The sequence below is a fragment of the Pseudophryne corroboree genome, chromosome 3 (genome assembly GCF_028390025.1).
Source record: "Pseudophryne corroboree isolate aPseCor3 chromosome 3, aPseCor3.hap2, whole genome shotgun sequence".
NCBI classification, from domain to species: Eukaryota; Metazoa; Chordata; class Amphibia; order Anura; family Myobatrachidae; genus Pseudophryne; species Pseudophryne corroboree.
The window spans coordinates 90,307,516-90,451,694 of record NC_086446.1 but is presented as its reverse complement, the minus strand read 5'-3'; the positions used below and the strand labels follow the sequence as shown (position 1 = coordinate 90,451,694).

At 48.3% G+C, this 144,179-nt stretch overlaps 3 protein-coding genes across 6 annotated transcripts; 1 reads left to right on the top strand and 2 right to left on the bottom strand.

The window, feature by feature from the left end:
* Nucleotides 1-21,054: 21,054 nt before the first annotated feature.
* On the bottom strand, nucleotides 21,055-24,661 carry LOC135054831 (serine/arginine repetitive matrix protein 1-like). Its single transcript, XM_063958215.1, has 6 exons — nucleotides 24,442-24,661; nucleotides 23,754-24,273; nucleotides 23,173-23,679; nucleotides 22,960-23,085; nucleotides 21,803-22,884; nucleotides 21,055-21,168 (listed from the first exon to the last, which is right to left on the bottom strand). Exons 1-5 carry the CDS (start codon nucleotides 24,640-24,642, stop codon nucleotides 22,199-22,201), a joined length of 2,040 nt encoding a protein of 679 aa, XP_063814285.1. The 5' UTR covers nucleotides 24,643-24,661; the 3' UTR covers nucleotides 21,055-21,168; nucleotides 21,803-22,198.
* Nucleotides 24,662-37,480: 12,819 nt separating this feature from the next.
* LOC135054830 (uncharacterized) lies at nucleotides 37,481-49,131 on the bottom strand. The gene is made up of 4 exons (XM_063958214.1): nucleotides 49,087-49,131; nucleotides 39,086-39,145; nucleotides 38,798-39,010; nucleotides 37,481-38,183 (listed from the first exon to the last, which is right to left on the bottom strand). Exon 4 carries the CDS (start codon nucleotides 38,170-38,172, stop codon nucleotides 37,504-37,506), a length of 669 nt encoding a protein of 222 aa, XP_063814284.1. The 5' UTR covers nucleotides 38,173-38,183; nucleotides 38,798-39,010; nucleotides 39,086-39,145; nucleotides 49,087-49,131; the 3' UTR covers nucleotides 37,481-37,503.
* LOC135054829 (zinc finger protein 260-like) lies at nucleotides 48,682-134,064 on the top strand. 4 transcript variants are annotated; one of them, XM_063958213.1, is made up of 11 exons: nucleotides 48,682-48,719; nucleotides 64,987-65,050; nucleotides 72,165-72,271; nucleotides 72,406-72,472; nucleotides 73,839-73,945; nucleotides 74,075-74,141; nucleotides 91,098-91,204; nucleotides 92,545-92,605; nucleotides 101,912-101,985; nucleotides 113,163-113,283; nucleotides 132,594-134,064. In XM_063958213.1, exons 2-11 carry the CDS (start codon nucleotides 65,020-65,022, stop codon nucleotides 133,385-133,387), a joined length of 1,536 nt encoding a protein of 511 aa, XP_063814283.1. In that variant the 5' UTR covers nucleotides 48,682-48,719; nucleotides 64,987-65,019; the 3' UTR covers nucleotides 133,388-134,064. The 4 variants fall into 4 exon arrangements, with proteins under 4 accessions (XP_063814283.1, XP_063814281.1, XP_063814280.1 ...); XM_063958211.1 differs by lacking the exon at nucleotides 48,682-48,719 and adding an exon at nucleotides 48,771-49,139; XM_063958210.1 differs by lacking the exon at nucleotides 48,682-48,719 and adding an exon at nucleotides 62,612-62,782.
* The last annotated feature ends 10,115 nt before the right edge of the window (nucleotides 134,065-144,179 follow it).

Genomic DNA, 144,179 nt, shown 5'->3' with positions numbered 1-144,179 from the left:
CCTCTGCACCTCCATCTATTAACCAGAATGTCACCAGATATGGAATGGAGACTGATTAGGAGATGGAGAGCAGGACTCTGCTGTGTCCTCTGTCAGCTGCTAGGACTGTTGATAAGATGGGTCCAGTCTCAAACTGCAAATGATCCCAGCAAGGTACAGATGGCCTTCTTCAGGGATAAATTGTATTTCTGATTATACATTATGGGGCAGATTCAGTTCAATGGCAGTTACGGCAAGCAGATTCTGTTCGGGGCTCCATTGACTGCAAGCAGAATCTGCCTTCTATAGTTACCACACAGAAGCCGCAGGGACCAGGGGTGCATTTAGGAGTCAGGCCGCCCCTAGGCACAACATTATCAGTCGCCCCCTATCATGTTACTGCCCCCTTCATGTTGGGACCTCAGGACTGCCAAATCAGCACCAATCTCGCCCCCCTTCCACCACTACAATTTACTGACCATTGCCCCCTCCTCCCTCGCCGGTTACAAAATAAAAACACAACTTTGTAATGACAAAAATAATAAGATTTTAAACCTACCGGTAAATTTTTTTCTCCTAGTCCGTAGAGGATGCTGGGGACTCCGTAAGGACCATGGGGATAGACGGGCTCCGCAGGAGACATGGGCACTTTAAGAAAGTCTTTAGAACTGGGTGTGCACTGGCTCCTCCCTCTATGCCCCTCCTCCAGACCTTAGTTAGAGAAACTGTGCCCAGAGGAGACAGACAGACAGTACGAGGAAAGGATTTTGTTAATCCAAGGGCAAGATTCATACCAGCCACACCAATCACACCGTATAACTTGTGATAACTACCCAGTTAACAGTATGAAAACAACAGATCATCAGTTCAAGACCGATGCAACTATAACATAACCCTTATTGAAGCAATAACTATATACAAGTATTGCAGAAGTAGTCCGCACTTGGGACGGGCGCCCAGCATCCTCTATGGACTAGGAGAAAAAGATTTACCGGTAGGTTTAAAATCTTATTTTCTCTTACGTCCTAGAGGATGCTGGGAACTCCGTAAGGACCATGGGGATTATCCCAAATGGGCGGGAGAGTGCGGATGACTCTGCAGCACCGATTGAGCAAACAGGAGGTCCTCCTCAGCCAGGGTATCAAACTTATAGAACTTTGCAAATGTGTTTGATCCCGACCAAGTAGCAGATCGGCACAGCTGTAGCGCCGAGACCCCTCGGGCAGCCGCCCAAGAAGAACCCACTTTCCTAGTGGAATGGGCCTTGACCGATTTAGGTAACTGCAATCCTGCCGTAGAATGCGCCTGCTGAATCGTGTTACAGATCCAGCAATAGTCTGCTTTGAAGCAGGGCCACCAAGCTTGTTGGCTGCATACAGGACAAACAGTGCTTTCTGTTTTTCTGACTCTAGCCGTTCTGGCTACATAAATTTTCAAAGCCCTGACCACATCAAGGGACTCGGAATCCTCCAAGTCACGTGTAGCCACAGGCACCACAATAGGTTGGTTCATATGAAAAGATGAGACCACCTTTGGCAGGAACTGAGGACAGGTCCGCAATTCCGCTCTATCCATATGGAAAACCAGATAGGGGCTTTTATGTGACAAAGCCGCTAATTCCGACACTCGCCTAGCCGAAGCCAACGCTAATAACATGACCACTTTCCAGGTGAGATATTTCAACTCCACCGTCTTAAGTGGTTTAAACCAGTGTGACTTAAGGAAACTTAACACCACGTTAAGGTCCCAAGGCGCCACCGGAGGTACAAAAGGAGGCTGAATATGCAGTACTCCCTTCACAAACGTTTATACTTCAGGGAGAGAAGCCAATTCTTTTTGAAAGAAAATGGATAGGGCCGAAATTTGGACCTTAATGGAGCCTAATTTTAGGCCCAAATTTACTCCAGTTTGCAGGAAGTGAAGGAAACGGCCCAGATGGAATTCTTCCGTAGGAGCATTCCTGGCCTCACACCAAGAAACATATTTTCGCCATATACGGTGATAATGTTTTGACGTTACGTCCTCCCTAGCCTTTATCAGCGTAGGGATAACCTCAACCGGAATGCTTTTCTCTGCTAGGATCCGGCGTTCAACCGCCATGCCATCAAACGCAGCCGCGGTAAGTCTTGGAACAGACAGGGCCCCTGTTGCAACAGGTCCTGTCTTAGAGGAAGAGGCCACGGATCTTCTGTGAGCATTTCCTGCAGATCTGGATACCAGGTCCGTCGTGGCCAATCTGGAACAATGAGGATTCTTATTCTTATTATCCTCAACACCTTGGGTACGAGAGGAAGAAATACAAAGACTGACTGGAACACCCACGGTGTCACTGGGGCGTCTACAGCTACTGCCTGAGGGTCTCTTGACCTGGCGCAATACCTCTGTAGCTTTTTGTTGAGGCGGGACGCCATCATGTCTACGTGTGGCAGTTCCCACCGACTTGCAAACTGTGCGAAGACTTCCTGATGAAGTCCCCACTCTCCCGGGTGTAGGTCGTGTCTGCTGAGGAAGTCTGCTTCCCAGTTGTCCACTCCCGGAATGAACACTGCTGACAGTGCGCTTACATGATTCTCCGCCCAGCGAAGAATTCTGGTGGCTTCCGCCATCGCCACTCTGCTCCTTGTGCCGCCTGTCTGACTGGATCAGAACCGGTTGGTCACGAAGAAAGGTCTCCGCTTGACGCAGGGCGTTGTATATGGCCCTTAGCTCCAGGATGTTGATGTGAAGACAAGTCTCTTGACTTGACCAAAGACCTTGGAAATTTCTTCCCTGTGTGACCGCTCCCCAATCTCGGAGGCTTGCGTCCGTGGTCACCAGGATCCAGTCCTGAATGCCGAATCTGCGGCCCTCGAGAAGGTGAGCACTCTGCAGCCACCACAGGAGTGACACCCTGGCCCTGGGGGACAGGGTAATCAACCGATGCATCTGTAGATGTGACCCGGACCACTTGTCCAGTAGGTCCCATTGGAAAGTCCTCGCATGGAACCTGCCGAAGGGAATGTCCTCGTATGATGCCACCATCTTTCCCAGGACTCGAGTGCAGTGATGCCCTGACACCTGTTTTGGTTTCAATAGGTTCCTGACAAGAGTCATGAGTTCCTGGGCCTTTTCTATCGGGAGATAAACCCTCTTCTGGTCCGTGTCCAGAATCATGCCCAAGAAAGACAGACGAGTCGTAGGAACTAACTGCGACTTCGGGATATTGAGAATCCAGCCGTGTTGCTGTAACACTTTCAGTGAAAGTGATACGCTGTTCAGCAACTGCTCTCTTGCTCTCTCTTTTATGAGGAGATCGTCCAAGTACGGGATAATTGTGACACCTTGCTTGCGCAGGAGCACCATCATTTCCGCCATTACCTTGGTGAAAATTCTCGGGGCCGTGGAGAGACCAAACGGCAACGTCTGAAATTGGTAATGACAATCCTGTACCGCAAATCTGAGGTACGCCTGATGAGGTGGATAAATGGGGACATGAAGGTATGCATCCTTTATGTCCAGAGACACCATAAAATCCCCCCCCTTCCAGGCTTGCGATGACCGCTCTTAGCGATTCCATCTTTAACTTGAACCTTTTCAAGTATAGGTTCAGGGATTTTAAATTTAAAATGGGTCCAACCGAACCGTTCGGTTTCAGGACTACAACCATGGTCGAGTAATATCCCCTTCCCTGTTGAAGGAGGGGAACCTTGACCACCACCTGTTGAAGATACAATTTTTGTATTGCATTTAACACTATCTCCCTTTCTTGGGGAGAAGCTGGTAGGGCCGATTTGAAAAATCGGCGAGGAGGCACCTCCACGAATTCCAGCTTGTGACCCTGAGAAACAATTTCTATTGCCCAGGGATCCACCTGAGAGTGAACCCAGATGTGGCTGAAAATCCGAAGACGTGCCCCCCCTGGGCCGGACTCCGCCAGTGGAGCCCCAGCGTCATGCAGTGGATTTTGTAGAGGCCGGGGAGGACTTCTGTTCCTGGGAACTAGCTGTGTTGTGCAGCTTCTTTCCTCTGCCCCTACCTCTGGCAAGAAAGGACGCACCTCGCACTTTCTTGTTTCTTTGTGATCGAAAGGACTGCATTTGATAATGCGGCGCTCTCTTAGGCTGTGAGGGAATATAAGGCAGCTGTAGCTGTGGAGACTAGGTCCGAGAGACCTTCCCCAAACAATCTCTCACCCCTGTAGGGTAAAAACTCCATATGCCGTTTTGAGTCGGCATCACCTGTCCATTGCCGTGTCCATAGGACTTTTCTGGCAGAAATCGACATAGCGTTTATTCTAGAACCCAGTAGACTAATGTCTCTTTGAGCATCTCTCATATATAGGACAGCATCTTTTATATGCCCCAGGGTCAATAAAATAGTACCCTTATCTAGGGTAAGTACTTTTACTGCATGCTATCTGCAGGATCCCTGAGGATAGCTGTTAAGTCAGCTCTACCTTTTGGGTAAACGTGTCAATCCACCCTAGGGGAAGATTCCACTCGTATCCTGACCCTAATAGGGAAAGGATACTCCCTGAGAATTCTTTGTGGGAATCTGCAGTTTCTTGTCTGGAGATTCCCGCTCTTTTTCTTCATGAGAGAAGGGAAATTTACCTCCGCTTTCTTCCCCTTAACCATGTGTACCCTCGTGTCCGGGACAGATGAGTCATCAGTGATATGCAAACCATCTTTTATTACAATAATCATATATTGAATACTTTGCTGCCAGTTTTGGCTGTACTTTGCATTATCGTAGTCGACACTGGAGTCAGACTCCGTGTCGATATCAGTGTCTATTATTTTGGATAGTGAGCGTTGTGAGACTCTGAAGGTCTCTGCGACATAGGGACAGACATGGGTAGATTCCCTGTCTGTTCTCTAATCTTTTGTGCAATAAATTTACCTTAGCACTTAATTTCACATATCCATTCAGGTGTCGGCATTGTCGACGGAGACACCACACACACACACACATTTGCTCCATCTCCTCCTTAGGGGAGCCTTTTGCCTCAGACATGTCGACACACACGTACTGACACACCACACACTCAGGGAATGCTCTTTCTGAAGACAGTTCCCCCACAAGGCCCTTTGGAGAGACAGATAGAGAGTATGCCAGCACACACCCCAGCGCTATATTACCCAGGAAAAAACACAGCAATTTAATGTTTACCCAGTAGCGCTGTTATTATCTGCGCCGAATTATGTGCTCCCCCTCTTCTTTGAAACCCTCTCATCTACCGTGGTATAAGCAGGGGAGAGTCCGGGGAGCTTCCTCTCAGCGGTGCTGTGGAGAAAAACATGGCGCTGGTGAGTGCTGAGGGAGAAGCCCCGCCCCTTCGGCGGCGGGCTTCAGTCCCGCTAAAAGTGTAAAATTGGCGGGGGCTCATGCATATATACAGTGTCCAGCTGTATATATGCTCTCTTTTGCCAAATAAGAGGTTTATATTGCTGCCCAGGGCGCCCCTGCACCCTTACAGTGACCGGAGTATGTGAGGTGTATGGGAGCAATGGCGCACAGCTGCAGTGCTGTGCGTTACCTCAGTGAAGATCATGAAGTCTTCTGCTGCCTCTAAAGTCTTCTTTTCTTCTTATACTCACCCGGCTTCTATCTTCAGGCTCTGCGAGGGGGACGGCGGCGCGGCTCTGGGACGGACGGCTAGGGTGAGATCCTGCGTACCAATCCCTCTGGAGCTAATGGTGTCCAGTAGCCTAAGAAGCAGCACTTGCACTCAGAGACCTCAGTCCCTCGATGCAGGGAGTCTGTTGCCAGCAGGCTCCCTGAAAATACAAAACCTAAACAAAATACTTTCTGTCAGCAAGCTCAGGAGAGCTCACTGAAAAGCACCCAGTCTCCACTGGGCACAGTATTAAACTGAGGTCTGGAGGAGGGGCATAGAGGGAGGAGCCAGTGCACACCCAGGTCTAAAGACTTTCTTAAAGTGCCCATGTCTCCTGCGGAGCCCGTCTATCCCCATGGTCCTTACGGAGTCCCCAGCATCCTCTAGGACGTAAGAGAAAATAAGAATAACCTGGTCTCAGCTGGCCATTGGACTTGCAGGGCTCTCAAGTGATCATGCTGTGCTGTGCCCCAGCAAGTGTCATCCCTAGCCGCGTGCCTAGTGGGAAATCCACCACTGGCCGGGACCCGTGCTGGCGGCTTCTGCTCCTAACTGAATCTGCCCCTTAGTATAACCAGCTTCTACGCCAAGACCTTCTGACTTTTTATTGTCATTTATTAACAGCTTTTAATGTGAGTTTTCCGTGTTCTCTACTAGAGTTTGAAAAACTGGCCAGCTCTTTATTATAAAAATGTATGTATGTATATTATATGTATGTATATCTATGTGTGTGTGTGTGTGTGTATATATGTGTGTGTGTGTGTGTGTGTATATATATATATATACACATATATATATATATATATATATATATATATATATATAAACAGAACAAAAGCAGCGGCACTCCGGGGCTTGTTGTGATGAAATTCTTGTATTTAAGACATAACAAACACTGTTATTCCAATGTTTCGGGGCCCGTAGCCCCTTTGTCAAGGTGAGTGTAATGAGAAGTGAACAGGGTACTTACATTAATACCTGAAGAATCCCGCCAACGTGAAGTGAAGAGACGCCTCCGGTAGCTCCTTCCCAACATGACCCTCTCCAGGAGGGACACAATGCTCTGCTTCTGGACTTTTCTCTTATTTTATAATTGCCGGCACCTGTGTTGAACAGGTTAATGGATAAGAAAGGTGTCTCACTACAGGTGACAGCAATCATACAGTAAGAGTGAAGTCCAGGAGCAGAGCATTCTGTCCCTCCCGAAGAGGCTCATGTTGGGCGGTATGATATATATATATATATATATATATATATATATATATATATATAGTTAAAGGTTTGCTTCATAAAGTATGACCGCATTCGGCTGCTCTGTCAAGTTGCTTCTTTTTCCTCATAAATGTCACCTCGCATTTGTTCAGCAAACACAGCTTCCCTGACCACTAGCTAAGCCCAAACTGGACCCTCAGGCATCCGGCCACTAACTGGCATCAGTAGTTCCACCCACTGGTTCCCACAAACCTTTTTACCCTCACACAATTCATTTATCAAACCAATGTAATGCAGCATTAAGTATTACCTTTGCTGTAGCAAGGAGCAGGAATCTTAATCCTACCTGCCCCTTGTCCTAGGGAGTGAGTACTGTGTTGAAGTCAAAAATATTATTGTCACACGCACCAAGTACAAACACCACACAGATGGCCTCCGCGCGTGTACTTGTTCCGCCGTAAGTGCACATGCCCGCAATCTGCGTGTAATCGCTCACGCGGTAGTGCGTATTAGCGCGTGGTATGAGTCATTACGGTAGCATATGTATTTGCACGAAAAAGCGCCAAAGACATATCTCATATTTAATCCACATAGTGCAAAAAGTACACATTGCCCACATGCACCACACCAGCGAGTTATACTTGTTTAAAAGGTACAATAACAAAGGGATTCACATTTACAGGATATGAGGGGACAGCATTAGGTTAGGAGGTGGTGTTTGGTATCCAGCTGTAGGGTATTTTAAGGGCAACATTCCAGTAGCAGTTTGCAGAAGATAGCACACTCCTGCGCATAGATATGCGCAGGAACAGAATATTAATATTATACTGTATTTACTGTACTCTGATATTCGGCGGGAATCCAGTGGAGACCAACTGCAAGTACATCTGGACCAGGCATCGCCCACCTATTCAAACCAACCTATGACCCCTCCTGTACTGTAAATGACCAGCCCTTTGACCTATAGGTGAAGACATTACAGTTTCTATTGTATTAAGTTTTAGCCAAATGTATAAAAAGCCAAGCTGCCTGGCCGGTCACTCTCTCTGTCTGAAGGTCATCTAGCTTGATTGACTGAGCACCGGGACAGTGTGGCGCTGGCGAAACAAACGTATGTACCATTGATTGTAGCCTCTTTTATTGTGATTGTATTGTTATTGTAACCCCCTTTTTGCAATTATATGTTGGTGGGTCGGATCCCAGCATTTTATATACAATTGGTGTTGTGTCTCTTTCCTGCTAAGGTTTAAAGTGTATTTCAGCCACACGTGTAGCTGCATTGTGCTTACAGCGTGTCGGTGTGTGTAAAATTATATGTACATACAGCTAGAGATAAATCTCAAACTGTATATATATCTGGCGCTGAAATGCAATGTATAGTAATAATTTACCAGATGGTGATCAATAAAAATCGTGACCTTTAGGGCTGCTGAGCAAAACAGCTGGTTAGGCTGAACAACTGATTGAAGTACAAAAAAGGAAGAAATGCTCTGCGCACCAAAAATCACTTGAAATTAATTAATTGATTAATTAAGTGCAGTCTAGCAAGGAGAATGATTGACTCAATGAAGCTTGACCTTTTTTTATAAAGAAAAGTATTTTATAAAACAGTTAATGACACAGAACAAAGTATATGAGACAAACAGTATATATATATATATATATATATATATATATATATATAGCAGTTTAAAAACCGGAGGTTTTCACCTCTTGCATGTGTAAACAGAAACACTGTATCTAACTTTTATAAACGTGCTGTTTAAACAGCATACAATGTATATAAAATGCAGATCAGATATCTTAAGTGAAAGAGGCTCTTTACAGAGAGCAACAATTGATTCTGACACTGGCGTCCCAGTGTGGAATCATATAAAATGTCCACAGATGGCTCCACAATATGAAATTATTAGAAGCAAAGCAAACGGTAATAATTACCCCCGTGCTGATTCCTGAGATGTAATGCAGAGTCCTGTATGCATTTGCACGAGGAGAATGTAAAGATTTGTAGTTGCTGCCACAATGGTAATTAGAGGACAGACTTGCTGGAATACTTATTCTCCGTTGTAATAGCCATCAGTTGACCATCAGATGATGACATATAGGGAGTTTCCCAGCAAGGGACGTGATCCGTATGGCTATCGGTAACAGCATGAAACGGCAAAGCCGCTGATGGCTGGCGCCGCACTGGTCTCACAGCGGAGATCCGTCTATATCCAGCTGATCGCAGCGGGATTCTGATGCAGAAATGCCGTTAGCAACTGGACTCCCTTTAACCTCACTGCGGAGGTATGAATCCTGTAGGTCACTTGGCTTAGATGTGGACAGAACCGGAGTATCAGGACCGAGATGGTAGGAGCCCGTCTGTGGAGTAACAGATATCCACTGCACTGAACTCGTAGAAAGGGGCGTGTCGGTGTGTGTGTACGCTAAGTGAGTAAAAAGTACGTAGGTTAAGGATTACATCCAACAGCCACAGCGGCTCTAATTTCAGTGTAAAAGGTATTGATTTTCTGTCCTGTAGGTTAATCAACATTAACAACTGCTCTGAGCATCAAGACATGGCAATGTACCCTCTTTGCCGCTATATGTATGTGTGAATATATATATATATATATATATATCGGCATGAAGTACGGCACATGCCGTGCGCTGGCTTGGTGGGTATATAAGGTGTGTGATAGGCCATCTGCACATATATCACTCGTTGCTGTCACAGGTAAAAGGGATGATTTATCCAAGTTGCAAAAAGGGATGATTATCGCCTTTCAGGTCAAGCATGGTAGTATTTCTGTAACAGCGCAGTTTTTGATCTGCTCTTGTGCTGCTGTGGTGAAGGTGTATTGTGTACTGGGCAGGTGGCACAATTGCGAATAAATGTCGTGGAAGCTGCGAAGCACCGCGTGCCATTGATGTGAGAGGTGAATGTCGGCTATGAAGGTATGTGAGGGCCAACCGACACTACAGTGGAGCAGCTCACCATCAAAATGAACCTGGGGGCTACCAGATGTGTCTCTAAAATGACAGTAAAGCCCATCTAGCTGCTGTCCATGCTGCACATGGCGTTTACTCTGGCTATTAGCTGGTTGTTATAATAATGTGACTCGACTGTGTGTAATATATATATATATATTATATATACGTGTGTGTGTGTGTGTGTGTGTGTGTGTGTGTGTGTGTGTGTGTGTGTGTGTGTGTGTGTGTAAAAAGGAATCTTTGGCAGTCTGGATAGAAGTAGGTGCATCAACCTGGGTACCCTCTTTGGGAGAAATAAAGATAATGGTTCCTGAAATTGGAGTATAACAACCCCACACAAAATTGGAACAGGTGGCATGCCAAGGATTTTAATAAGTTATGTTGTGTAACGCATGCATAAAGTGAACCGACATTTCAAGACACCTTGAGGAAAAGACCCTGTGTGGTCTTGAAATATTGGTTCATTTTATGCATGCTTTGCACAACATAACTTGGAGTACCGCATGTTCCTTCCAGGTGGGAGGGTGTTATACTCCTCCTAATTCCAGGAACAATTATTTCTATATCTCTTATATCAGGGATGGGTAACCTTCGGCTCTCCAGCTGTTGTTGAACTACACATCCCAGCATGCCCTGCAACAGTTTTAGCATGGCCAAATAGCAAAACTGTAGCAAGGCATGCTGGTATGTGTAGTTCAACAACAGCTGGAGGGCCAAAGGTTCCCCATCCCTGTCTTATATACTAGTAAAGCAGGGCCGTAACTATGTGTGTTCCAGGTGTGCCTGGCACACAGCGCAGTTGCCCTTAGGGCGCAACGGCCAGCGGCATGTAATGAGTCAAATTGACTCATTACATGCCACCTCTGTTGTGTGCCGTGCGCCGCGCTGGAGAGGAGCGAGCAGCAGCCACGCCAGGCAGCGGAGAAGGAGGAGGGGGACTGGAGCCGCAGCAGCGCTATTTCATTGGTAGTAAGCGCCGCTGCAGCATCCCCTCTCCTTCCGTATAGGCTGCCCGGCGCTGCTGTGAATGCTGGGATGCGGTTCCTCCATCCCAGCATTCACAGCGGAGCTGGGCAGCATATACGGAAGGAGAGGGGAATGCTGCAGCAGCGCTTACTACCAAAGACATAGCGCTGCTACGGCTCCTGTCCCTCTCTCTCCTCCTCCTTCTCCAATGCCTGCACCGAGGGAGCTCCCAGCATGAGGAGCCTGTCAAGCGGGGAGATGGTAAGTATCTCTTTCTTTCTCTTTCTCAGGGGGACACCATCTGCCGTAATGTGTAAAAAGGGGGACGCTGGCTGCTGCAATGTGTATAAAGGGGGACACCGTCTGCCGTAATGTGTAAAAAGGGGGACTGGCTGCTGCAATGTGTAAAAAGGGGGACTGGCTGCTGCAAAGTGTAAAAAGGGGATGCTGTGTGCCGTAATGTGTAAAAAAGGGGACGCTGTCTGCCGTAATGTGTAAAAATAAGGGGACGCTGTCTGCCGTAATGTGTAAAAAAGGGGACGCTGTCTGCCGTAATGTGTAAAAAGGGGGACTGTCTGCTGTAATGTGTAAAAAGGAGGCGCTGTCTGCTGTAATGTGTAAAAAAGGGGACGCTGTCTGCCGTAATGTGGAAAAATAAGATTTTACTCACCGGTAAATCTATTTCTCGTAGTCCGTAGTGGATGCTGGGGACTCCGTAAGGACCATGGGAAATAGACGGGCTCCGCAGGAGACTGGGCACTCTAAGAAAGATTTAGTACTACTGGTGTGCACTGGCTCCTCCCTCTATGCCCCTCCTCCAGACCTCAGTTAAGGAAACTGTGCCCGGAAAAGCTGACATTACAAGGAAAGGATTTTGGAATCCAGGGTAAGACTCATACCAGCCACACCAATCACACCGTATAACTTGTGATAAACTTACCCAGTTAACAGTATGAACAAACAACAGAGCATCAACCAATGGATGCCAACATAACATGACCCTTTATTAAGCAATAACTATATACACACGTATTGCAGAAAGTCCGCACTTGGGACGGGCGCCCAGCATCCACTACGGACTACGAGAAATAGATTTACCGGTGAGTAAAATCTTATTTTCTCTAACGTCCTAGTGGATGCTGGGGACTCCGTAAGGACCATGGGGATTATATCAAAGCTCCCAAACGGGCGGGAGAGTGCGGGTGACTCTGCAGCACCGAATGGGCAAACACAAGGTCCTCCTCAGCCAGGGTATCAAACTTGTAGAATTTTGCAAATGTGTTTGAACCCGACCAAGTTGCAGCTCGGCAAAGCTGTAATGCCGAGACCCCTCGGGCAGCCGCCCAAGAAGAGCCCACCTTCCTTGTGGAATGGGCTTTCACTGATTTTGGATGCGGCAATCCAGCCGCAGAATGAGCCTGCTGAATCGTGTTACAGATCCAGCGAGCAATAGTTTGCTTTGAAGCAGGAGCACCCAGCTTGTTGGATGCATACAGGATAAACAGCGAGTCAGTCTTCCTGACTCCAGCCATTCTGGTTACATAAATCTTCAAAGCCCGGACTACGTCAAGCAACTTGGAATCCTCCAAGTCACAAGTAGCCGCAGGCACCACAATAGGTTGGTTCAAATGAAAAGATGACACCACCTTTGGCAGAAATTGCGGACGAGTCCGCAATTCTGCCCTGTCCATATGGAAAACCAGATAGGGGCTTTACATGACAAAGCCGCCAATTCTGACACACGCCTAGCCGAAGCTAAGTCCAACAGCATGACCACTTTCCACGTGAGATACTTTAGCTCCACAGACTTAAGTGGCTCAAACCAGTGGGATTTCAGGAAACCCAACACCACGTTAAGATCCCAAGGTGCCACTGGTGGCACAAAAGGGGGCTGAATATGCAGCACTCCCTTAACAAACGTCTGAACCTCAGGCAGTGAAGCCAGTTCTTTTTGAAAGAAAATGGATAGGGCCGAAATCTGGACCTTTATGGACCCTAATTTTAGGCCCATAGTCACTCCTGACTGTAGGAAGTGCAGGAATCGACCCAGCTGGAATTCTTCTGTAGGGCCTTCCTGGCCTCACACCAAGCAACATTTTTTTTTTTTGTCTGTCACGTCCTTCCTAGCCTTTATCAGCGTAGGAATAACTTCATCCGGAATGCCTTTTTCCGCTAGGATCCGGCGTTCAACCGCCCTGCCGTCAAACGCAGCCGCGGTAAGTCTTGGAACAGACAGGGATCTTGTTGCAACAGGTCCTGTCTGAGAGGCAGAGGCCATGGGTCCTCTGTGAGCATTTCTTGCAGTTCCGGGCACCAAGTCCTTCTTGGCCAATCCGGAACAATGAGTATTGTTCTCACTCCTCTTTTTCTTACAATTCTCAGCACCTTTGGTATGAGAGGAAGAGGAGGAAACACATAGACCGACTGGAACACCCACGGTGTTTCTAGTGCGTCCACAGCTATCGCCTGAGGGTCCCTTGACCTGGCGCAATACCTTTTTAGCTTTTTGTTGAGGCGGGACGCCATCATGTCCACCTGTGGCAGTTCCCGTCGATTTGCAATCTGCGTGAAGACTTCTTGGTGAAGTCCCCACTCTCCCGGGTGGAGGTCGTGCCTGCTGAGGAAGTCTGCTTCCCAGTTGACCACTCCCGGAATGAACACTGCTGACAGTGTGCTTACGTGATTCTCCGCCCAGCGAAGAATTCTGGTGGCTTCTACCATCGCCACCCTGCTCCTTGTGCCGCCTTGGCGGTTTACATGAGCCACTGCGGTGATATTGTCTGACTGGATCAGAACCGGTTGGTCGCGAAGCAGGGACTCCGCTTGACTTAGGGCGTTGTATATGGCCCTTAGTTCCAGGATATTGATGTGAAGGCAAGTCTCCTGCCTTGACCACAGCCCTTGGAAATTTCTTCCCTGTGTGACTGCCCCCCACCCTCGGAGGCTTGCATCCGTGGTCACCAGGACCCAGTCCTGAATGCCGAATCTGCGACCTTCGAGAAGGTGAGCACTCTGCAGTCACCACAGGAGAGACACCCTTGCTCTGGTGGATAGGGTGATTAACCGATGCATCCGAAGATGTGATCCGGACCACTTGTCCAGTAAGTCCCATTGGAAGGTATGGAACCTGCCGAAGGGAATGGCCTCGTATGATGCCACCCTCCTTCCCAGGACTCGAGTGCAGTGATGCACTGACACCTGTTTTAGTTTTAATAGATTCCTGACCAGTGTCACGAGCTCCTGAGCTCTCTCTATCGGGAGATAAACCTTTTTCTGGTCTGTGTCTAGGATCATGCCTAGGAGAGGCAGATGAGCTGTAAGAACCAACTGCGACTTTGGAATATACAGAATCCAGCCGTGTTGCCGTTTCACTTCCAGAGAAAGTGATACGCTGTTCAGCAACTGCTCTCTTGATCTCGCTTTTATGAGTAGATCGTCCAAGTACGTGATAATAGTGACACCTTGCTTCCGCAGGAGCACCATCATTTCCGCCATTACCTTGGTGAATATTCTCAAGGCCGTGGAGAGACCAACGGCAACGTCTGAAATTGGTAATGACAATCCCGTACCGCAATTCTGAGGTACGCCTGATGAGGGTGGATAAATGGGGACATGAAGGAATGCATCCTTTATGTTCCGAGTCACCATAAAATCTCCCCCTTTCAGGCTTGCAATAACCGTTCTTAGCAATTCCATCTTGAACTTGAACCCTTTCAGGTATATGTTCAGGGATTTTAAATTCAATATGGGTCCGACCGAACCGTCTGGTTTCGGGACTACAACATGGTCGAATAATAACCCCCTCCTTGTTGAAGGAGGGGAACCTTGACCACCACCTGTTGAAGATACAATTTATGAATTGCCGTTAACACTGTTTCCCTCTAGTGGGGGGAAGCCGGCAGGGCCGTCGGTGAGGGGGTATCTTCTCAAAGTCCAGCTTGTATCCCTGAGACACAATATCTATTGCCCAGGGATCTAACAGGGAGTGAACCCACTTGTGGCTGAACTTACGAAGGCGTGCCCTCACCGGGCCTAGCTCCGCCTGTGGAGCCCCAGCGACATGCGGTGGATTTTTGTAGAGGCCGGGGTGGACTGTTCCTGGGAACTAGCTGTGTTGTGCAACTTCTTTCCTCTGCCCCCGCCTCTGGCAAGAAAGGACGCACCTCGGACTTTCTTGTTTCTTTATTCGAAAGGCTGCATTTGATAATGTCGTGCTTTCCTAGGCTGTGCAGGAATATAAGGCAAAATATCAGAATTACCAGCTATAGCTGTGGAGACCAGGTCCGAGAACCCTTCTCCACACAATCCTCAGCCTTCCACGTGCCTCTTAAGTCGGCATCATCTGTCCATTGCATATTCTACAGGACACGTCAAGCAGAAATCGACATAGCTTTGACTCTAGGACCCAGTATACTCATGTCTCTTTGGGCATGTTTTATATATATATATATATACCTATCACTTAAGACAGCATCTTTAATATACACTGCTCAAAAAAATAAAGGGAACACTAAAATAACACATCCTAGATCTGAATGAATGAAATATTCTTATTAAATACTTTGTTCTTTACATAGTTGAATGTGCTGACAACAAAATCACACAAAAATTATCAATGGAAATCAAATTTATTAACCCATGGAGGTCTGGATTTGGAGTCACCCTCAAAATTAAAGTGGAAAAACACACTACAGGCTGATCCAACTTTGATGTAATGTCCTTAAAACAAGTCAAAATGAGGCTCAGTAGTGTGTGTGGTCTCCACGTGCCTGTATGACCTCCTTACAACGCCTGGGCATGCTCCTGATGAGGTGGCGGATGGTCTCCTGAGGGATCTCCTCCCAGACCTGGACTAAAGCATCCGCCAACTCCTGGACAGTCTGTGGTGCAACGTGGCGTTGGTGGATGGAGCGAGACATGATGTCCCAGATGTGCTCAATTGGATTCAGGTCTGGGGAACGGGCGGGCCAGTCCATAGCATCAATGCCTTCGTCTTGCAGGAACTGCTGACACACTCCAGCCACATGAGGTCTAGCATTATCTTGCATTAGGAGGAACCCAGGGCCAACCGCACCAGCATATGGTCTCACAAGGGGTCTGAGGATCTCATCTCGGTACCTAATGGCAGTCAGGCTACCTCTGGCGAGCACATGGAGGGCTGTGCGGCCCCCCAAAGAAATGCCACACCATTACTGACCCACTGCCAAACCGGTCATGCTGGAGGATGTTGCAGGCAGCAGAACGTTCTCCTTGGCGTCTCCAGACTCTGTCACGTCTGTCACATGTGCTCAGTGAGAACCTGCTTTCATCTGTGAAGAGCACAGGGCGCCAGTGGCGAATTTGCCAATCTTGGTGTTCTCTGGCAAATGCCAAACGTCCTGCACGGTGTTGGGCTGTAAGTACAACCCCCACCTGTGGACGTCGGGCCCTCATACCACCCTCATGGAGTCTGTTTCTGATCGTTTAAGTAGACACATGCACATTTGTGGCTTGCTGGAGGTAATTTTCAGGGCTCTGGCAGTGCTCCTCCTTTTCCTCCTTGCACAAAGGCGGAGGTAGCGGTCCTGCTGCTGGGTTGTTGCCCTCCTACGGCCTCCTCCACATCTCCTGATGTACTGGCCTGTCTCCTGGTAGCACCTCCATGCTCTGGACACTACGCTGACAGACACAGCAAACCTTCTTGCCACAGCTCGCATTGATGTGCCATCCTGGATGAGCTGCACTACCTGAGCCACTTGTGTGGGTTGTAGGGAGGTCATACAGGCATGTGGAGGCCACACACACTACTGAGCCTCATTTTGACTTGTATTAAGGACATTACATCAAAGTTGGATCAGCCTGTAGTGTGTTTTTCCACTTTAATTTCGAGGGTGACTCCAAATCCAGACCTCCATGGGTTAATAAATTTGATTTCCATTGATAATTTTTGTGTGATTTTGTTGTCAGCACATTCAACTATGTAAAGAACAAAGTATTTAATAAGAATATTTCATTCATTCAGATCTAGGATGTGTCATTTTAGTGTTCCCTTTATTTTTTTGAGCAGTGTATATATATCTCTATATATACATATATATATATATATATATATGCATACTAGGGTCTCAATCTCTGCTGATAAGGTACCTGTCCACGCTGCCACAGCGCTATAAACCCATGCCGACACAATCGCCGGTCTGAGTAGTATACTAGAATGTGCACGCTATCTGCAGGATCCCTGAGAATAGCTAGTGCTACCTTCTGCCCTAGGGCAAGATTCCCATCACATCCTGGCCCTAGTGGGGAAAGGATACTGCTTGAGAATCTTTTGTGGGAAGCTGCAGTCTATTGTCTGGAGATTCCCGCTCTTTTTCCTGATGAGAGGAGGGAAATTTACGTCAGCTTTCTTCCCCTTAACATGTGTACCCTTGTGTCAGGGACAGATGAGTCATCAGTGATATGCAAATCATCTTTTATTACAATAATCATATATTGAATACCTTTCAGCCATCTTGGCTTGTAACTTTGCATTATCGTAGTCGACACTGGAGTCAAACTCCGTGTCGATATCAGTGTTTATTATTTTGGATAGTGAGCATTGTGAGACTCTGGGGTATATGCAATAGCGGGCGAATTTCAAAAAAAGGCGAATTCCGGAACGTTTTCGCCTCAAAAAATCAATTCGCCTATGCAGTGCAGTACTTTTTCGCAAAAAAACGGACCGTCAAAATTCGCCTTTTCTCAATTCGCCTTTTTCCGCATTCGCCTTTTCTGCAATGGTACAGATGCTGCAATTCGCCTCCAGCATATTCAATTCAAGTTTGGAAATTCGCCTGCAGTGCTTTTAGACAGCAAATTCGCGATTTTCAATCCGCCACACTTTGGAGGGTGAAAACAAATAAAAAAATTTTAAACATGTTTTTTTTTGTGTTTTTTTTTTTTGGAATAGCAGATCTATTTATATTAGAAGGGATTAGGTACTTTTTTTTTGGGGGGGGGAGGCACAAATATTATTTATATATTTTTTAAAATAATTTTTTTTTTTTTTTTTTTTTTTAATTGCTGGAACGGTAAAATCAGGAAAAAAAATGGCGTGGGGTCCCCCCTCCAAAGCATAACCAGCCTCGGGCTCATTGAGCTGGTCCTGGTTCTAAAAATGCGGGGGAAAAATTGACAGGGGATCCCCCGTATTTTTAAAACCAGCACCGGGCTCTGCGCCTGATGCTGGTGCCAAAAATACGGGGGACAAAACGAGTAGGGGTCCCCCGTATTTTTAACACCAGCATCGGGCTCCACTAGCTGGACAGATAATGCCACAGCCGGGGGTCACTTTTATGCCGTGCCCTGCGGCCGTGGCATTAAATATCCAACTAGTCACCCCTGGCCGGGGTACCCTGGGGGAGTGGGGACCCCTTCAATCAAGGGGTCCCCCCCCCCCCAGCCACCCAAGGGCCAGGGGTGAAGCCCGAGGCTGTCCCCCCCCCATCCAATGGGCTGCGGATGGGGGGGCTGATAGCCTTTGTGATAAAAAAAAGATATTGTTTTTTCCATTAGTACTACAAGTCCCAGCAAGCCTCCCCCGCAAGCTGGTACTTGGAGAACCACAAGTACCAGCATGCGGGAGAAGAACGGGCCCGCTGGTACCTGTAGTACTACTGGAAAAAAAATACCCAAATAAAAACAGGACACACACACCGTCGACAGTAAAACTTTATTTCATACACCGACACACATACTTACCTGTGTTGACACGCCGACTGCAACGATCACCGACGATCCGAGGGTACCTGTCAAAAAATTATACTCACCTTCCAGCGTCCAGAGGTCCAGGTCCAGAGGTAAATCCACGTACTTTGTAAAAAAAAAAAAAACGATCACCGAGCCATACCGGACTAGAAAGGGGTCCAATGTTTTCACATTACACTCCTTTCTCCCGAATGCCGGGACATCACGTGACTCCTGTCACTGATGTCCCTTCAGCCAATCAGGAAGCGCTACTGCCGTGGCGCTCACCTGATTGGTTGGACGCCGTCTGTACTCTGACAGCGCCTCGCAAAGCCGCTCCATTACTTTCAATGGTGGGAACTTAGCGGCTAGCGGTGAGGTCACCCGCCGGTCAGCGGCTGACCGGCGGGTGACCTCACCGCTAGCCGCTAAGTTCCCACCATTGAATATAATGGAGGGAGCTGTGCGATGCGCTGTCACAGCGATCAGCCAATCAGGTGAGCGCAACGAAGTTGCGCTTCCTGATTGGCTTAGAGACCTGTCAGTGACAGCTGTCACTGACAGGTCTTATTCGTGGAAAGGTGTCCCATGTGTCAGCATGGGACCCCTTTCAGTCCGTTTTTGGTGCGGGTAAATGCGTTTTATTTTTTTGCCAAGTACGTGGATTTATCTCTGGACCCTGGTTAAGGTGAGTATATTGAACTTTGCTTTTCAGGTATCCGTGGATTCTACAGGGAGAAGAGGACCGATGTCGGCGTGTGAACATAGGTAAGTATGTGTGTGTCGGTAGTGTGAAATAAAGTTTTACTGTCGACGGTGTGTGTGTCCTGTTTTTATTTGGGTATTTTTTTTCCAGTAGTACTACAGGTACCAGCGGGCCCGTTCTTCTCCCGCATGCTGGTACTTGTGGTTCTCCAAGTACCAGCTTGCGGGGGAGGCTTGCTGGGACTTGTAGTACTAATGGAAAAAACAATATCTTTTTTTTTATCACAAAGGCTATCAGCCCCCCCATCCGCAGCCCATTGGATGGGGGGGGACAGCCTCGGGCTTCACCCCTGGCCCTTGGGTGGCTGGGGGGGGGGGGACCCCTTGATTGAAGGGGTCCCCACTCCCCCAGGGTACCCCGGCCAGGGGTGACTAGTTGGATATTTAATGCCACGGCCGCAGGGCACGGCATAAAAGTGACCCCCGGCTGTGGCATTATCTGTCCAGCTAGTGGAGCCCGATGCTGGTGTTAAAAATACGGGGGACCCCTACTCGTTTTGTCCCCCGTATTTTTGGCACCAGCATCAGGCGCAGAGCCCGGTGCTGGTTTTAAAAATACGGGGGATCCCCTGTCAATTTTTCCCCCGCATTTTTAGAACCAGGACCAGCTCAATGAGCCCGAGGCTGGTTATGCTTTGGAGGGGGGACCCCACGTCATTTTTTTTTCCTGATTTTACCGTTCCAGCAATAAAAAAAAAAAAAAAAAATTTATTTTAAAAAATATATAAATAATATTTGTGCCTCCCCCCAAAAAAAAAAAAAGTTCCTAATCCCTTCTAATATAAATAGATCTGCTATTCCAAAAAAAAAAAAACACCAATAAAAACATGTTTAAAATTTGTCCCGGCATTTGGGAGAAAGGGGTCTGATGTGAAAACATTGGACCCCTTTCATTAGTCCGCTGGATCGGTGTGCGTTTTTTTGTTTTGCCAAGTACGTGGATTATCTCTCTGGACCTGGATGTACCTCTGGACGCTGGAAGGTGAGTATGATTTTTTGACAGGTACCCTCGGTTCGTCGGAGATCGTTGCAGTCGGCGTGTCAACACAGGTGAGATGGATTGCCCAGAACTCCCTTTGTCCAAAATCACCCTGGCATGTCCAAAGTGCAGCCCTCCGGCACTTGCGTCACTACACATCCAAACATTCCATGAAACAGCAATGCTGGTCAGGGAATGTTTGGATGTGTAGTGACGCAAGTGCTGGAGGTTTGCATTTGGACCCACTGTTCCCCGCTTGTGTTGTGTGGACTGTATGTACCTCTTCTTTCCAGTCCCAGGGTGACACTATTACCCACATCTGGTAGCTCATACTGTTCTCTTCCACAGGTCCTGCGTTGTATCTTCCCAAGTGGCGTGGATGTGAGGAGACACGACATTTCACCTGATGTTCCATGGGAGACCCTACTGGTGATGTGGACCTGACCCTCCGCCATGTAGCAGACAACCCCCTCAGGTGAGATGTATTGCCCAAAACTCCCTTATCCAAAATCACCCTGGCATGCCCAAAGTGCAGCCCTCCGGCACTTGCGTCACTACACATCCAAACATTCCATGAAACAGCAATGCTGGTCAGGGAATGTTTGGATGTGTAGTGACGCAAGTGCTGGAGGTTTGCATTTGGACCCACTGTTCCCCGCTTGTGTTGTGTGGACTGTATGTACCTCTTCTTTCCAGTCCCAGGGTGACACTATTACCCACATCTGGTAGCTCATACTGTTCTCTTCCACAGGTCCTGCGGTGTATCTTCCCAAGTGGCGTGGATGTGAAGAGACAGATCCCCTGATGTTCCCTGGGCAATCTACTTACATACAATTCAACTGCATTACAAATTTTAATAAAAACCACAGGAAACTTCTATTTTTAAAAGTTTATTGAAGAAAATTTTTTTTTAATAAAGTTTGAAAGTTAATTAAAACAAAAAAGTAGTTTGTTCTTCTTTACATTCTTTTCTTGTGTATATAGATATCTGTGGGGAAAAGAAAAAAAAGTATATTAAAGTAAAAACACACTAAATTCATGTTCATTTTTTTCCAATTAAAATTTGTGGAACAACACATCCCAGCATGAGTCATTGCTGGGCGGTGTTGTTCTACAAAGGCATGCGGTTCAAAGTGAAAGAATGTCGTCAGTGGTCTAGCACTTTGACATGCTAACATTTGTGGAACAACACAGCCCAGCATGAGCCATTGCTGGGCGGTGTTGTTCTACAAAGGCATGCGGTTCAAAGTGAAAGAATGTCGTCAGTGGTCTAGCACTTTGACATGCTAACATTTGTGGAACAACACAGCCCAGCATGAGCCATTGCTGGGCGGTGTTGTTCTACAAAGGCATGCGGTTCAAAGTGAAAGAATGTCGTCAGTGGTCTAGCACTTTGACATGCTAACATTTGTGGAACAACACAGCCCAGCATGAGCCATTGCTGGGCGGTGTTGTTCTACAAAGGCATGCGGTTCAAAGTGAAAGAGTGTCGTCAGTGGTCAGCACTTTGACATGCTAACATTTGTGGAACAACACAGCCCAGCATGAGCCATTGCTGGGCGGTGTTGTTCTACAAAGGCATGCGGTTCAAAGTTTCTTGAATTAAACATGGTTCTACTCACCTTGGTACGCTCAACACAATCTTATGCCGTCCACTTCATTTTTCCTCACAAATCCTATGAATAAGTCAAAAACACAGACTAGTGAATAGTAAATTCACACAATGAAAGTCTACTGTACATCATTACAAAAAGGATTTTTTGAAGAAAAAGGGGGTATCAGAATAGCTCTTTGGCCCATCATACATGTAGCCGCAAGGAGCTTTCATCCGTTACCACACGCGCCCGCATACATGCCCGCGCATGTATGCCTACACAAAGCTCCTTGGTAGTACCCGGTCACGGGTGGGGAAGCCCAACAAAGAAAAAACAATAGTAAGAAAAACAACAAACTAATGGGAGGGGAAGACAGGGATACATGAAAAACATTTAAAATAAAATAAAATAATACGACCGGGTTTATGGTGGAAGTCTGTCCGGATCCTCTTCTTCCCCCTGATAGGGCGTGGATGTCCTGGGAGGCTGGGGAGTATGTCGACTGGCCCTCGGTGCCCATGCTGCTGAAGAATGTGCGGCTGGTGGTGGAGGCATCTGGGGGGTGGGGTACATCCCTGTATATCCCTGGTACATCTGTGACTGACTGTACTGGGATGGGACTTGAGGAAGGGTACGATGCGTCCTTGTGGCTTGAGACGGCGGATATGGTGGATCACCAGCGTGTTGATGAGCTGGTACTGGGAGCTTATCATAGATCATCTGCAGTGTGGTTGCGATGAGCTGTTGGCTGGAAGAGGAGTGTCGATGACTATCCGACATGTTCTTATTGCTTTCTGCCAAACATGTGGTTTTTTCCACAAGCTTGACCAAGGAATCGGACATGATGTTAAGTATGTTCCTATTCTCCCTACGATCTTCAATTATGATCTGTAGTATTGTGGCCGTGCTGTCGGAAATAGTCTTCTGCAGTTCATGCAGATTGTTGGACATTTTCTCCATTGTCCTCTCAATGTTGTCCAGTCTGCTTCCCACAACATTTGTGTATGTATCCTGGCGTGTCCCAATCTCTGATGCCAGGGTGTGAACCCTCTGAACAGTTGAGGGATTCTGCCCTTCCTGGATGTCTGCCACCACATTCATTTGGGCAGCTGAAAAGAAAATTAGACAATATTATCCACATTCATCATACATTTTTTGGAAGGTTCACAATTCAATTTACTCACGCAGGGATGTAGCAACTGGATCATCCTGCACTTCCACCTCGTCATCCTCTGACGACCCCTGTAGGAGATCCGGCCTGAAGTACGAACCAATCCCCGAAGCTAGTCCGCTGCTGGTTCGTGGCACCACTGTTTGCAAAATAAATTTTGGAAAAGTTGATAAACTTTACACAACTACTGCCCCCCCCCCCCCCCACACAAAAAAAACAAACAAACCTTCTCCATCCTGTGATGCCGCTGCTCCAGGAGCTCCACTTGTCCTCGTTTCGGAAGACTTTTCAAGGGTCTGGCTGGATACATCTGCACGGCTGTCCTCAAACCCAAGAAAAGTTTCGTCAGTTAACCCTGTAGACTCAAACAGATCGAGTGATGGGTCCACAAGGGTTGTGTCTTGAGGCTCTTCAGTCACAGTCCCAGAGCTCCTGGAGAGACGACGATCTGGTGATGGCCTGCGCGCAGGAGCTGTAGTTTGGCGCCCATCTTGTGGTGTGGTCGCCGACGGTGTCTGGTGCACAGGTGATAGTCTGTGCACTGATGTCGTCTGGTGCACAGGTGACCAACTGCGCGATGACGAACTGTGGCGCACAGGTGACGATCTGTGTGCTCGCGATGCTTGCGGCGCAGTTGATGGTCCGCGCGCTGCTGCCGATGCCTGCTGCACAGGTAACGGTCCGTGCGCTGGCGATGTCCTGTGCGCAGGTGATGTCCTCTGGGCAGGTCTGTCTGAAAAAAAAAAAACACATTAGCACATACAAAAATTTTAAAGGGAACTACAGCTCATGTGAATGTATTCTTACCATCAGACCTCCTTTTGGACGGCTGGTCTCCCGCCTTCCTCCGTCTTCTGGGCGGTTCTTCCTCCTCGAGAAAGCCAGCAGGACGGCTGGAGTCCACACCTCCGCGAACTCCTTCGACCATGGCAGGGTTCAAGCGCCTTCTAATAACGTTCTCCCAGGGTAGCCACTTCAAATTGAGAGCCGGGCCACCTCCCGTAGCTGTCTCATGTCGGCGCTGAATCCCCATCTTCTTCTTGGTCTGTCTGCGGCAATCACTGTACCGCTTCAAGCAATTTTGGGTGCTCCGACGGTTTCCAGAAATTGCAGTTACTTGACTGGCGATGGATTCCCAGATGTTCCGCTTTACCTTAAATGCTGTTTTCTGTGCCCTTGATCCATACAAAACGTCGTAGGACCTGTCGACGCAATCCACTAGGACACAGTTTTCCGCCTCAGTGTATCTGGGTCCACGCGGCTTTTTCTGTCCTGCTTCTTCACCAGAGGCTTCCTCCTCCGACTGCTCCTCTGGCTGGCTTCTTGCCTTTAGGGATTAAAAAAAATAAAAATAAATTTTATTAAGATCGGTATGTACCTGTGAGTGTCAGTATCCCTGGCATTGCGCACCTATTACAGTAGGTGTGCATGGCATTGCACAAACTACAGTGGGTAAAGTTTGATGCTATTTGTGTCTGCAGGTGTGGTTAAGTACCTTTTTACTAGGCTTTTTCTTGGACTTCTCATGGGCCCTTGACGACCGCGGCTGGTCACTAGATGCCTGGTCGGTCGCATCCGCCTCCTGGGTTGGCTCCCACTCCTCATTGCTTTGCAGGGATAGATCCGAGGGGGTGGGGGAAGGGGCGGATCGGGTTTGTTTGTCCCTTGACATCTCTGTTATAAAAAAAAAATACATACATGTATAAATGGCTGACCCTCACAAAATGGCTGCCCCTTACAAAATGGCTGCCCCTCACAAAATGTCGACCAGGCTGTCGACTAAACTTGCTCCAAATCACCCCAAAATGGCCAGAAAGCATCCCTGCACACTCAGGAGGCACCCCACAGCAAAATTAAGCGGGAAAACACATGTTTGCAAAACAGTCAGCAGCACATGTCGACCTGGCTGTCGACTAAACTTGCTCCAAATCACCCCAAAATGGCCAGAAAGCATCCCTGCACACTCAGGAGGCACCCCACAGCAAAATTAGGCGGGAAAACACATGTTTGCAAAACAGTCAGCAGCACATGTCGACCAGGCTGTCGACTAAACTTGCTCCAAATCACCCCAAAATGGCCAGAAAGCATCCCTGCACACTCAGGAGTCACCCCACAGCAAAATTAGGCGGGAAAACACATGTTTGCAAAACAGTCAGCAGCACATGTCGACCTGGCTGTCGACTAAACTTGCTCCAAATCACCCCAAAATGGCCAGAAAGCATCCCTGCACACTCAGGAGGCACCCCACAGCAAAATTAGGCGGGAAAACACATGTTTGCAAAACAGTCAGCAGCACATGTCGACCTGGCTGTCGACTAAACTTGCTCCAAATCACCCCAAAATGGCCAGAAAGCATCCCTGCACACTCAGGAGGCACCCCACAGCAAAATTAGGCGGGAAAACACATGTTTGCAAAACAGTCAGCAGCACATGTCGACCAGGCTGTCGACTAAACTTGCTCCAAATCACCCCAAAATGGCCAGAAAGCATCCCTGCACACTCAGGAGTCACCCCACAGCAAAATTAGGCGGGAAAACACATGTTTGCAAAACAGTCAGCAGCACATGTCGACCTGGCTGTCGACTAAACTTGCTCCAAATCACCCCAAAATGGCCAGAAAGCATCCCTGCACACTCAGGAGGCACCCCACAGCAAAATTAGGCGGGAAAACACATGTTTGCAAAACAGTCAGCAGCACATGTCGACCTGGCTGTCGACTAAACTTGCTCCAAATCACCCCAAAATGGCCAGAAAGCATCCCTGCACACTCAGGAGGCACCCCACAGCAAAATTAGGCGGGAAAACACATGTTTGCAAAACAGTCAGCAGCACATGTCGACCAGGCTGTCGACTAAACTTGCTCCAAATCACCCCAAAATGGCCAGAAAGCATCCCTGCACACTCAGGAGTCACCCCACAGCAAAATTAGGCGGGAAAACACATGTTTGCAAAACAGTCAGCAGCACATGTCGACCTGGCTGTCGACTAAACTTGCTCCAAATCACCCCAAAATGGCCAGAAAGCATCCCTGCACACTCAGGAGGCACCCCACAGCAAAATTAGGCGGGAAAACACATGTTTGCAAAACAGTCAGCAGCACATGTCGACCTGGCTGTCGACTAAACTTGCTCCAAATCACCCCAAAATGGCCAGAAAGCATCCCTGCACACTCAGGAGGCACCCCACAGCAAAATTAGGCGGGAAAACACATGTTTGCAAAACAGTCAGCAGCACATGTCGACCAGGCTGTCGACTAAACTTGCTCCAAATCACCCCAAAATGGCCAGAAAGCATCCCAACACACTCAGGGGGTACACCAATGCTAATAGAAGACCCAAAAAAGTCAATTAAAGAAAAAAAAAAAACGTGAAAAACTACCCCAAAACACAAGTCTCCCCCTAAAAATGCAGCAACACAAGCAAGGGGCTATACACATACCTGCACACATACACAAACACCCCATGTACACCTCATGGCAACCCCCACTACACAAACACATACATACATGCAACACCAGACACACATGTGGTACTTACCTACAACTGTAGTAAAAGCTCCTAAAATGGCTCTGCTCCGGGGTAACAGGAATCCTCCTGACTGTCCTGGAATAAAGCCTGCTGGGGTGTCCAAAGATATCCACAGCAAACAACCAAATTGCTAGCTCTGCACCTCCTCACACCTCTCTGCAGGTTCACAAAATGGCTGCAGAGCACATGCAACAAACAAGCCCTAATATAGTGCTGCTTTGGAAGGGAAGGCGAATTCAGTACGCCCACTGCTCGCCGATTGGCCGGAATCCGCCTGCGGGAGGGGCGAATCAGTTTTTCATTGAATATTGCGAATTCAGGGTCCCGGCGACAGGGCTGCGGCTGGCGATAGCGGGCGAATCATACAGAGGCGGATCTAATGACGCGATTCGCCCGCTATTGCATATACCTGTCTGAAGGTCTCTGTGACATAGGGACAGACAAGGGTAGATTTCCTGTCTGTTCTCTAATCTTTTGTGCAATAAATTCACCTCAGCTCTTACACATATCCAAACAGGTGTCGGCGTTGTCGACGGAGACACCCTCTCACACACAAATTTGCTCTATCTCCTCCTTAGGGGAGCCTTTTACCTCAGACATGTCGACACACACGTACTGGCACACCACACACGCAGGGGATGCTCTATTTGAAGACAGTTCCCCCACAAGGCCCTTTGGAGAGACAGAGAGAGAGTATGCCAGCACACACCCCAGCGCTATATGACCAAGGAATCACACAGTAACTTAGTGTTCACCCAGTAGCTGCTGTATATATTGTTTTTACGCCAAATTTATGTGCCCCCCCTCTCTTTTTCACCCTCTCTATCGTGCAGGGGAGAGCCTGGGGAGCTTCCTCTCAGCGGATCTGTGGAGAGAAAATGGCGCTGGTGAGTGCTGAGGAAGAAGGCCCCGCCCCCTCAGCGGCGGGCTTCTCCCGCGATTTTGTGTAAAATTAATGGCGGGGGCTCATGCATATAACAGTGTCCAACTGTATATATGCTGCTTTTGCCAGGAGGTACTTAATTGCTGCCCAGGGCGCGCCCCCCCCCCCCCTGCACCCTGCACCCTACAGTGACCGGAGTGTGTGGGTGTAATGCGGGAGCAATGGCGCACATCTGCAGTGCTGTGCGCTACCTCATGTGAAGACAGGAGTCTTCTACCGCCGATTTCGATGTCTTCTTGCTTCTGCCGGCCTTTGTCTTCTGGCTCTGCGAGGGGGACGGCGGCGCGGCTCCGGGAACGGACGACAAGGTCAGGTCTTATGTTCAATCCCTCTGGAGCTAATGGTGTCCAGTAGCCTAAGAAGCGCAACCTAGCCGCAGTTAGTAGGTTTGCTTCTCTCCCCTCAGTCCCTCGTAGCAGAGAGTCTGTTGCCAGCAGAAGCTCTCTGAAAATAAAAAAAAAGCACCCAGCTCTGGCCGGGCACAGATTCTAACTGAGGTCTGGAGGAGGGGCATAGAGGGAGGAGCCAGTGCACACCAGTAGTACTAAATCTTTCTTAGAGTGCCCAGTCTCCTGCGGAGCCCGTCTATTCCCCATGGTCCTTACGGAGTCCCCAGCATCCACTAGGACGTTAGAGAAAAGGGGGACTGGCTGCCGTAATGTATAAAAAGGGGGACTGTCTGCCGTAATGTGTAAAAGGGGCTCTACCTGGTGTAGTGGCGCTACTGTGCAGCGTAATTTGAATAATGGAGACTACTGTGCACCGTAGTATGAATTGCTATTATTTTGTGGCCACGCCCCTTTTTCATGAAGCCACGCCCCTATATATTTTACGCGCGCCTACGGCACGCACTGCCCCTATCTTGCATGGAGGGCCGCCAATGTCGTTTCTTGCACACAGTGCTAAAATGCCTAGTTACGGCACTGTAGTAAAGTGATGGGCCACCTCAGTATCTGCCTGCTGCTTCATCTTGTCCTGCCCCCCCTCCCTGCCTGCTACTTTGTCCCGCTCTGTCCATCCGTGCCCCCCTTTTCCATACCAATCTGTCCCAAGGACATTTCATTCTGCCCCTGAAGTGTATTAAGATCTCCATCAGTGCTTTACGCTTAAGTATAAGACTGTAACATAGCATGTGAGCAGCAGTTCTTAGTACAAGTGAAATGTAAGATGAAGTTGCCTATGTAGAATGGGAATTATTGGATGGCAATTTGGGAACGCTGCATTATTGACCCCTAGTGGCAGAGATCAGCAGAAGTGCGGCAGCTGAGGTTGTGTGATAGCTGAGGGAAGTAAGTCTTTAAATACAGAATTACAGATCAAAGCTGGTGTAATAGTGAGGTAGGTGTTAATACACATTAATGTACCTTTGTGCAGAAATGATGTCCTGTGTATAATTAGGGTATCATTATGAAGACTGGACACTGATTTACATTGTGTATCACTTCAGCACTGGAATCCTCCCATTCACACTCGGCGTTACTGGGGGTATATTTACTAAAGATTTTGGTTGATTTCAGATCAATCTTAAAGTTTGGCTTCCAGGTTAAAATACACATTTACTAACTTATGATTTTTTATATGAATTTTTCGATTAAGATAAATTTTAATTGAGGTTTAGTAAATATACCCCCTAGACTCTCCTTCCCACCAGGTCTAATAATTACTCAAGTCTCATAGGACAGATATAGGAATTTATAGATCCTTTCTAATACAATAACTTTGTATAGTTACATACAGTAGCTGTATAATGGGCAGATGGGAAGCGGTTAAGATACCGGCTGTCGGAATCCCGACCGTAAGTGTAGGGTTAGGGCCGGGGTGGTGGGGGTAGGTGTTCGGTTTAGGCGCCACCGGGGGGGGATTTAGGGTGTGGGGGAGGTAAGGGTGCGGAGAGGGGGGTTAGGTTTAGGGACCACCAGGGGAGGTTAGGGTTAGGCACTAAGGGGGGAGGTTAGGCTTAGGCTGTGGGAATGGAGGGGTAGGGGAGAGGGGATAGCTTACTTACCTTGCCCGTCGGGATTCTAAAGATCGGGATGCCAGCGTCCGTATTGTGACCGCCGGTCACAAATACCAAACCCGGGCAGATATACCAAGTCTTGGAGAGTGCTAAAGTGGAGAGAGAGAAATATACCAACCAATCAGCTCCTATCAGTTTTCAAACACAGCCTGAAACATGGCAGCTAGGAGCTGATTGGTCGGTACTATATCTCCATCCACTTCATCTCTCTCCAAGGCTTAGTACATCTTCCTCTTAATCTTTTGACCACTATAAGTTTTGTTTTTAAAATGCACATTGTTCACTTTTGCCATTGTGAGTATGATGTGCTTATGGCTTAATAAATGCAGGGTGTTTTCTTTTTGATAGTGGTGTTTTATCTTCTCCCCCAGTAACACACTGAGATTGTAATTACATTGCAGTGGTGATGAGGCAAGTGAGAATGTGTGTGGATTCTCACGGCGGGAGAGCGACAGGACTGTTGTAGGACGACAAGTCCCAGCATGAAGCTACTGGGGCCTGCCAAGGCTTGTTCCCTTCCGGGGAGCCTTTGTGTGCCTAGGCTGCTGTATGTGTTATGTATGAGCTTGTCACGAAACTGCAGGACCAGATAAACAGAACAGAAAGAGGCATTGACTGCACCAGGATTATTATGTATTCTCTCACCATCATGATCAGAGAGGTCCGTGCTGTAAATATATAGTGTGTGGCAATGTGACATAAATATCATTTCAACGTTTTGTTATCTATTATTTAAAATGTTTGTTTTAGCAAGCAATTGTGTAAGTCAAAATGTAAATATTCCAGGGGCTAAAATATAGGTCTCTAAGGGGTCTTTTTACTAAGCCTTGAATGGAAATAAAGTACCAGCCAATCAGCTCCTATCTGCCATGTCACAGGCTGGGTTTGAAAAATTGGCTGGTACTTTGGGCGGGATTTACTAAAGGGAAAATGCGGTAAAACCCCTGTTTTACCGCATTTTCATATGTACTAACTCCCGATCGCCGCGTTTTCGCACCATAGGGTATCGCCATCTTTTTATGGCGATACCCTATAGAAGTCTATGGGATTCTTACAGCAGCCGCCGCTGGATCCTGCCGCATCCCTCCGCCGCCCCACACCGCTCACGACGATTCCCCCTTCCCCCCGGCATACCTGAGACGCTGCTGGTGTGGCCCCCCTCCTCCTTCTCCTCCTCATCACAGCTTTGTCTCCTTCCGGCTGCAGGGGGGAGGGGGAGGAGGAGGAGCCCGGGGTCTCCCTGCACACGTCACCTCCTGAGTCTGGGAGGTGACGGAGACCCCCGCTGACCCCCACTGACCCTGGCAGACATCATCGCTGGGAGCCTCCTATACCGCATTGCGATACTAATCGCATATGTTAGTACATATGCGATTAGTATCGCTGCGGTAGGCGGCGAGGGGCGGCGATGTCTTATAGTACATCCCGCCCACAATCTTCATCCACTTTATCTCTATCTAAGGCTTAGTAAATAGACCCCTAAGTTTAATAATATACATGAGGGATGAGCTTATTAGAAGCCAGGGGGGTGAGATGCAGTCGCAACAGCGGTCCAACGATCCAATCTCGCCCCGGATTTGCAGATTTTTATACGCAGTCCGACAGTACCGAAAGTGCATTGTATAGCTGTGAGGAGACTTGGCGCTAATTGGATTGACCCCGTAAAAAGGCACACGGTAAATACACGGGTTGGTATGGCGTGACCACCATACAGGCGCCGGGATCCCAGCGGGGGGGGGGAGCGCAGCGAAGTCCCTTGCGGGCTGGGTGGCAAGCTGTGCTCGCCACAGGTTCTATTCCCACTCTATGGGTGTTGTAGGAATAGTCCCTGTCAGTTGGCATGCGGACTGCCGGATTGTGAGGGGGCAGGATGTAGGTGCTGGTATTGTGAACGGTGGTTTCCTGACCGCCGGTCACATAACTATATCCTAACTAAATATCGACACTATGGAAACATAATAAGTAAACATAAGGGCTATCTCACCGCATCACCCAAGTTGGACACTTCTGAGTTTATCGGATACTTAATTATTCCTTTAGCCCTCCATATAGCACTACAGTGGTCGCCTCTAAAGCGACATCTACACCAAATGGCCAGGCCCTTAAATGCAGATCATTGGCCTGGAGTTGCAAGTCCTCAATGACAGGAAGCACATAACCTCCACTTTCCAGATACAGGGCCCATACCCACTGGAGGAACTGGAAGTTTGACCAACCAAAGCAGAGCAGAGATCCCTGTGGCGCAGTTCCCTCGCCGGTTCTGCATGGGAGGGGGAAGGAGGAGGTTTAGTAAGGGGACCACCTCTGAAGCTGGTCAATTCTTTTTATTTGGCTTTTGCGAACTAGTCAGGTTTACAAGTTAATTATTAAAGATTTAAATTAACTTTTAGAATTTTGTTATATATATATCCTTAAGTAAATTTGGCTTGTTCCAATAAATGGACATTAATGTGTAATTTGTTATTGATATTATTTAGTGTACTGGTGTGCAGGTATTAGTAGTAGTAATTTGCATAACGGTTTAGGCCAGTGACATCTGACCATGATACATTTAATTTTCATCTTCCGTAGGGGTTCTTTCCAAAATGTGCTTCATATTATCTGTTCCTCCATATCCACATAATTGTAGATGTGGGTTACTAGAGAAAAATATATACTCTCTATATAAAGTATCAACACTTTACTACCTTTATATGAAGTCTTCTAACTGAAATAGTTGACTCCACGTCTCAGATTCTTCAGGGTGAATTTACTACGGTGGGAGGTTTTTTTTAGAACTGGTGATGTTGCCGGTAGCAACCAATCAGATTCTACTTCACATTTATCTAGCTGCTTCTAGAAGATAATAGATAGAATGTGATTGGTTGCTATGGGCAACATCACCAGCTCTAAAAAAAAACCTCCCACCTTAGTAAATTTACCCCTTAGCTGCCATAAAGATGGCCTCTCAGGATGCACGATTAAAGGGAGGATGCTTAAAACATTGGTTGCAAGGGACTTAAATGAATAATTACACATCAACAGGCCTGTGAGTCAAGTGCTATAATCTATAGCAAACAAGTAGGATTGTTGTTATTACTACCAGTTATTTATATAGCGCACTCATGCTCCGCAGTGCTTTACAGAGAATATTTGCCAATTCACCCTAGCAGAGTTCACAATCTATGGGGCAGATGTATTAAGCCTGGAGAAGTGATAAAGCAGTGATAAGTGGAAGGTGATAACGCACCTAACTGTTAATTTACATATTGGAGCTGATTGGCTGGTGCCTTATCACCTTGCACTTATCACTGCTTTATCACTTCTCCAGGCTTAATACATCTGCCCATATATTCCCTACCACACATACACTAGGGTTAATTTGGTTGGGAACCAATGAATCTACCAGTATAGTTTTGGATTGTGGGAGGAAACCGGAGCACCCGGAGGAAATCAACGCAAGAATGGGGAGAATATACAAAGTCACCACAGTTGGGATCATGGTGGGAATTGAACCAATGACCTCGATGTTGTGAGGCAGTAATGCTAACCATTACACCTCTGTGCTGCCCAAAGCAGGAAGGAGCTGGGTGAAGCAGGAGGGCTGCATGTGGCCCCAGGGCCACCTGTTGCACACCACTGGTATATATCGGTAGTGGGTTGGTGCACTGATCTTCACACTGGAAAAATGAAAGGACAACACTGCACCATGACAACTCGGTTGCAATGCATGGGGCTTTGCTAGCAGCATGATTGAATTCTTCCAAGCCCAAAAAGACTACAGGTACAGTAGTAGCAGTGGAGCCCTGTCCCAGATCCCTGACAAGTGTCCAAACTATCGGTGGTATCATGGCTGTAGCAGGACACTTCCATGCCTGGCCTGTGCCATTCTGCCGAGCATTCAGAACATGTGATGTCATGGGGGATGTAGTTATGTGACCGGTGGTCGGGAGACCACCGGTCACCATACCGATGCCAGGATACTGGCTGATTCAGAGCTCGACAGCTGGCATGCCGACTAACAGGGACTATTCCCACTCGTCTGTGTCCATGACACTCATAGAGTGGGAATAGAACAGGTAGTGAGCCACCGAGCCCACAAGGGGCTTCGTTGCACTCGCCCCCTGCCGGTAGTCTAAAGATCGGTATCCCGGCGTCGGTATGATGACCAGCTGGATCCCAAACGCCGGTCATCCGAACCCAACCCTGTCATGGTGTCACAAAGGGGTGTGGATCATTAGATCGACAGTGTCTAGGTCGACCACTATAGGTCAACAGGATTTCTAGGTCGACAGGTCAAAAGGTCGACATGAGGTTTTGGGGTTTTTTTGTCGTTTTCTTCGTAGAGTGACCCCAATTAGTGCACCGTGTCCAGATTACCGTTCCAGTCGTAGTCCACGTGAATCGTTAAGTATGAAAAAGTAAAAAAAAATCATGTCGACCTTTTGACCTGTAGACCTAGAAACCCTGTCGACCTAGTGACTGTCGACCTATACATTGTCGACCTAGACAGTGTCGATCTTCAGACCAGATCCCGTCATAAAGAGGGGTCTGGGAGTAGGTAGCTGGGAACCTCTGCAGTGTGCCAAAGCCCCCACCAGTACCAGAAGGGTACAACTGAGGTGACAGTGCCACCCCTTTTGCCTTTCGTTAGTATGCACAGGCGTGTATTCATGCTCCTTATTTCTGGGCATGCATTCAGCAATTTCTTGCAAGATGCGCAACATAAATGGGATGACATCGGGATTTCAGCGTTTCGGATGCTGGCAGTCAAAATACCCGGCGCTCAGGATGCCGACACCTATTTGGTAAGTAAACTACCCCTAACCTCCCTAACCCTCCTTTCCCGCAGTCTGACCCTAACCCCCTTACAGCGTAACCCTAATCCTCCCTGGTGGTGCCTAACCCTCCCTCCCCGCAACCTAACCCTAACCTCCCCTCGCCCACCCCCCGCATCCTAAACATAACACACACACACACCCCACCCCACCTGCAACTTTCCTCCTGGCACTGGCATTTCAATCCATGTTGGGATGCCAGTGTCGGCATCCTGAGCAGTGTCTGGATTCTGGCATCGGTAGACCCGGATCCCATGTAAACTAGCTTATTACCTCACCCTGCACTAGGCCCCCATTGTCTCCTTCCAGGTGCTCTGTTTTCCTCCCAAAGCCTAACAACATACTGGTGGCTTAAATGACTTCTGGCAAAAATTAGTATAATAAAGAATTTAGGGGGTCATTCCGACCCGATCGCACGCTGCAGTTTTTCGCAGCGGTGCGATCGGGTCTGAACTGTGCATGCGCCATGACCGCAATGCGCAGGTACTTCGTTGCCCAGCCACAGGAAACCCCGGACCTTACGAAGAAAGCAATCGCAGAGGCAATCGCCAGCAAGAAGGCGTTTCTGGGTGGCAACTGACCGTTTTCTGGGGGTGACGTGGAAAACTCGGGCGTGTTCAGGCGTTTGCAGGGCGGGTGTCTGACGTCAATTCTGGGACCTGACAGGCTGAAGTGATCGCAGTGGCTGAGTAAGTTCAGAGCTACTCAGAAACTGCACAAAAACTTTTTGCACAGCTCCCCTGCACAAGCGATCGCACACTTGCTATGCTAAAATACACTCCCCCATAGGCAGCGACTATCTGATCGCACGTCTGCAAAAAACTGCTACCATGCGATCAACTCGGAATGACCCCCTTAGACAACACTTTCATACCTTCCTATAATGTCCATGGTTCTCCTAAATTTTGGTGAGCTCACCCAGAAGATTAGACCAACCTCCGAATTTGAGTCATAAAAGCCCCTGCCACTGCTGCTTCAATACCACCCTTTTGCGCTTTCAAAGGTGGTCGGGGTGGGGTAAAATAAACGCCAAGTATGGGGTCTATTGACGAAGCAGTGAAAAGTGTGGAGAAGTGAGCCAGTGGAGAAGTTGCCCATGGCAACCAATCAGCATTGAAGTAACATTTATAATTTGCATACTATACAATTATACAGAGCAGCTGATTAGTTGCCATGGGCAACTTCTCCACTGGCTCACTTCTCCACTCTTTTCACTGCTTCATGAATAGACCCCATATGAGTCAGTGGGGTAAATTTACTAAGCTCCCGATTTTGACCGAGATGCCGTTTTTTCAGCAAAGTGTCATCTCGGTAATTTACTAAACACTAATCACAGCAGAGATGAGGGCATTCGTATTTTTTTGCAAGTCCAAGTAAAAAATTACGAATGAATACACCATCGGTCAAATTACGCCTGTTTAGATATGAATCTCGGTCATTTACTATCCATTCGTAATTGTAATTGCTGCCGTGAAAATGCATTCGCGGCCGCGAAAAATTACACATCGTATTTTTTTCCTAAAAAAAAACGCGCCAGCATTTGAAAACCGTGTTTACATGTGTACTCAATTATCCATTACTCACACCTGAATGTTTGGCCCTATAAAAGTGTTCCAGGCACATTTTGAACTTCTCTCACTCTGAAATGGCGGCTGTGGTGTGTGCCAATGATTTTTGGTTTGCTGTGGGATACCTTAGACTGCTCCATGAGGCTTCCAGGAATCAGGCCCAGGTAAGTGAACATGGTCAACAGGTTGTCCAGGTACCGCGGAGGCTACGCCAGCCTCGTTTTTTTAGAGGGCGTTTAAACTTAAATGCATTGTCCGATGATAGGGTCATACAGATGTTCCGCCTAAATAGAACCAACATTTTCCACCTGTATGACCTTGTCAAACTGGGCATAGACCCTGAGACAGCACGCTCTCGCTCTGTCTCAGGCCTACACAAACTCCTGGCTGTGTTACACTTTATGGCTACTGGGAGCTTCCAGGCTGTGGCAGGCGACGTCATTGGTATCTCACAGCCCACCTTTTCCAGATATTTGAATCAGGTGAGTCTAAAAATACATAGGCGGTTATGTCTAAGTGTTGCTTCTGTAAGTACAAACAACACAGTATTGTAGAGAATACCTAACATGACACTCACCTTAGCTTGTTTAATGTCCACTCAGGTTTTGGATGTGTTGGAGCCACACATTAATGCCTCAATCTGCTTCCCTACCGAGGAGTCGGAGTGGAGTGCTGTCAGGGTAGCTTTCTATGAGCTTGCTGGCATGCCCAATGTGCTGGGGGCCATAGATTGCACACACGTTCAGCTGAGATCACCTAAGGGCCGCCAATATATATATACTAATAGGCATCTGGCACAATCAACTAATGTCCAGGTGGTCTGTGATGCAAACATAAAAATTATGAGTGTTGTTGCAGGTTACCCTGGTGGCTGCCATGACTCCTTCATCCTCAGTCAGTCATCGCTCTTCGATAAATTTGAGGACGGACAAATGCCTGATGGCTGGCTGTTGGGTATGTTTAAAATGTTTTGTGTGTATGTCTTTTAACCACAAACTCGAGTTTTGATTAGGTGAAAGAATAATCTAACATATGTACTAATGTTGACTATATCTGTTTTTCAGGTGATGGGGGTTACGGCTGCTACTCTTGGCTCCTTACTCCATTGTCCCAACCTGATTCTCCTGCTGAACACAGTTACAATCATGCACATAAGGCTACGCGGAATGTGATAGAAAGATGTTTTGGTGTGCTGAAGTCACGGTTTCGGTGTCTGGATAAATCTGCAGGCCTTTTGTTGTATAGTCCCTCAAAGGTGACTAGAATTGTGTTCTGCTGCTGTTTTCTCCATAATCTGTGTTTAAACCAACATCTGGCACATGATGAGGGAGAAAGCAGTCAGCAAGCAGAGGAGTTAGACCCATCTGGTGACAGTGTGAGCACATATGTAGGGAGGCAGGTACGGCAAGAAGTGATCCTGCGCTATTTTTCAGGTCAGTTTTAGTAGGCTGTAATTATCCTTGACTAAACACTTTGCACTACTTTCTATTGTGTGTTTTGTAACTTACTGTTTGTTGTTTATAGTGGTGTGTACATTGTACTTAGTTTATGCAAAAAATACATTTTCAGTCATTACCCATGAAAAACATACATACATACAGAGCAGCTTCGACAATGTTTGAGACGGACACAGGAAGTTGTGTGTTTGTCAAATACAAATTTTTATTTTGCAAATCACATTGGGGTTATTTTTTCCGCTTGTGTGTGCTGGGTGCTGTGCTTTGTGCTGGCTCACTGGCACGTGCTCTGGAGGAACGCCGAACAGGGGAGGTTACTGGCGTTTGGATAGGGGTCGTGGTCCCCGAGCTGGAGGTTACTTGGTGAGCTCCCATCAATGTAATATTGCTGCTCAAATTATTAATGCTTGCAATCAGTTGAGTGTTGGTTGCAGTGTGGCTGGCTACAATCCGGGATAAGGACTCATTCACAACCTGGTTGTGCTGAATGAGCTGAACGAGTGCCTGCTGATGGCGCTGTTGCTCATCTATGATGCGCGTTAAATGAGCAAGCATTTGGCTGTTGTCAGCCCTTATTTGCTCCATTGAGGTTGCCATTCGCCCTACTTGTACAATCAGTCTGCCCGAGTTGCGACTAATGCACGGTAGATGATGGGGCAGACTGGCAAGGTGTTGTGTATGTGCGGTCAGGCTGGCATTGCTTTGTGCCTGTTGGCTTGTCCAACTGGCCCAAAAGTCATCTGGTATTTGGGTTGGGGGCGGAGCTTGTGCCAGTTGTGGACTGATGGAGGCTTGGGGGATATCCTGCAGCTGTATTGGCTGGCTTGGGTCAACAGGTGTAAGTTGCAGTGTGATGGTTGCCTGTTGGTCTTGTCCCTGCTGGTCCACGTCGGCCATCAAGCTGGGCTCTGTATGGGGTGGCCAACATGCAATGTTTATTAGTCAATTTGTTTAAAGGCTACTTCTACACATTACTACATTCATAATACTCCATTTGTATAGTTTTTGGCGTTGTTTTTCAAAACTTATAATGTTTTTTTTTATCAAAAACATATATACCAACACAGGCGGCCACATAGACAGATTTGCATAATCCACACCTAACTACCTCCCCTCCACAGCATTACAGTGTTATATCACCTCCCCTGACCACGATATAGACTACTTACCTGGATAGTCCAGATGAGCGGAGCCAGTAAGCCATCTACATACTGGACAGGGGAGATGTGTGAACAATATAATGTTGTGGATGCTGTTTTTTTTTTGGATTTTTATTGGTATTTTATTTTAATGTGCACGTGTGTGGCCAAATTTTAAACAAATGTCTGTTATTTAATAAAAATGATGTTGGCGAGATCATCCACTAAGACCTTTTAAAAAAAAACATTTTCACCTTTAGCAATTGAAGACGTAACATCACATTGCTTGTTCTGGAAAACATGTAATCTCAAAACCAACTAACAACATATTAACTGTACTGTGTATATTATTGCCTATGTGTTTAATTTCTGTTTTTACTCACCAGATAACTGAGGTGATCGGGGCTCATCACTCTGCGAACTCGCCAATAGTGCCAGTGGTGGCTGGGGTGACACTGCCGAAATGCGTCGCCTGGGTGGGGATGATGGAGCCGCAGATTCCGTGCCAAGACGCCGTGTCTTACTTGGCCTCCTGGGTAAGTGGCCCGAGCCCTGTGATGGGCGCCTTACAGGAGGTCGGCTTCCAGAAGCAGAACCTATGTGAAAATATAAACATTAATATTTTGTACTTCTATGTGTTTTCAGAATATGTGACTACAGTGAAGTCTTACCTGCAATCCCTGCCTCATCCTGACTTGTCTGAGGCCTGTCTGGCCGGCTGGTCTGTGGGACTGTTGAAAAAGTGGACCAAACATTATTACCATGCTTTGTGTAAAAATTATAACTGCAAAGCCTTAGTGTACTGTAACCATCTATTAGGTATTGGATAAACAAATAATTTCTGATTAAGAGCTTCAAGCTTCATTATTTTGTGTTGTATATCCAAATGTACATGATGTTGCACATAATAAATCTGTTACATTTGAGAATTATGCCTCAGATATTGCAGAGATTGACTACTTGCAAATGTTTGAAAAAAGTAATATTGGAATAATTGCACCGTTTTTCAGAAGTAAATAAATCTAAAATTATTTTTAAAATAAGCATACAACACAGATGTCCAAGCAATATCGCAAAAAATATTTTATTAAAAAAAAAAAAACAGCAGCCATTGCACATGTTTTAGCGCAATATTAAATTTACCAAACAGCCAATGCATGGTGAAAAAAGCAAATTCAAAACACAAACACACCTTAAGGGTGCATAGGCCTGAAATATGTGAAACACACTTTATGCATCCTTTATCCTTTAAAAATGACATTTACAACATTTAGAGGACATTTAAAAAAAAATCTAACAAATCAAACTCACCATCCTGCGTGGGTCGGTCCGAATCCCGGACATGAGTAGCAGACACCACTTCGGCAGGAATCAATGCCCGCACAGGCTCCTCCCAGTCCCGATAGGTGGCCCGGAAAGGGGGGCCACCTCCGGTTTTTCGTGCAGATTTGGCCTCTTTGGCCATCTTGGCCTTGACACGCCGCTTTATATCATAAAACCTCTTGCGGCACGTGTCCTCAGTCCGCCTCACCACACCCTCACTATTCACGGCAAGTATTACTTGCCCCCACAGGACAGACTTCCTGCGGGAGGACACCTTGCCAGCATCCTGACCAAACAATTGGCGATGGTGCTTCATCAGCTCACGCACCAAAGCCATGTTTTCAGCATAGCTGAACTTAATATTCCTGCCAGTCTTGGTAGTGGTGCGTGGCTGCGGAGCCACAACACCATCACTATCACTGGAAAATACAGCAACAGGCACCCCCTCCTCCTCACTAACCTCCTCCCTCTCACTACCCCCCTCCACCTCACTAACAGCCTCCACCTCACTACCAGCCTCCACCTCACTACCAGCCTCCACCTCACTACCAGCCTCCACCTCACTAACCTCCGCCACCACACTGACCTCTGAGTCTGACATGACAAACGACAAAAAACACAGAAAAATCAAAACACAAAACACACTCCTCCACTACTCCTACTACTACACACCACACAGCCAACACACACGCTCACTCACTCACTCACAAACAATGACAAAAGACTGTAAAAAAAAAACAAGGACAAAAAAGTAGACAAACTGTGAAAAAACAATACTACAAATATGACAAGACTACTTACACACACAGTACAGCACTCAACAATCACCAAACTCCTCTCCAAATCCACCAAAAACTCCACCAAACTCACCAACTCCAAATACACCTTCCTCTCTCCTCTCCACTAGCTAAACCCACGAGGTGCGGTGTGTTTGGGGCGGTTTTATAGTAATATGCACAGACACTCCTCCTTCACGAATACAACCAATCACGGCCGCGTGACGAAAACGAAACTTAGGACTAAAAACACGGCAGCAATTTCTAAATCACTGCCGTAACAGACATGTGACGCAGTCGTAAAAAAAACACATAAACGCGGCCGCGAAACAGCAAACGCGGCCGCAATCTACAGCAGAAAAGCACGAATGACATCGACATCGGAAGAAACGAAAAACACGAATACGACAGCTTAGTAAATTAGTCGTAATCAATTCAAAAAGTTGCAATTTTACACTGTCGATGTCATTCGTGATTGAACTTGGACATGATTCTGGAAAATACGAATCTTAGTAAATTTACCCCAGTGTGTCAGCTACACTGACGCACGGTCCGATTTGAATGAATAAATATTCTTTGTTATGCACAGTGAAATATATTGCCATTGTATAAATAAAGGGAGATCATAGTATTCCTATATAGAGTTCAGATGGGGATAACGTATGTTATTGGGGCAGATATCACCGCGAGAGATAGCCTGGGAATAACCCCATAGTTTACCAGCAATCCACAGCGTCTTTTCTGAGATTCTTGAGGGTTTTCTTTTTAGGGACATATATACTGTATATAAAAAATAGGATTTTAATTACCTACCGGTAAATCCTTTTCTCGTAGTCCGTAGAGGATACTGGGGTCCATTTAGTACCATGGGGTATAGATGGGTCCACTAGGAGTCATGGACACTTTAAGAATTTGATAGTGTGGGCTGGCTCCTCCCTCTGTGCCCCTCCTACCAGACTCAGTCTAGGAAACTGTGACCGAGGAGACAGACATACTTTGAGAGAAGGATAGTGGTGAGATTCCGAACCAGCACACAAAACAAGAGGTAAGCCAAGCTAACCAAACTTGAAACAGGAACAGCAACGGCTGAACCAACATTACTTAACCAAGTAACTGCAGGAAGAACGAAGCACCGGGCAGGCGCCCAGTATCCTCTACGGACTACGAAAAAAGGATTTACCGGTAGGTAATTAAAATCCTGTTTTCTCTTACGTCCTAGAGGATACTGGGGTCCGTTTAGTACCATGGGGATGTACGAAAGCTCCCAAACCAGGTGGGAGAGTGCTGAGGTTCCTGCTGAACTGATTGACCAAACTGAAGGTCCTCAGAGGCCAAGGTATCGAACTTGTAGAACTTAGCAAACGTGTTCGAACCTGACAAAGTAGCTGCTTGGCAGAGTTGTTAATCCGAGACACCCCGGGCAGCCGTCCAGGAAGAACCCACCTAGTAGAGTGGGCCTGTACAGATTTTGGACATGGCAAACTTGCCGTGGAATAAGCATGCTGGATAGTAAGTCTGATCCAGCGTACAATTGTATGCTTTGAAGCAGGACACCCAATCTTATTGGGATCATAAAGAACAAATAGCGAGTCCGTCTTTCTGTGACAAGCTGTTCTTTTCACATACACCTTCAAAGCCCTCACAATATCCAAAGACTTTGAAGTAGCAGAGGTGTCGGTAACAACCAGAACCACAATAGGTTGGTTGCTGTGAAATACGGACACCACTTTAGGAAGAAATTGCTGACGAGTTCTGAGTTCAGCTCTGTCCTCATGGAAAATTAAATAGGGACTTTTGTAAGACAAAGCCCCCAGCTTCGACACACGTCTTGCTGAAGCCAAGGCCAACAGTGTGACGGTCTTTCACGTAAGAAATTTTACATTCACCTCCTGTAACGGTTCAAACCAGTCCGATAGGAGGAACTGCAGCACCACATTGAGATCCCAAGGTGACGTCGGAGGCACAAAGGGAGGTTGGATGTGCAGAACACCTTTCAAGAATGTCTGGACCTCAGGGAGAGAAGCCAATTGTTTCTGAAAGAAAATGGACAAGGCCGAAATCTGGACTTTTATGGAGCCCAGACACAGGCCCACATCCATGCCTGCCTGCAGAAAAAGCAGGAAACGTCCCAGATGAAATTCCACCGCAGAATAATTTTGACCTGGAACAATACCGCCTGAGCTTCTTGTTGAGACGAGAGGCCATCATGTCGATCTGTGGATATCCTCATCGACTTGTCAAGCACCTGAACACTTCCGGGTGAAGGCCACACTCCCCCGGTTGCAGGTCGTGTTTGCTGAGGAAGTCTGCTTCCCAGCTGTCTACTCCCGGAATGAAGACCGCTGACAACGCCACAGTGTTTCTTTCTGCCCAGAGGAGAATTCTTGACACCTCTGACATTGCTGCTCTGCTTTTCGTTCCGCCCTGTCGGTTTATGTACATTACTGCCAACACATTGTCCGACTGGACCTGAATTGCCTGATCTTGAAGAAGATGTGAGGCCTGCAGAAGGGTGTTTTATATGGCCCTGAGTTCCAGAATGTTGATTTGAAGGATGACTTCCTGACTTGACCATCTTCCCTGAAACTGCACCCCCTGAGTGACTGCTCCCCAACCTCTGAGGCTTGCGTCTGTGGTTAACAGAATCCAGTTCTGAATGCTGAACCTACATCCTGCGACGAGGTGAGAAGACTGTAGCCACCACAGAAGGGAGATCCTGGCCTTTGGCCACAGACGGATCCTCTGGTGCATGTGAAGATGCGATCCGGACCATTTGTCCAACAGATTGAGCTGGAAGGGTCTTGCGTGAAACCTTCCATATTGAAGTGCCTCGTAAGAGGACACCATTTTCCCCAGAAGGCGAATGCACAGATGCACCAACACCCGGGTTGGCTTCAGGACATCCCGAACCATCGACTAGATTACCAATGCCTTTTCCAACGGAAGGAACACCTTTTGTTACTCCGTATCCAGTATCATTCCCAGGAATGGGATCCTCCGTGTTGGCTCTAGGTGAGATTTCGGAAGGTTCAGAATCCACCCGTGATCCTGGAGGATTTGGTAGAGAGAGCAATGCTGTCCAGCAACCTTTCCCTGGATGGTGCTTTTATCAGGAGATCGTCCAGGTACGGAATTATGTTCACTCCCTGTTTGCGGAGTAGAAACATCATCTCTGCCATCACCTTGGTGAACAACCTCGGTGCCATGGAGAGACCAAATGGCAAGGCCTTGAACTGGTAGTGACAGTCCTGCAGTGCAAACCGGCGATAAGCCTGATGAGGCGGACAGATCGGAATATGAAGGTACGCATCCTTTGATATCCAGAGACACTAAGAATTCCCCCTCCTCCAGACCTGAGATCACCGCCTTCAGAGACTCCATCTTTAATTTGAACACTCGTAAATACGGGTTCAAAGACTTGAGGTTCAGAATCGGTCTTACCGAACCGTCTGGCTTCGGTACTACGAACAAGTTGGAATAGTACCCCTTGTTTAGTAGATGAGGTGGAACTGGAACAATGACCTGAGTCTGTACCAGTTTTTGGATGGCATGCTGTAAAGTTATACTTGCCTCTTGTGAAACTGGCAAGCCTGATTTGAAGAATATGTGAGGTGGGAGCTTTTGGAACTCCAGTCTCTAGCCCTAGGAAATAAGATCTATGACCCAGGGATATGACCAGATCTGACTGAAGAATTGTAGTCGGGCTCCCACCTGACAGCCTTCTAGGCATTGTGCTCCACCGTCATGCTGAAGTCTTTGAGGAAGCAGAGCCTGAGCTCTGTTCCTGTGCGCCTGCTGTTGCTGGTTTGCGTGGTTTACCTCTTGCGCCGCTGGAGGACGTAGAAGCACCTCTGGATTTGCCCTTGAACTTGGCTGTCCGAAAGGACTGTAACTTAGAAGCTGAATAAGTATTCTTGGTTGGGGGGGGGGGGCTGCGGAAGGAAGATACATAGGCTTACCCGCCGTAGCTGTGGAGATCCATTTGTCTAATTCATCTCCAAACAAGGCCTCTCCTGTAAAAGATAGGCCTTCCACGCCTTTCCTGGAGTCCGCGTCAGCAGTCCATTGGCGTAGCCACAAGCCCCTGCATGCCGACACTGCCATAGCGGTGGTGCGTGCGTTAAGCACGCCTATTTCCTTTATGGCTTCCACCATAAAGTTCGCAGAGTCCTGTATATGCTGCAGGAGTAAGACAACATCTCCCCAGATAAGGAATCTAACCCCTCAATTAGGTTACCTGACCATTTAGCAATGGCTTTAGTGATCCACGCACATGCAATAGTGGGTCTTTGGGCCACCCCAGCAGCTGTGTACAATGATTTGAGTGTAGTCTCAATTTTACGATCAGTCGTGTCTTCCAGAGGAAAAGGAAAAGAACTTTTTAGGGATCTGAAACTTATCAGGATTAGTCCACGGTTCTTCAAACAGGGTATTCAATTCCTTTGACACAGGAAAAGTAACTGAGGACTTCTTTTTACATTAAAGTAAGATTCCTCATACTGCAGGATATGGGCTAGAGATAGCTTTTGTGGACAAATGGGAGGGGATTGAGACGCTGTTTTGGGGACTGAGGCCCTCATTCCGAGTTGATCGCTCGCTAGCTGCTTTTAGCAGCAGTGCAAACGCTAGGCCGTCGCCCTCTGGGAGTGTATCTTAGCTTAGCAGAAGTGCGAACAAAAGTATAGCAGAACTGCTCCAAAAAATGATTGTGCATTTTCTGAGCAGCTCGAAACTACCTAGCGATCACTTCAGTCTGTTTAGTTCCTGCTTTGACGTCATAAACACGCCCTGCGTTTGGCCAGCCACTCCCCCGTTTCCCCAGGCATGCCTGCGTTTTTACCTGACATGCCTGCGTTTTTTAGCACACTCCCGGAAAACGGTCAGTTACCACCCAGAAACACCCACTTCCTGTCAATCACTCACCGATCAACAGAGCGACGGAAAAGAGTCGATAGACCTTGTGTAAAACTGCATCGTTTTTTGTGAAAGAACGTCGCGCGTGCGCACTGCGCCCCGTACGCATGCGCATAAATGCCGATTTTGTAGCCTGATTGCTACGCTGCGAACAACGGCAGCTAGCGATCAACTCGGAATGACCCCCTGAGTCTCTGCTCATAAACTCATCCACAGTCTGTTTAAAGTATTGCGTCTCTTTCTCATTGCGGGACAAGTTTGTACAAAGATTGGAGATCATTCCTTTAAGATAATTAACCCACTCTGGTTCAGCCCCGCTAGCCTGTGAAACCTGAGTACCCAGTAGTGAGCCCCCTGGTGAAGATGAACACTCCGCTGTGACACACACACAGGAAAAGGTTAAGCACAAAAAACCCACAAAGAGCTCTTCAGGGAGACACAGAGTTGTTTGGAGCCAGCCCCCACCGCGCCCTTACCGCTAATGCCAAGCTTAGCCGGGTCGCAGACTAAGTACCCTGATAGGGGAGTTAGTACACTAATAGTTGCTCCCCCCCTGCTATGACCCCTGATACCGCTGAGGTAATTTGGAGTCACACCGGAGGAGCTGTGCGTCCCTGTCAGTCAGCGTCTGTGTCACTGTCCACTGCAGAGGGAAAATGGAGCTGGTGAGCTGCTGGATCCTTGCATAGTGAATCCCCGCCCCTTCAATGGCGCACGGTCTTCCTGCTTTTTTAATACTGGCTGAGGTAATTTTTGTGCTTAAAATGGAGCAGAACCGTTTTAAGGCTGTGTTAGCCAGTTTGGGTACTGTGGGGGTAATTCCAAGTTGATCGCAGCAGGAAATTTTTTAGCAGTTGGGCAAAACCATGTGCACTGCAGGGGGGGGGGCAGATATAACATGTGCAGAGAGAGTTAGATTTGGGTGGGTTATTTTGTTTCTGTGCAGGGTAAATACTGGCTGCTTTAGTTTTACACTGCAATTTAGATTGCAGATTGAACTCACCACACCCAAATCTAACTCTCCCTGCACATGTTATATCTGCCTCCCCTGCAGTGCACATGGTTTTGCCCAACTGCTAAAAAATTTCCTGCTGCGATCAACTTGGAATTACCCCCTGTGTACAGTGTACTGAGACGCAGTTGTATACTGTGTCTGGAGACGCATTCCGCCCCATTTAGAAGCCGTGCGTGTCCGTACCCTCGTGCCGCCATAATGCCCGGCGCACCGCTAACCGGGACGCCGGCTCAGTACTCACCACTCTTCATTCTTCTGGGTCTGTTAGGGGTGGTGGCATGCTGCGGGAATGTACGCTCGCCGTAGTGGGGCTTGCGAATAGTTCCCTCAGGAGCTCAGTGTCCTATCAGCGGGGAACGGGACCATTAAACTTTCAAGAGGTCCCCCCCCCCCCCTCCTAAGTCCCACGAAGCAGGCAGTCTGGTGCCAACCAGCCCTGCCTGAAAGTAACAAACATATAAAATAAATGCAGAAAACTTTTCAGGAGTTTCCTTCAGTGTGACCGACTCCTCCGGGCACATTTTCTAAACTGAGTCTGGTAGGAGGGGCATAGAGGGAGGAGTCAGCCCACACTAACAAATTCTTAAAGTGTCCATGGCTCCTAGTGGACCTGTCTATACACCATGGTATTAAATGGACCCCAGTTTCCTCTTGGACGTAACAGTAATGTCAGTGCCGGCGGCTGTGCACGCCTGAATGGAGCAACAATTTATTTGCTCAGTCGGACGCCATCTAGAGGCTGCCGGCGCGCAAAACAGTTAAATTCCCCCCATATAGGTGAGGAGCAGCGTTAGCCTTTATTAGGATATGGTCTTTTATTCATCTTGCTATATGTCAAATCAACCTCGCAATATATTATATTCATCTTGCTGTATATTATATCAGTTTCTCTATGCTATATCTAGAAAACACCATCGGCGGGATGCAATGCCGCCCGAGTCCGACGGCTGTGCAGGATGCCGGCCAAACTCTGACTTTTTTTTAAAGTGGCAACAATCACTTACAAGGTTTTGCCTTGCAAGTGATTGCCCCTTTTAAAAAAAAGTCTGAGTTCAGCCGGAATTATGGTGGCCAATCCCGGGATCAGCGGGATCCCAGAATTTAGGGCCAGAAACGGCAGGGATTCAATCCTGGGATTGGAAGCTCTAAACCCGGGGATTGAGGGATCAGCGCTGAGCGTCCACAGGACGCTCAGACGCTGCCAGGATTCCTTCTTCCGGCTCCCCGTCACATGCCGCTGGGAGCCGCCAGGAGAGAGCGGAGGATGTTCCCCACCCGCTTGCCCGCCTCCGGTATATGGTGAGTTATGTGTGCAGGGCGGGGCGAGGGGGTGGCCACAAAGTTAAAAGCCAATCCCAGGAATCCCGGGATTGGCCATTTTTCAATCCCGATACCCGGGATTGAAAAAAAGGCCCGGGATTGGCTTCCCTAGCCGGAATCCCGCACAGCCGCCGGACTCGGGTGGTATTACATCCTGCCGCATATATCCAGAAAACTGTACTTTTGAATTTAATGGCCTTCCCCTGAAAAAAAAAAAATCACCCAAATGGTATCCTCAGTAGAGTCGACAGTCATTAGGTCGACCAGTGTTGGTTGACATGGGCAAATGGTTGACACGTGAAAATGTCGACACAGAACAGGTCGACACATGAAAAGGTCGACAAGGCTTTTTTTTTTCCTTTTGTTTCTAATCAACTTTTTCATACTTTACCATCCACGTGGTCTACGATTGGGAATAGTAATCTGTACCGAGCGCAGCGAGGCACCTTGCCCGCAGCATGGTGGGTGAAGCGAGACATGCAATGGGACGCGGTTCACTAATTGGGGTTCCTGGTCATGTTACGAAAATAAATTACACCAAAAACAGTTAAATAAAAAACCTTTTCATGTGTCGACCAGCCCCGTGTCAACCATGTGTCGACTATTTGTCCATGTCAGCCATGTCAATGTCCACCAATAGTGGTCGACCTAATGACCATCAACCATAACATGGTCGACCATTCATACCAGAACCCAGCGGCGCTTTAAGAGAGGAGGAGGCCAGGGTGCTGCCTCCTCCGTTCGGGCCCCCTTCTCTCTGCCAGCAGCGCTGAGAGTCTGAGCACTAGAGTGCTCAGACTCTACTGCGCATGCGCAGATCTCCGGGAAAATGGCGCAGTGGCCATTTTCCCTGAGATTTCTCTACTGTGCATGTGCAGAACTCCGTGAAAATGGCCGCTGGGCCATTTTCACAGAGTTTTAACATAGCCGTGGACGTCGTCGCGGGACTCCGGAGTGGTGAGTATTCACAAAATGGGTGCAGCGTGCACCCATTGTAGAAACGCCAGTGCCAGAACCGCCCCAAATTGGGGTATAAAGAGATTTATTTATTTTTCGTTCAAATGTATCAATTTGAATTGCCGCATATTTTAAGGGCATAATTGATTAATAATAAATAGGCCCCTTACTGTAAAATGGAGCTGTCCCAGGAATCCACTGTGGGTTATCTGACACTGGCTACTTTTTAACTCTTCCGCTGCCTGATCATAGTTACTTTGAAAGTTTGTAAAAGTTTTCCAGTGAGTGATCTGGGCTCCTCCCTCCTACGGTTCCCAGCTCAGTAAGCTTTATAGCCAGTGTGCTAAGTGAAGCTGTTCCTACTTGCCTGGGACCTGAATTCCAGGAGCTTCCTCTCCAGGGTTCTCCGTCCTCTGAGCGGTGAGTGTTACACTTGTCTCAGCTTGCCCTGCCTACATTGCTGTGTGTGCTATACTGTTCATGCCATTGACAGATTTGTTCTCTGAAATATAATAACACTTTTATGAAACCTGAATTAAATAGGAATTTGCTACCATCTACACTGGTTACAAAAAAACAACCTGTTGCCAAATTGCTTAGTATCTACTGTATATAAAGTAATTTATAAAAATCAAGGGCGACAGTAAGTATTTTGCACAGTCCAGGTATGTATGTGCTTAGAACGCGCACAAATGCTTTGTCATTAACCTTTTAATAAAGGTTAAAAAAACAATATACGCTCACTGTAGTAGTACCAGCTGTCACTACACAGAGCATAGCAACACAACTGTCAGTGCTAAGGGGGGGGGGCTGCAACAACTCAGAAAGTATCACAGATCGGGTGTGGATCATAGGTCGACAGTTATTAGGTTGACCACTATTGGTCGACACCTGAAATATGCTGACATGGTCATTAGGTCACCATGAAAAAGGTTGACACAAGTTTTTTTTTAAATGTGGGTGTCGTTTTCTTCATAAAGTGATCAGGAACCCAAATAAGTGCACCGTGTCCCCTTGCAGCTCCACTGCCGCTGCACAGGTTACTATTCCCAATTGTGGTCCACGTAGATTGTAAAGTATGAAAAATTTTAAAAAAATGGGGGGATGTGAAAATTTATGTCGACCTTTTCATGTGTCGACCGTTGCCATGTCGACCTAATGACCATGTCAATCAATAGTGGTCAACCTGATGAGTGTCGGCCTAAAGACCGGATACCCACAGAGCAAACACATGACGTGCAATCACAGCAAATGACAATAACATTTTGCTTAAATTAAGTAGCGAGTTGCGGCAAATACAGAGATGTAAGGAGATTTAGGGCTGGATTCATAGACAGACGCAGCAGCGATGAGAAAAAGTTTTATACGCAGGAGGCGACTGTAGGAAAAAAGACACATCCTGCCGGCGCCTGCGATCCTAGTGAAGACGAAACATCAGATCACCATGGTGACCATCAGTCGTGATGTTGTCAAGCACCGGTCACCTGAGTAAGCCGAAGAACTGCTCAGCCGGGCCCAGGAAATCTGTGCCAGAAAATGCAGACCCTGGCTTCCAGGGAACGCTGGCCAGCTTTGCCCACTCCCTGCCTCCAAACGGCGGCAGCCTGTTAATCAGGCTGCAGCGTAGGGGCCCCTGGACCGATGTGCGGAATGGGTCCTGCACACGCGCAGTCCACCCGCCATTTGAAATATACGCAAACCATCAGGCTTGCATACGTCTCTGAATAAGGCCCTTAGACGCAAGCTATAAAGCAGCTAAACACACCTAATTCCCAGAAATCTTGCAGTTGCCGCAACTATGAGACGATTACATGTGGGCCTTCTCAGTGTCGGACTGGGGTATGAAGGGCCCACCTGGGGGGATGCTTTTGTAGGGGCCCATGCTTAACATATGTAACAGTATAATGCATAACTTTAGTGCACCTGGATAAAGTCTGGAACCTGATCCCTAGAGAAGGAGGAGGGCCCACAGGCAGTGGGGTCAACCGGTGGTTTCCCCTGTTCCCCTGTGGGCCAGTCCGACCCTGGGCCTTCTAGGCATTATGGTGTAGAGTTCCCCCATTTATTTTCTCCGTGGCCTAGACAATTGTGATTCTGGCACTGCATAATAAATACCAGTGGGTTAAGCTATAGTCTGTGGTTACAGATACTTAAAGTGAATATAGTACAGCACTCGCCCAGGAACATTTAGGCTAGGTGGCACCTTCATCTACTAGCCCAGCTGGTGACCCATCTTGGTAGTTAATGCATGCTCAGGGCAATATGGAAGAATGGACTTCTATAACGATTTTAGGTCAAAGTGAGATTTGTATAAAGTAGCCTGGTTTTTTTTTCTGCCTGAATTAATGGATATATTGAAAGGGGATGAAGTCACCATGTTGACATTATAAATGGCACCAGTCATAATTTTGACACCACAATGTTGACAGTTATGACATTGACATCTGCAGAATGTTACATGTTGAGATTAGTGGTGGACTGGGGGATGAAAGGCCCACTGGGGGAATGCTGTGGTAAGAGCCCATGCTTTGTGGTGTGGCCATCCTGTACAAGGGGTGTGGCCAGCTACCACAGAGGCTTGGCAGAGTGCATGGTCTGGCTGCGACGGCAGGGGGAGGGTCGCTGCCATCTTTTTGATCGGAGCGGCTGCGTGTGATGTCACGCAGCCGCCCCAATCACGCCCACATCACGCCCCCTGTTTGGAACAGCCCCGCAACGCTCCACCTCCACCTGGAGAATGGAGCGTTGATGCTCCCCCCACCCCCCGCAAACGCCTCTGCCTGATTGACAGGCTTCGCATTTACCGCGGGCCCTGCGCATGTACCCGCTGGGCAAATGCAAAAATTCTGGTTTGATCGCAATTTGCGATCCAACCTGAATTAGGCCCTATGTTCGCAGATTTTGCTGCAATAGCAAAATCTGTGACCAACTCTGCACAACCCCGAATGTCCAGAGCCGGCCCTAGGCATAGGCAAACTAGGCAATTGCCTAGGGCATCTGGTATGCCAAGGGGCACAAGCAGCTTCTGCTGATTAAAATGATATGCGGCATGCCTATATTCTGTGTGTAGCATTTCGTATGAAGGTACAACCACAGTCGCACACAGTATATAGGCATGCTGCATATCATTTTAATCAGCAGAAGCTGCTTGTGCATCCTAGCCACATAGCAATGCAAATAAGATGCATTTTCATAAAAAATAGGCACCCGACGTTAGCAGAGCTGCCAGTTGACTCACGCCAGGAACTAAATGTGTCTTTATGTGTATAAGGACATTAATAATGTGTAACATATGTGTAAGGAGCACTATGTGTGTCATTATGTGTATAAGGGCACTAATAATGTGCGGCATATGTGTTAGGGAAATTATGTGTATAAGGGCATTAATAAGGGTTGGCATAATGTGTAAGGCGCATTATGTTTATAAGGACATTAATAATGTGTGTCATATGTATAAGGGGCATTACTGTGTGGTATTATGTGTATAAATGCATTACCAATGTGTGGCATTATGTGTATAAGGTGCTCTACTGTGTGGCGTAACGTATAGAAAGGGCACTACTGTGTGGTCTAATGTGAATAAAGAGCAATATGGTGTGGTGTAATGTGAATAAGGAGCAATATGGTGTGGTGTAATGAGAATAAAGAGCAATATGGTGTGGTGTAATGTGAATAAGGAGCAATTCAGTATGATGTTATGTGAATGAGGGGTACTACTGTGAGGAGTAACGTATATAAGGTAAAGTGGTACGACTGTGTGATGTAATGTGAATAAGGGACACTATCGCATGATAAATTGTGAATAAAGTTGCACTACTGTGAGGCATAATTTGAATTGGGGGTACTATTGTGTGGCCATGCCCCTTGCCAACAAAAACACATACCTTTTTGGGCTGCGCCGAATGTGCACACTGTTCTTATTTAAATTACAGGGGGAAGGAAAAAAAAAAGGACTGCTATGTGTGGGGGGTGATGGTCCTGGTATAGGGGTGCAGGGTCAGAGGCGGAACTAGTGGTGGTGCTAGGGGGCACCAGACTAAATCTTGCCTAGGGCATCATATTGGTTAGGGCCGGCTCTGCGAATGTCAGTACACAAGCTGCCATGCAAACTGCCAACAAAATGAGAATCTCCATTTTGCAAGTAATGCTTGTGATTTCTGTGCTGTCTCGGGGCTAGTCACACAGACTTGCCACGGGCGGCTAATTTAATAATTCCGGTCACTTTGCCCTAAAGCCACACTTACCGTGTAAAATAAAATTAAATACAGATGCAAATAAAAAATACAATGACTAAATTCAGTTCAAAAACAAAACTATTAATTTGCTCTTTAAAAATGTTGCCCAGATTTGCAGGTTGCCAGCCGAACTCGGAAAATGATGCCTTGTAAATGATTGCCACAGTAAAAAAAAAATCCAAGTTTGTCCGGCAACCCGCACCTCCGGCCAACTTGAATTGCACTACATCTGACCCCAAATCGGAATACTCCTTTCTGCTGTAGACCATGGAGGGAGGTCAAAACTGGGTGGTCTTCAGTATGCCGGCTGTCGGGATCCCGGCGCACAGTAGCGCGCCACCGTGCCCGTAGCGTGGCGAGCGCAGCGAGCCCGCAAGGGGCTCATTTGCGCTCGCCACACTGTTGGTAAGCCGGCGGTCGGGCTCCCGGCGCCGGTATGCTGGTCGCCGGGAGCCCGACCGCCGGCATATCGTAGTGAACCCGTCAAAACTATAGCACAGTGCAGTTCTGTGCAAAATAATGCTCAAGCCGCAGGAGGCGCCTTAGGTAAAGAGCTTCTCTGATCCACTGCTGCTTCCGGAGGCGCACCATCAGATCCACTGCATGGTCAGTGGACATGTGAGGAACCCTCAGGTTACTCAGGATATTTGTCCCAATCACACTGCTCTGATGACGCAGCCACTGGCTTCGACATGCCCAGAAAACACGGCCGACACCCTCCCCCCTTTCTGTCATGCTCCCAGTCTCCGCCCCAAAACTGCAGCAGCATGTCAATCCTGTGCAGCGTTTGGGGCACTGCGAGCGCCATCGCTCCCCCTCCGATCTACAGATTCGCAAACATCGGGCAATTGCGAATTTATCGAATTAGCGTCCACTATCGTATCGGCACCCGAGTCCGCATAAGGATGCACAGCGCCAAATTCTAATCCCACAACGTGTAAGAGCGCACTCTGATATAGTACTTATTTTATTTATTCGCAATCTATTTTATTTTGCTTGTGCTATGAAATTAAGGGAAACACAAGGCATGAAAACAGGACGACATATCCCCCCCCAAAAATATGAAAATGGAGCAGACAAGCAGCAGTGAGAGCAGAGGCTGCACATTTGTCAGTCATGAGCGTCAGCTGGCTGCATCAGTGGTAGGACATTCCGCTGAATTGTCAGCATCTGGTGTTAGGCACTAGGGCATGGTGGTTACCCTTGTAGATGGATTATTATTCTGCATGGTGTCAGTAGGCGGTGAACATAATACATGTAATATACTGATATAAGATATAATTAAACGCACACATCCTCTGTCACGGTCTCCCCAGCTGTAAGCTCCTCTCACCCTGACTGTGCTTTGCCTGCTGTCTGTACAGAACTGCTGCTCTGAACTCCACCCCCACCCCCTGGCTTCAGCTTGCAGCAATACACACTGTACTGCTGCTTTCCCTGGCCCCCTATAGTTATCACCACTGAGACTATACAAACCGACTTCCAGAGCGCCGGGGGGGACAACACTCACCATCCCCGAGTGCCCAGACCAATCCGAGACATTTGAGAGGTATTCTGCATGAGGCTATGTAGTGTGTAATGTAGTGGGTTTGATATGTACAATATTTACTTTCCCCCCCCCCATAACGCAGTCTTGTCCATTTGTCATACTGCACATTGACCATTTTACAGGAGCTTAAGCTGTGCGAACTTATGTGTTTGTGTCGTAACGTTCTGATTCGAACACGTATGGGGTTAATTGACTAGCCACGTCATTCCGGGCAAATAGGGTTGTGCCAACTGCGCGTGGATGCTCTACAGCAGGGGTATTCACACTACACATACTAGCATGCCCTGGCACAGTTTTAGCATGCCCTGATAGCAAAACTGTGGCTGGGCATGCTGGTATGTGTAGTTCCATGGCAGCTGAATGGCCGCATGTTGAACACCCTTGCTCTAACGGTCATGTCAGATGCATGACTAATAATACCTGCAGCTTTCATTCTCATGCATTTAGAGACTTTTCAATGCAATATAAAATGGTTGAAACAACATATAATTGTGTGTAGAGTTGTATATCATTGTCATGTTAAGTCCCACAGTCCAGTAATATACTGGTAGGTTAACTGTCTTGGATAGAATAGGCCAGGCAAAGGCAAAGACTTTCTGTTAATGCTGACGTCTGACAATCTGGATTAATAATACCCCTTTCACACAGCCCAAAAATTTCCTGGGTTAAAACACATGAACGCGCATCAACCCGGGAAATTTCTCAGTGTGAAAGGGTACAGGGCATCCTTGCCTACCTGACCCTCTCCATGAGGGAGAAAATGCTCTGTTCCTGGACTTTCCTGGTAATGTATGATTGCCATCACCTGTGGTGAAACACCTTTCTTATCAATTAACTAGCTCACCACAGGTGATGGCAATCATACATTACCCGGAAAGTCCAGGAACAGAGCATTTTCTCCCTCATGGAGAGGGTCAGGTAGGCAAGTATGGTACAGGGACAAAATCCCGGGATTCCTGCTCCGGCATTTCAACCCTGCAATCGACCAGGGTTGGTCCCGGGATCTTCCCGGGAATCTGGCCAGTGTGAATGGTGCAGGGACATGTCCCACCTTCCTGGGTTGCCTCTGCTGATGCTGATTGGCTATTCAGGGCACTTCCTGGTCTTGTGTTTTTTTCTGAGACGCCCATTCTCAGAAAATGCAGGGCCATCCCGGGTTCAGTATGAAAGGTGCCGACCCGGGATGTCCCGGCTCCAAAAGTTGGTATAAACGGGCCCAACCCGGGAATGTCCCTGCATGATCCCGTGGCAGAATTCCCGGGTTTTGCCCCTGCATTTCTGGTGTGAAAGGGGTATTATACTGCTTTCACACCACCTGTCCGACCCAGGTTATTGCCAGGTTAACCTGGGTCGTGGTTCGGTGTGAAAGGGTCCATGAAAAAAAGCAGGTCCACTGAAGAGGGAATCCAACCCAGGTAGCGACCTTTGTTGGATACGGGGGAATGACCCGTGTAAGGGTATGGGTCATTTGGGTCGACTCAACTTAGGTCGACAGTCATTAGGTTGGCCACTGAAGACATGGGCATTATGTCGACATGCACTATGTCAACATGGGAATTAGGTCGACATGTACTAGGTCGACAGGTGAAAAGGTCGACATGAGTTTATGGACTGTTTTTGGTGTTGTTATCTTCGTAAAGTGACGGGGAACCCCAATTAGTGCACCGTGTTCGCTCGCCATGCTTCGGGCAAGGTGCCTCGCTCGGCACAGGTTACCGTTCCAATCGTAGTCCATGTGGATCGTCAAGTATGGAAAAATAAAAAAATTGAAAGAAAAAAAAGTGAAAATCTCATGTCGACCTTTCGACCTAATACATGTCGACCTAATGACAAAGTCGACATATTGGCCATGTCGACCTTCAGTGGTCGACCTAATGACTGTCAGCCTAAGTTGTGTCGACCTAATGACCGTATCCCCCGTGTAACGGGGCAGTGTAGACAATCTGACCCAGAGTTGGATCACCGGCACTTGGAGATGATGTCATCTCCAGGCGCCGGAAGAACAGTTAACACTGCACCTGTGTGTGTAGTGCAAACTTTGCCAACCCAGGAATAACCTGGGTTGGAGACTCAGGGGTCTATTCATGAAGCACTGAAAACAGTGGAGAAGTGAGCCAGTGGAGAAGAACCAATCGGCACCGAAGTAACATTTATAATTTGCATACTATAAAATTATACAGAGTAGCTGATTGGTTGCCATGGGCAACTTCTTCACTGGCTCACTTCTCCACTTGGAACCATGTTGCAAATCCTGGGTCAGACCCGGGATTTTGTTGTGAAAGGGGTAGTGAGCTGTCTTTGGTTACTTTCTTCTTTTTACCCTCTAGGTTTGTTGTTTTCTTGTTATTGTTTCTTACAATTTTTCTCATTTGCCGTTCCCCACACAAATCAGTGGGTGTTTTATGAGGTAGATAATTTACCGCGGATAAGGAATTCGCTGGGAGGGGCTATCCAATTAGCCCTGATGCCGACGCTTATCCCCCGATACTGGCACATATCAGGGATTATGCTTCACCTGCCTCAGGCGAAGCATAATCCACGATAAATGCCCATTTTATCCGCGATAAATGCCGCGAACATACGTATGTCCGCGGCTTTTTGCAGGACCTATGGATTTTTGCACGGAAAAACCCCGTTTGGAGAGGGGTGGTAAAAAAAAATTGCGAAAAACCTTGTTTCTGCATGTTTTTGGTAACGGACCCATTCTCTATAAGGGGCAGGGTCGGACTGGCCCACTGGGGCACAGGGGAAACCCCCGATGGGCCCTTCTGCACTCGAATTATACATTATGCATATGTTCCATTATAATGCACATGACTATGGTGTATTTTCTATCATACATTGCTGTTATTAATCTGCTACATTATCATGCATGCACTGGCAATATTGACTGTATACTGTATATATCAAGGGCCCCAGCCCATGTAGTCTCTAATGGTTAGGTAAAACCATTGTGGTGGCTGGCCACACCCCTATCCATGGGCTCCTATCACTGCATTCCCCCGGAAGGCCCTTCATTCCCCAGTCCGACACTGATCAAGGGTGTCGATGGGGTAACTAATTTTCCTCAAACTCCAAAAACTGAAACTTTTCAGAGTTTGCCTTTAGGAGCCTATACCATCTTCAGATGGGGTCGGTTCCCAGAGCACTGCTCCTTCCTCTTAGCAACCCAAAGGGTTCCGATTGGATCAATCAGGCAGTGCAAATGCATGACCTCAGGTACAAGTGCTCATTAAGGGCTTATAGCAAGCCAGGCACAAATGCTACATTTACACAAGCATTTTGACACGTGTACAGGTCTGCAAATGGGCGACTATACACATACATATTTGCATATGGGCGACTATACACATATAGGTCTGAATATGGGTGACTATACACCTACAGGTCTGAATATGGGCAAATATACACATACAGGTCTGCATATGGGCGACTATACACATACAGGTCTGAATATGGCCAAATATACACATTTTATGCATGCAAGCTTTTTTTGAGTAATGTGCACTCACATAGCAAGGAGCGCACCCCTTCGGCCGGGGAAAACGCCGCCATCCCATCCTACAAACCTCTGCGGGGCAGATAATCAGGAGGAAGCACAGGTATATTGTCTATTATAGTAAAGGCTATCTAATTTGTCCGGCAGGCAGCAGAGGGTTTGAACTAAGTAGTGCAACCATATCTGTTATGTTACATAGCAGCAGGGAGACAACATTAAAGAACACTATAAAATAATATCATAAAAAAACCCAGCATGGGTTAAGCTGGGTACACACTGGCCGATATATCGGGCGTTCAATGGAATGGCCGATGTATATCGTGGGCACATCGTCAGGTGCGTTCCATTGGGGTGTGGTTCATCAAATTTAGGTCGACAATGTTTAGGTCGACCACTATAGGTCGACAGTCACTAGGTCGACATGGATGGAAGGTCGACATGTGCTAGGTCGACAGGTCTAAAGGTCGACATGAGTTGTTGTTTTTTCGTTTTCTTCGTAGAGTGACCGGGATCCCAAATTAGTGCACCGCGTCCCCTCGCATGGCTCACTTCGCTCGCCATGTTTCGGGCATGGTGCCTTCGCTCCGCTACTGCTTCGCTCGGCACACTTTACCGTTCCAATCGTAGTCCACGTGGATCGTTAAGTATGAAAAAATTCAAAAAAAGAATTTTTTTTTAAAAAACTCATGTCGACCTTTAGACCTGTCGACCTAGCACATGTCGACCTAGAAACCCTGTCGACCTTCCATCCATGTCGACCTAGTGACTGTCGACCTATAGTGGTCGACCTAAACATTGTCGACCTAGATACTGTCGATCTTCAGACCGGATCCCGTTCCATTGATATGTCTGTGAACAATGTCAATCACAGACATATCACGATATATGGACGATATATCTGCATATATGTCGTCCCATCGTGCTGTGACTGCCCGTACACTTGCAAGCAGAGGCCACAAGTGACTAAAATCATAACAGGGCAGACACAGATATAAATAACCACCTAGTTGTGACGTCAGGCACGACACATCAGCATGATGATTGGTAAGTGTCTATGGACTTACCAGTCGCCAGTTTTGCTCCCAACTGAGAATCTCAGACCCTAAGTGACTAAAATTGTTACCAGGGTAAATGTCTGTTTGGAGTTTTCTACAGCATTTTATACATCACATGCACGTTGGGCAGTGTTGGAAATAAATCCAGAATACATTGCTTCTATTTACCCATATGCAGCATTTAGGCATCTGCACCTATAGTAAATGCGCCTGCTTTGCTGTTAGTCATTATCAGTGAGCCTACACTCCCGGAAGTTGCGGGAGACTCACGATTTTTACTGGTAGTCCCCTGCAACCCATTGGAAGATCAGGCAGATCTCCTACATCAGGCATGTCCAAACTGCTGGACTCCAGCTGTTGTGAAACTACATATACCAGCATGCCTTGACACAGTTTTGTGGTCAGGGAATGCAAAAGCTGTGTCAGGGCATGCTGGGATGTGTAGTTTCTCAACAGTTGTAGGGCCGCAGTTTGGACAGGCCTGTCCTACATCTTAGTCAAGCAGACAAGATGGAGAGATAATCACTGGCAATCGCGGGTCTGCAGGGAGGGGGCAGACCCACAAATCGCGGTGCTTTGCAGCAGTGGGGGTGGGACTTAATAAGGGTAGGTTCTTTAAGAGGAGAAAAGTGGATAAGTAAGCAGTGTGCACTTGCATCTGGAGACCAAAGGCAGCGTGTGTCCGCGTGTCTCAATGTCTATGTCTGATAGTTAGATAAATGTCTAGTCAGTTCTGACCCATATAGAATTGCAGTATTGTTTAATAGCATCAGTGTAAATTAGCTGAAAGACGAGTATTAGTTGCAGTAAATAGTAGACTCTGTCCAGGGATAAGTGAATCAGTGAGACATTAAGCAGCACAGCACTAGTTATAGAGGTTATCTGAAGCAATATAATTATGTGGAGTTGAAAAATTATACATTGTATTCTCATGAAAGACCCTAGGAATGCTAAGAGATATCAGTGATACTAGTTAGGAGTGACAATTGCAACAAATGTTTCAGTTTATACTTTGCAGTTAGCAGTGACAATTGCAACAAATGTTTCAGTCTATACTTTGCAGTTAGCAGTGACAATTGCAACAAATGTTTCAGTCTATACTTGGCAATAAATATACAGAAGCATTCAGGACACATTTAAACTGAATGCAGGGATGATGCTTTCATTACAAATCTAGAATTGTTATGAGACACCTGTGATATAAGCTAACATTGACAACTGGAATAAGAAGTTTAGAATACATTCTGCAATAAATATATGAAAACACTAAGGACACAGTGAAGCTGTATATTAAAATATTTTTTTCTCTTGTGCTTTAATATCAACATTCTAACTAATTTGGAAAATATACATTACAGTCATGTGATCTATATAAGTCACTAAGAACTCATTACACGGTAATTTGGTGAAATGTTGGGTGGTGACATATGATCCATCGGCTTAATATATACATGTATCTAAGAGTTATCAGTGTCGTTTAATAATGGAGGTGCTTTCCCATGCAACGGCAGAAATACTATGAACATATTGAGTATTGGGGAGGTGTCACCAGTCCTCAATAATGAAGGTGCTTTCCTTCTAGGGACAGAAATAGATTATACATCTCAATGTCACAATTGATCAAATATATGATATTGTGTCTCCCATACTTAATTTGATAATAAACTATGATGAATATTGCAAGATACGAGAACTAACTCTGAATAACTCTAAGGTGTCACCAATCCCAGATAAAGAAGGTGCTTGCCTTCTAGGGATAAAAATAGTGTGTACACCTTAACACCATAATTGTATTATTAGTGAGAATTTATGGTAATAGTATGTCACACACTCAACAATATATAATTTAGATTCTACTTGACTGTATTTCAGCATATAGGAATTGAATTTGAACAGCCTCAATGAATCATTAGTCCTTAATATAGAAGGTGTTTTCTTTGTGGATAAAGACAAAGTGTATATTGAACACTGTACTTAAATGTACACTGACGTACACTGATACCAACACCTAAATACTGTAACAGGTTGTCACATGCTACACTGGATTTTGCTCCCTTTTGAGCTGTGATCATATCTATATGATCTGGTACTATCTTAAGGCGTCATAAGTTCCTAACTAATAAGGTGTCTCCCCTTCTGGGGTAATAATAACATATACACCCAAGCATTATAACAGAGTGTCACACAATCGATAACACATTATCTATATTCATCTCACTCACATCTCTTTAATGCCTCCTTGAAATATCGTTTACTGACTAGACAAACACAGTAACTAATGATATAATCAACGACTAATATAATATATTTACCTAGACGTTAGAATAAACACGCGGACACACATTTTTTAATCTTTTGATCACCTTTATTATATTTCATTGCACCTTTATGTTTTGTCTGTCATATTTTAACCTCTATGTTTCGCCTATACTCCTAGTTTGTGTATAATCATTCTTGCACCAATTCTTAATATATAATAATAAAAGTTAAATTTTAAAATAATATAGATGGATTCGTTAATTAGATCGAATCTTCCTCATGTGCACCGATAATACAGCCCTTTCCTTCTTTTTTCTTTGTGCACTTGCATCTGCTCTGTGCCTACTTTCCCTTACATTCAGGTCTGCATAGGAAGCAAACTCCCTCACTGCGCTTTGACCACTTAAGAGTACCCGGTCGCACCCCAGTTTTGCCTTGTAGGTCGCAAATGTAGATCCATGGTTAGGCTATGTACATGTGCAGTTGGTGTCCCACATAAGCACATAGCGGGACTGGCAACCCCAATTGGGGGACAATCACCGATGTTATACCATCAGGTGCCTCCCATTGTTTGTGAAAACAAAACAAAATACTCACCAATGGTTGCTAAGCATTGATGACCAATGGCCACCTATAGAGGTATAACCGTATTGAGCGCGTTAAAGCGAAAGAAAGGGATCAGGTGTATCACTGTGTTACACTGTAACATATCAAATCTGCAAATGTTTTCAATTATGTTAGAATTGTAAGCTTGCGAGCAGGGCCCTCCTACCTCCATGACTGTTTGTTATTACCCAGTTTTGTCTTATCATTGTGTCCAGTTGTAAAGCGCAATGGTATTTGCTGTGCTATATAAGAAACTGTTAATAAATAATAATAAATGATGATGATGAAGAGTGTTTGGTTCTGCACTGTACCAGCAGTGTGTATAACATATAGGTAGTGCAGACTGCTTGTATACTATAACATGCTTCAGCAATATTATTAAAAATGTGCAAATTAAATATTTCCAGCCCAAGCCCATATGAGCTACCATGTACCATATTAACAGTTTTTGTCCTGCATTAAAAAAAACATACAAAACAAAAAACAACAACCCATTTTTGCTGTTGCTACACAACCAGAGAAGCAGCTGTCCTGTTTACGCTGTCTCCATTTCCGGAGCCATTTTGTGTGTCCTTTTTGAAATCGCTAACTGGCTTTGCTGTCGGTGTTGGTCTTCAGGAAAATGGCGGACATATTAGAAACCCTTTAAAGTGTCATTGCCTCTGGTGTGGTAACTGCATAGTGCAAGGCGATACAGCGAGAACTACGTTTCCCATGATCTTTACCGCAATGGGAAGTGACATCCTGATGTACCCTACTCTTTCCTCCTCCTCTGGGTTTCCTGACGCACTGCTGGCAGAGGGGGAGACTGTACTGTCTGCTCTGTGCCGGGCAAAGCAGCGGCTGAGGGAGTCAGCTAGGTGTGTACAGTAGAGCACAGTGCTGGAGGATCGGGCGGAGGGCAGTCAGGTGAGAGAGCAGGGAATGAGTAGTAGGGACAGTGCTAGGGGACCAGTCAGAGGGGAGACAGGTGAGAGAGCTGAGAAGGAGTAGTGGGAACAGTGCTGGGAGACGAGGCAGAGGGGAGTCAGGGGAGAGTGCAGAGAAGGAGTAGTGGGGGCAGTGCTGGGAGAACAGGCCAAGTGGAGTCAGGGGAGAGTGCAGGGAAGGAGTAGTGGGGACAGTGCTGGGAGACCAGGCAGAGGGGAGACAGGTGAGAGTGCAGGGAAGAAGTAGTATTGACATTGCTGGGTAAGCAGGCAGATGGGAATCAGGGGAGAGCGCAGTGAAAGGAATAATGGGAATGGTTCTGGGAAACTGGGCAGAGGGGAGTCAGGGGAGAGTGCAAGGAAGGAGTAGTGGGGACAGTGCTGGGAGAGCAGGCAGAGGGGAGTCGGGATAGTGCAGGAAAGGAGTAGTGGGGACAGTGTTGAGAGAGCAGGCAGAGGGGAGTCAGGGGAGAGTGCGGGGAAGGAGTAGTGGGGAGAGTGCTGGGAGACCAGAAGGAGGGGAGTCAGGTGAGAGTACAGGAAAGGAGTAGTGGGGACAGTGCTGGGAGACCAGGCAGAGGGGAGTCAGAGGAGAGTGCAAGGAAAGAGTAGTGGGGACAGTGCTGGGAGACCAGGCAGAGGGAAGTCAGGGGAGAGTGCAGGAAAGGAGTAGTGGGGACAGTTCTGGGAGACCAGGCAGAGGGGAGTCAGGGGAGAGTGCAGGAAAGGAGTAGTGGAGTCAGTGCTGGGAGACCATGCAGAGGGGAGTCAGGTGAGAGGGCAGGGAAGGAGTAGTGGGGACAGTGCTGGGAGACCAGACAGAGGGGAGACAGGTGAGAGAGCAGGGAAGGAGTGGTATTAACATTGCTGGGAAAGCAGGCAGATGGGAGAGTGCAGGGAAGGAGTAGTGGGGGCAGTTCTGGGATACCAGGCAGAGGGGAGTCAGGGGAGAGTGCGGGGAAGGAGTAGTGGGGAGATTGCTGGGAGACCAGACAGAGGTGAGTCAGGGGAGAGTGCAGGGAAGGAGTAGTGGGGGCAGTGCGGGGAGACCAGGCAAAGGGGAGTCAGGGGAGAGTGCAGGGAGGGAGTAGTGGGGATAGTTCTGGGAGACCAGGCAGAGGGGAGTCAGGGGAGAGTGCAGGAAAGGAGTAGTAGGGGCAGTGTTGGGAAACCAGGCAGAGGGGAGTCAGGGGAGAGTGCAGGAAAGGAGTAGTGGGGGGCAGTGCTGGGAGACCAGGCAGATGGGAGTCATGGGAGAGTGCAGGGAAGGAGTAGTGTGCGCAGTGCTTGAATGCCAGACAGCGGGGAGTTATGGGATGCAGGGAAGGAGTAGTGGGGACATAACTGGGAGACCAGGCAGAGGGGAGTCAGGGGAGAGTGCAGGAAAGTCATAGTGCTGGGAGACCAGGCAGAGTGAAGTCAGGGGAGAGTGCAGGAAAGGAGTAGTGGGGGGCAGTGCTGGGAGACCAGGCGGAGGGGAGTCATGGGAGAGTGCAGGGAAGGAGTAGTGTGCGCAGTGCTTGAATGCCAGACAGCTGGGAGTTATGGGATGCAGGGAAGGAGAAGTGGGGACATAACTGGGAGACCAGGCAGAGGGGAGTCAGGTTAGGAGTAATAGTGTAGTGCTGCAGTTAGGGTAGTTTTTTTGTGAATGGTAACAGTAATTACTGTAGACTGTCACACTCAATATGATGTTTCTAAATCAGAATGATGGATTTAAAAGCAACAAATTTCTGCAGAAAACGCAGAAGTTATTTTTATTTTTGTATGCTTCATTTGGTTTTTAGACCCATTTTATATAGCCAAATTTTACTCTGCTAGGTGCATTTTTTTTTTCTATCTATTATTGTTTTATCTTTGTTTAGCTTATCACATAATTTCCTTTTAGCTGTGTCACTGTATGGAGGGTCTCTGCTCATTGTTTTATCCTTTACTGAACAACACAGTCCTGTGTTATTCTGTAGTTTATTGTCTATAGTAGCACCCCCTATGATGAATGGTGATACAACTTCCTTGTTATCATGAAATTTGGGGAAACTTTCATTTAAACTAAAAATGTCAAAATTTTTCTAGTGCAGAGGACATCCTTATCCCCCATTTTCCTTATGTGTACTTTGATCCTTTACTACCTGCAGGGGCCACTCACGGTCAGACACTCCCAGCAGGAGATGAAGATGGAGAGTCACAAGGAATCATCAGGTAAGAGATTATTATCATCATCATCATCATACTGTACTGAGTACTGTTTAGTGCAGGGGTGAGCAATAAGTTGCCCTCCAGCTGTGGGACTACACAACCCAGCATTCCCTGCCACAGTTTTGCTATGAGGACAAGGTAAATCTGTGGCAGGGCAAGCTGGGATGTATAGTTCTATAGCTGCTGGAGGGCCGCTTATTGCCTTCCTCTGGTTTAGCGTGGAACTAGATGTCTGACAGTCCACAGTCTACGCTGTGTTATCTGAGGTGCCAAATGCAGGCGCGCATGGTGGGAGCTAACACGTTTCTTTCGAGATAGTCACAAAATGTAATTTGGCAATTAGTTTAAAGGCAAATACAGCATGTTTTTACCTTCAAACTTATTGCCCCTTTAAATCTAGTGACGATCTCACCAGAATCATGTCAGCTCTCACAATTCGCGTTCTGTTGCATTTTGGCCCTACGTACACAGTCTATGCACCAGCCCCTGGGCAATGAGCTGTCAGACCCTTATCATATGGCATCATTTCTGTGGATCTCATTGATCTGCTGGGTCACGGCTCCAGCTGGCAACACATAGCACATACAACGTAAGCAAGAGAGCCAGAGGGTGAGTGTCCCGGAAAGGGAGCGTAGTGCGTCAGTACTGCTCGTACAGTGCCCAGGGTAAGTCACCTGCTCTCAGGCAGCTATTACATACTACACTACACCATTCACACTCACTGAGTTACACAATCCTCCATTACCAACAGCAGTGACACCATCATGGCTAGGTACACTCTTAGAGTGTATCTCACCAATAATAGGTAGGTAGGTAATCCATGTTAGAGTTTAATGTAAGGTGGACATGACTTAACTAGATAAGAGTCCATGTATGAATGAATCTATATATGCAGCTATATGTATAATACAGCTAGAATGTTTATGGTGGTGGGGAATCCAAAGAGGGTGTGATCTCTCCGCTTTTGCAGGTGTGGTCTGCCAGTCACTGTGTAACCGCAGTAGCGCACTGTTTGGCGGATATCACTGCTCATTCATGCATCGGCGTGCGGTGAGGGGGTAGGGTTCTAATAGGGATAGGATTAGGTGACCGGCGGTCGGGATCCCAGCGGTCAGCATTCCAACACTAGGATGCCGGCAGGGAGGTGAGCGCAACGAAGCGCCTTGCGTGCTCGCTGCGATAGCCACGCTGTGCTCGCTACAGGTTCTGTTCCCACTCTGTGGGTGTTGTGGACACTCACGAGTGGGAATAGCACTGGACCTCCTGCCGGCATACCGATGTCGGTATGCTGACCGCCGGTCACTTGGCTACATCCCTTCTGATAGATTGCCCCCGTCACCCTCTCTGAATCCGCCACTGGATTATGGGGTGGAGAAGACACATTTATTGGGACAAAAGGGAAACTGTGCATTTCCTCTACGTTTTTATTGTGCACGTCTTATATGCGCACCCATTAAACCTAGGCGTTAATTGCTTTTCTCTATCGTCCTAAGTGGATGCTGGGGTTCCTGAAAGGACCATGGGGAATAGCGGCTCCGCAGGAGACAGGGCACAAAAAAGTAAAGCTTTTACCAGATCAGGTGGTGTGCACTGGCTCCTCCCCCCATGACCCTCCTCCAGACTCCAGTTAGATTTTGTGCCCGAACGAGAAGGGTGCAATCTAGGTGGCTCTCCTAAAGAGCTGCTTAGAGAAAGTTTAGCTTAGGTTTTTTACTTTACAGTGAGTCCTGCTGGCAACAGGATCACTGCAACGAGGGACTTAGGGGAGAAGTAGTGAACTCACCTGCGTGCAGAGTGGATTTGCTGCTTGGCTACTGGACACTAGCTCCAGAGGGACGATCACAGGTACAGCCTGGATGGTCACCGGAGCCGCGCCGCCGGCCCCCTTGCAGACGCTGAAGAGAGAAGAGGTCCAAAATCGGCGGCTGAAGACTCCTGAGTCTTCATAAAGGTAGCGCACAGCACTGCAGCTGTGCGCCATTTTCCTCTCAGCACACTTCACACAACAGTCACTGAGGGTGCAGAGCGCTGGGGGGGGCGCTCTGAGAGGCAAATAAAAACCTTATTAGAGGCAAAAAATACCTCACATATAGCCCACAGAGGCTATATGGAGATATTTAACCCCTGCCTAACTTCAAAAATAGCGGGAGACGAGCCCGCCGAAAAAGGGGCGGGGCCTATCTCCTCAGCACACAGCGCCATTTTCTCTCACAGAAAAGCTGGAGAGAAGGCTCCCAGGCTCTCCCCTGCACTGCACTACAGAAACAGGGTTAAAACAGAGAGGGGGGGCACTGATTTTGGCGATATTAATATATATAAAAGATGCTATAAGGGAGAAACACTTATATAAGGTTGTCCCTATATAATTATAGCGTTTTTGGTGTGTGCTGGCAGACTCTCCCTCTGTCTCCCCAAAGGGCTAGTGGGTCCTGTCCTCTGTCAGAGCATTCCCGGTGTGTGTGCTGTGTGTCGGTACGTGTGTGTCGACATGTATGAGGACGATGTTGGTGAGGAGGCGGAGAAATTGCCTGTAATGGTGATGTCACTCTCTAGGGAGTCGACACCGGAATGGATGGCTTATTTAGAGAATTACGTGAGAATGTCAACACGCTGCAAGGTCGGTTGACGACATGAGACGGCCGACAATCTATTAGGACCGGTCCAGGCGTCTCAGAAACACCGTCAGGGGTTTTAAAAACGCCCATTTACCTCAGTCGGTCGACACAGACACAGACACGGACACTGAATACAGTGTCGACGGTGAATAAACAAACGTATTTCTCATTAGGGCCACACGTTAAGGGCAATGAAGGAGGTGTTACGTGTTTCTGATACTACAAGTACCACAAGAAAGGGTATTATGTGGGAGTGAAAAAACTACCTGTAGTTTTTCCTGAATCAGATAAAATAAAATGAAGTGTGTGATGATGCGTAGGGTTACCCCGATAGCAAATATTGGCGTTATACCCTTTCCCGCCAGAAATTAGGGTACGTTGGGAAACACCCCTTAGGGTGATAAGGCGCTCACACGCTTATCAAGTGGCGTTACCGTCTCCAGATACGGCCGCCCTCAAGGAGCCAGCTGATAGGAAGCTGGAAAAATATCCTAAAAAGTATATACACACATACGGTGGTTATACTGCGACCAGCGATCGCCATCAGCCTGGAGATGCAGTGCTGGGTTGGCTTGGTCGGATTCCCTGACTGAAAATATTTTATTCATGTAGAGCATTTAATAGGATGCATTCTATATATATGTATGTGAGATGCACAGAGGGATATTTGCTCTCTGGCATCAAGATAAGTGCGTTGTCCATATCTCCCAGAAGATGTCAGGGACACGACAGTGGTCAGGTGATACAGATCCCATACGGCAGATGGAAGTATTGCTGTATAAAGGGAAGGAGTTATTTGGGGGTCGGTCCATCGGACCTGGGGACCACAGCAACAGCTGGGAAATCCAACCTTTTTTACCCCAAGTTACATCTCAGCTAAAAAAGACACCGTCTTTTCAGCCTCAATCTTTCCTTTCCCATGAGGGCATGCAGGCAAAAGGCCAGTCATATCTGCCCAGACATAGAGGTAAGGGAAGTAGACTGCAGCAGGCAGCCCTTTCCCAGGAAAAGAAGCCCTCCACCGCGTCTGCCAAGTCCTCAGCATGACGCTGGGGCCGTGCAAGCGGACTCAAGGTGGGGGGGTAGTCTCAAGAGTCTCAGGGCGCAGTGGGATCACTCGCAAGTTGACCCCTAGATCGTACGAGTATTATCCCAGGGGTAAAGATTGGAGAGTCGAGACATCTTCTCCTCGCAGGTTCCTGAAGTCTGCTTTACCAACGGCTCCCTCCGACAGGGAGGCAGCATTGGAAACAATTCACAAGCTGTATATCCAGCAGGTGATAATCAAAGTACCCCTCCTACGACAAGGAAAAGGGTATTATTTTTCCACACTATATTGTGGTACTGAAGCCAGACGGCTTGGTGACACATAGTCTAAATCTAAAATGTTTTGAACACTTACATAAAAGGTTCAAATCGAGATAAAGTCACTCAGAGCAGTGATAGCGAACCGGAAAAAAGGGGACTATATGGTGTCCCTGGACATCAAGGATTACCTCCATGTCCAAATGTTGTCCTTCTCATCAAGGGTACCTCTGGTTCGTGGTACAGAACTGTCAATATCAGTTTCAGACGATGCCGTTTGAATTATCCACGGCACCCCGGGCCTTTTTACCAAGGTAATGGCCGAAAAGATGTTTCTTCAAAGAAAAAAGGCATCTAAATTATCCCTTACTTGCACGACCTAAAAAGGGCAAGTTCCAGAGAACAGTTGGAGGTCGGAAGAGCACTATCTAAAGTAGTTCTTCGACGGCACGACTGGATTCTAAATATTCCAAGAATCGCAGCTGTTTTCCGACGATACGTCTGCTGTTCCTAGGGATGATTCTGGACACGGTTCAGAAAAAGGTTTTTCTTCCCGAGGAAAAAGCCAAGGAGTTATCCGACCTGTCAGGAACCTCCTAAAACCAGGAAAGGTGTCTGTACATCAATGCACAAGAGTCCTGGGAAAAATGGTGGCTTTTTACGAAGCAATTCCATTCGGCAGATTCCATGCAAGAATTTTCCAAAGGGATCTGTTGGACAAATGGTCAGGGTCGCATCCTCAGATGCACCTGCGAATAACCCTGTCGCCAAGGACAAGGGTATATCTTCTGTGGTGGTTGCAAAAGGCTCATCTATTGGAGGGCCGCAGATTCGGCATACAGGATTTGATCCTGGTGACCACGGACGCCAGCCTGAGAGGTTGGGGAGCAGTCACACAAGGAAGAAACTTCCAGGGGGTATGGACGAACCTGGAAAAGTCTCTTCACATAAACATTCTGGTACTAAGAGCAATCTAAAATGCTCTAAGCCAGGCGGAACCACTCCTGCAAGGAAAACCGGTGTTGATTCAGTCGGACAACATCACGGCGGTCGCCCATGTAAACAGACAGGGCGGCACAAGAAGCAGGAGTGCAATGGCAGAAGCTGCCAAGATTCTTCGCTGGGCGGAGAATCACGTAATAGCACTGTCAGCAGTGTTCTTCCCGGGCGTGGACAACTGGGAAGCAGACTTCCTCAGCAGACACGATATTCACCCGGGAGAGGGGGGTCTTCATCCAGAAGTCTTCCACATGCTAATAAACTGTTGGGAAAGACCAATGGTAGACATGATGGCGTCTCGCCTCAACAAGAAACTGGACAAGTATTGCGCCAGGTCAAGAGATCCACAGGCAATAGCTGTGGACGCACTGGTAACACCTTGGGTGTACAAATCAGTATATGTGTTTCCTCCTCTGCCTCTCATACCAAAGGTATTGAAGATTATACGGTGAGGAGGAGTAAGAACAATACTAGTGGCTCCGGATTGGCCAAGAAGGACTTGGTACCCGGAACTTCAAGAGTTGGTCACGGACGACCCGTGCCCTCTACTTCTGAGAAGGGACCTGCTACAACAGGGTCCCTGTCTCTTTCAAGACTTACCGCGGCTGCGTTTGACGGCATGGCGGTTGAACGCCAGATCCTAAAAGGGAAAGGCATTCCAGAAGAAGTCATTCCTACCTTGATTAAGGCAAGGAAGGAAGTCACCGCGAAACATTATCACCGCATTTGGCGAAAATATGTCGCGTGGTGCGAGGATCGGAGTGTTCCGACGGAGGAATTTCAACTGGGTCGTTTCCTACATTTCCTACAATCAGGATTGTCTATGGGTCTCAAATTGAGATCTATTAAGGTTCAAATTTCGGCCCTGTCAATATTCTTCCAAAAAGAATTGGCCTCAGTTCCTGAGGTACAGACTTTTGTTAAAGGAGTACTGCATATACAGCCTCCTGTGGTGCCTCCGGTGGCACCGTGGGATCTAAATGTAGTTTTAGATTTCCTCAAATCCCATTGGTTTGAACCATTGAAAAAGGTGGATTTTAAATATCTCACATGGAAAGTGACTATGTTACTGGCCCTGGCTTCCGCCAGGAGAGTATCTGAATTGGCGGCTTTATCTTATAAAAGCCCTTATCTAATCTTCCATTCGGATAGGGCAGAACTGAGGACTCGTCCGCATTTTCTCCCTAAGGTGGTATCAGCGTTTCACCTGAACCAACCTATTGTGGTGCCTGCGGCCACTGGCGACTTGGAGGACTCCAAGTTGTTGGACGTTGTCAGAGCCTTAAAAATATACATTTCAAGGACGGCTGAAGTCAGAAAATCTGACTCGCTGTTGATACTATATGCACCCAACAAGTTGGGTGCCCCTGCTTCTAAGCAGACGATTGCTCGTTGGATTTGTAACACAATTCAACTTGCTCATTCTGTGGCAGGCCTGCCACAGCCTAAATCTGTTAAGGCCCATTCCACAAGGAAGGTGGGCTCATCTTGGGCGGCTGCCCGAGGGGTCTCGGCATTACAATTCTGCCGAGCAGCTACGTGGTCGGGGGAAAACACGTTTGTAAAATTCTACAAATTTGATACCCTGGCAAAAGAGGACTTGGAATTCTCTCATTCGGTGCTGCAGAGTCATCCGCACTCTCCCGCCCGTTTGGGAGCTTTGGTATAATCCCCATGGTCCTTTCAGGAACCCCAGCATCCACTTAGGACGATAGAGAAAATAAGAATTTACTTACCGATAATTCTATTTCTCGGAGTCCGTAGTGGATGCTGGGCGCCCATCCCAAGTGCGGATTATCTGCAATACTGTACATAGTTATTGTTAACAAATTCGGGTTATATTGTTAAGGAGCCATCTTTAAGAGGCTCTTTCTGTTATCATACTGTTAACTGGGTTTAGATCACAAGTTGTACGGTGTGATTGGTGTGGCTGGTATGAGTCTTACCCGGGATTCAAATTGCCTCCCTTATTGTGTACGCTCGTCCGGGCACAGTACCTAACTGGAGTCTGGAGGAGGGTCATGGGGGGAGGAGCCAGTGCACACCACCTGATCTGGTAAAAGCTTTACTTTTTTGTGCCCTGTCTCCTGCGGAGCCGCTATTCCCCATGGTCCTTTCAGGAACCCCAGCATCCACTACGGACTCCGAGAAATAGAATTATCGGTAAGTAAATTCTTATTTACCTATGTTCTCTACAGATGAATCTAGCAAGAGATATACACCAGAGAGATGTCCCAGACCACCCAGGCTCTATTACTCCCAGGACTGCACAGAGGATGGTCAGAGTACCCCACAGGAGTATCAGGTAGGACAGATACTGTTGCAACATAGTTAGGAATTTATCATGTGTTATATTGGGCGAAGGGGGCCAAAGGGCCACGGCTATGGTCACACGTTCCTCAGTATATTCTTTTTTTTGTTTTGTTTTCTTATCTGCAGAGTCTACTTAAGATCAGATATGCCCAACGGGAAGTAAAGGTGGAGGATTGCCAGGCATCATCACCGGGTAAAAGATTATTATCCTCCTAATGTACTGAGTAATGTTCTAGAGTGACTTATAAGCATGCTGGAAGTCCCACAGACCGAGCTGTACGACGGGAGGAGCAGAACTCGCATGTGACGCGAACAATCTTGGCAGCAGGTCACCTAATCCTTATTTTTCTGAAACACCATAGAGGACGTAAAGAACTTTTGATTGGGCAACATCAGTAGTACATAACATGAGGACACCTGGTTCAAAATATAAGGCAGACCTTGAGAAATCGAATAAAAATGAATTAATTTTCCAATAATTCAAGATTAGCTTTTATATCACCATTCTGCCCGTCCTACATAGTAACATCGTTTCTGAGGTTGAAAAAAGACGATTTGTCCATCGAGTTCAACCTATTATACCCCGTTCACACTGCACCAAAAATCCGGTATCTACCCGGTATTTTGCCGGGTCACTGCTGAATTACCGGGTCAGGCGCAGTGTGAACGGGTTCCCTGGGTCGATGCGAGTCGGGACCCGTTCACAGCAAAGGGAGAGGCGGTGCTGGAGATGATGTCCAGTGCCGCCTCCGCCCCTGATTCCGCCTCTGGCCCCGCCCCCGGATGGCAACCCGACTCGGCATATAGCCAGGTCAGGATGCCACCCCGTTCACATTGCACAGGTCCAATGCCGGGTCACACCCGGGAAGGACCCGTATCCAGTTCCCAGTTGTGACCCGGCAATGGCAATGGGAACGGGGTATTGGTGGTGGTATTCGGATGATAGACAGTGTCTAATTAGACAGTCAATAGATAGACACCATATGTTAGACAGACATTCGGTCGACATGAAAAAGGTAAACAGTTAAAAAGGTCGACAGGGTCAAAAGGTCGACATGAAAATTAGGTTTGTGCTCCTCAGGAGCAGCCAGTCATTGTGTAGCCGCGGTAGCACACTGATTGGCGGATGGCACTGCTCACTAACTCACCATAGTGCAGGAGGGGGTAGGGTTCTGATAGGGTTTGGGTCAGGTGACCGGTGGTCGGGATCCCGGCTGGCAGGGAAGCGAGCGCATCAAAGCTCCTTGCGGGCTCGCTGAAGGTTCTATTCCCACTCTATGGTTGTCGTGGACACCCACGAGTGGGAATAACCCTGGACCCCCTCCTGGTGGGCGGGATCCCGGTGTCAGTGTGCTGACCGCCGGGATCTCCGACCGCCGGTCACTTGACTACATCCCTTATGATAAATTGCCCCCGTCACCCTCTCTGGATCCGCCACTGGATTATGGGGTGGAGAAGACACATTTAAAGGGACAAAAGGAAAACGTTTTTATTGTGCACGTCTTATATGCGCACCAATTAAACCTAGGCGTTAATTGCTTTACCTATGTTCTCTACAGACGAATCTAGCAGGAGAAATACACCAGAGAGATGTCCCAGACCACCCAGGCTCTATTACTCCCAGGACTGCACAGAGGATGGTCAGAGTACCCCACAGGAGTATCAGGTAGGACAGATACTGTTGCAGCATAGTTAGGGATTTATCATGTGTTATATTGGGCGAAGGTGGACAAAGGGCCACGGCTATGGTAACACGTTCCTCAGTATATTCTTTTTTTTTTTTTCTTATCTGCAGAGGCTACTTAAGATCAGATATGCCCAACGGGAAGTAAAGGTGGAGGATCGCCAGGCATCATCACCGGGTAAGAGATTATTATCCTCCTAAACATAAGGGCCATCCGTAAACCTTCTGGGTCTATTACAATTAAATATAAATTACTGTAGATGTTTGCTTTGTACTAACAAGTCTTATCTCGGAACTGGACATACTGATAGAAACATAAATTTGTCGGAAGATAAGAACCACTTGGCCCGTCTAGTCTGGCCAGATAGATAGATGGATATGAGATAAATATATATATATATATATATATATGAAAGAGACAGACGTATAGATATGTGTTAGCTACATAGAGTTTGATAGCAGATAAGAACAACTTGACTTATCGAGTCTGACCTGATAGGTAGTTTAGATTAAAAAGATATATGACCTATACACAACTGCATAATAATTTATATAATCAACTGTATATACCACATATTAGTAGCAGTTACTCATATAACCCCTGCATATTTCTTTGCACTTTACAATTCAGAACAAAACTGTAATAGAACAATAGGGAAACGTAAGGAGATGGGCGGGGGGGTGTCCATATAAACGATACTTCAGAAATGTACGTAAACCCTTTTTCTCTAACGTCCTAGTGGATGCTGGGGACTCCGTATGGACCATGGGGAATAGACGGGCTCCGCAGGAGACTGGGCACTCTAAGAAAGATTTAGTACTACTGGTGTGCACTGGCTCCTCCCTCTATGCCCCTCCTCCAGTTAGAATCTGTGCCCGGACAGAGCTGGGTGCATTTTAGTGAGCTCTCCTGAGCTTGCTAATAAGAAAGTATTTTAGTTAGGTTTTTTATTTTCAGAGAGCTTCTGCTGGCAACAGACTCTGCTACGTGGGACTGAGGGGAGAGAAGCAAACCTACTAACTGCGGCTAGGTTGCGGTTCTTAGGCTACTGGACACCATTAGCTCCAGAGGGATCGAACACAGGAACCTAACCTTGGTCGTCCGTTCCGCCGTCCCCCTCGCAGAACCAGAAGACCGAAGCCGGCGGGTTGAAGCAAGAAGACGTCAAAATCGGCGGCAGAAAACTCCTGTCTTCATATGAGGTAGCGCACAGCACTCCACACTAACCCACACACTCCGGTCACTGTAGGGTGCAGGGCGCAGGGGGGAAGGGGCGCCCTGGGCAGCAATTGATTACCTCCTGGCAAAAAAGCAGCATATATACAGCTGGGCACTGTATTATGCATGAGCCCCCGCCATTAATTTTACTCAAAATCGCGGGACAGAAGCCCGCCGCTGAGGGGGCAGGGTCTTCTTCCTCAGCACTCACCAGCGCCATTTTCTCTCCACAGCTCCGCTGAGAGGAAGCTCCCCAGGCTCTCCCCTGCAGACTCACTGTAGAAAGAGGGTACAAAGAGAGGGGGGGGGGGCACATAAATTTAGCGCTTTAATCCTATATACAGCAGCTACTGGGTAAACACTAAGTTACTGTGTGATTCCTGGGTCATATAGCGCTGGGGTGTGTGCTGGCATACTCTCTCTCTGTCTCTCCAAAAGGCCTTGTGGGGGTCCTGTCCTCCTATAGAGCATCCCCTGTGTGTATGGTGTGTCGGTACGCGTGTGTCGACATGTTTGACGAGGAGGGCTATGTGGAGGCAGAGCAGGTGCAGATGAATGACGTGTCTCCGCCGACGGCGCCGACACCTGATTGGGTGGATATGTGGAAGGTGTTAAATGATAATGTAAACTCCTTGCATAAAAGGTTGGATAAAGCTGATGCCTTGGGACAGTCGGGGTCTCAGCCCATGCCTGATCCTACAGCGCAGAGGCCGTCAGGGTCTCAGAAGCGCCCACTATCCAAAATTGTTGACACAGATATCGACACGGATTCTGACTCCAGTGTCGATGACGATGATGCAAAATTGCAGCCTAAAATGGCTAAAGCCATCCGATACATGATTATAGCAATGAAGGATGTATTGCACATATCAGAGGTAAACCCTGTCCCTGACAAGAGGGTTTATATGTATGGGGAGAAAAAGCAAGAGGTGACTTTTCCCCCTTCACATGAGTTAAATGAGTTATGTGAAAAAGCGTGGGATTCCCCCAATAGGAAAGTGCTGATTTCCAAAAGGTTACTTATGGCGTACCCTTTCCCGCCAACGGACAGGGTGCGCTGGGAATCCTCCCCTAGGGTAGATAAAGCTCTGACACGCTTATCTAAGAAGGTGGCCCTGCCGTCACAGGATACGGCCTCCCTAAAGGATCCTGCCGATAGGAAGCAGGAAAGTATCCTGAAGTCTGTTTATACACATTCAGGTACTCTACTGAGGCCGGCAATTGCGTCGGCCTGGATGTGTAGTGCTGTAGCAGCATAGACAGATAATCTGTCTGAGGAACTGGATACCTTTAGACAAGGATACCATTTTACTGACCCTGGGGCATATAAAAGACGCTGTCCTATATATGAGGGATGCCCAGAGGGACATTTGCCTACTGGGCTTTAGAATAAATGCAATGTCAATTTCTGCCAGAAGGGTCCTGTGGACTCGGCAATGGACAGGTGATGCCGACTCCAAAAAGCACATGGAGGTTTTACCTTACAAGGGTGAGGAATTGTTTGGGGACGGTCTCTTGGACCTAGTTTCCACAGCTACGGTTGGGAAGTCAAATTTTTTGCCATATATTCCCTCACAGCCTAAGAAAGCACCGTATTACCAAATGCAGTCCTTTCGTTCACAAAGAAGCAAGAAAGTCAGAGGTGCATCCTTTCTTGCCAGAGGCAGGGGTAGAGGAAAGAAGCTGCACCATACAGCTAGTTCCCAGGAACAGAAGTCCTCCCCGGCTTCCACTAAATCCACCGCATGACGCTGGGGCTCCACAGGTGGAGTCAGGAGCGGTGGGGGCGCGTCTCCGAAATTTCAGCCACCAGTGGGTTTGCTCACAGGTGGATCCCTGGGCTATACAGATTGTGTCTCAGGGATACAAGCTGGAATTCGAAGTGATGCCCTCTCACCGTTACCTCAAATCGGCCCTGCCAGCTTCCCCCATGGAAAGGGAAGTAGTGTTAGCGGCAATTCACAAGTTATATCTCCAGCAGGTGGTGGTCAAGGTTCCCCTCCTTCAACAGGGAAGGGGATACTATTCCACAATGTTTGTGGTACCGAAACCGGACTGTTCGGTCAGACCCATATTGAATTTAAAGTCCCTGAACACTTATCTGAAAAGATTCAGGTTCAAAATGGAATCGCTCAGAGCGGTCATTGCAAGCCTGGAAGAGGGGGATTTTATGGTGTCTCTGGACATCAAGGATGCTTACTTGCATGTCCCCATTTATCCACCTCATCAGGAGTACCTCAGATTTGTGGTACAGGACTGTCATTACCAATTCCAGACGTTGCCGTTTGGGCTCTCCACGGCACCGAGAATATTTACCAAGGTAATGGCAGAAATGATGGTGATCCTGAGAAAGCAAGGAGTCACAGTTATCCCATACTTGGACGATCTCCTCATAAAGGCGAGGTCCAGAGAGCAGTTGCTGATCAGCGTAGCACACGCTCAGGAAGTGTTGCAGCAGCATGGCTGGATTCTGAATATCCCAAAGTCGCAGCTGATTCCTACGACGCGTCTGCCCTTTCTGGGCATGATTCTGGACACAGACCAGAAGAAGGTGTTTCTCCCGGCGGAGAAGGCTCAGGAGCTCGTGACTCTAGTCAGAGACCTCTTAAAACCGAAACAAGTGTCGGTGCATCACTGCACGCGAGTCCTGGGAAAGATGGTGGCATCGTACGAAGCCATTCCCTTTGGCAGGTTCCATGCGAGGATCTGTCAGTGGGATCTATTGGACAAGTGGTCCGGATCGCATCTTCAGATGCATCGGCTGATCACCCTGTCCCCGAGGGCCAGGGTGTCTCTTCTGTGGTGGCTGCAGAGTGCTCACCTTCTCGAGGGCCGCAGGTTCGGCATACAGGACTGGGTCCTGGTGACCACGGATGCGAGCCTCCGAGGATGGGGGGCAGTCACTCAGGGAAGAAACTTGCAAGGGTTGTGGTCAAGTCAGGAGGCTTGTCTGCACATAAATATCCTGGAACTAAGGACCATATACAACGCCCTGAGTCAAGCGGAGCCTCTGCTTCGAAACCAACCGGTGCTGATTCAGTCAGACAACATCACCGCAGTGGCTCATGTAAACCGCCAGGGCGGCACATGAAGTAGAGTGGCGATGGCGGAAGCCACCAGGATTCTTAGAATCACGTGCAAGCACTGTCAGCAGTGTTCATTCCGGGAGTGGACAACTGGGAAGCAGACTTCCTCAGCAGGCACGACCTCCACCCGGGAGAGTGGGGACTTCATCACGAAGTCTTCACTCAGATTACAAATCGATGGGAACTGCCACAGGTGGACATGATGGCATCCCGTCTCAACAGTCATGGCGGAAATTATGGTTCTCCTTCGCAAACAAGGGGTTACAATTATCCCGTACTTGGACGATCTCCTGATAAAGTCGAGGTCCAAGGAACGGTTGCTGAGAAGTGTAGATTTGTCACTGTCGGTTCTACGACAGCACGGTTGGGTACTCAATTTGCCAAAATCTCAGTTGATTCTGACCACTCGGCTGCCTTTTCTGGGCATAATTCTGGACACGGATTTACAGAAAGTATTTCTTCCAGAAGAAAAGGCTCTGGAACTGCAGGCGATGGTCAGGGAACTTCTGAGGCCGACGAGTGTGTTAATCCATCACTGTACTCGAGTTCTGGGGAAGATGATTGCGGCGTACGAAGCCATTCCATTTGGCAGATTTCATGCCCGGGTGTTTCAGTGGGACTTGCTGAGCAAATGGTCTGGGTCTCACCTGCACATGCACCGGAAGATAAGTCTATCTCCCAGAGCCAGAATTTCTCTGCTGTCGTGGCTACAAGATCATCACCTCCTAGGGGGACGCCGGTTTGGTATCCAGGATTGGGTGCTTCTAACAACAGATGCAAGTCTCCGGGGCTGGGGCGCAGTCACCCAAGGAAGAAACTTCCAGGGGAAATGGTCGCTCCAGGAAGCCTGTCTCCACATAAATGTTCTCGAGTTAAGAGCCATTTACAACGGCCTGCTGCAAGCAAGAAGCCTTCTTCAGGGTCGACCTGTCCTGGTACAGTCAGACAACATCACAGCGGTGGCGCATATAAACCGTCAAGGCGGAACAAGGAGCAGAGCGGCAATGGCGGAGGCCACAAGAATCCTTCGCTGGGCGGAACAACACGTGAGCGCCCTGTCAGCAGTCTTCTTACCGGGAGTGGACAACTGGGAAGCAGATTTCCTCAGCAGACACGATCTCCATCCGGGAGAGTGGGCTCTTCACCAAGAGGTATTTGCAGAGGTGACAAAACGTTGAGGAATTCCGTTGATCGACATGATGGCGTCTCATCTCAACAAGAAGCTCCCGAGGTATTGTTCCAGGTCAAGGGACCCCCAAGCCAGTGCAGTGGACGCCCTGGTGTCTCCGTGGGTTTTCCAGTCGGTGTATGTGTTCCCTCCACTTCCTCTCATTCCAAAGGTACTGGGGATCATTCGACGAGCAACGGTTCAGGCGATTCTCGTCGTTCCAGATTGGCCAAGAAGGGCCTGGTACCCGGATCTTCAGGAATTACTGGTGGAAGATCCTTGGCCGTTTCCTCTAAGAGAGGACCTGTTGTTGCAGGGTCCATGCGTGTTTCCAGACTTACCGCGCCTGCGTTTGACGGCATGGAGGTTGAGCGCCAGATCTTAGCTCGTAAGGGTATTCCCAGGGAGGTCATTCCAACTCTCATTAAGGCTAGGAAGGAGGTTACGGCGAAGCATTATCACCATATTTGGAGAAAGTATGTTTCCTGGTGTGAGTCTAAAATGGCTCCTGCGGAAGATTTTCACTTGGGTCGCTTTCTCCACTTTTTACAGGCGGGAGTAGATGCAGGCCTGAAATTGGGTTCCATCAAAGTGCATATTTCGGCTTTGTCTATTTTCTTTCAAAAAGAATTAGCTGTCAACCCAGAGGTTCAGAGTTTTGTGCAAGGAGTAATGCATATCAACCCTCCGTTTGTGCCTCTTGTAGCTCCATGGGACCTTGATGTAGTCTTACGGTTTCTCATGTCTTCCTGGTTTGAACCTTTGCATAAGGTTGAGTTTAAATTTCTCACTTGGAAGGTAGTTATGCTATTGGCACTGGCGTCTGCCAGGCGGGTGTCAGAGTTGGCGGCCTTGTCTCATAAGAGCCCGTACTTGATTTTTCATTCGGATAGGGCGGAATTGAGGACTCGTCAACAATTTCTGCCGAAGGTGGTTTCTTCATTTCACATTAACCAACCTATTGTGGTCCCAGTGGCTACGGAAGCTGTGGCGATTCCGAAATCTCTGGATGTTGTAAGAGCGTTGAAGATCTACGTCACTAGGACAGCTGTTGCTAGGAAAACTGAGGCACTGTTTGTCTTGTATGCTTCCAACAAAATTGGTCATCCTGCTTCAAAACAGTCTATTGCACACTGGATTTGTAGTACGATTCAGCAGGCTCATTCTTTGGCCGGACTACCGGTGCCAAAGTCAGTAAAAACCCATTCTACCAGGAAAGTGGGCTCATCTTGGGCGGCTGCCCGAGGCGTCTCGGCGTTACAGCTTTGCCGAGCAGCTACTTGGTCGGGTTCAAACACTTTTGCTAAGTTCTATAAGTTTGATACCCTGGCCGATGAGCACCTTGCGATTGCTCAGTCGGTGCTGCAGAGTCGTCCGCACTCTCCCGCCCGTTCTGGAGCTTTGGTATAATCCCCATGGTCCTTTTGGAGTCCCCAGCATCCTCTAGGACGTAAGAGAAAATAGGATTTTGGTACTTACCGGTAAATCCTTTTCTCCTAGTCCGTAGAGGATGCTGGGCGCCCGTCCCAGTGCGGACTATTACTTGCAGTGTTTTCTGGCTGGTTAAATTAATTTATACACGGGTTGTGTATTTCTTGTTTCAGCTTGTTGCTGGTGTTAATTCATACTGTTATCTGGTTTAAAGTTACTCCGGTTGTACGGTATGTTTGTGGTGTGGGCTGGTATGTTTGTAGCCCTTAGTTTAAACAAAAATCTTTTCCTCTAAATGTCCGTCTCTCCTGGGCACAGTTCCTATAACTGAGGTCTGGAGGAGGGGCATAGAGGGAGGAGCCAGTTCACACCCAGATTAAGTCTTTTAAGTGTGCCCAAGCTCCTGCGGATCCCGTCTATACCCCATGGTCCTTTTGGAGTCCCCAGCATCCTCTACGGACTAGGAGAAAAGGATTTACCGGTAAGTACCAAAATCCTATTTTTTGCGGCACTGCCTATAGTTTGAAATCTGAGAGGTGGAGCACCAATTCGCTTTCTGCCAAAGGGCACCAAAATGTCTAGTTACAGCTCTGGTGCAGGCAGCACTGTCACTCCATTCCCCCACCTTGCACCACTTCATTGGTGGGGTTGACTGCTGATAGACATGATGGCTTCTCGGCTCAACAAGAAGCTGTGTCGCTACTGTTTCAGGACGAGGGATCCGCAGGCTACAGCGGTGGACACTCTGACGGCACCGTGGACTCACCAGTTCATATATCTCTTCCTTCCAATTCCACTCATTCACAGAGTTCTAAAAAGACTCATAAAGGAATGTGTTGAAGCAATTCTGATTGGCCTCGTTGAGCCTGGTATGAGGACCTCCTAACCATTTCCCTCGACGAGGCCTGGCCTCTGCCACTTCGAAAAGATCTTTTCCAGCAAGGGCCGTTCATCTATCCAGACTTTCTGCGGCTACGTTTAATGGCATGGAAGTTGAGAGGGAGATTCTAGCCAGAAAAGTACTTCCCTACAGGGTAGTCTTGACTATGGTCCAGGCCCGAAAGGTGGTCACGTTGAAACATTACCACCGAATCTGGAAGAAATATTTTTTCTTGGTGTGAGGGTAGAAAATATTCTACTGTGTAATTTCAACTTGGCCGTTTCCTGCTCTTCTTACAGACAGGCAAGGATATGGGCTTATGGTTAGGCTCCATCACAGTTTAGATATCAGCCTTGTCCATATTCTTCCATAGACAGTTGGCTGTGATTCCGGAGGTACAGACATTCTTAAAAGGTGTCATTTGCGTTCGGCCACCCTTTGTCCCTCACACGGCTCCATGGGATCTCAATGTGGTCCTGACCTTTCTCCAATCGGATTGGTTTGAACATTTACATAGGGTGGACTTGAAATTCTTAACGTGGTAGACTGTCTTGTTGCTGGCATTGGCCTCTGTGAGGCGTGTGTCGGAATTGGGGGCCCTATCCTGTAAGAGCCCTTATCTGATATTTCACAAGAATAGGGCGGAGCTCAGAACTCGACCACAGTTTTTGCAGAAAGTGGTGTCTGCTTTTCACATAAATCAGCCGATTGTGGTTCCGGTGGTGTCTGACACATCGGTTACTCCAAAGTCCCTGGACGTGGTTCGGGCTTTGAAGATTTACGTCGACGACTGCTTGTCACAGACTGACTCGCTTTTTGTCCTCTACGACGCTACTAAGATTGGATGTCCTGCTTCAAAACAGTCCATTGCTTGTTGGATCCGTCTGACTATCCAACAGGATTACTCTTCGGCAGCATTGCCACCGCCGACTTCTATTCAGGCCCACGCCACAGGGTCGGTGGGTTCTTCCTGGGCGGCTGCCAGTGGTGTAGCGGCTTTGCGGTTATGCCGAGCTGCTACTTGGTCTGGTTTGAACACGTTTGTGAAGTTCTAGAAGTTCGATGCCTTGGCCTCTGAGGACCTTCAGTTTGGTCAATCAGTTCTGCAGGAACCTCAGCACTCTCCCATCCGGTTTGGGAGCTGTGGTATATCCCCCATGGTACTAAATGGACCCCAGTATCCTCTAGAACGTAAGGGAAAATAGGATTTTAATTACCTACCGGTAAATCCTTTTCTTGTAGTTCGTAGAGGATGCTGGGCGCCCACCCAGTGCTTCGTGGTTTCATGCACTGTTACTTGTTGTTGGTTCAGTTGTTGCTGTTCCTCATCAAGTTTGGTTAGCATGGCTTTCCTCTTTTTTTTTTTTTAATAAAGTAATTTTTATTCAATAATATGGAGATTAAGTTACAGACATTGCATATCAACGGCATATCACATATATCAAATTAATCACATCCTTGTTTACATACAGTTTATCGGCACGTTTGAGCCTGCAACATCCGCAACCAATATATAAATCACCATGACATTTTTGGATTTTTCGCCCTTAAACTAACCCAAAAAAGGGTACATAAAAAGAAAAAGAAAGAAGTTAGAAACATAGAAAGAAACATAGTAAGAAATAGTCATCTAAACCAGGACCTTATCAGTCGTATATGTAATTAGGCGAGCCCGCAGAGCTCAGCTGCCAACCATCTAAACATACATCATTATACAGTAGATCAGTGGCACAATAGCTCCTCGGTATCCACTATGATTGAGGGACCAGGTGGGAGTGGGGAGATTCCAGCCAACGAGACCAGACTCTTTCAAATTTGGCTGATGCGTTTTGTTTCATATAAATATATCTTTCCTTGAATATTGTATCATTAACTAAGGTCCTGAGCGCAGAAACTAAAGGGCCGCTAGGGGCCATCCAGAGCCTCGCAATGCAAACCTTAGCCAAGGCACATACATTGTGAGCATATAGATCCACCGGGCCAGTCTCAGAAGTAGAGCCTCCTATCCCCAAAATACAGAATTGTGGGGTAAGCAGTCCGCCAGTCACTCCCGTACTCTCCAGCATTGACCTAACCCCCGACCAGAACACCCGTAGTCTTGGGCAATCCCACACCATATGCCAAAATGTTCCCATATCCGCCTTGCACTTAGGGCAGAGGCCAGATCTGCCAGTCCCAAAAGAGGCCAGTCTAGCTGGAGTCATATATGTTCTATGTAGAATGAAGAATTGGATTTGTTGGTATCTGAGGGACTTGGTGACTGTAGCAGGGTATTCCAGAGCAAGGGCCCAGTCCTCCTCACCCATGAGACCTACATCCTCCTCCCATTTTCCACGGAGACGTGTCAAAGGGTCCGTATGGAGTTTGGTGAGAAGATATCCATACGCAAGGGAAACCATCTTAGTTCGACCCAATGTAGTTACAAAAGTCTTGATGGGAAATGGGAGGATTCGTGGGGGGGACTCTGCAAACTGGGACTGGAGGGCATGTCGAAGTTGAAGGTATCTGAAAAAATAGGAGTTAGGTAAACCAAACTCATCTTTCAGTTGCTGAAAGGATTTGAATAAATTATTTAGATAGAGTTGGGAAATAGAGACCACAGATCTAGGGGCCCACACCTCCCGTCCCTCAAGCGCAGGCAACTCAGGAAGCCAGTCAGAGTACCAAAGGGGGGTGTCTGGGTCCAGGTCGTCGTACCCTAAGAGGTCTCTCAGGGCCCGCCATATCTTTAAGGCCTGAAAGATAATAGGGGGAAGAAACCGGGCCACGCTCCCACTCAGCAGCACCTGCATAGGAGAGAGGTGAGGAAAATAGCAGCGAATAAACTCACACTGCAAGGAATCATCACCAGAATCCTGCACCCATACACTAATATGAGTCAGCTGAGCAGCGTAGTAATACATCTGGAAATTAGGCAAAGCTAGGCCGCCATCAGAGCGCAGCCTTGTGAGGGTATTTAATTGTATCCTAGGTCGTTTGTTAGCCCAAACGAGTGAGGACAGAACACTATTTAGTTTCCTATAGAATGTTGGATAGGGTTCACTACGGCTGGCCGGCGGTCGGGCTCCCGGCGACCAGCATCCCGGCGCCGGGAGCCCGACCGCCGGCTTACCGACAGCTTGGCGAGCGCAAATGAGCCCCTTGCGGGCTCGCTGCGCTCGCCACGCTACGGGCACGGTGGCGCGCTACGCGCGCCACACTATTTTATTCTCCCTCTATGGGGGTCGTGGACCCCCACGAGGGAAAATAATTGTCGGTATTCCGGCTGTCGGGCTCCCGGCGCCGGTATACTGAGCGCCGGGAGCCCGACCGCCGGCAAACAGAAGACCACCCGTTGGATAGATAAATACAGGGGACTGAAGAATAATGTATAAAAGTTTGGGCAGTATGATCATTTTAATGAGATTAACCCTGCCAGACACCGTCAGTGGAAGCCTACACCAGGTTTTGGATTTGCACATGATCTGCTGCATGGTCGGGCCCAGATTCAGAGGGATGAAATCAGAAGGGTCATTAGTTATTTGAATTCCGAGGTATTTAAATTGTATTGTCCAACATAATGGTAGGGAAATTTTTGGAACAGTAGGAGGGGGGCCTATGACTGGCATAATATATGATTTAGACCAGTTGATCTGAAGACCCGAGTGAGCACCAAAGTCCTCAATCACACGCAGCAGAACGGGCATTGACCTGGCGTAGTCTTGCAAAAATAATAACATGTCGTCGGCATAAAGTGCTATCCTATCCTCGCGTGAGCCCGTGCAAATTCCCACAATATCTGGGTGCGATCGTACCAAACAGGCCAAGGGCTCGATGGCCAAAGCAAACAGTGCGGGGGATAGGGGGCAGCCCTGTCTGGTACCCCGGGACAATTGAAAGGAGGGGGATACATAGCCATTTACCAAGATCCTGGCACTCAGATGCTGGTACAGTAATTTAGTCCATCTGATAAAGTTGGGCCCAAAGCCCATACAAGACATCACCTCCCATAAATAAGCCCATTCAATACTGTCAAAGGCCTTGGCCGCGTCCAGCGAGACCACAGCCGAGTCAGAAGGGAAGTCATGTGGGAGTTGTAAAATGGTATACAGTCTACGTAGGTTAATAGACGTGGACTTCCCAGGCATGAAGCCAGTCTGGTCTGGATGAACGAGGGAGGTGATCACTGTGTTAAGTCGCACTGCCAATATCTTTGCCAGGATCTTAGCGTCGGTGGGGATTAGGGATATCGGTCTATAGGAGTCCTGAGACCTAGGGTCCTTACCGGGCTTTGGGATCACTATTATAATTGCCTCTGACATAGAGGGGGGAAGTTCATTACTGGTAAATATATCTAGGTATAAGGCATGGAGCCTGGGCCCGAAAAAATCAACATGAGTTTTGTATACCTCTGAGGGAATTCCGTCACACCCCGGGGCCTTGCCATTGGGGGACACACCAATAGCCGCAGTCACCTCCGCGAGTGTCAAGGGCGCTTCCAGTACCTCACGGGCCTCAGAGGGGAGCGCGGGTAGCGGAATACCCGCCAAATAGTAGGAGAGATCCATAGTGGAGCATGTCGACTGTGAGCTATAAACCTTGGTGTAATAGGATCGGAATAACTGCGCAATGTCCGGCGTGGTGTCGACAAAGGACCCATCCCCATCGGACATTTGTGTAATTACAGTCCCAGGACGATCCTGATGTATCAGCCGGGCCAGGAGGCCACCCGTCCTATCAGCCTGCATATAAATATTAGTGGCCCTAAAGAGGAGGGACCGTGAGTTTTTATCGGACAGGTGGGCAAGCCAGGCCGATTGGGCCACCAGCCAACGTGCTTTCGTCGTGGGGGTACCATCTAGCAAGTATTGGGACTCTAAATCTCTGGCGTCACTCTCCAGGGCCTTCTCCCTTTCTCTAGAGGACACTTTATGAGCTGCTATGCGTCCTATATAGGAGCCCCTCAGAAAAGCCTTGAATGAATCCCATACCATAGTTCCCGGGGCAGATCCTGTGTTGTCGCTAAAGTAACCCTCCCACTGAGTCTCCAGATCACCGCAGTCACCTAGCTGAGTCAGCCAAGAAGGGTGCAACTTCCAATAAGAGTGTCCCCTCTGACCCTTCACAGCGAGAGTCATCAGCAAAGGGGAGTGGTCAGAGATCCCTCGGGCCTCATAGCGGACGTCAGTGACTGCAGGGATAAGGGCGGGGGACACCAGTACCAGGTCTATTCTAGAAAAGGAGCCATATGTGCTGGAGAAACAGGAGAACTGACGGACTGCAGGGTGGCGAAGCCTCCACACATCTACCCATTGTAAATTATTCAAGAAATCAGCAAATTTGGTAGAACCACTACCCACCATCGCATCATTCGGAGACCGCCATCGGTCCAAAGAGACATCTAATATATTGTTAAAGTCGCCCAGACATATCACCGGAGTGGTAGGGGAGGAAGCTATAAAAGATGCAGCTTGCTGCAATACAGCGTATGAAAAAGGAGGGGGGACATACACTGCTAAAATGTAATAGGGCTGGGAACTCAGTTTGCATTCCAGAAATACAAATCTGCCATACGTGTCAGTTTTGACCGATATTAACTCAAATTGCACCGTTTTTTTAATCAGAACAGACACACCCCTGGAGAAGGAGGAATGAGAGGCATGGTAAGCCCATCCCACCCAGGCCCGTCTTAGAGATAACAACCGATTTCCCTGCAAGTGGGTCTCGCTAAGGCATGCAATATCCGGGTCATATTTCCTAATCATATTTAGAACCAAAGAACATTTGATTTTGTTATTTAGACCCCGGACATTCCATGCCAGAAATTTCAAGTTACTCATGACCCCAGGTATACTCGATGTGCCACACGGATAGACATCTCACAATATATATCCAAAAATCAGCACCACTAGCCATAGCAACATATATCTCATAAGAGCTCTGCGTTATAAGCCATAATATCTGGTATATCAAACATCCTAGTTTCAGAAAAAACAGATATGAAAAATAATAAACTAAAGAAAGAAAACCAAAAACAACAAGAAGAGCCGCAACTAGCAGCTTCCCAACCATCCCTCCCCTCCCCGTACACCACCCCGAACTCTGGCATACTTATATCCCAAAACGCCAAACCCAACTACCAAATGCTAAGAAGGCCCAGATTCTCAACTTAACCTAAACCCTCTTAACCAGTAGCACTTGAACGTGAAAAGTCTTGAGCCACCAATGCAAAAGGTGGGGGGCTTCCCGAATTGTGGTCGTCTCCTCCGGTGGTCAAGATCCCAGCATCTTCAGCGCAGGGAATCAGTCCGGAGCTAGCTGACGGGCACCCGGCGCATATCCGTCCAGCCACTGGGCCGCCTCTCTAGGAGAATTAAAGAACTTGGTCTCCCCATCCGCCACCACTCGGAGCCGAGAGGGAAACAGCATGGAATATGAGAGGTTGAGGTCCCGCAGACGTCGTTTGATAGGCATAAACTGGGCCCTGTCCTTCTGAACGTCCGCGGCAAAGTCCGGGAAGGCCGACACTCTGACTCCGTTGCGGACCAATGGGCCCTTCGTACGGCCAAGGCGGAGGGCCGAGTCACGATCCTTATAGTGCAGGAATTTGGCGATGAAGGTGCGAGGAGGGGCACCAGGAGGTAGCGGCCGAGATGGTATCCTATGCGCTCGCTCCACTGTGAATTGTGCCGTAAAGGACTCAGCACCATAGATCTCTTTGAGCCAGGATTCGAGGAAGTCCTCCGGCTGCGAGCCCTCCTCTCTCTCAGGCAGACCCACAAATCGGACATTGTTTCTGCGCAGTCGACCCTCCATGTCTAGGAGCTTGGTTTGGAGAGATGAGACCTGCTGGGTCACTGCGGACACGGATTGCTTAAGGGGGCCACACATATCCTCCAAGTTGGAGACACGCGTCTCCGCCTCACCCACTCTCTCACGTATACGCTGAACATCTTGTCGAAGTAAGGAGAGGTCGCACTGCACCTTTTCCATCTTATCGGAGAGACGCTGCTCACTACCGGCTATAGCCTCCAACACCTGCTGAATAGACTGCGCCTCCGCTGCCGTTGGGGAGTTGGCGGTAGACGCAGGAGGGGAGCTTGAGTGTGTTGGAGAGGCACCCTGAGGTGGAGCCGATGACCCCCTGGGGTTGGGTTGCCTAGCAAATCTTTCTAGTTTGGCCGCGGCCGCACTCTGGCCGCCCTTAACCATATTGACAGATGTCGGTCACCCACTCCTCCGGGTAGAGTTGTAGTATAAAGTATAATTAGAAGACAGCAGGCTATATGCTTTTAAAGCCGGGAAGCAGCCGTGACGGATCTTTGGGTCAAAATATCAATGGATAAGGGCACAGGCTTTGTGTAAAAATAAAAAATAGTATATGATATTGATGTTGTTGAGGGGAGAATGTCCTGCAGCAAATTCCAGGTAGAAGCAGGGTATTGGTGTGTAATACACTGTGAGCTATTAGTGTAACACAATAGTGCATTGAGTTGCAGTGTGCATGCAGTCCTTGCAGGGTAGACAGGGAGAGCTGTGTGCTGAGGCGGTCTATGGAACTGCACCCAAAATGGCCCCCGGGCTTTTAAGCACTTCACCCCTCCACTGGAATACCTGCGCCTTATTGTCCAGCCAGGAGTCTCAGGTCCCCTTCAGCCAGGTACAGGAGGGCCTTCAGTGTCCCCTGCAATGTGCCCAGCACCAGACAGCGCCGCCCGCCCGTTCGTCCGACCGTCAAGAGGGCCCTGGAGCTGCGCGGCCGGGAGCGCCAAACTCGAGGCCGGGGATCCGGAGGAGTCACAGGCCGCAATGCCGGAAGTCGTCCGCCGCGGCCAGCCAGCACCCAGAGATCCCGGACAAAGGTGCCCGCCGCTGCTCGGAGGTGAGGGGGGACCAGCACCGGGGGGTAGACACTCCGGAGGGACACAGGATGGGTGCAGGAGTTATAAAATCGGGGAGCTCCCGGGATCCGCTGCCTACTCCTTCACCGCCGTGGCCACGCCCCTCAGCATGGCTTTCCTCTTGTTTTGTGTGTGCTGGTTCGAATCTCTCAAGGTATGTCCGTCTCCTCGAGCACAGTTTCCTAGACTGAGTCTGGTAGGAGGGGCATAGAGGGAGGAGCCAGTGCACACTATCAAATTCTTAAAGTGCCCAAGGCTCCTAGTGGACCCGTCTATACCCCATGGAACTAAATGGACCCCAGTATCCTCTACGGACTGCGAGAAAAGGTTTTACCGGAAGGTAATTAAAATCCTATTTCTTTTTTCCCCATGGCTGAGCGTTTATCAAATGACAGCGCATGAGTCTTAGTCTGACTGATCATGTACCGCAATGGTCTTGTGACAGAGGAAGTAGTGGGGATTTATTCGCAATGTGATGGACAGTTTGGGGGAGCTAACGGAGAGAGGTGTCATGACGTTTTTTTGGTGCGTGTCTGAGCCTGCGGCGGTGATTCCATACACCCTGGCAATGGCTCCGGCGTCATACTTCCTGCAGCCACGCTGCGCGATCATAGTGTACACCTCAGCCCGTAGTCATTAAGAATAATTTTGGGAGGCGCAAAACACACTCCCACCACAGTGCTGTCACCATTTGCACCTATTTGTGTGCAGATTCAGGGGATTTATGCAGAATGCATAGTGTTTTCCTGTGCAGGTGTTGGATGGAGCTATGCTAATTGTAGTAGGTAGGGGTGGGGGTGAGCGCAATGGAACCCCTTGCGGGCTCGCCACTCAGCAGGCTCTACGGGTGTCGTGGACACCCACAAGTGGGAATAGCCCCTGTTTGCCGGCATTGTAAGCGGCCGGTATTCTGGCGTCGGTAAAGCAACTACATTCCTTATGGCTATACACTTATATGCAGATATTGCTGATTTAAATACATTGCCATACATTACATTGATGTACTAGGCAGCCGAAGTGAGTAATCGTTAGTTTCTCCACTCAGCCGGCATCAAATGACATAGAACCCACACTACCGAAAGGTAATTGTAAAGATATGGATTAATGTAGTGTGATCCTTACCAGCATCGGAGAAACTTGTGTTCTATGTATGAACCTCAGAAGGTTATTGGGCAGCCGATTGCTACATGTTTGGCGCCAGAGTCTCTTGCCCAGCTGCCCAGTAGTGCACTGATGGGTGGATGGAGCTGATCTTCACCAGCCAGACCGCAGGATGGGATGGGGGCTCTGATACATCACCCCCTCCTCTTACTTTCTCTGGATTTGCTATTGGTTCATGGGCAGACACACACACACACACACACACACAGACAGACATATACACACACACACACACACACACACACACACACGTGTCTTGTTTGCGCATAATTAAAAGCTTTTTTGTTAATTTTTCTTTGTCTTTTACAGATGTATCCAATAACGTCAATACCCCGGAGAGATCTCCAAGACCGTCCAGTCCCCATCATTCACAGGACCAGACAGAGGAACCTCAGAGCACCCCGCAGGATGATGACGTATGTCATGTTCTGTTATGGTATCGTTAGGAATTCTCCATGTGTTCTGTTGTGGCAGGCAGAGGACGATAGGTGTAGTGCCCTGTAATATTATATTTCCCCCCTGCACTGCCTTACACCATGCTTACCTTTCCTGTACCATCTGCAGTGTTTGGGTTTTGTCTGCCCCCCATTAGTTATGTGAAGGTGACCTAATGCTGCCATATAGCAGTGTGGGTGTTCCAGGCCCTAAGCAGAATACAGTTGGTAGCGCCTGAAGCCCTGATGGGTTTCTATTGTAACTGTTATATGTCAGTACGGATGTGTGTCACTGTGTCTAATCATAGCTTATATCAGGCAATGGGATGTGTTCAGTTCAGACATCTTGTTAACCCAAAAATAGTGCAGAACATAGATAGGTCTAAATAGGGGACTGCGGGGAGTTGTGAGGACAATGCTGGGAGAGCGCAGGGAAGGAGTAGTGGGGACAGTGCTGGGAGACCAGGCAGAGGGGAGTCAGGGGAGAGTGCAGGGAAGGGGTAGTGGGGGCAGTGCTGGGAGACCAGGCAGAGGGGAGTCAAGGCAGAGCGCAGGGAAGGAGTAGTGGGGACAGTGCTGGGAGAGCAGACAGAGGGGAATCAGATGAGAGTGCAGGGAGGGAGTAGTGGGGACAGTGCTGGGAGACCAGGCAGAGGGAAGTCAGGGGAGAGCGCAGGGAAGGATTAGTGGGGACTGTACTGGGAGACCAGACAGAGGGGAATCAGATGAGAGTGCAGGGAGGGAGTAGTGGGGACAGTGCTGGGAGACCAGGCAGAGGGGAGTCAGGGGAGAGTGCAGGGAAGGGGTAGTGGGGGCAGTGCTGAGAGACCAGGCAGAGGGGAGTCAGGGGAGAGTGCAGGGAGGGAGTAGTGGGGACAGTGCTGGGAGACCAGGCAGAGGGGAGTCAGGGGAGAGTGCAGGGAAGGGGTAGTGGGGGCAGTGCTGGGAGACCAGGCAGAGGGGAGTCGGGGGAGAGTGCAGGGAGGGAGTAGTGGGGACAGTGCTGGGAGACCAGGCAGAGGGGAGTCAGGGGAGAGTGCAGGGAGGGAGTAGTGGGGACAGTGCTGGGAGACCAGGCAGAGGGGAGTCAGGGGAGAGTGCAGGGAAGGGGTAGTGGGGGCAGTGCTGGTAGACCAGGCAGAGGGGAGTCGGGGGAGAGTGCAGGGAGGGAGTAGTGGGGGCAGTCCTGGAAGACCAGGCAGAGGGGAAACAGGGGACACCTCTGTGCTCTATACTAGTGTATCCAGTGTCCTTAGTCTGTGTTATCTGGCTGTATTGCATGGTGGCACATTCCTCATTATATTATACGTTCCCATCTGCAGGAGCTGCTCCGGGTCAGACTCGCTCATCTGAAGCAGGAGATAAAGGTGGAGGAAACATCAGGTAAGAGAACGCTCTCCCCACATACTGCATAATAATGGAGAGTGAATTAGGAGTGTGCTAGATGTCACACAGACCACAGTCCCAGCTGTGCTCTACTAGGGGCAGAACTCTTGCGTGTCCCTGGGCAGCCTTGGCATCAGGTCACCTAACCATTAGCTGCCAGCTGCTTAGTACATGGTGTTTGTCTGTAGATCTCATTGATTGCATTTATTATTTTGCTGCTTCTCCATTCACGCTGGCAAAACATACAACGCGTAAACACCGTTTGGGTACGCAGTCAGCAATAGAACATAAAATACGGGCACCTAATAAGAAAATTAGCATGCCCTGCCATAGTTCTAGCATGCCCTAATAGCATGACTGTGGCAGAGCATTGCTGGTATGTGTAGTTCCAGAGCAGGTGGGGGGCTGCATGTTCCCTACACCTGGTATCACCCTTTGTTATATATTCCCTATTACTGGCCCTGTCCTGGTGTTGTGCAGCTCTTCATTGGGATGCCCTTCTCGGAAACACTGTTGCTCCATAGTAAGAGGGAATCCATCCACAGTATGTTACAGTGCCCACTCCCCTCCTAGTTATACACGTTTCCTCTCTGGGAAATGCCCGTAGAGGAGAAGCAGGTGGACTTGCGATGGAGTGGGGCCAGGCTGTTGGCATAATTTGGCCCCTCCCCCTTAGGCCCTGCCCCTCACAGGGAAAATGCCTTATTTGTAGCATATTTGCATAGGGGGTGGGTCTAATATGCAGTGATTGACATAGACTTGCGTCATTAGGCCCTGCCCAAACGCAAGGGCCGCAGATCCACTATGTTTATGTCCCCATTCTGCCCACTTCAATAGGAAGTGGAACCTACACCTATTTTAAATAATGGAAAGGTGATTGGGAAGACCAAGGGAGTGGGAATAAGGGGAAGGGAATCATATAGGTTAGGGGGGCAGAGGCTTGAGGAGAACCGTAATATCCCTCCTGTAGCTATTAGGCAGAAAGTGGGTGTCATGGAGCGCTGTTACAGATATATACTGTATATACTCCTGCAGCGTCAGGACGGCGATACCTGTAATGTGCACAGTTACAAGATAAATACGTCCAACTTTTGTTGACATTTTTTTTTTTTTTTTTTTAAATGGACTCACAAGGATTAGTTTACAGTGATCCTTCTACCTAACACCATTGGTGACATACACTGTAGCAGAGACTGTCTAACATCACGGGCAGGGCATGTATAGTCATCCATATTGCAGATATTTTAGGGATGGCCATCAACCTATCGATGATTCCGAATCATCGATGGTTTGTGGCCAATGTCAAATGCTTTTGCAATTGTTGGGAGAGAACCAGATGGTTTCCCTCCATCTATGACACAGCATAAACGAATATGGTTTGTTTGTTTTTTGCATGGTGCGGGGAGACGGAGCATAGCTCTGACACCCGCCAAACCCCACCCCCTTTTTTTTGTTTGGTCCATGGCACAGACAGCACCTTTCAGTGGTGGTTATCGAGTGGTGCAAACCATCGATGGTTCGCCATAGGTGGTTTATGTACCATCGATGGTTATCACCGATTGTGTCATTGGTGGCAGCCCCAAGGTACTTGTAAGACACTCTCTATTTAACCAACAGCAGGTAGGTGGGTAAACCTTGTGAGCCTATTCCACTTACATGTAATATAATGTGAACACATGCATAGAACTCGCTAGTTTGCTCCCTGACCTGGGCACACTATAGACCCTGCACCTCTCTCTCTCTCTCACACTTCTGTACCCCTGCGTCATACATTCTAATCCCCTCACATATATCATATCTATGGCAGTAAGAGACCTTGTATGGGCAGATCAGGAGAAGCAGGAGGCGCTCGGCAGAAGGAAGTGATTATGGGCAGCAGGGTAAGTTGTTAGAGGATAGATTGGAGGAATAATTTATCCCAAAGAGCTCATTACCGAGATAAGATATATATGATTTATAATAATTTCTCTAACGTCCTAGTGGATGCTGGGGACTCCGTAAGGACCATGGGGAATAGACGGGCTCCGCAGGAGACAGGGCACTTTAAGAAAGAATTTGGATTCTGGTGTGTTCTGGCTCCTCCCTCTATGTCCCTCCTCCAGACCTCAGTTTGAATCTGTGCCCGGACGAGCTGGGTGCTACTTAGTGATCTCTCCTGAGCTTGCTGTAAGAAAGTATTTTGTTAGGTTTTTTATTTTCAGGGAGATCTGCGGGCAACAGACTCCCTGCATCGTGGGACTGAGGGGAGAGAAGCAGCCCTACTCTCTGAAGATAGGTCCTGCTTCTTAGGCTACTGGACACCATTAGCTCCAGAGGGATCGTACACAGGATCTCACCCTTTGTCGTCCGATCCCGGAGCCGCGCTGCCGTCCCCCTCGCAGAGTCGGAAGACAGAAGCCGGGTGAAAGAAGCAAGAAGACTTCGAAATCGGCGGCAGAAGACTCCAGTCTTCAAACTGAGGTGGCGCACAGCACTGCAGCTGCGCGCCATTGCTCCCACACTACACCCACATACTCCGGTCACTGTAGGGTGCAGGGCGCAGGAAGGGGCGCCCTGGGCAGCAATTAGAGACCTCTTGGCAAAAGTGGGCATATATACAGTTGGGCACTGTATATATGCATGAGCCCCCGCCAAAAATTGTACATGAAAACGGGACAGAAGCCCGCCGTCGAGGGAGCGGGGCTTCTTCCTCAGCACTCGCCAGCGCCATGTTTTTTCTCCACAGCACCGCTGAGAGGAAGCTCCCCAGCCTCTCCCCTGCAGTTACACGGTAGAAGAGGGTAAAAAGAGAGGGGGGGCACATAATTAGGCGGAAAAATCAATATAAGCAGCAGCTACTGGGTTAACATTAAGTTACTGTGTTATTCCTGGGTTAATAGCGCTGGGGTGTGTGCTGGCATACTCTCTCTCTGTCTCTCCAAAGGGCCTTATGGGGGAATTGTCTTCAGATGAGCATTCCCTGAGTGTGTGGTGTGTCGGTATGTGTGTGTCGACATGTCTGAGGTAAAAGGCTCCCCTAAGGAGGAGATGGAGCAAATATGTGTGTGAGAGGCTGTCTCCGTCGACAACGCCGACACCTGTTTGGATATGTGTAATTAAGTGCTAAGGTGAATTTATTGCACAAAAGATTAGAGAACAGACAGGGAATCTACCCATGTCTGTCCCAATGTCGCAGAGACCTTCAGAGTCTCTCAATGCTCACTATCCAAAATAATAGACACTGATATCGACACGGAGTCTGACTCCAGTGTCGACTACGATAATGCAAAGTTACAGCCAAAATGGCAGAAAAGTATTCAATATATGACTATTGTAATAAAAGATGATTTGCATATCACTGATGACTCATCTGTCCCTGACACAAGGGTACACATGTTTAAGGGGAAGAAAGCTGAGGTAAATTTCCCTCCTCTCATGAGGAAAAAGAGCGGGAATCTCCAGACAAGAGACTGAGGTTTCCCACAAGGAATTTTCAGGGAGTATACTTTCCCCACTAGGGCCAGGATACGATGGGAATCTTCCCCTAGAGTGTCACGTTTGCCCAAAAGGTAGCCCTGACGTAACAGCTATTCTCAGGGATCCTGCAGATAGCGTGCGCATTCTGGTACACTACTCAGACCGGCGATTGTGTCGGCATGGGTTTATAGCGCTGTGGCAGCGTGGACAGGTACCCTATCAGCAGAGATTGAGACCCTAGTATGTGTATGTGTGTGTGTATATATATATATATATATATATATATATATATATATATATATATATATATATATATATATATATATATATATATATATATATATATATATATATATATATATATATATATATATAGAGAGAGAGAGAGAAAATATGGCTGCTCCGGCACTCCACAGAGTCCAATGCTGGGCTCGACCTGCTCTGGTGCCCTCCCCAACCGGGGACCGGTGATATGCGGTGGAACAAACGAGGCGGCACTCAGAGACTTTCAATTCAAAAGTATAATTGGTGCAAAACGTGCAAAAAAGGTCACATCAACGTTTCGGGGACCTAGATCCTGAAGAAGGGGACTAGGTCCCCGAAAACGTTGATGTGACCTTTTTTGCACGTTTTGCACCAATTATACTTTTGAATTGAAAGTCTCTGAGTGCCGCCTCGTTTGTTCCACCGTATATATATATATATATATATATAGAGAGAGAGAGAAACAGTTGGCGGCACTCCACGGATTCTCAAAGAAAAGAGAATCCGTGGAGTGCCGCCAACTGTTTCTCTCTCTGTATCTGCTCCGTCTGGACTGTGGAGGGCACCCAGGTATTTAAAACATTTGTTTGGAGTGCCGGTCATTTTTGGAACTATATATATATATATATATATATATATAATATATATATAATAATATATATATTAAAGATGCTGTCTTAAGAGATATATAAAACATGCCCAAAGAGACATGAGTCTACTGGGTCCTAGAGACAAAGCTATGTCGATTTCTGCTTGACGTGTCCTGTAGAATATGAAATGGACAGATGATGCCGACTTAAGAGGCATATGGAAGGCTGAGGATTGTGTGGAGAAGGATTCTCGGACCTGGTTTCCACAGCTATAGCTGGTAATTCTGATATTTTGCCTTATATTCCTGCACAGCCTAGGAAAGCTTGACATTACCAAATGCAGCCTTTCGAACAAAGAAACAAGAAAGTCCGAGGTGCGTCCTTTCTTGCCAGAGTCGGGGGCAGAGGAAAGAAGCTGCACAACACAGCTAGTTCCCAGGAACAGAAGTCCGTCCCGTCCTCTACAAAATCCACTGCATGTCGCTGGGGCTCCACAGGCGGAGCTAGGCCCAGTGGGGGCACGCCTTCGTAAGTTCACCCACAAGTGGGTTCACTCCTTGTTAGATCCCTGGGCAATAGATATTGTGTCTCAGGGATACAAGCTGGACTTTGAGGAAAAAAAAAGAGATGCCCCCTCACCGACGGACCTGCCGGCTTCCCTCCACGAGAGGAAAACAGTGTTAACTGCAATTCACAAATTGTATCTTCAACAGGTGGTGGTCAAGGTTCCCCTCCTTCAACAAGGAGGGGGTTATTGTTCGACCATGTTGTAGTCCCGAAACCAGACGGTTCGGTCAGACCCATATTGAATTTAAAATCCCTGAACATATACCTGAAAAGGTTCAAGTTCAAGATGGAATCGCTAAGAGCGGTCATTGCAAGCCTGAAAGGGGGAGATTTTATGGTGACTCTGGACATAAAGGATGCATACCTTCATGTCCCCATTTATCCACCTCATCAGGCGTACCTCAGAATTGCGGTACGGGATTGTCATTACCAATTTCAGACGTTGCCGTTTGGTCTCTCCACGGCCCCGAGAATATTCACCAAGGTAATGGCGGAAATAATGGTGCTCCTGCGGAAGCAAGGTGTCACTATTATCACGTACTTGGACGATCTCCTCATAAAAGCGAGATCAAGAGAGCAGTTGCTGAACAGCGTATCACTTTCTCTGGAAGTGTAACGGAAACACGGCTGGAGTCTATATATTCCAAAGTCGCAGTTGGTTCCTACAGCTCATCTGCCTCTCCTAGGCATGATCCTAGACACAGACCAGAAAAGGGTTTATCTCCCGATAGAGAGAGCTCAGGAGCTCGTGACACTGGTCAGGAATCTATTAAAACCAAAACAGGTGTCAGTGCATCACTGCACTCGAGTCCTGGGAAGGATGGTGGCATCATACGAGGCCATTCCCTTCGGCAGGTTCCATGCGAGGACCTTCCAATGGGACTTGCTGGACAAGTGGTCCGGATCACATCTTCAGATGCATCGGTTAATCACCCTATCCCCCAGGGCCAGGGTGTCTCTCCTGTGGTGGCTGCAGAGTGCTCACCTTCTCGAAGGTCGCAGATTCGGCATCCAGGACTGGGTCCTGGTGACCACGGATGCAAGCCTCCAAGGGTGGGGGGCAGTCACACAGGGAAGAAATTTCCAAGGGCTGTGGTCAAGTCAGGAGACTTGCCTTCACATCAAAATCCTGGAACTAAGGGCCATATACAATGCCCTACGTCAAGCGGAGTCCCTGCTTCGCGACCAACCGGTTCTGATTCAGTCAGACAACATCACCGCAGTGGCTCATGTAAACCGCCAAGGCGGCACAAGGAGCAGGGTGGCGATGGTGGAGGCCACCAGAATTCTTCGCTGGGCGGAGAATCACGTAAGCGCACTGTCAGCAGTGTTCATTCCGGGAGTGGACAACTGGGAAGCAGACTTCCTCAGCAGGCACGACCTCCACCCGGGAGAGTGGGGACTTCATCCAGAAGTCTTCACGCAGATTGCAAGTCGGTGGGAACTGCCACAGGTGGACATGATGGCATCCCGCCTCAACAAAAAGCTGCAGAGATATTGCGCCAGGTCAAGAGACCCTCAGGCGATAACTGTGGACGCACTGGTGACACCGTGGGTGTTCCCGTCGGTCTATGTATTTCCTCTTCTTCCTCTCATACCCAAGGTGCTGAGAATCATAAGGAAACGAGGAGTGAGAACAATACTCATTGTTCCGAATTGGCCAAGAAAGACTTGGTATCCAGATCTGCAAGAAATGCTCACAGAGGACCCGTGGCCTCTGCCTCTAGGACAGGACTTGTGCAACAGGGGCCCTGTCTGTTCCAAGACTTACCGCTGCTGCGTTTGACGGCATGGCGGTTGAACGCCGGATCCTAGCAGAAAAAGGCATTTCGGATGAGGTCATTCCTACGCTGATAGAGGCTAGGAAGGATGCAACATTATCACCGTATATGGCGAAAATATGTGGCTTGGTGTGAGGCCAGGAATGCCCCTATGGAGGAATTCCAGCTGGGCCTTTTCCTTCACTTCCTACAGTCGGGAGTGACTTTGGGCCTTAAATTGGGTTCCATTAAGGTTCAGATTTCGGCCTTATCCATTTTCTTTCAAAAAGAACTGGCTTCTCTGCCTGAAGTTCAGACGTTTGTAAAGGGAGTGCTGCATATTCAGCCCCCTTTTGTGCCTCCAGTGGCATCTTGGGATCTTAACGTGTTGTTGAGTTTCCTGAAATCACACTGGTTTGAACCACTCAAAACGATGGAAGTAAAATATCTCACGTGGAAGGTGGTCATGCTATTAGCCTTGGCTTCGGGTAAGCGTGTGTCAGAATTGGCGGCTTTGTCACATAAAAGCCCTTATCTGGTTTTCCATGCGGATAGAGCAGAATTGCGGACCGCCCACAATTTCTGCCGAAAGTGGTTTCATCCTTTCATATAAACCAACCTATTGTGGTGCCTGTGGCTACTACTGACTTGGAGGATTCCGAGTCACTGGATGTGGTCGGGGCTTTGAAGGTTTATGTAGCCAGAACGGCTAAGGTCAGGAAAACAGAATATTTGTTCATCCTGTATGTTTCCAACAAGCTTGGGGCGCCTGCTTCAAAGTAAACTATTGCTCGCTGGATCTGTAACACGATTCGGCAGGCTCATTCTGCAGCTGGGTTGCCGCTGCCTAATTCAGTTAAGGCCCATTCCACAAGGAAGGTGGGCTCTTCTTGGGCGACTGCCCGAGGGGTCTCGGCATTACAGCTTTGCCGAGCAGCTACTTGGTCTGGTTCAAACACCTTTGCAAAGTTCTACAAGTTTGATACCCTGGCTGAGGAGGACCTTGTGTTTGCTCATTCGGTGCTGCAGAGTCATCCGCACTCTCCCGCCCGTTTGGGAGCTTTGGTATAATCCCCATGGTCCTTACGGAGTCCCCAGCATCCACTAGGACGTTAGAGAAAATAAGATTTTACTTACCGGTAAACCTATTTCCCGTAGTCCGTAGTGGATGCTGGGCACCCGTCCCAAGTGCGGATTTCTTCTGCAATACTTGTATATAGTTATTGCTTAAATAAGGGTTATGTTATGGTTGCATCAGGGTTGATCTGATGCTCCGTTGTTGTTCATACTGTTAACTGGGTATGTTTATCACAAGTTATACAGTGTGATTGGTGTGACTGGTATGAGTCTTAGGGTGTGTACACACGGTGAGATCCTTGCTATGTCCTATTTTTACTTGCGATTTCCCTTGAACTCCCCGGAGACCAGATAGGACAGATTTTGACTAACTTTTCTTGAGATATGGACTATGTGTGCTTACGATTTTGGCTTATGTGAGATTTTGGCTTATGTGAGATGTCATTGACATGTGAGAAGAACTAGATAGTACACCGATCTAGCAAGGATTGACTTGCCTGCACAGTCTATCTTTTCTTGCGATGCCGACCTGGCGGGACCGCGCATCGGGATCGCAAGGTGACTTTCACCTTGCGATCTGCACTAACTTTTCTTACGATTTTGACTATATAGTCAAAATCTTAAGAAAAAATCTCACCGTGTGTACACACCCTTACCCTGGATTCCAAAATCCTTTCCTTGTACTGTCAGCTCTTCCGGGCACAGTTTCTCTAACTGAGGTCTGGAGGAGGGACATAGAGGGAGGAGCCAGAACACACCAGATTCCAAATTCTTTCTTAAAGTGCCCTGTCCCCTGCGGAGCCCGTCTATTCCCCATGGTCCTTACGGAGTCCCCAGCATCCACTACGGACTACGAGAAATAGATTTACCGGTAAGTAAAATCTTATTATTGCTTATTGTGTAGCTGACATGTGGGATTATGGGTCATGTTTATCCCTTTCCTCAGTAGCTGATGCGGCCGATCTGTAATGTATCAGCAGCTCTGCAGGACTTACCACTGGGCTACTACCAGAGCCTCATTACTCGGGGAACGTCCCTACTCTGCCAGCTGCTGCCAGCAATGGCTGGAGATGTCCCGGTTTATGTTTAGTTACAGCAGAAGTATAGCATTGTATTGGTGACAGTGTAGGGTGTATATATAGAGCTTTATTAAACATGTCCTTCCCATTTGCACGGTGCATATACCTGGGGTACCTGTATAAGTGGGTGGAAGGCATGACCTAGAGGCCAAACTCCCCACTTGCCTTCACTCCTGTACACCAGGGGTACTCGGCATATAGCCCTCAGCTGCTGTGGAACTACACATCCCAGCATGGCCTGCCACAGTTTTAGCATGCCCTAATAGCAACGCTGTGGCAGGGCATGTTGGGATGTGTAGTTCCACAGCAGCTGAAGGACTGTGTGTTGACTACCCCAGCTTTACACCCTACACAGTGACCGTTCTACCTACAATCATGCAGATTGGTTTCCAGGGCAGCCACTATATCCGTGCTGTGGCTGTGCCACTGTATTGCCCAAGGTGAGCCAATAGGAGTGTTTGAGGGCAATTAAAAACAATTTGTTAATTGCTCTATGTGTGTGTTCTACAGATGGCTCCAGCAGCAGTCCCCATTACTCACAGGACTCTACAGAGGAAGACCAGAGCACCCCGCCGGATGATCAGGTACATCAGGGCTGTTGTGACATCATTTCTCATGTGTTATATTGGGCAGGGGGAAGATGGGTGTAACTCTGCTTCTAGGAGATTGTCCTCATCCTGCCGGCTATACCCCTAAGCATGATCCCAGGAAGGCCACCTGTAATTGTAGAGGCGACTGGATGAATGGGGTTATGACCTAGGGACCATAGTAACAATGTTATTTCTCTTTCATCCACTAGGGGACACTGGAGTCCTATACAGTAGGGGTGTGAAGCCTTGAACCGGAGGTGTGGCACAATCTTAAATTAGCATTGTCTGCACAGCCGGCTCCTCCCCCTTCACATCCCTCATCCCTCAGTTTGAAAAATTGTGCTGGAGGCACAATACGTGGAGCACTTGAGCTCCTGACAAAAACTAATAGGGGGGCTGCGTAACCCTAATAAAGGGGGGACAAAGCTACTTCAGGTCAGAGAGACAAAGATCCCTATTGAAGGGACCTGCATCTCTCCACAGGAGATCCTCCAAAATAGTGAGTACTGGTCGTATAAATTAGACTAGGGTCTTTCAGTAGTAAAAGTTTTTTTTTTTTTTTTTCCCCCCTTCCTCTTCCTCTTATAGCTTGCTGTTAACTCCCCTTTATAGAACCTGATAGGAAAGGGCAGAGCAGACAGAGTATGGCCGGCGCGTGGGAGCCCTAGTGCGGCGCGGGAGCTCTCTCAGTGACTCACCCTGTCTTTCCCTGTCAGCAATAGCAGCAGGTGTTTAAGCCCATCGCCGGAGGGGAACACAGGCGCCGCTACGGGAGACGGACCCGTCGCGCGCGCCAGCCGGCGGCTCCAGGGTGTGCTGCACATGAGGGAAGACTCAGTACAGAGAGAGAGCACAGGCGCCGCTACGGGAGACGGACCCGTCGCGTGCGCGCCAGCCGGCGGGTCCGGAGCGCGCTGTGTAGCGGCCACAGGGGACCAGTAAATGCAAAGGCACTAGATTAAAATCAGTGCGGCACACATATATATATTTTTATTATAGGAAGGACATTTTACGTTTAGGCGCCAGGCTGAGGTGAGGGATGGGTCCTCCCCCTCCCCCACCAGTAGTGTACATAGGAAGTAGAAAAACTCCCCCTGCTGCACGGCCTGGATAGAACAGGCATTAAAATAGTAGAGAGAGTTAGGCAACAGCTCCCTCTGCTGGTGAAATGTATATTATACAATATGAGGATCTCCTGAAAAGTAATCAGACTTTACAAATTTATATTTTCAAGGGACGTCTCTTTCAAAGATCCCGGAGAAAATACACGGAAGCAAGCCAACTCTAACATCGTAGCTGATTACAGTTGGGGTGTGAGGGTTGCGAGTCGGCTGGTGTTTTATTTTATTTATTTATTTTTTTATTTTTTTTAACTGTTCCTTTTATAAAAGGGGACAGGTAATTCCAGCCGGATCCAATACCTTCGCTTCCGTCATCCCCCAGTCTTTCTCTTCCTAGTTTAAAGGGTGAAAGCGCTGCGTAATACCCTGATACGGGGTTTTAAAATAACAAAACAGCATGTCTAAGGCTACCAAGACCTCAAAGACCTGCTATGTTTGTACGAAATGTAACAAGAAGAGCACGCGGGTCGGCAGCTCCGGGGTGTGCGACTCCTGCTTAGACAAGGACGCTCTACCTGGGAGCAGTGCTCTGGCTAAGGCATGGGAGGACAACCTTGCTAATAGAATCTCCAAGGAAATGGCAGAATCCCGCAAACAGCAATCGGAATGGGCTGCGGGATTCTCAAAGACAATGGAGGAATTTCTCATCAAATTAACGCCGCCCGCACACGCTGAGACGACTGTGCACAAGGCTGTTAAAAGAACTCTTCCTATTATACCAGAATCGGAGGAGGAAGAGGGTTTTCTTCCGGATACGGAAGAAGGTGAGTTAATTGAACCCATCCTAGACGCTGATTTTCCTGAAGAAGACTCTGCGATCTCGGGTCTGGATTCCTTAATTGACGCAGTAAAGGACATCCTAAGCTTTAAGGAAGCGGAAATCCGGGAGCCGGAAGAATTCGATTTGTTCAAATCCCAGAAGCCGCGTTCAGCAGAGTTTCCCATTCCTAAATCCGTCCAATCTCAGATGGAAGAGGCTTGGAAACAACCTGACAAACGTTTTCAATTTCCGAAACGGTTTCAGGTAACTTACCCCTTACCTAGGGGTGTAATGGACAAGTGGGAATCTCCGCCGGTAGTGGATGCTTCCCTAGGAAGGTTGTCAAAGAAGACAATCTTGCCAATTCCTAACGTAACTACTTTAAAGGATGCGTCCGAACGTAAAGTTGAGACTGCGTTAAAATCAATATTTGTAGCAGCAGGTGTAGCGCAGAGACCTGCGATCGTCTGTGCTTGGGTCAACAAGGCCATGGGTGCATGGTCCGGCCGTATAGTACAAGCTATTGAGGAGGAAAATAGCTTAGAAGAGATTACACAGTTGGCGGAACACATTCGGGAATCTGCTACATACTTGTGTCAAGCTTCTAAGGATATTAGCAGAATAGCATCACGCATATCTGCATCGGCCATATCGGCTAGGAGGATTTTATGGCTCAGAGAATGGCAAAGAGACTCTGACACCAAGAAGGCGGTAGAATCCATTCCCTTTGGGGGTGAAATGCTGTTCGGACCAGAGCTGGACAAGTGGATTTCGCAGGCTACAGCGGGGAAGTCCACTTTTCTGCCTACGCCTTATACGAGAACCGCTCCACAAACTAGGAGAGGTTATTCGGGACCATCGTTTACTTCATTTAGATCACAGTCCTTTCGAGCCCGAGGTAGGGGTTTCGGTACACAAGCACGCGGGGGCAGAGGTAGAGGCCGCTCGCAGGCAGCAACAAGAAAGCAGGATAAACCTGCTGACAAGACCGTGGCATGACGGCCTCCCAGCTCACCTGGGGTCCCCCTTGGTGGGCGGCCGACTGGAAGGTTTTCAGGACATCTGGGCCAAAACCTCACCGGAGCTTTGGGTGAACAACCTAATCTCTCAGGGATACAAACTGGAATTTCAACAGAGGCCTCACAGTCAGTTTTTTACAACAGGATTGCCTCAGTGCCCTCAAAAAGCAAGGGCACTACGGGCAGCAATTCAAAAATTACTACAAGCAGAGGTCATTATTCCGGTTCCCGCTTCTCAGAGAGGAACGGGGTTCTATTCCAATCTTTTTGTCGTGCCAAAACCAGACGGGACGGTCAGACTGTCACAACTGAGGGCCTGAGCTGACGGGAGGCAGCCTCAGTTGTAGGGGCTGAGATGTACCGGAACCTGGGAGGTTGTATCAGACCCCTGGACATGTAAGTAACATGAAGAATAACCGCCCGAAGGCGTGACCACGACATCTTGAATAAAAGTCAATGATGTTTATTTATGACAAACTCCATGCATCACAGTAGCAGTAAAAGAAACATAAAATCAGCAGAGAAATAATACAGTTCCTGGGTACTACAGGGTGGCAGGGACCACAGAGCTCTGGTAGTATGAGACAGTTCTTATTATCTGCGAGTTGGAAAGTCCTTACCAGGCCCGACTGTAGCAATGAAGAAAGCCCAGGATCGTACCAGCTGGTGTTCCAGGGAAAGCTGGACTGCTGTAAATAAAATAGCTGCTGTGGGTTCTGGTTGGAACCAGACAGATGTTGGCACGGAGTGGATACTGGCTGGAACCAGTTAAATAATAAATGAAGCTTGAGAGCGATGCAATATGAATGAAATGTAGAATTTGAGAGCGGAGAAATAATAATACCGGTGGAGAGTGGTAAACTGTAGAAAGGACACCGGCCCTTTAAGAGAAGCTGTACTCTGCTGGAAGCTGGGCTGGAAGCAGGTAAGGTTGTGGCTGGAAACAGATGAATCCAAAATGGATCGGAGAGTCAGGCTACACCGCAGGTGGAATGCTGGTGCGGGTCTCTATGGTGGAAGTCTTGAGACAGGAGCTGGAACCTGGAAGACAATCACAGGAGAGAGACAAACAGGAACTAGGTTTGACAACCAAAGCACTGACGCCTTCCTTGCTCAGGCACAGTGTATTTATACCTGCAGCAAGGAAGGGATTGGCTAGGCAATTATGCAGATTAACAATACTGACAACAGATTGGAGGAAATGATCAGCTGACAGAATCCAAGATGGCTGCGCCCATGCAGACACTTGGAGGGAAGTTTGGTTTGTAATCCATGTGGTAATGAAAACAGTAATGGCGGCGCCGGCCACTGGAGACAGGAGACGCCAGGCAGACAAGTGCACATCCAACCACGCGGACACAGCGGAGGCCGCGGCTGACGTAATCCACTCTGACACTCTGCATGCAGAAGCTCAGGGACGGCGGCGGAGGCCGCGGGAGACGCCATGCCAGATGTATTATGGCGTTACTGTGACAGCGTCTCAGAGAGACAGGAGAGGATGCAGGAATGTGAACATTAGGATAACAGACGGGATCCGGTGCTGGAGCGCTGAGCCAGCCTTAGGAGGCATCTGATGGGTAAGAAATGGCGTCCAGATACCCGGATCGTGACACAGACCAATTCTCAATTTAAAAGTTTTCAACCAGTTTTTAAAAGTCTACAGATTCAAGATGGAATCAATCCAATCAGTTATTGCAGGCTTAGAACCAAGCGAGTTCATGGTATCCATGGACATAAAGGATGCATATCTGCATATCCCAATCTGGACTCCTCACCAGACTTACTTACGGTTCGCACTGGTGGCGGAGCACTACCAATTCCGGGCCTTGCCGTTCGGTCTAGCGTCAGCCCCAAGAATTTTCACAAAGATCATGGCGATAATGGTGGCAGGACTAAGACTGTTGGGGGTCACGATTATACCTTATCTGGACGATTTACTGATCAAAGCTCCATCTCAGAATCGACTGCTCAAGGATGTTCAGACATCCCATCAATTTCTAATTCAACATGGATGGATTGTCAATTTCAAAAAGTCCAACCTCATACCGACTCAACGGATCCAATTCCTCGGTCTCATCTTGGACACGGTCCTCTTACGTGTGTTCCTCCCAGAGAACAAGGTACAGGACCTACAGAGATTAGTGGCTCAGGTACTGAGGACGCAGACCGTTTCTCTGCACCTCTGTGTGCAACTTCTCGGGAAGATGGTGGCGTCGTTCAAAGCTCTCCAGTACGGCAGACTTCATTCACGACCATTCCAAATGAACCTCATTGCTCAGGGAGCAGGCTCACACTGGCTTCTCCATCGGAGAATTCGACTTCAACCACAAGTAAGGGTCTCCTTGATATGGTGGTCTTCACACAAGAACCTTACAGCCGGCAAGAAATGCGGCATTTGGGATTGGAAGATCTTGACGACGGACGCCAGTCTCAGAGGTTGGGGAGCCGTCCTAGACGACCATCAGTTTCAGGGACGATGGACGCTACAGGAAAGCAAATTACCCATAAATATCCTCGAACTAAGAGCAGCCTACAATGCCCTTCTCTTAGCAGAAGACCTAGTCATGAATCAAAACATCAGGATTCAGTCAGACAATGTCACGACGACGGCTTACATAAACCGTCAAGGAGGAACAAAGAGCAGGATGGCGTTGAAGGAGGCCACAAAGATCTGGTTGTGGGCAGTAAGACGAGACATCATTCTCTCCACAGTGTTCATTCCAGGTGTGGAGAACTGGGAAGCAGATTACCTCAGTCGCCAGGACATGCATCCGGGGGAGTGGTGCCTTCATCCACGGATTTTCAACATGATTGTGAGAAGATGGGGCCTACCTCAGGTGGACCTAATGGCGTCTCGACAAAACCATCAGCTGCCCAGATATGTGTCAAGAACTCGAGATCCAGCAGCAGAAGGAGTGGACGCATTGACACTTCCGTGGTGTTACAGAAAAGTTTACATATTTCCACCATTCCCACTCATACCCAGGGTTCTGAAAAGAGTAAAGCGGGAACGAGTGTGGGTTATTCTAATCGCTCCAGATTGGCCCCGCAGGAGTTGGTACACCGACCTGCGAGGGTTACTGGCGGAGGATCCTTGGAGGTTACCTCAGAGAGAGGACCTGCTATCTCAGGGACCGTTCCTGCACCCCGACCTAAACAGGCTGCGTTTGACGGCGTGGCTATTGAAACCCGGATCTTAAGAAACAGAGGGATCCCACGAACGGCCATTCCTACAATGATTGCCACTAGGAAGCCGGTCACAGCCAGGCACTACTACAGGATTTGGAGACGGTACATGGCTTGGTGTCAGGAACGGGGATGGAATTCATCAAATTTCCATTTATCGCGACTTCTATTGTTCCTTCAGGCCGGTCTAGAGGGAGGACTCAGACTGGGCTCTTTGAAGGTTCAGATTTCGGCTCTCTCCATCCTTTTCCAACAGCGGTTAGCATCCTTGCCAGAGATTCAAACCTTTTTACAAGGGGTTCTGAGGATTCAACCCCCTTTTCGTCCTCCCACGGCACCATGGGAGTTAGGTTTGGTGTTAGAATATTTGAAGTCACCGACTTTTGAGCCATTGACAAGTACAGACCTGAAATATATTTCTTGGAAGGTCACGTTATTACTTGCCTTGGCTTCGGCTAGGCGGGTTTCCGAGTTGGGAGCCTTATCCTGTAAGAGCCCTTTCTTAGTTTTTCATGAGGATAGGGCGGAACTCCGTACAAGAGCAGACTTCCTTCCGAAGGTGGTGTCGGGGTTTCATGTAAACCAACCAATAGTGGTTCCATCTTTCCAGGGTCTCACAGATGAGGACGTGTCATTGGATGTTGTCCGAGCTTTACGGGTATACGTACAGGTTACGTCATCTTTCAGAAATTCGGACCATTTGTTTGTTCTTTATGATGGGCCAAAGAAGGGTTGGCCGGCCTCTAAGCAGACTTTGTCCAGATGGATTAGACTTGCCATTCGGCAGGCTTATATTTCCTGTGGCAAAGAGGTGCCGGTTCAGACGGGTGCTCATACTACCCGATCAGTGGGTGCCTCGTGGGCGGCTGCCAGGGGTGCTTCCACTACTCAACTTTGCAGAGCGGCAACGTGGTCTTCAGCCCACACGTTCTTGAAATTTTACAAGTTTGATACTTTTGCGTCCGGAGAATCTAAGTTCGGACGTTTAGTTTTGCAGGCCACCGACAGCACTCCCTCCCTGGGGGAAAACTTTGGGACGTCCCCTACTGTATAGGACTCCAGTGTCCCCTAGTGGATGAAAGAGAAAAGAGGATTTTGGTACTTACCGATAAATCCATTTCTCTGAATCCTCTAGGGGACACTGGACGCCCGCCTCGGTGCTGTCGACCTGCTGTGTTCAAAGTTCTTGTTGTAAACAGTTTGTGCAAACAGCGTTAGTTATTCGGTTAAGAGTTCTTGGCCGCTGTTTGATATGTTGTACGGTTCGGTTCCTCGCCATGGACTATAGTGTCATGTCCTATTCTCTCAGTCAAATTTTTCAAACTGAGGGATGAGGGATGTGAAGGGGGAGGAGCCGGCTGTGCAGACAATGCTAATTTAAGATTGTGCCACACCTCCGGTTCAAGGCTTCACACCCCTACTGTATAGGACTCCAGTGTCCCCTAGAGGATTCAGAGAAATGGATTTATCGGTAAGTACCAAAATCCTCTTTTTAAATGTTGACAGTCTATGTAATGATATACACTGCTCAAAAAATAAAGGGAACACTTAAACAACACAATGTAACTCCAAGTCAATCACACTTCTGTGAAATCAAACTGTCCACTTAGGAAGCAACACTGATTGACAATCAATTTCACATGCTGTTGTGCAAATGGAATAGACAACAGGTGGAAATTATAGGCAATTAGCAAGACACCCCCAATAAAGGAGTTGTTCTGCAGGTGGTGACCACAGACCACTTCTCAGCTCCTATGCTTTCTGGCTGATGTTTTGGTCACTTTTGAAAGCTGGCGGTGCTGTCACTCTAGTGGTAGCATGAGACGTAGTCTACACCCACACAAGTGACTCAGGTAGTGCAGCTCATCCAGGATGGCACATCAATGCGAGCTGTGGCAAGAAGGTTTGCTGTGTCTGTCAGCGTAGTGTCCAGAGCATGGAGGCGCTACCAGGAGACAGTCCAGTACATCAGGAGACGTGAAGGAGGCCGTAGGAGGGCAACAACCCAGCAACAGGAACGCTACCTCCGCAAGGAGGAACAGGAGGAGCACTGCCAGAGCCCTGCAAAATGACCTCCAGCTAGCCACAAATGTGCATGTGTCTACTCAAACGATCAGAAACAGACTCCATGAGGGCCTGACGTCCACAGGTGGGGGTTGTGCTTACAGCCCAACACCGTGCAGGACGTTTGGTATTTGCCAGATAACACCAATATTGGCAAATTCGCCACTGGCGCCATGTGCTCTTCACAGATGAAAGCAGGTTCTCACTGAGCACATGTGACAGACGTGACAGAGTCTGGAGACGCCAAGGAGAACGTTCTGCTGCCTGCAACATCCTCCAGCATGACCGGTTTGGCAGTGGGTCAGTAATGGTGTGGGGTGGCATCGCACAGCCCTTCATGTGCTCGCCAGAGGTAGCCTGACTGCCATTAGGTACCGAGATGAGATCCTCAGACCCCTTGTGAGACCATATGCTGGTGCGGTTGGCCCTGGGTTCCTCCTAATGCAAGACAATGCTAGACCTCATGTGGCTGGAGTGTGTCAGCAGTTCCTGCAAGACGAAGGCATTGATGCTATGGACTGGCCCGCCAGTTCCCCAGACCTGAATCCAATTGAGCACATCTGGGACATCATGTCTCGCTCCATCCACCAACGCCACGTTGCACCACAGACTGTCCAGGAGTTGGCGGATGCTTTAGTCCAGGTCTGGAAGGAGATCCCTCAGGAGACCATCCACCACCTCATCAGGAGCATGCCCAGGCGTTGTAGGGAGGTCATACAGGCACGTGGAGGCCACACACACTACTGAGCCTCATTTTGACTTGTTTTAAGGACATTACATCAAAGTTGGATCAGCCTGTAGAGTGTTTTTCCACTTTTTAATTTTGAGTGTGACTCCAAATCCAGACCTCCACGGGTTAATAAATTTTGATTTCCATTGATAATTTTTGTGTGATTTTGTTGTCAGCACATTCAACTATGTAAAGAACAAAGTATTTAATAAGAATATTTCATTCATTTAGATCTAGGATGCGTTATTTTAGTGTTCCCTATATTTTTTTTGAGCAGTGTAGTAGTATAATTAGTCTAAGTAAAAAGTTCTAAAAATGTATCTTTAACTATTAATATCTGTTTCTTCTAACCTAACACCTTCATCCCATCACCTCTTCAATTAACAAGCATATAATTCATAAATAATATTGCTCTCTTAATAACATTAAGCTATGTTGTGACTTAAATATATTTATAAAAGAATATTGCCCCCATTAGAGAATTATTGCCCCCATAAGAGAACAAAGCGATCATATCACCAAGATTAAATGACAATAACCGGTAACAGCTGTTACATATAAATAGATACATCACACACATTTTTTTTTTAATGTAAACAATGGTCTGCTTTTATTGGGTGTCATAGTAGCGGCTGAATGGAAACCGCAGGCCGGAGATGTTGTTCTGATGATGTCACCAGTGTCCTGAGCCATTGTGTTTCCGGGGTTTGGTCTTTTCTCAGGACCCTCCTTATGTGTCCACGGTGTGGACTTACCTCCTCAGAATCCTCCTTTTTGCAGAGGACACCACTCGCCTCAGCCATCTCAGTGCAGCTCTGGCCCTGACTTCTTCTGAACGACCCATTTTGTACCACAAATGTTTGCAAATGGAGATTGCATGGCTAGGTTCTTGATTTTATACACATGTGGCAATGGGCTCGATTGAAACACCTGAATTCAGTAATTAACAGGTGTGGCCAAATACTTTTGTCCATACAGGAGATAATTGGACAGAGGGGGTACTCATTAGAAACAATTGGTGTATTGTGACATCAGATCCAGTGTGTTATAGGCCCTACACACTGTGTGATATTAGTGAAAGATATGAACGATCACGTTCATTAATGAACGAGATACCGTTCATATCTTTGAGTGTGGAAACACCAGCGATGAACGATGCGCGGCCCCGCACTCCTTCATCGCTGGTTCCCCCGTCGGCTGTGCATGCAGGCCAATATGGACGATGTCGTCCATATTTGCCTGCACTTCTGTGGAAACTTCACTCCCCCCGCCGAAGGGTCGCCCGTCGGCCATTTCTGCCGTCGGGCAGCACGGCGGCGGATCGTTAAATGTGTAGGGCCCTTAAGACGGAGCTCTCTAAACCACCTATGATGGCTTCCCGACGTCGTCTAAATCTTAAACAATTACTCATGCGTCCAAAAAGGTGTAATAAGTCCTGGCTGTATACGACAAATCCAGGCTGTTTTAAATGCACGGGCTGCGTGACGTGTAGCTCGCTAATACCAGGCCCTTCCTTTCCACACTCACAGAGTGGACTAGCTATTAAATCAGATATAAATGACACTGCCTGACGGACCATGTAGTTTGTCTCTTATCTGGTCCCTGTGGCTTGGCTTATGTCGACACGATGACTTGTACGTTTAGGGAAAGGATGGCTAACCATCAAAGCTCGATTAGACAGGGCCTACAGAAGGGTTCTGGAACCAGTTCCGACATTTTTACCTTAAATTAGGGACTTTCCAAATCTTTGCACCAGCTCAAGGCTACTTGAAAAATAATTGACATTAAGTCCTAAGGAGAATGAACACATTTTAACTGATGCGGCTAATTGAAACAATAATTTTTACACATGAAAATGGGTTATCACAGCTAATTGAATTCCCCCCGCTAAATATGCTTGGTATGGTACTCCCCTCTTCCCAATTCCCCTCCTCCTCTTCCCCTCCCTTGTTTTTGTCTTCCGTTTATAACTTTTTCTGCACACTGTTTAGCCCGTGCTCTGTCCTCAGCTGTAGCCTCTTGTACTGATTTCTGTACATGTATACAAGCTCTTATTTGTGTTGCTGTTATGCTGTTCCTGAACTTTTGTCTGCTGTTTATTATAGGTTTGTTTAAACAGGATCAGTATGAGATCCCGCTGCCTGGGATGCCGAAACGTCAGGATCCTGACATCGGCATTCCCAGCGGTAGAATGCTAGCTGACCGTGTAACCAATAAACATATATTGCAAAAAAAAAGGAAAAAAGTTCAATCAGTCAAGATAACTAGATGCCTTTGTATGCGCCATTTAGGCAGAGTCTTCTAAATGCGGGACAGATGACGCTATGACTCAGACGGAAGGACTGCAGGTGATCTATGTGAACGCTGACCAGCATATAAAGGAGGAGGAGATCCCTGTAGAGATAGACACAGGTGAGTACACAAAGCAGGCTATGTCGGCTGTGGTCCGGGGTTACTAGAATACATGACAGTATTTCCCCACATGAGACTGCAGAGTAAGACGAGTGCCACATTCCTACTAGTTCCAGCTGTGGCCTATGCAGAGTGGTCCGCACACAGAGATACGTCTGTGTTCAGACCAAGGATAGGGTTGATGCAGGTGCACTGATAATGAAGGCTGCTATAAAGCCAAGCGTACGGAGCTCAGCAAACGCAGATGTGCTTACAGGCGACTATATGCATTTGGTCCGTGCACACGATGCTATTGTAATTGCAGCAGACGAGTTATTATTATTTCTCTGACGTCCTAGTGGATGCTTTGAACTCCGTAAGGACCATGGGGGATAGCGGCTCCGCAGGAGACTGGGCACAAAAGTAAAGCTTTAGGACTACCTGGTGTGCACTGGCTCCTCCCCCTATGACCCTCCTCCAAGCCTCAGTTAGATTTTTGTGCCCGGCCGAGAAGGGTGCATTCTAGGAGGCTCTCCTGAGTTTCTTAGTAAAAGTTTAGTTTTAGGTTTTTTATTTTCAGTGAGACCTGCTGGCAACAGGCTCACTGCATCGAGGGACTAAGGGGAGAAGAAGCGAGCCTGCCTGCTTGCAGCCAGCTTGGGCTTCTTGGCTACTGGACACCATTATCTCCAGAGGGACCGAACACAGGCCCAGCCTCGGAGTCCGGTCCCAGAGCCGCGCCGCCGGCCCCCTTACAGAGCCAGAAGCAAGAAGAGGTCCGGAAAATCGGCGGCAGAAGACATCAGTCTTCACCAAGGTAGCGCACAGCACTGCAGCTGTGCGCCATTGCTCCTCAGGCACACTTCACACTCCGGTCACTGAGGGTGCAGGGCGCTGGGGGGGGGCGCCCTGAGCAGCAATAGAAACACCTTGGCTGGCGAAAATACATCACATATAACCCCCAGGGCTATATAGATGTATTTTAACCCCTGCCAGAATACAGCAAAAAGCGGGAGAAAAGTCCGCCGAGAAGGGGGCGGAGCCTATCTCCTCAGCACACTGGCGCCATTTTCCCTCACAGCTTCGCTGGAAGGACGTCTCCCTGACTCTCCCCTGCAGTCCTGCACTACAGAAAAGGGTAAAACAAGAGAGGGGGGCACTTATTAGGCGCAGTATAAATAAAACAGCAGCTATAAGGGGAAAAACACTTCTATAAGGTTATCCCTGTATATATATATATATATATATAGCGCTCTGGTGTGTGCTGGCATACTCTCCCTCTGTCTCCCCAAAGGGCTAGTGGGGTCCTGTCCTCTATCAGAGCATTCCCTGTGTGTATGCTGTGTGTCGGTACGATTGTGTCGACATGTATGAGGAGGAAAATGGTGTGGAGGCGGAGCAATTGCCTGTAATGGAGATGTCACCCCCTAGGGAGTCGACACCTGAGTGGCTGAGCTTATGGAAGGAATTACGTGACAGTGTCAGCTCTTTACAAAAGACGGTTGATGACATGAGACAGCCGGCTACTCAGCTCGTGCCTGTCTAGGCGTCTCAAAAGCCGTCAGGGGCTCTAAAACGCCCGTTACCTCAGATGGCAGATACAGACGCCGACACGGATACTGACTCCAGTGTCGACGATGAAGAGACGAATGTGACTTCCAATAGGGCCACACGTTACATGATTGATGCTATGAAAAATGTTTTACATATTTCTGATAATACAAGTACCACTAAAAAGGGTATTATGTTTGGTGAGAAAAAACTGCCTGTAGTTTTTCCTGCATCTGAGGAATTAAATGAAGTGTGTGATGAAGCGTGGGTTTCCCCCGATAAAAAACTGATAATTCCTAAAAGGTTATTAGCATCATACCCCTTCCCGCCAGAGGATAGGGCACGTTGGGAAACACCCCCTAAGGTGGATAAAGCGCTCACACGTTTGTCAAAACAGGTGGCACTACCGTCTCCTGATAGGGCCGCCCTTAAGGAACCTGCTGACAGAAAGCAGGAGAATATCCTAAAATGTATATACACTCACACGGGTGTTATACTGCGACCAGCAATCGCCTCAGCCTGGATGTGCAGTGCTGGGGTGGCTTGGTCGGATTCCCTGACTGACAATATTGATACCCTGGATAGGGACAGTATATTACTGACTATAGAGCATTTGAAAGATGCATTTCTATATATGCGGGATGCACAGAGGGATATTTGCCGACTGGCATCAAGAGTAAGTGCGCTGTCCATTTCTGCCAGAAGAGGGTTATGGACGAGGCAGTGGTCAGGTGATGCTGATTCCAAAAGGCATATGGAAGTATTGCCTTACAAAGGGGAGGCGTTATTTGGGGTAGGTCTATCAGACCTGGTGGCCACGGCAACTGCTGGGAAATCCACATTTTTACCCCAGGTAGCCTCTCAACATAAGAAGACGCCGTATTATCAGGCGCAGTCCTTTCGGCCCCATAAGGGCAAGCGGGCAAAAGGCTCCTCATTTCTGCCCCATGTCAGAGGGAGAGGAAAAAGGCTGCAGCAAACAGCCAGTTCCCAGGAACAGAAGCCCTCTCCCGTTTCTGCCAAGTCCTCAGCATGACGCTGGGGCTTTACAAGCGGACTCAGGCACTCCCCTAAAGTCTGCTTTACCGACGTCTCCCTCCGACAGGGAGGCGGTATTGGAAGCCATTCACAAGCTGTATTCCCAGCAGGTGATAATCAAGATACCCATCCTGCAACAGGGACAGGGGTATTATTCCACGCTGTTTGTGGTACCGAAGCCGGACGGCTCGGTGAGACCTATTTTAAATCTGAAATCCTTGAACACTTACATACACAGGTTCAAATTCAAGATGGAGTCACTCAGAGCGGTGATTGCGAACTTGGAAGAAGGGGATTATATGGTGTCTTTGGACATCAAGGAGGCTTACCTCCATGTCCCAATTTACCCTTCTCACCAAGGATACCTCAGGTTTGTGGTACAGAACTGTCACTTTCAGTTTCAGACGCTGCCGTTTGGTTTGTCCACGGCACCCCGGGTCTTTACCAAGGTAATGGCCGAAATGATGATACTCCTTCGAAGGAAGGGAGTTTTAGTTATCCCGTACTTGGACGATCTCCTGATAAGGGCAAGATCCAGGGAACAATTGGTAGTCGGGGTAGCACTATCTCAAGTAGTGTTGCGGCAGCACGGTTGGATTCTCAATATTCCAAAATCGCAGCTGATCCCGACGACACGTCTTCTATTCCTAGGGATGATCCTGGACACAGTCCAGAAAAAGGTGTTTCTCCCGGAGGAGAAAGCCAGGGAGTTATCCGAACTAGTCAGAAACCTCCTAAAACCAGGCCAAGTGTCAGTGCATCAATGCACAAGGGTCCTGGGAAAAATGGTGGCTTCCTACGAAGCAATCCCTTTCGGCAGATTCCACGCAAGAACTTTCCAGTGGGACCTGCTGGACAAATGGTCCGGATCGCATCTTCAGATGCATCAGCGGATAACCCTGTCACCAAAGACAAGGGTGTCTCTCCTGTGGTGGTTGCAGAGTGCTCATCTTCTAGAGGGCCGCAGATTCGGCATTCAGGACTGGGTCCTGGTGACCACGGATGCCAGCCTGCGAGGCTGGGGAGCAGTCACACAGGGAAGAAATTTCATGGGCTTGTGGTCAAGCCTGGAGACATCACTTCACATAAATATCCTGGAGCTGAGGGCCATTTACAATGCCCTAAGCCAAGCAAGACGTCTGCTTCAAGGTCAGCCGGTGCTGATCCAGTCGGACAACATCACGGCAGTCGCCCACGTGAACAGACAGGGCGGCACAAGAAGCAGGAGGGCAATGGCAGAAGCTGCAAGGATTCTTCGCTGGGCGGAAAATCATGTGATAGCACTGTCAGCAGTGTTCATTCCGGGAGTGGACAACTGGGAAGCAGACTTCCTCAGCAGGCACGACCTCCACCCGGGAGAGTGGGGACTTCACCCAGAAGTCTTCCACATGATTGTAAACCGTTGAAAAAAACCAAAGGTGGACATGATGGCGTCCCGCCTCAACAAAAAATTGGACAGGTATTGCGCCAGGTCAAGGGACCCTCAGGCAATAGCTGTGGACGCTCTGGTAACACCATGGGTGTACCAGTCAGTGTATGTGTTTCCCTCCTCTGCCTCTCATACCCAAGGTACTGAGAATTATAAGACGGAGAGGAGTAAGAACTATACTCGTGGCTCCGGATTGGCCAAGAAGGACTTGGTACGCGGAACTTCAAGAGATGCTCACAGAGGACCCGTGGCCTCTACCTCTAAGAAGGGACCTGCTCCAGCAAGGACCCTGTCTGTTCCAAGACTTACCGCGGCTGCGTTTGACGGCATGGCGTTTGAACGCCGGATCCTGAAGGAAAAAGGCATTCCGGAAGAAGTCATTCCTACCCTGATCAAAGCCAGGAAGGATGTGACCGCAAAGCATTATCACCGCATTTGGCGGAAATATGTTGCGTGGTGCGAGGCCAGGAAGGCCCCAACGGAGGAATTTCAACTGGGTCGATTCCTGCATTTCCTGCAAACAGGAGTGTCTATGGGCCTAAAATTAGGATCCATTAAGGTTCAGATTTCGGCCCTGTCGATTTTCTTCCAGAAAGAACTGGCTTCAGTTCCTGAAGTTTCAGACGTTGTCAAGGGGGTGCTGCATATACAGCCTCCTTTTGTGCCTCCAGTGGCACCTTGGGATCTCAATGTAGTTTTGGGGTTCCTAAAATCACATTGGTTTGAACCGCTTAAATCTGTGGATTTGAAATATCTCACATGGAAAGTGGTCATGCTGTTGGCCCTGGCTTCGGCCAGGCGCGTGTCAGAATTGGCGGCTTTATCTTATAAAAGCCCTTACCTGTTTTTTCATACGGACAGGGCAGAATTGAGGACTCGTCCACAATTTCTCCCTAAGGTGGTTTCAGCGTTTCACCTGAACCAGCCTATTGTGGTACCTGCGGCTACTAGGGACTTGGAGGACTCCAAGTTGCTGGACGTTGTCAGGGCCCTGAAAATATATGTTTCCAGGACGGCTGGAGTCAGAAAATCTGACTCCCTGTTTATCCTGTATGCACCCAACAAGCTGGGTGCTCCTGCTTCTAAGCAGACTATTGCTCGTTGGATTTGTAATACAATTCAGCTTGCACATTCTGTGGCAGGCCTGCCACAGCCAAAATCTGTAAAAGCACATTCCACAAGGAAGGGGGCTCATCTTGGGCGGCTGCCCGAGGGGTCTCGGCTTTACAACTTTGCCGAGCAGCTACTTGGTCAGGGGCAAACACGTTTGCTAAATTCTACAAATTTGATACTCTGGCTGAGGAGGACCTGGAGTTCTCTCATTCGGTGCTGCAGAGTCATCCGCACTCTCCCGCCCGTTTGGGAGCTTTGGTATAATCCCCATGGTCCTTACGGAGTTCCCAGCATCCACTAGGACGTCAGAGAAAATAAGAATTTACTTACCGATAATTCTATTTCTCGTAGTCCGTAGTGGATGCTGGGCGCCCATCCCAAGTGCGGATTGTCTGCAATACTTGTACATAGTTATTGTTAACTAAATCGGGTTATTGCTGTTGTGAGCCATCTTTCCAGAGGCTCCTCTGTTATCATGCTGTTAACTGGGTTCAGATCACAAGTTGTACGGTGTGATTGGTGTGGCTGGTATGAGTCTTACCCGGGATTCAAAATCCTTCCTTATTGTGTACGCTCGTCCGGGCACAGTATCCTAACTGAGGCTTGGAGGAGGGTCATAGGGGGAGGAGCCAGTGCACACCAGGTAGTCCTAAAGCTTTACTTTTGTGCCCTGTCTCCTGCGGAGCCGCTATTCCCTATGGTCCTTACTGAGTTCCCAGCATCCACTACGGACTACGAGAAATAGAATTATCGGTAAGTAAATTCTTATTTTCTCTTACATCCTAGAGGATGCTGGGGTCCATATTAGTACCATGGGGTATAGACTGGTCCACCAGGAGCCATTGGCACTTTAAGAGTTTAATAGTGTGGGCTGGCTCCTCCCTCTATGCCCCTCCTACCAGACTCCGTTTAGAAAATGTGCCTGGAGGAGCCGGTCACAGCTAGTGGAGCTCTACAGAGTAAAGAGTAATTTTTTCTTTCAGTTTTTTTATTTTACAGGGAGGCTGTTGGCAACAGCTTCCCTGCAGCGTGGGACTTGGGGGGGGGGGGGGGGTGCAGTGTCCGCCCCGCGGGGTGTTGAGCCACTGCTCCCGCTGACTGGACGGTGGCTCCAGAGGGGTCTGATCGTGCCCTGCCGCAGGGGAACGCACGCCCCTGCAGCAGGCCGCCACCCCCTCAGAAGCTGAAGTGTGGCGAGTCAGTCACTGTCTCCCCTTGCAAGCGGGGGGACAGTGTGAAGAGGGCGGCTACGGGTCAGGAGCGCGGTTGTTCCCGCGCTCCTGGAAGGCTCAGCGGTACCTTGGTGCGGCGCTTGGGAGGGAGCGCCCTGAGCCAGCTCCGGACCCTGCACTGGTTTTCTTCAGCCTGTCGGGGTCTGCGGACCCAGGTCAGCATATTCCTCCGGCCAGTATAATCATCTTGTGAGCGGGAAGACAGCACCATTGAAGGGGGCAGAGCTTCTCTTCAGAGCGGACCCAGCAACGTTCAGCGCCATTTTTCCTGCCTGCAGCCACGGTTCACTGGATCCAGGTCCCTCCAGAGCTTTCTCCAGCAGTCTGTACGGTAGAAGGGAGGGGGGGGGGGCTGCTTAAAGGCTGTGTCACCTATTAAGGGACACAGTCAGCGCTGGGAAGGGACTCCCTTTGCCTGAAAAGCGCTGTGTGTGGGTTGGCTCCAATCTCTGTCTCTCTCTGCCATTCTTGGGGGGGAAACTCTGTCCTCAAAATACCCTGTGTGTTTGTGGGGTGTTTGTGTGTGTGTGTGCAACATGTCTAGGGACACTGTTTCATATGCTGCGGAGGATTTGTCTTCCCAGGAAGACTCCACTCCATGTAATCAGGATTGCATTGTTTTAGCCCAGATCCCAGCTAGAGAGTCAGAATGGTTAGTCTCTCTGAGGGGGATTATTTCTCAGATATCTGATAGGGTGGCTAGGACTGAGCATGCCACTCAGGTCCTCCAGTCCTCTATGGTGGTATGGTCTGATCCTGCCTCCTCGGGGTCCCCTGCGGTACTTTCTAATAAGCGTGCGCTTGCAATTATGTAGGATGACACGGACACCGACTCTGACACTGCAGACGGTGATGGGGATGTGTTGTGAGGGACGGCATCGCTTGCCAGGGGGGTGCAGTTGATGATTGAGGCTGTTAGGGATGTTTTACACATTTCAGACACGGCTCCGGAACAGGTGGAGGAGGCCTTCTTCACAGATAATAAAAAGCCCCCCCTCACTTTCCCGGCATCCAAGGAATTGAATGCTATCTTTGAAAAGGCATGGGAAACTCCGGAAAAGAAATTCCAGATTCCCAAGAGAGTCTTGGTGGCTTTTCCCTTCCCAGAGGAAGATAGGAAGAGGTGGGAGTCCCCGCCGATAGTCGACACTAGGGAGGCCAATCCCGGGATCGGGATCGGCGGGATCCCGGGATTTGGGCCCAAAAATGCCGGGCAATCCCAGGATTCGAGGGATTACAGTGCGCATGTGCGGGAGGGTTGGAACTGGCGCAGGAGGGCGGGTGGGTGTAAGTAATAACACTTACTATCAGGCGGCCGCGGCAGCCATGGACACGCTGAATGCAGCGGCAATTCAAATGAAGCGCCGACCGCCAGCCAATCAGAGCTGGCGGACCGGCAGCCAATCAGGGAAGCTGCCGCAGCAGCGGCAGCCAATCACCCGCCTGTCAGTGTCTGTACACACCTATGCCTACCCCCTCCCTACCTCCCGCACCGCTACCTACCTCCTCCCTACCGCCCGCACTGCTACCTACACCCTCTCTCCAGCGCTGCTCCCTACATCTTTCACTGGTCCCTACTGCAATCCCGGGAATCCCGGGATTGACCATTTTTCAATCCCGAATTCCGGGATTGAAAAAACGGCCCGGGATTGGCCTCCTTAGTCGACACCTCTGTATCCAGGCTGTCCAAACGGGTAGTTTTACCGGTCCCGGGATCTACCGCGTTAAAGGACCCGGCAGATCGCAAGGTGGATGCTACGCTGAAATCCATTTACACGGCTTCGGGGCTATATTGCGGCCTACTATAGCCTGTGCTTGGATTACTAAAGCTATTGCCAGGTGGTCGATCACTCTGTAGGAGGAATCGTCTACGCTGGACAAAGGTGACGTTGATTTGTTTTTGCTAAATATTCAGGATTCTGCAGGCTTCCTGGTGGATTCCATGAAGGACCTGGGTTCCATGGCTGCGGGGATCTCCTCCATGTCAGTCTCGGCTCGAAGAGGTCTCTGGCTGCGCAACTGGTCTGCGGTCGCGGAATCCAGGAAGTGTGTGGAGGGCCTTCCGTACAAAGGTCAGGCTCTATTTGGGGAGGTGCTAGATGCGTGGATTGCCCCGGCTACCGCGGGTAAGTCTCCTTTTCTCCCCTCAGCTACACCGGCTTCGAAAAAGCCCTTTTCATCTAACACGTCACAGAATCAGGCCTTCGAACACCTTCTTCAGAGGTGGTCGTGCCAAAGAAAAGAAACTCGCTCCTGCAGGTTCTCAGACCCAGAAGCCCACTTCTGATACCCCTAAGTCCTACCGCATGACGGTGGACAGCTAGGCCTGGAGGAAGGTCAGGTGGGGGCGAGACTCTGGCAGTTCAGCCACGTCTGGGTATCGTCGGGTCTGGACCCCTGGGTTCTGGATAGTGTCCAGGGGGTACAGACTGGAGTTTCAAGAGCCTCCGCCTCACCGTTTCTTCAAGTCAGGCCTACCAGCGCCACTGGCGGACAGGACAATTCTTCTGGAAGCCATCAGGAAATTGGTGGTGTCGGAGGTCATTGTTCATGTCCCTCTTCAGCAACGGAACAAGGGTTATTATTCGAACCTTTTTGTAGTACCGAAACCGGATGGTTCGGTACGGCCTATTCTAAATTTAAAGTCTTTGAACCCTTATCTCAAGGAGTTCAAATTCAAGATGGAATCTCTGAGAGCTGTCATTTTAGGGCTGTCGGAGGGGGAGTTTCCTGGTGTCCCTAGACATCAAGGATGCTTACCTCCACATTCCCATTTGGGCGCCGCATCAAGCTTATCTCAGGTTTGCGCTGATGGACGATCACTATCAGTTCCAGGCGCTCCCGTTTGGCCTCTCAACAGCACCAAGTATCTTCACCAAGGTGATGGCGGAGATGATGGTTCTCAGCAAACGGGGTGAACATAATTCCATATCTGGACGATCTCCTGATCAAGGCGTCATCCAGGGAGAGGTTGTTGCGGTCCATCGCACTCACGACACAGCTGCTCAGGAAGCACGGTTGGATCCTGAACCTTCAGAAGTCTCATCTGGAGCCGACAAGGCGACTGTCTTTCCTGGGAATGATCCTCGATACGCAAGTGCACAGGGTATTTCTCCCGGCAGAGAAAGCGGTGATTCAAACAATGCTCCGGGATGTCCTACGGCCTACCCGGGTATCGGTTCATCAATGCATACGCCTTCTGGGGAAGATGGTTGCCGCCTACGAGGCTCTACAGTACGGCAGGTTTCATGCTCGACCTTTTCAACTGGATCTCTTGGACCAGTGGTCGGGCTCTCACCTACACATGCACAAGAGGATACGCCTGTCTCCAAAAGCCAGGATTTCACTCCTCTGGTGGCTGCAACTTCCACACCTTCTGGAAGGGCGAAGGTTCGGAAATTCAAGACTGGATCCTTCTGAACACAGATGCAAGTCTAAGAGGTTGGGCAGTGGTCGCTCTGGGGGAAACCTTTCAAGGACGATGGTCGGATCAAGAGTCACTTCTCCCAATAAACATCCTGGAACTCAGGGCCGTTTACAACGCCCTTCTGCAAGCAGCACACCTTCTACAGGATCGGGCTGTTCAGGTGCAGTCGGACAATGTGACCACAGTGGCCTACATAAACCGACAAGGCGGAATGAAGAGCAGAGCTGCCATGGCAGTGGTGTCAAAAATCCTCATCTGTGCAGAAAGGCACGCTGTGGCGATGTCGGCGATCATTATTCCGGGCGTAGACAACTGGGAAACAGACTCCCTCAGCAGACACGATCTCCATCCAGGGGAGTGGGGCCTCCATCCGGAGGTGTTCGAGGAGGTAACCGGTTGGTGGGGGGTTCCTCACATAGACATGATGGCCTCCCGCCTCAACAAGAAGCTACGGAGGTACTGTTCCAGGTGAAGAGACCCAGTGGCGGTGGACGCACTGGTAACACCTTGGGTGTTCAAGTCAGTGTATGTGTTCCCTCCACTTCCTCTGATACCAAAGGTTCTTCAACTCGTGAGAAGAACAAAGGTTCTGGCATTCCTCATTGCTCCGGACTGGCCAAGGAGGGCTTGGTACGCGGATCTGCTGGATCTTCTGCTGGAAGATCCACGACCTTTGCCTCTTCGGGAGGTTCTGCTTCTGCAGGGGCCGTTCGCTTATCAAGACTTACCGCGGCTTCGTTTGACGGCATGGCGGTTGAATGCCAGATCTTAGCTCGGAAGGGTATCCCGAGTGAGGTCATTCCTACCCTGATACAGCCCAGGAAGGGGGTAACGTCTAAGCATTACCATCGCATTTGGAAGAAATATGTCTCTTGGTGTGAGGCCAAGAAGTTCCTGGCGGTGGAGTTTCAACTCGGACGTTTTCTCCTTTTCCTGCAAGCAGGTGTGGATATGGGACTGAGACTGGGCTCCATCAAGGTCCAGATCTCTGCTTTGTCCATCTTCTTCCAAAAACAATTGGCTGTTCTTCCTGAGGTTCAGACCTTTTTGAAGGGGGTTCTGCACATCCAGCCTCCCTTTGTGGCGCCTACGGCTCCATGGGATCTTGATGTGGTGCTGCAGTTCCTACAATCTGCTTGGTTTGAGCCTCTACAGGAGGCTGATCTCAAGTTTCTCACGTGGAAGGCGGTCACCTTGTTGGCCTTGGCTTCTGCACGGAGCGTGTCGGAATTGGGGACTTTATCTTGTAAAAGCCCTTATCTGATCTTCCATGAGGACAGGGCGGAACTTAGGACTCGTCCGCAGTTCCTTCCTAAGGTTGTGTCGGCTTTCCACATCAACCAACCTATTGTGGTGCCAATGGCTACTGACTCCTCAATTACTTTAAAGGCCTTGGATGTAGTGAGGACTTTGAAGATTTACGTGAAGAGGACGGCTCGTCACATGAAGAGTGACTCCCTGTTTGTCCTCTATGATCCAAAGAAACTTGGATGTCCTGCTTCTAAGCAGTCGATTTCACGCTGGATCAGTTTCACTATCCAGCATGCTTATTCCACGCCAGGATTGCCGTTTCCGAAATCCGTAAAGGCCCACTCTACTCGTAAAGTGGGTTCTTCCTGGGCGGCTGCCCGGGGTGTCTCGGCGATACAACTCTGTGGAGCAGCTACTTGGTCTGGGTCGAACACGTTTGCCAAGTTTTACAAGTTTGATACTTTGGCCTCTGATGACCTCCAGTTTGGTCAAGCAGTGTTGCAGGAGCCTCCGCACTCTCCCTCCTGTACTGGGAGCTTTGGTACATCCCCATGGTACTAATATGGACCCCAGCATCCTCTAGGACGTAAGAGAAAATAGGATTTTAATTACCTGAAACGGTAAATCCTTTTCTCGTAGTCCGTAGAGGATGCTGGGCGCCCGCCCAGCTCTTTGTTTTCCTGTATTGGTTATGGTTCAGTGTTACCTGGTTCCTAGGTAAGTTCTGCGTTATTTATTGTTTCAGCTGTTGCTGAGTTGTTCCGACATGTTGGCCGGATTTTCATGTTTGTGTGAGCTGGTATGAATCTCGCCACTATCTGTGTAATTCTTTCTCTCGAAGTATGTCGTCTCCTCGGACACAGTTCTAGACTGAGTCTGGTAGGAGGGGCATAGAGGGAGGAGCCAGCCCACACTATTAAACTCTTAAAGTGCCAATGGCTCCTGGTGGACCCGTCTATACCCAATGGTACTAATATGGACCCCAGCATCCTCTACGGACTACGAGAAAAGGATTTACTGTTTCAGGTAATTTAAAATCCTATTTATCCTTTATTTATATGGCGCAGCCCTACACCCCCGGTTCTGCAGTGCTCTGCCATGAATACCGTGAGAGGGTATTGGTGGATTTTAGCCTTGCAGCAGGTAGCTGAATTGGAGTATGTGGGTGAGGCTGGTAGCTCTGCACGGTAGACCTGGAGCGTCACATCCTGCAAGACACACCATTTGTATAATGACGTGAGCATAGCACACCTTTTAAATGGCCCGGCCCCCACCAGCGTCCTTGGCAGTGCAGGAAAAGCTGCCTCATCACAGTCATGTGATCAGTGGCTATCGCAATGCATAGTCCCCAAATATTGTACAGTACAGGTCATGTGACCCCCCCTAGACAAAGTAGAGAAACCAATCATTCGAGTGGGAGTGTTAGATATATTTTCTCTTACGTCCTAGAGAATACTGAGGTCCACATTAGTACCATGGGGTATAGACTGGTCCACTAGGAGCCATGGGCACTTTAAGAAATTGATCGTGTGGGCTGGCTCCTCCCTCTATGCCCCTTCTACCAGACTCTGTTTAGAAAATGTGCAAGTAGGAACCGGTCACAGCTAGGGGGAGCTCCTGAAGAGTTTTCTGCATTTATTTCCTATTTGTTTTCAGGCAGGTCTGGCTGGCACCAGGCTGCCTGCTTCGTGGGACTTGGGGAGAACGGCCCAACTTCCCTATGGTTAATGTTCCCCACTGACAGGACACTGAGCTCCTGAGGGTCCTGTTCGCAAGCTCCACCACGGCGAGCGTACAGACCTGCAGTATGCCGCCACCCCCAACAGAGCCAGAAGACTGAAGAGTTTTGAGTAAGTAGCTGGCGTCCCAGTTAGCAGGTCGCCGGCGGTAATGGTGGCACAAGGGTAGGAGCGCAGCACTGCATACACGCTGCGCTCCAGGCTTCAGGCACACTGTGAAACCGCTGTGAGGGGCAAGCTGAAGCCACTTCTATTACCCACACTGGCACTACACTACAGGGGTTTTAACCCACTGTAGACTACATTATTCACCTCAGCCAGTATAACAAAAAACGGGAAGACAGCGCGCCATTAAGGGGGTGGGGCTTCAGTATGAGCGGATCCAGCAGCTCACTAGCACCAAATTTTCCTATGCAGCTTGACTCAGTCAGACTGGCAGGGAAGCGCAGCTCCTCCACAAGGACTCCAGAGCACCTCAGCGGTACCACGGGGTCATAGCAAAGGGGGGGGGGGGGAGCAATATATTGGTGTACTAAACCCTACTAAGGGTACGTAGTTTGCGACCAGGCTAAACTTGCACTTTAGCTATAGGGGCGATGTGTGGCTTGCTCCATTTTACTCTGTGTCTCCCTAGAAGGGCTCTGTGTGGGTTAACTGTGTTTTAACCTATTCCTATGTGTATGTGTGTGTTCTCTCACATTTAATGTCAGAGGAGTGTGTATCATGCACAGCAGAGTGTTTTTCTCAATCTGAGGGATCACTGCCGTGTACTCAGGATAGTACATATTCTCAGGCTAGTGGATCTGAACCAGTATGGTTAGATTCATTAAAAGGGTTGATTTCAAATATTTCCAATAAATTATCCCAAAATGAGAAAGAGACGCAGTACTTAAGGCAATCTGTTGCTGACCTGATGAATAGAGATTCCGTGGTCATTCCAGCGTCTCAGACCCCTGCAATTTGTACACAGAAGCGTACTCTGGCCCAAATCCTGCAGGCTGATATTGATGATGATGATGTATCAGACCCAGAGGAGGGTGAGGTGGACTCGGGAGGGGGGATGCTGCTCTGTCACAAGGAATACAGGCACTGATAGAAGCTATTAGAGACGTCCTGCACATCCCTGATAAGGTGTCAGAGGATGAGGAGGAATCTTATTTTAATGTGAAAAAGAAATCCTCAGCTACTTTCCCGGCATCTAAGGAATTAAATTCCCTGTTTGAAGCAACTTGGGTGAATCCTGACAAGAAGTTTCAGGTCCCAAAACGGTTACTCACATCCTTCCCGTTCACTCAGGATGATAGGAAAAAATGGGAAAACCCACCGATAGTTGACGCATCGATTTCCAGGCTGTCTTGTAAAATAGTTTTACCTGTTCCTGGGGCAGCTTCTTTGAAGGATGCTGCAGACCGCAAGATTGAGACCACTCTCAAATCTCTGTACACAGCTGCGGGGGTGACCTAGAGACCCACTATAGCTTGTGCATGGATCTCTAGGGCCATTGTTAAATGGTCAGGTAATCTAATTGACGGGTTAGATTCCTTATCCAGGGGGGAGATCATTTTACTCCTACAGCATATACAGGATTCTGCTAACTTTATGGTGGAGGCCATAAAGGAAATTGGTTTACTCAATGCACGCACCACTGCCATGGCAGTGTCAGCACGCAGGGGCTTATGGCTACGCCAGTGGACTGCGGACGCGGATTCCAGGAAAGGCGTGGAAAGTCTACCTTTCACAGGTGAAGCCCTTTTTGGAGATGAACTGGATACGTGGATATCCAAGGCTACATACCTTCCTTCCGCAGCTCCACCGGCTAGAAAATCCTACACAGCTCCAACTCTGCAGTCCTTTCGGATAGCGAAGTTTAAAAACAAAACCAAAGGTTCTTCTACGGCCTTCAAAGGCAATAGAGGTAAACCCAGAAAACCAGCAACTGCAGGTTCACAGGAACAGAACCTGATTCTGCTTCCTCTAAGCCTTCAGCATGACGGTGGACCACACTGCCTGGAAGACAGGCAGATGGGAGCCCGTTTGCGATTCTTCAGTCACATATGGGCAACGTCATGCCAGCATCCCTGGGTCAAAGATCTTATAGCCCAGGGCTACAGACTGGAGTTTCAGGAACTCCCACCTCACAGATTCTTTAAATCAGGCTTACTAGCTTCTCAAGAAGCAAGTATGACCTTACAGGAAGCAATTCAAAAACTGGTACAAACTCAGGTCATTGTTCCAGTTCCACGTCATTGTTCCAGTTCCACTTCAGCTGCAAAACCAGGGTTATTATTCCAACCTGTTTGTAGTTCCGCAACCGGTTGGTTCGGTAAGACCCATTTTAAATCTCAAGTCGTTGAACCAGTACTTACGGGTGTTCAAGTTCAAGATGGAGTCTCTGAGAGCGGTGATCTCCAGTCTGGAGGAGGGGGAATTCTTAGTGTCTCTGAATATCAAGGATGCGTACCTTCATATTCCGATTTGGCCGCCTCATCAGGCTTATCTAAGGTTTGCCTTACAGGACTGTCACTACCAGTTCCAGGCCCTGCCATTTGGCCTCTCTATGGCACTGAGGGCGTGCATCAAGGTAATGGCAGAAATGATGTTTCTCCTCCGCAAACAGGGATTAAACATAATACCGTACCTGGATGATCTGCTGATAAAAGCACCATTCAGGGTGAGGTTGTTAGTCAACATTGCCCTCTCAATCTGACTACTCAAGGATCACAGATGGATTCTGAACCTACCGGAATCTCATCTGGAGCCAACGCGGAGGCTTCCGTTCCTGGGGATGATACTGGATATGGAGGCACAGAAAGTGTTCCTTTTGTTGGAAAAGGCATTGGTGGTCCGGTCGATGGTGCGGGATGTTCTAGGACAAACCCTGATATCGGTGCATCGATGCATTCGCCTTCTGGGAAAGATGGTAGCCGCTTACGAGGCGCTGCAGTACGGAAGGTTTCATGCAAGGCCCTTCCAGCTGGATCTGTTGGACAAATGGTCTGGATCGCATCTTCACGTGCACCAGAGGATCCGTCTGTCGACAAAAGCCAGGATTTCTCTTCTGTAGTGGCTTCAGACTTCTCACCTGACCGAAGGACGGAGGTTCGGGATTAAAAATTGGATTCTGCTAACCACAGACGCAAGCCTCAGAGGTTGGGGAGCAGTCACCCAGGGAGAACAGTTCCAAGAAAATGGTCAAGTCAGGAAGCCATTCTTCCGATCAACATTCTGGAACTAAGGGCCATATACAACACCCTTCTACAGGCATTGCATCTTCTTCAAGATCGAGCCATTCAGGTTCAGTCGGACAATGTGACGGCGATAACATACATAAACCGACAAGACGTAACGAAGAGCAGAGCAGCAATGTCGGGGGTAACAAGGATTCTCCTCTGGGCAGAAAGACATGCTGTGGCGTTGTCCACGATCTTCATTCCGGGAGTAGACAACTGGGAAGCACACTTCCTCAGCAAACACGACCTATACCCAGGAGAGTGGGGCCTTCACCCGGAGGTGTTCGGGTACTAGACACGTCGGTGGGGAATTCCACAGATCGACATGATGGCTTCTCGTCTCAACAAGAACCTCAAGTGGTATTGTTCCAGGTTGAGGGACTCGCAAGCAGTGGCGGTGGACGCTCTGGTGACTCCATGGGTCTACCAGCTGGTGTACGTGTTTCCACCACTCCCATTGATCCCAAAGATTCTCAAAAGAATAAAAAGGGAAAAGGTTCAAGCAATTCTCATTGCTCCGGACTGGCCAAGAAGAGCCTGGTATGCAGATCTACTGGAGTTGCTCCTAGAGGATCAGTGGCCTCTGCCTCTTCGCGAGGACCTTCTCCAGCAGGGGCTGTTCATCTATCAAGACTTACCACGGTTACGTTTGACGGCATGGAGGTTGAGCGTCAAATTCTAGCCCGGAAAGGGATCCCGGATAAGGTTATTCCAACCCTGATCCAAGCCAGAAAGGGGATAACGTCTAAACATTACCACCGTATTTGGAAAAAATACGTCTCTTGGTGTGAGAACAGGAAATTTCCTGCAGTGGAATTTCAATTGGAATGTTTTCTCCTTTTTCTGCAGTTAGGTGTGGATGTGGGCCTACATTTGGTGTCCATAAAAGTCCAGATTTCGGCCTTATCCATTTTCTTCCAGAAACAATTGGCTTCTCTCCCTGAGGTTCAGACATTTTTGAAGGGGGTTCTGCACATCCAACCGCCCTTTGTGCCTCCTACGGCAACTTGGGATCTCAACGTGGTGTTGCAGTTCCTGCAATCGGATTGGTTTGAGCCTTTACAGGACGTTGACGTCTAGTTTCTTACGTGGAAGGCCGTCACGCTGTTGGCCATGGCTTCTGCGAGGCGTGTGTCGGAGCTGGGGGCGTTGTCTCGCAAAAGCCCCTATCTTATTTTTCATGAAGATAGAACTGTACTCAGAACTCGTCAGCAATTTCTTTCTAAAGTGGTGTCTGCGTTTCATATCAATCAACCTATTGTGGTTTCGGTGGTTACCGACACCTCTGCTACTTCAAAGTCCTTGGATGTTGTGAGGGCTTTGAAGATCTATGTGAAGCGGACAGCTCGCCACAGAAAATATGACTCGCTGTTTGTTCTATATGATCCCAGTAAAATTGGGTGTCCTGCGTCAGCAGTCCATTGCACACTGGATCAGGCTTACTATCCAGCATGCTTATTCCACGGCAGGTTTGCCGGTTCCAAAATCTGTACAGGCCCACTGTACTAGGTCGGTGGGTTCTTCCTGGGCGGCTGCCCAGGGTGTCTCGGCTTTACAGCTCTGTCAAGCAGCTACTTGGTCAGGTTCGAACACGTTTGTTAAGTTCTACAAATTCGATACTTTGGCCTCTGAGGACCTTCAGTTTGGTCAATCAGTTCTGCAGGAACCTCAGCACTCTCCCATCCAGTTTGGGAGCTTTGGTACATCCCCATGGTACTAATGTGGACCGCAGTATCCTCTAGGACGTAAGAGAAAATAGGATTTTAATTACCTACCGGTAAATCCTTTTCTCGTAGTCCGTAAAGGATACTGGGCACCCGCCCAGTGCTTTGTTTATTCCTGCACTGCTACATGGGTAAGTATTGTTGGTTCAGCGGTTGCTGTTCCTGGTTTAAAGTTTGGTTAGCATGGCTTTCCTCTAGTGTTTGTGTGCTGGTTCAGAATCTCACCACTATCCTTTTATATCCTTCTCTCAAAGTATGTCTGTCTTCTCGGGCACAGTTTCTTAGACTGAATCTGGTAGGAGGTGCATAGAGGGAGGAGCCAGCCCACACTATCAATTTCTTAAAGTGCCCATGGCTCCTACTGGACCCGTCTATACCCCATGGTACTAATGTGGACCCCAGTATCCTCTACGGACTATGAAAAAAGGATTTACTGGTAGGTAATTAAAATCCTATTTTTACAAATTAGGACAGACCTGGCCAACCTGTGCTAAGCTGATCGGTCGGAGGGTATGCTGAGACTTGTAGTTTAGCAACAGCTGGAAAACCACAGGTTGGCCAGGCCTGCTATAGTACTTCTAAGACATACACCATGGATGTTAGAATGAACAAAATGCTTTAGTAACAAATTATCTAAAAAGAGGAACAAACACATGAATCAAATGCATATAGTAAATAAAACATTAAAAAAAATCGTAATAGAATGAGAGAGAAAATATGGCATGAGGTAAAAAAACAGACTGATGCTAGAAAATATCCATAAAGCCAGTGGTTAAGTTGTATATCCAAAGATACACCATGCAATAATTCAGGAAGTCTTAGGGATAGTCTTATCAAACTTAAAGAGGACAAGAATTTTTTTTTGGGTGTGGGTGGAGTGGCAAGACTGCACACCCTAATTCTAAACATAAGAGGCGCTACCATGCCGTGCAATTTAACATGTAGTAAAATTGGGGTTCTTAGCATAATTTTGGCCAAGCACTTAGCTGCTACCTATAAATGTAACACCTTTTAACATTTAAACTGCTATTTTTCACTTAATGTATGGGATCTGTCTGAGGTCACCTGGCTGCGGTAGGTGGGCCCATAATTTTTGGCCCAAAATTTTGCTAAATACCTAAAATGTATGTTAAATTGCAGAGTTTATTATAATTGTTCGGATTACCAATGTTCTAAAGGTGCATACAGACGGAGAGATTTTAACTATGAGAGATTTTGACTGAGCGTTTTCCCTTGAACTGGCAGTAGGAGATTTCGACTAACTTTACCAGCGATTTTGGCTAACCCATTTAAGCAAGGGGATGCTTTTTCTTTTCCAGCGACCTAGCCAAAATTGACTTGCCTCCAACAGTCTATTTTTAGCAACGATAGCGACCTGGCGGGGACGCGCATCTCTATCGCTGGCTGTGTACGCACAGAGCGATATACACTAACTTTCTGAGCGATTTTGACTATATAGTCAACATCGCTCAGCTATATCGCTCCATGTGTATGGACCTTTAGTGTTTAGAATGTGCACCTGCATTTTCTCTTTTTCTGTGTGGCTCATACAGGAGAATCAGGACTGCCGGCTTATATCTCCCTGTTCTTTCTCCAGGTTACCAAGAACAGAATAATTTTCACCAAGGTGCCATACTCCCGGCAACAGCATCCACAGCCCGAAGCTGCGAGATAGACGAATACGGGCAGCTGGTGACCCCCGGGAAGCAGTTCATCTGCACTGAGTGCGGGAAAGGCTTCAGCCTCTACTCCTATCTCACAAAGCACCAGCGCTCCCACTCGGGGGAGAAGCCGTATACCTGCACCATATGCAACAAGTGTTTCGCCTACAAGCCAAGTCTCGTTACTCACCAGAGGGTCCATACTGGGGAAAAGCCCTTTTCCTGCTCCCAGTGCGGGAAACTGTTTGTCAGTAAATTCAATCTGAAAGCGCACGAGAAGGTCCACACGGGGGAGAAGCCGGTGCAATGTCCGGCCTGCGGGAGGTGCTTCAGCAACAACCCGGCTCTCGTCAAGCATCTGAGAATTCACACAGGCGAAAAACCGTTCTCCTGTACCGACTGCGGGAAAGTCTTTTCTAGTAGGTCCTGCCTTAACGCACATGTGGTGCTGCACACGGGAGAGCGACCGTATATGTGCGCTGAGTGCGGGAAATCCTTCGCCAACCAATCCAATCTAATTTCACACAGGATAATCCACACCGGAGAGAAGCCCTACGTCTGCCCGGAGTGCGGCAAGGGTTTCGCCAACCAGTCCAATCTCGCCAAACACAAATTAACGCACACAGAGTATAAGCCCTTCGTCTGCATTGAGTGCGGCAATGTTTTCTCCAGGAAGGACGGCCTGGCAAAGCATTATGAAAGAATTCATAAAAAGAAACTAGAATTTTGAAACTCATTGTACTTAACATGACTTGCTGCAGAATGAGACCAGAGAGATTCTGATCTATGGGAAACACATCGGGGGTCAGTTCAAGTACCAATGATTCCCTTTGTGGTGCGAATAAGGCTGGGTATACACTATAGGATATATTGTCCGATGTATTGCTCCGAAGTGGATGAGCCGTATCGTCTAGAGTGTGTGGCCAACCGATATATTGGTCGTGCATCGGCTGGGGTACACGTCGTTCTAATGTGTTCCCAGCCTTTGCGTGGCTATATGCTGCACTTACGGTACCTCTGGACTTGCAGATTTCATGGGGCTGTGTACGTAAATCGCTGGGTCCAGGGCGAGATTGGGCAACGATTTGCGGTGCTGTTGGGCGGTGTTTCCACGCCGATACATGACCAACTCGCCCTCTTCGTGGCCAATTGAATCCACCCCATTTTCTATTCATGTGGGAAATAATATGACACTGGTGTTAGTTTGTGGCATTTTAGATTTTGTACATCAACAAAAGGCTAAGATCATACTACAGTAGATATTGGCAAGGACGTCCCCCATATTGAAGGCTATAACAGCATGATTGTCACCATAAAGTGTGGTTCAGTAAAGCATTGTTTCTCTGACGTCCTAGTGGATGCTGGGACTCCGTCAGGACCATGGGGGATAGCGGCTCCGCAGGAGACAGGGCACAAAAGTAAAAGCTTTAGGATCAGGTGGTGTGCACTGGCTCCTCCCCCTATGACCCTCCTCCAAGCCTCAGTTAGGTTTTTGTGCCCGTCCGAGCAGGGTGCAATCTAGGTGGCTCTCATAAAGAGCTGCTTAGAGTAAAAGTTTTGATAGGTTTCTTATTTTCAGTGAGTCCTGCTGGCAACAGGCTCACTGCAACGAGGGACCTAGGGGAGAAGAAGTGAACTCACCTGCGTGCAGGATGGATTTGCTTCTTAGGCTACTGGACACTAGCTCCAGAGGGACGATCACAGGTACAGCCTGGATGGGTCACCGGAGCCGCGCCGCCGACCCCCTTGCAGATGCCGAAGTAAGAAGAGGTCCAGAAACCGGCGGCTGAAGGCTTTTCAGTCTTCATGAGGTAGCGCACAGCACTGCAGCTGTGCGCCATTGCTCTCAGCACACTTCACACCATCGGTCACTAAGGGTGCAGGGCGCTGGGGGGGGCGCCCTGGGCAGCAATGTTAATACCTTTTCTGGCTAAAAAGAATACATCACATATAGTCCCTGAGGCTATATGGATGTATTTCACCCCTGCCAGGTCTCAGAAAAACCGGGAGAAGAGCCTGCCGGAATAGGGGGCGGGGCCTATCTCCTCAGCACACAGCGCCATTTTCCCTCACAGAACTGCTGGTGGGAAGGCTCCCAGGCTCTCCCCTGCACTGCACTACAGAAACAGGGTTAAAACAGAGAGGGGGGGCACTTATTTGGCGATATGATTATATATTAAGATGCTATAAGGGAAAACACTTATATAAAGGTTGTCCCTGTATAATTATAGCGTTTTGGTGTGTGCTGGCAAACTCTCCCTCTGTCTCCCCAAAGGGCTAGTGGGGTCCTGTCCTCTATCAGAGCATTCCCTGTGTGTGTGCTGTGTGTCGGTACGTGTGTGTCGACATGTATGAGGACGATGTTGGTGAGGAGGCGGAGCAATTGCCTGTAATGGTGATGTCACTCTCTAGGGAGTCGACACCGGAACGGATGGCTTATTTAAGGAATTACGTGATAATGTCAACACGCTTCAAGGTCGGTTGACGACATGAGACGGCCGGCAAACAAATTAGTACCTGTCCAGGCGTCTCAAACACCGTCAGGGGCTTTAAAACGCCCATTTACCTCAGTCGGTCGACATAGACACAGACACGGACACTGACTCCAGTGTCGACGGTGAAGAAACAAACGTATTTACATTACATGTTAAGGGCAATGAAGGAGGTGTTACATATTTCTGATACTACAAGTACCACAAAAAAGGGTATTATGTGGGTGTGAAAAAACTACATGTAGTTTTTCCTGAATCAGATAAATTAAATGAAGTGTGTGATGATGCGTGGGTTTCCCCCGATAGAAAATTATTGGCGGTATACCCTTTCCCGCCAGAAGTTAGGGCGCGTTGGGAAACACCCTTTAGGGTGGATAAGGCGCTCACACGCTTATCAAAACAAGTGGCGTTACCGTCTCCAGATACGGCCGCCCTCAAGGAGCCAGCTGATAGGAGGCTGGAAAATATCCTAAAAAGTATATACACACATACTGGTGTTATACTGCGACCAGCTATCGCCTCAGCCTGGATGTGCAGCGCTGGGGTGGCTTGGTCGGATTCCCTGACTGAAAATATTGATACCCTTGACAGGGACAGTATTTTATTGACTATAGAGCACAGAGAGATATTTGCACTCTGGCATCAAGAGTAAGTGCGATGTCCATATCTGCCAAAAGATGTTTATGGACACGACAGTGGTCAGGTGATGCAGATTCCAAACGGCACATGGAAGTATTGCCGTATAAAGGGGAGGAGTTATTTGGGGTCGGTCCATCGGACCTGGTGGCCACGGCAACAGCTGGAAAATCCACCTTTTTTACCCTAAGTCACATCTCAGCAGAAAAAGACACCGTCTTTTCAGCCTCAGTCCTTTCGTCCCCATAAGGGCAAGCGGGCAAAAGGCCAGTCATATCTGCCCAGGGATAGAGGAAAGGGAAGAAGACTGCAGCAGGCAGCCCATTCCCAGGAACAGAAGCTTTCCACCGCTTCTGCCAAGTCCTCAGCATGACGCTGGGGCCGTACAGGACCCCTGGATCCTACAAGTAGTATCCCAGGGGTAAAGATTGGAAATTCGAGACGTCTCCCCCTTGCAGGTTCCTGAAGTCTGCTTTACCAACGTCTCCCTCCGACAGGGAGGCAGTATTGGAAACAATTCACAAGCTGTATTCCCAGCAGGTGATAATCAAAGTACTCCTCCTACAACAAGGAAAGGGGTATTATTCCACACTATATTGTGGTACTGAAGCCAGACGGCTCGGTGAGACCTATTCTAAATCTGAAATATTTGAACACTTACATACAAAGGTTCAAATCAAGATGGAGTCACTCAGAGCAGTGATAGCGAACCAGGAAGAAGGGGACTATATGGTGTCCCGGGACATCAGGGATGCTTCCTTCATGTCCCAATTTGCCCTTCTCACTAAGGGTACCTCAGGTTCAGAACTGTCACTATCAGTTTCAGACGATGCCGGTTGGATTGTCCACGGCACCCCGGGTCTTTACCAAGGTAATGGCCGAAATGATGATTCTTCTTCAAAGAAAATGGACGATATCCTGATAAGGGCAAGGTCCAGAGAACAGTTGGAGGTCGGAGTAGCACCATCTCAAGTAGTTCTACGACAGCATGGGTGGATTCTAAATACTCCAAAACCGCAGCTGTTTCCGACGACAATTTGCTGTTCCTAGGGATGATTCTGGACACAGTCCAGAAAAGGGTGTTTCTCCCGGAGAAGAAAGCAAGGGAGTTATCCGAGCTAGTCAGGAACCTCCTAAAACAAGGGTCCTGGGAAAAATGGTGGCTTCTTACGAAGCGATTCCATTCGGCAGATTTCACGCAAGAACTTTTCAGTGGGATCTGCTGGAAAAATGGTCCGGATCGCATCTCCAGATGCATCAGCGGATAACCCTGTCTCCAAGGACAAGGGTGTTTCTTCTGCGGTGGCTGCAGAGTGCTCATCTACTAAGGGGCCGCAGATTCGGCATTCAGGACTGGGTCCTGGTGACCACGGATGCCAGCCGGAGAGGCTGGGGAGCAGTCACACAGGGAAAAAATTTCCAGGGAGTGTGATCAAGTCTGGAGACTTCTCTCCACATAAAACAATGCTCTAAGCTTAGCAAGACCTCTGCTTCAAGGTCAGCCGGTATTGATCCAGTGGGACAACATCACGGCAGTCGCCCACGTAAACAGACAGGGCGGCACAAGAAGCAAGAGGGAAATGGCAGAAACTGCAAACATTCTTCGCTGGGCGGAAAATCATGGGATAACACTGTCAGCAGTGTTCATTCCGGGAGTGGACAACTGGGAAGCAGACTTCCTCAGCAGGCACGACCTCCACCCGGGAGAGTGGGGACTTCATCGGGAAGTCTTCCACATGATTGTGAACCGTTGGGAAAGACCAAAGGTGGACATGATGGCGTCCCGCCTGAACACAAGAGACCCTCAGGCAATAGCTGTGGACGTTCTGGTAACACAGTGGGTGTACCAGTCGGTGTATGTGTTCCCTCCTCTGCTTATCATACCCAAGGTACTGAGAATTATAAGACGTAGAGGAGTAAGAACTATACTCGTGGCTCCGGATTGGCCAAGAAGGACTTGGTACCCGGAACTTCAAGAAATGCTCACAGAGGACTAATGGCCTCTGCCGCTAAGAAGGGACTTGCTTCAGCAAGTACCATGTCTGTTCCAAGACTTACCGCGGCTGCGTTTGACGGCATGGCGGTGGAACGCCGGATCCTAAGGGAAAAAGGCATTCCGGAAGAGGTCATTCCTACCCTGGTCAAAGCCAGGAAGGAGGTGACCGCACAACATTATCACCACATGTGGCGAAAATATGTTGCGTGGGGTGAGGCCAGGAAGGCCCCACGAAGAAATTTCAACTCGGTCGATTCCTGCATTTCCTGCAAACAGGAGTGTCTATGGGCCTCAAATTGGGGTCCATTAAGGTTCAAATTTCGGCCCTGTCAATTTTCTTCCAGAAAGAATTGGCTTCACTTCCTGAAGTCCAGAAGTTTGTCAAGGGAGTACTGCATATACAACCCCCTTTTGTGCCTCCAGTGGCACTGTGGGATCTCAACGTAGTTCTGGGATTCCTCAAATCACATTTTAAACCGCTCAAATCTGTGGATTTGAAATATCTCACATGAAAAGTGACCATGCGGTTGGCCCTGGCCTCGGCCAGGCGAGTGTCAGAATTGGTGGCTTTGTCTCACAAAAGCCCATATCTGATTGTCCATTCGGACAGGGCAGAGCTGCGGACTCGTCCCCAGTTTCTCCCTAAGGTGGTGTCAGCGTTTCACCTGAACCAGTTTATTGTAGTACCTGCGGCTATTAGGGACTTGGAGGACTCCAAGTTGCTAGATGTTGTCAGGGCCCTGAAAATATAGGTTTCCAGGACGGCTGGAGTCAGGAAAACTGACTTGCTGTTATCCTGTATGCACCCAACAAACTGGGTGCTCTTGCTTCTAAGCAGACGATTGCTAGTTGGATGTGTAGTACACTTCAGCTTGCACATTCTGTGGCAGGCCTGCCACAGCCAAAATATGTAAATGCCCATTTCACAAGGAAGGTGGGCTCATCTTGGGCGGCTGCCCGAGGGGTCTCGGCTTTACAACTTTGCCGAGCTGCTACTTGGTCAGGAGCAAAACACGTTTGCAAAATTCTACAAATTTGATACCCTGGCTGAGGAGGACCTGGAGTTCTCTCATTCGGTGCTGCAGAGTCATCCGCACTCTCCCGCCCGTTTGGGAGCTTTGGTATAATCCCCATGGTCCTGACGGAGTCCCAGCATCCACTAGGACGTCAGAGAAAATAAGAATTTACTTACCGATAATTCTATTTCTCGTAGTCCGTAGTGGATGCTGGGCGCCCATCCCAAGTGCGGATTGTCTGCAATACTTGTACATAGTTATTGTTACAAAAATCGGGTTATTATTGTTGTGAGCCATCTTTTCAGAGGCTCCGCTGTTATCATGCTGTTAACTGGGTTCAGATCACAGGTTGTACAGTGTGATTGGTGTGGCTGGTATGAGTCTTACCCGGGATTCAAAATCCTTCCTTATTGTGTACGCTCGTCCGGGCACAGTATCCTAACTGAGGCTTGGAGGAGGGTCATAGGGGGAGGAGCCAGTGCACACCACCTGATCCTAAAGCTTTTACTTTTGTGCCCTGTCTCCTGCGGAGCCGCTATCCCCCATGGTCCTGACGGAGTCCCAGCATCCACTACGGACTACGAGAAATAGAATTATCGGTAAGTAAATTCTTATTTTCTGCTTTATTATTTTTACAAACAAAATCTGAATGACTTTTTGCATCAATTTACGGCGGCTTACAGAAACCCCCGGTACCCACCGTACTCCGGATTTGCCCAAACACATCTAACGGGGAGCTCAGTTCAGACATGTGCATAGGAGGCAGTTATGGGCTAAGCAATACCTTCACTGATACAGCAATATCTTTAATCATTATCTAATATTAATTAAGATACAAAAGTAAAAGGTGACTGCTAATCACACCTAGATATAATGTGTTCGGTCAAGAAAGAAAAAGACATTTTCATCATTGTGCTTTTATTTGTATTCTGCAAAGTGTGTGTCTGTGATTAAATGCAAACCAGTTGCAAGCCCAGAGCCCTCTGTGTGGTCCTACTCACTTATAGAAGTCCTTTATGAAAGAGGAAACCAACAGTTACAGCAACAAATGAGAATAAGCGCCAGCGCGTCGCCTGAAAACATGATTAATGGCGTCCATGCAGCTTGCATGTTGGCACAGTTGAAAACAGGTGTCGGCAACATGTGGTACTTCAGCTGCAGTGGAACTACATATCCCAGCATGCCCTGCCACAGTTTCTCTTACGTCCTAGAGGATGCTGGGGACTCCGTAAGGACCATGGGGTATAGACTGGCTCCGCAGGAGACATAGGCACTATAAAGAACTTTAGAATGGGTGTGCACTGGCTCCTCCCTCTATGCCCCTCCTCCAGACCTCAGTTAGATCCTGTGCCCAGAGGAGACTGGGTGCATTACAGGGAGCTCTCCTGAGTTTCTCTGAAAAATAATTTTGTTAGGTTTTTTATTTTCAGGGAGCACTGCTGGCAACAGGCTCCCTGCATCGTGGGACTGAGGGGAAAGAAGCAGACCTACTTAAATGATAGGCTCTGCTTCTTAGGCTACTGGACACCATTAGCTCCAGAGGGTCGGAACACAGGTCTCACCCTCGCCGTTCGGCCCGGAGCCGCGCCGCCGCCGTCCTCACAGAGCCGGAAGATAGAAGCCGGGTGAGTATTAGAAGCAAGAAGACTTCAAAGGCGGCAGAAGACTTCTGATCTTCACAGCAGTAACGCTGCGCGCCATTGCTCCCACACACACACACACACAGCGGGCACTGTAAGGGTGTGGGGCGCCCTGGGCAGCAATAATAAGCCTCTAGGGACAATGGCCGATGTATATATACTGCGGAGGCAGTATTTTAATATACCCCAGCCAGTTTTTGATTATTTGAGTGGGACCGAAGCCCACCGCTGAGCGGCGGAGCTTGATCCTCCAGCACTAACCAGCGCCATTTTCTCCACAGCACGCTGCAGAGAAGCTGGCTCCCCGGACTCTCCCCTGCTGAACACGGTTACAGAGGGCAAAAAAGAGGAGGGGGGCACATTTAATTGGCGCAGTGAGTGTGTGTGTGTGTATATATATATATATATATATATATATATATATATATATATATATATATTGAACGTAGTTGGCACTCAGGAACAATTGCTGTGATACAGACCGGGGTGCCCTCCTCAATAGTATACACAATCCGGGTGTTCGTGGTGACCGGAGCCACAAGACAATGACCCCCTCACAACAGAAACAGGCGGCACTCCACGGATTTAGAAGTGAAGAAAATTTTATGCAAAAAACATCATGTGAAATCCAACGTTTCAACACCGCGATGGGTGTTTTTCTCAAGGATACATGGATACAAAAACAAACATGTGTGGTGTTCTTACCTTAAATACTCTTCTGATCTCAGCACGGGCGCAGGTGCGGCGGGCGGGAGAGACGCCGGCGGCTCCGGCCACGGGCGGCTGAAAGTGACGTCACCGTTGCTAGGCTACCAGAACGTGTCAGCGCCCGGCGCATCGCGTCATTGTGCTGCAAGGAGAGAGAGTGTGAATTAAAGAAAGTGTAACAGTGTGAAATAAATTAATAAGAGGAAACAAAATAACGTTTCCAACTGGTGTGAGTGAACAAATATTAAAAAGAAGCTGGACGATCGTGTGTGTGAGATAAAATTAACCAATAAAAGCGTTGACAATGTGGCAGTACTAATCTGCATCATCTCGATTATTCTATAAAACCTGATGTTCAGAAACATAAGCTGCATGGCTGCAATACACACCTTAAGCTAAGCATACTTGACTGTAATAAAGAATGTAATTAACTGCAGAAGAGGCAGAAAATGCAAAAACAAAGGCATGTACTGAAAGATATAGTTGCAGAAAAGAAAGAAAGTGCAAGGACAAAGGCATGTACTGTACTAGACAAAAAATGTGGATTTAAAGAAACACACTCCATGTTAATTTTTCATTGAGTCCGTTAGGGGAGACTGAATTCAATGTTGAAATCCACCGCATTTCTCGTTGGGACAGCAATTTTTGTCTGTCACCACCACGGTTAGGCATAGGGACATGATCCACGATCTGATATTTTAAACTTGAAAGTGTATGTCCAAATAGTTTGAAATGTCTGGCGACGGGTTGATCATTATCCTTGCCTTCAATGGCGGCTTTAATGGCGGATCGATGCAGCGCCATACGTTCTTTAAATGTCCTGATTGTTTGACCAACGTATAATAATCCGCACGGACAGATGATAATGTATATAACATATTGGGAAATGCAGGTGAGATAGTGATGTATCTTATATTTTTTACCCGTATGTGGGTGTTGGAAGTCTGAACCAGCAACCAGATAGTTGCATGTGGTGCATGAGGGGCATTTGAAGCAGCCTTTGCGGGTTGGTGTTCTAGTTGTAGGAGATATATCTGTGTGAACCAGAAAATCCCGTAAATTGCGTCCTCGCTTGTAACTGGCCATCACTGATTTATTATGGAAACATGGCAATGCTTGATCGCTTTTAACAATCTGCCAAAGGGCACTGACGGCTCGAGGGATTACGGAGCTGGCTGTAGTGAATTCTGTTACCAGTGGGATCCTGTCAAATGATGTCTCATCCTTTTTGGGTTGTAATAGCGTTGCCCGCGGTTTCTTCAGCACCTCTGATTTCTGTTGTAGTAGTTGTTTATATGGATAACCTCGGGATCTAAATCGGTCTACCACCAAGGTTAGTGCTGGATCCAACTCGCTCTGGTTGCTTGTGATGCGGGCCACCCTTGTCATCTGGGATTTAGGCAAACCAGCCTTCAAGGCTGGTGGATGAAAACTAGAATGCTGCAGGAGTGTGTTCCGGTCTGTTGGTTTTTGGTGAACGGACGTATGTAGATGGCAGTTCTTGATGGTGATGTTGACATCTAAATACTGTATAGCTTCTCGACTGTATTGGTAGGTAAACCGGATGGGGGAATCTACCAAATTAATTGAATTCAACAGGTGTTTGAGGCTGTCTTCACCTCCAATCCAGAATATGATCAGATCGTCGATGTAGCGTTTATACAGTAGGATTTTTGAACTAATTGAAACATCCGAAAAAAACAACTCCTCTTCCTTGGCAAACATGTACACATTGGCTAGCGAAGGGGCAATGCAAGACCCCATCGCACAGCCAGTTAATTGTTCATAGTATTTCCCATTGTGAATGAAGTAGTTCCGCTGTAGGGTCAGTTGTAACAGATTGATGAACAAATCAATGTCCATCAATTGGAACATATTGTGTTCGAGGAATGTTCTCATCTTGTCCAGACCTTCCATGTGTGGGATCACTGAATATAGGTTTTTTACATCCATGGTACACATGATGGTGTTGGCAGGCACAGTGTCCATGGTGTTTAATCTGGGAAGGAATTGGCCAGATATCGCTCCAATATCTCCACATATGAAACAGCCAACAAAGCATTACTGGATGATATCACATATGCAGCCAAATGGGAGAAATTAAAAGTCCAAGTTTCTAACTACAAACGTGACTTAATCCAATATAAGAAGAGTAAACTATCAGTGGTATTGGCGGACTATGAGGAACATAAAGTCTATCGCTGGCTATATGGCTCTGAAGGCAATCAGTCGCGACCCATCAACAAGCGACAGACATGGAGAAACAAACAATACAAGAATCCGAAGAGACAAGATTCTGACAACAGCGATAGCGATTTTTTAGTCCAGGACTCGGACGACGCGCGGTCGCCAAACAGACCTGCTCTAACAACAGCGTCCAAAATTCCAAAAGACGCCAGTCCTTCCACCAGCGCACACGAAGGGGGCAACAGAACCAGAGGCTCTACAAAACCTCCTGCCGGCAGCAAGACAAAAAAGAAAACGTAGATCTAATATTCAACCTATCTTGGCGACTGTTGACTGCGGACGAGACAAGTCTGTTAAACAAAGGACTTTCATTCATTCCCACCAACAAACATGACACTTTCAAATGGCGTACTGAACAATATCGATTCGAACGATCTCTCAGACTCCGTGAATTCTTTCAACATCAGCCAAACACGCCTCAAGGAATTACATTCACGAAATCCACCTCTACATTTGACCCTCAAAGTACCAATGCGTCCATCAAGTCTTTCTCTAGATTAATTGATTGTGCAGTTGACAAATACGACAAAGCACAACCGAGGATATTTTCCAACTTGACATCAGGAGAACAAAAAGCTTTAAAAGCATTATCCCAGGATCCCTCAATCACAATCCGTCCAGCCGATAAGGGTGGTGCGATCATTATTCAAGATAGAACACAATACATCACTGACCTCGATGAACTGCTAGCTGACAGCACGACGTACAAAAAACTGCCAGGGAACCCCACGGCTCGTTACAAACTTGAAGTGGACAAATTGCTGTCCACCGCTCAGAAGCAAGGCAA

Coding starts and splice junctions, on each gene's coding strand:
- LOC135054831 (XM_063958215.1), bottom strand. CDS start 24,642: ATGTATTTTTTTTTTATAACAGAGATGTCAAGGGACAAACAAACCCGA. Junction 23,086..23,172: donor GGCATCACAGGATGGAGAAG/GTTTGTTTGTTT, acceptor TTTTGCAAACAG/TGGTGCCACGAACCAGCAGC. Junction 22,885..22,959: donor TCCAGTTGCTACATCCCTGC/GTGAGTAAATTG, acceptor TTTTCTTTTCAG/CTGCCCAAATGAATGTGGTG.
- LOC135054830 (XM_063958214.1), bottom strand. CDS start 38,172: ATGGCCGACGTGGACCAGCAGGGACAAGACCAACAGGCAACCATCACA.
- LOC135054829 (XM_063958213.1), top strand. CDS start 65,020: ATGAAGATGGAGAGTCACAAGGAATCATCAG. Junction 72,272..72,405: donor GTACCCCACAGGAGTATCAG/GTAGGACAGATA, acceptor TCTTATCTGCAG/AGTCTACTTAAGATCAGATA. Junction 72,473..73,838: donor TTGCCAGGCATCATCACCGG/GTAAAAGATTAT, acceptor TGTTCTCTACAG/ACGAATCTAGCAGGAGAAAT.